This window comes from Puntigrus tetrazona, unplaced genomic scaffold (genome assembly GCF_018831695.1).
Source record: "Puntigrus tetrazona isolate hp1 unplaced genomic scaffold, ASM1883169v1 S000000647, whole genome shotgun sequence".
Classification (NCBI taxonomy): Eukaryota; Metazoa; Chordata; class Actinopteri; order Cypriniformes; family Cyprinidae; genus Puntigrus; species Puntigrus tetrazona.
The window spans coordinates 133,771-256,128 of record NW_025048268.1 but is presented as its reverse complement, the minus strand read 5'-3'; the positions used below and the strand labels follow the sequence as shown (position 1 = coordinate 256,128).

The following is a 122,358-nucleotide window of genomic DNA, read 5'->3' as shown; positions in this document are numbered from 1 at the left end:
TTCTAGCGATTATATTTAGGCTTCAAAATCCACTGAAGTTGTGTTCATTTGTGAAGATTGCCTTAATGAGCAAAACATATAAGTTCACAGAGCTTATTTTCTGGAGCAACCCAAAAGCCAATGGAAAATCCTATTGGGTTTTTGTCAAGGGCTTTAGGGTGATGCTAACTTACCGGCTGGCCTACAAAAATGCCAGCAGTACATCATTCTGTTAATTGCAACTGTATGGAAAAAAAATGAACCAGGACACGTTTCAATATTTCTCCTTTTGTGTTCCACTGAAGAAAGTCTTACTGCTTTAAAAGGATATGAGGGGTGAGTAAATGATGACAGAATTTCCATTTTGGGTGAACTATTCTTTTAAGGGTGAAGTGGGTTTGAGAGGGAAAGTGTGTTTGGTGAGGCTGAGGTTGGATTGAAAGGGAACGCAAGGATGAGAGTGTTTGTTGTAAGATGGGGAGAAGGGAAACGGAAAGAGAGAGAGAGATCGAGGTTGGTCTGGGAGAGTGTGTGTGTGTGTGTGTGTGTGTGTGTGTGTGTGTGTGTGTGTGTGTGTGTGTGTGTGTGTTGGAATGCTGAGGTTGGAGCCTGTGCTCATGTTTCCCTCTGGCTTTGAAAATCAGGGAGCCCTGAGCCCATTAGGAGACAGACTCAGAGCTAAGCCAGGGCCTCCGAACCTTGCCAACCACCCTTCTTTCTCTCGCCCCCTCTCTTTTGTCTTCCTACTGAGGCACTCACTTCAAAATAACCTCTTATTTATGCTCTCTCTCTCTCACTCATCCTTTACTTCTTCGCAGGCACTCTATCATTTTCATTTCTTTGTCACATTGTTGGCTTCTCTCGTTCTTCTCGTCTCTTTCCCCCTCCTGTCCTCCCCTTTTTACTCTTCTTCTTTCTCTCAACTCCTCAGCTGTAACCCCCACAAATTGTCCCTACTTTCCATTATGATTTTTTTATCAGCACAGGTTTTGTTTATCAAAAGACTCTTCCCGTAAGGATATTTCCTGTGATGCAATGTAATAGGCATCACGGCTCAGTGCCATATGGGTCTAGTTTGTGTGCGCCCCTAATAAATGAGTCAGACAAATGTTTATAGTAGTACTCACATTTTGTACTGACGTTTAAAGGGGCAGTTCACTCAAAAATGACAATTCTGTCAGCATTTACTCATCCTCATTCCAAACCTGTATGACTTTCTTCCTTCTATAGAACACAAAAGGCAATATAAAAAAAAAAATGGACCCATTAACTTTTATTATATGGACAAAAAGTGTTCTTTAGAACACTTTCTTTTGTATTCCACTGAAGACAAAAAGTCATTCTGGTTTGGAACGACATGAGAGTGATGACAGAATTGTCTTTTTTAACGAACTGCCCTTGTTTAAAGGGTTATTGCACCCAAAAATGAAAATCCTGACATCATTTGTTCACCTTTATGTCTTTCCAAAGCCATTATATCGTTGTTCATCTTTAAAATACAATTCATAATGAAACCTGAGAGGTGTATGTTCCTCCAATGAAAGTCCATTTCACCAAAACCGTGACACTTAAAGACATCATAAATGTAATTTACCCGAATTAAGCTGTTCGATCTAAGAGACATGATCACTTTGTTTGATGAACACATTTAATCTACTTTTATTCGCAATTAAACACGAATCAGTGCACATAGGGCACATCACAAACGATAAATGGAAGCTCAAATGTGTTTGCTTCTTCTTTTATGTCAAACAAGCACGTTTGACCTTTTACAGGAACCAATGATACTTGTTCTTGTGTGTCAGTATGTACAGTTGATCTACAGTTTACAGTTTTTAGTGTGCTTAATGTGTGTATGTTGACCGACGTGTATACGCAAAATAAGGCCAAATTCTAGCATGTTTTCAGAACAGCGTGATTGATTTGGATTACTTTTGGATTACATTTTGGAAACATCCTAGTTTTGGTTGCGTGGACATTCAGTAGAGAGACGGAAATCTCTCAGGTTTCATTACAAATGTTTCGTGTTTGTAGATGAACAAAAGACTTGCAGGTTTGGAACAAAATGAAGATGAGCAAATGACGTCAGAATTTTCATTTTTGGATGAGCTAACCCTCAGACTGCCCGACAACTGAAGGCACTCCATGTGTAACACGCAGAGAGGGCGTGAAATTGATTCCTCGTCTAGTTTTAACGCAGACTGATCTATATGAAAGACCCCTGAAATGTGAACACGGTTGTAAAACAAACTATTTTTCCTCTGAATCATGACATGTCGCTCTCTCTCCTTTCCTTTCGCTCTCTTTTCCACAGGCCAGTCAGCAGCTCCCTCCTTATTGACTTCTCTCCACTACATGTTCTCATCGTCCGAGCATTCCCTCCACCACGCCGAAAAGCTGTCTCTCATTTTCCCACTGCGCTCTGGTCTGCACTGGGGGCTGTAAGGGGGGCCAGGGGAGCGGACCCCAAACGACGTGGCAGAGCGAGTGCGTGTGTGCGTATATGTACCGACTAGCATAACCACACACCCAATGAGGACAGTCAAAATGAATACGACGGGATTCGTTCAAACACATTTCCCATAAATGATTTCTGTCCACTATGGTCTCTGGAATGAATTACCAGCTCTGGCAGTAATTCATCAACAGCTACATCAGTTTAGAGAGGAATTTCACTGATACCAACCATGCAATTTCAATAACCATCGGCGAGGTTACGGGGGGATAAACTAACAGACAGACATGGAAGGAATGGGAAGAAAGGCGCACGGGATAAAGGCAAATGAATACGATGGCGATTGCGTTTGCTTGTGTATTTGGGTCTGTCGGACACATTGAGCACAACAGGAAAATGGAGGCTGTGGGAATACTGGCGAGGAGGAAGTACTTCCCTCAAACGCACACACACATTCCGACAATCGCACACACACTCCCTCCACACACATAAACTCCCTGGCCCCCTGCAGACTGTGTGGGGGGTGGTCAGTAGGGCTGATTTTGGCAGCGAGAGTCTGAAGGAGTCGTACAGCACTGAGAAATACATTATCTAGGGTTTAAAAAAAACGCACTAGACTTTGGGAAAAATATTGGACAGAAAAATATTGGACGCTAAAACCACTAAAGAGAACATAAGACTGAAAAGAAACAAGACGTCCAAGGTTATGCTTGTCAGTTTTAAGGTAAAGGTACTGAATCGAGACACTGAGCAGTTGTTGATTTATAAAGGTGATTCATATGAAGCATATTGTGAGTTTGTTCGGATCTGAATCACATTTTGTTCGATTTGAAAGTCACGATATTTTTTACGTCACGATGCACACCCTGCCCGGCGCGATCAATTGCCCATAATGCCTCAAATGTGTCTATGCGGTTTGTATTTTTGAAAGTCGGTGGTGAAAATGATAAGCGTCGACCTGGGGGTACACAAACAGCTTTCCAGATTATAGATTAAAGCCATTTCTTCCTCTTTCTCTAATATAACTTTGCTATAGTTAATTAAAGCAAAAACAATTCAAATTAAGATGAAATTAGATAAAAAGGTCAAACTTTATTTTAAAATCCAATTCATGCAACCAACAAATCTTTAACTATTATTTTACCTCAATCAGCTCCCTAATAGTTATTAAGGTAGTTGTTAAGTTTGGGTATTTGCTAGGAATACAAAATATGTGCTTTATAAGTACTAATAAACTCGTTAATAGTGAAAATTGTTACCAGAATAAATATGTTAAAGAACTAAAATGCCAATAGCTGAAATAACTTCTTGTGGCTTGTTTTTACTCATTCATTCGTTGATTTTCCATGTCTAAGCTTCTATTGATTTTATTATTTTTTTAGTGACCATAACCTACCCCTCTTTCTTTCTCACAGTCTTGTCCAGTGTATGTGACTGAAGATTTCAGGGCCCTTCAGCTGAAACAATATAAAAGTTTGTTTAGGTTAGTGTGCATGTGTGTGTGTGTGTGTGTGTGTGTGTGTGTGTGTGTGTGTGTGTGTGTGTGTGTGTGTGTGCGCGCGCGTTAGAGTAGTGTTAGCTGACAAGGTTCATTTCATGCCAGCTGCTCAGTTATCCTGGTCTGAGGCCATCAGATCCATACATAGCAAGTTTACATGCACATCTAGTTTAACAGGGTTTTTGTGTATTCGAGCTACATATGTCTGTCCAAGTATACATAACTCAATACGTCATCAAATATCTGTATGATTAAATACACATTGTATGTTACTTTTGTCTCTCAGAGCAAACACACAATGTCAGCTGTAGCCAAGATACAATAATTTTATACATCTGTTATTGACTGTGCAAAAATCACACATGAATCATATAAAATGTAATAATTTTTTTTTTTACTTAAACTTTAAAGTATAAAACAAAGGTTCCAAATTTAGGCTTTCACTTTGATGCCAAAGGAGAACCACTTTTGGTTCCCCAATGAAACTTTCAATTAATTTTTTTTAGAGTAAGAAGTCAGACGAAGAACATTTCTAAAGCAATGATTTGTCAATTCCTGTCCTCAGGATAACAGTCATATTTTTAAATGTAGTCTTTGTCTGCAACAGGCACGTAAATAGATGCAAATTAAAGGAATAGCTCACATGAAAATCAGTTTGTCATTTATTATTCACCTTGATGAAGTCACAACTAGAAATCACTGTTAAGTTTGGTTTACAACACAGCTCCAGAACAGTTCAACCCAACTATTAGAGTGTATTCAGCACATTTACGAAGGACTGATTCCTGTTCTGGAGACTATAAATGGGGCGATTATGTTATGTTATGTTTCCTTATTAAAAGAACCTGATACTTGCTATTCAAATGTGAGGTTTGAGCGGTGAAGGTTAGTGCTTATTTGTCATTACTCCGATCGTGAATGCAGATGGTGTTATGTTTAAGAGGCGCGATGCAAAACGGTGTGTAAAAAGACAGTACCAAGTCATGATAATCAATGCCTTATTTGTAATATCTTTTTTTGTGTGTCATAGCGCCGAGATACTGCAACACATTACGGTGAGGGGTGTAACATTTCTGTCACACGCTTGAGGAATTCGGCCAATCACAACACTTCAATCAGAGCGCACCTCACTTTTTTTGAGGGATGAGTTTTGTGCAATTCGAATCGAAAAAAATGTGTGGGCTTTAAAGACAGCTATTTTAATTTTAGCTTGAACTGTCCCTTTAAGACAGATTAGACTCTCCTTCAAGGTCTAGTTTCTCCATTTTAATGATCTTTTCTTAAAACATCTATGGTATCCCCAGGTATACTCACCTAAGCCAGGCTGTTAAAGCATTTTCTTCTTTATTAAAGTCATGTATACGGGTTGAAGGCAGGTGTTAGAGCAGTCAGGCATACACTTGCCCTCGGCTTCACATAAATGTCATGCTCCACTGGCTTTTTTAGCAACCTGGCTAGCAGTTCATATACACAGTGACTGCCAACCTCTCTTTCAGTTTATATCTCTATCTTGAAATTTATGTATTAATATCAAAAAAATTATAATAATTTCAAACCATTCCCTTGGTTGATTGACACCAATGAATTAACACTAAAACAAACAGGAAAATTTATTTTTATAAGCCATCATGCTAGCTTCTGCAGAACCTTTGGTAATCCAAGACAATAATTAAAGATATTCTCCACACTTTTTCATTTCTCTCTTCATATCACAGAGCTTAGCCAACTCGAGCCCCTGGAAATCCATTTTAAGCGCCGAAAAAAAGACCAAGCCAAAGTCAACAGTCCAATCGTCTGTCTTGATGCAAGTTTGACTCATGTAAAATTAACATTTCATCGCCAGCACCAGCAGCAGATAAAGTCCTGTCAATCTAGCCACCTTTCAGAAAAACAAGAAAAACATTTCTGTCAGGCTGTGTGCTGAATAAATGTTCCATCTTTTGAAACCGCTGAACCTCCATGCAGAACTTGTGTTTTCTTTTCAAATTGCAATGGCACCGAAGCAGCTAAACAGATGGCAAATTCGGATGACTGTTTCTACAGCCTTTGATAATAATTCTTTACCTGGGATCGACCAAAACCTCACCACACTCAACTTTCTGTTCGCTCTAGCTCATGCCGACCGAATAGTTAAAATGGAAGGGATGTTTTTAACAGCTTTGAGATACAGTAGCGCAGTGAGAGGGGGTGGAAAGAGAGAGAAAGCTAGAGAGAGTCCTCCACCTCCTCTCACACCTCCACAAAAGCACAGGACCGACACAAGGTGGGAGAGCAGGTCGCTATGGCAACTGACGACTGGCCTCCAAGGAGAGTCACACACATCCCCCAGACTTCCTCAATTAGCTGTACACACACACACACACACACACACATATGTTAGGGAGGGCTAGTGCTTGCTCTGGATGGACATTTTGGCTGCTCATTAACACAGGGTGAAAACAGTTCATTTCTGGATTGTTTAAAGCATTAATTATCACATCATTTTATGACCTCAATTCTACTTTGTTCGGTATATTTAGCTGTATTTTTGTAGTGTGTGTAGCCTCCTTATATACCAGAGGTCCACTTGGGAATGGCGACCAGCATTTCTATGGACAGGTCATTGACATACTGGTGCATTGTTACCTCTGGCTCAGTGGTGGTTAACTGTGGCGGATCATTTTTGCCATGTAAGCAGCAGAGCTTGAGGACTCAAATGTAATGCTACTAGCTAGACCACATGGTGTGTTCAGTACCATCCAGGCTTTTACTTGTCTTTAAGATGCTTTTAAGTCTCCTGAGCAACTTTTGAGTGATAAAAATCAATCAGCGATTGTTTATTTAGTTTTTTCACTCCCTGAGGAACATTTTATTGCACAGACGTTTGTACAGTATTTGATTACTTGGGAGCCTTAATTGAAATTTGAGTATCAGGGTATATTGCTTTCATTTTGGCCATGTAGCTGATAAAATATTTACATACTTGTCTGGTCAAAATATATTTTAAATATAAACAGTGAAGCTCAATAAAATACATTTTTGAACATGTATATATATTTTGTTGAACCCGACATAATAAAATATATTTAAAATGTATTTATAGGCAAAACAGACCGATTGCCAAAAAAAAAACTATGTGAAAGTATTTTCTTAAATAAAAAATGAATATATATATATATATATATATATATATATATATATATATATATATATATATATATATATATATATATATATACATTTTAAAACTTTATATGTATAACTATCTGTGTGTAAAAATCAAATTTTATATATTTTGAATATACATATAAACATATAAAACATATTATTATTATATGTTGTGATAAATATATAAGACAAACAATAGTTTGGTGTGTGTGTGTTTTTTTTATAGGATATAATATACAAATAAGAATGTTAAGATATAATTATACAGCTCTAAAAATAATGTGTATCTAATTATTTTGTGATTTTTGAGAATAATTTGATATAGTCCCCATCTCCACCAGAAAGTTAAAATAAACCAACTCTACTGAGACATAAATGCATAGTTCAACACCCACAACATTTTCATAGTCTGGCACCTTCTCTCTCATATGCTCATACAGTACCTACACACACACACACACACACACACACAGTCCGTGTCCTCTCGCCTGGCAGCCCGAGGGTCCACCCCCTCTCTTCATTCAGCCTGGTCATGTGACCCGAGCTCTGTGAGTAGAACAGCACCGTGTGAGCCATCCATTCATTTCCTCCTGAGAAACACACGGCGGAGGAGGGAAGACAGAGAGAGAGAGAGAGAGAGAGAGAGAGAGAAGGGGGTCACATCAGAAAGTGCGACAGAGGAAAACAAGACAGAAAAGAGGGAAACAGAGGGACGCTGTAAGGATTGTGGTTCTTGCTGTCAATTACTGAGGTTAATAAACAAGGTCAGTAATGTCTAATGTTTGTTTGTTCAGTTTATCACTCTGTTAGTTTTCTAAACTACGGACCTGTCAGCTGTCATTTAAAAGCCAGGTAAAATTGTCATTGGAAATAAGAGCTTCTTGAAGTATTTTTATGAAAACTAAAAATAAATGTTGTGCATATTTAAAGTTTCAGCGTTAAGATAACATTCAATTTCAGTACATTAAGTAAGTAACATTTAAAAGCTCAAAATGAATAGTTTCAAGAGTTATAATGAGTATAATAGAAGTATTAGAATGTTTGGCAGTTCTTAATAACTTTCATTGCGGTCGACTTATTTATTTTGTTCGAATGTATTATTTATCTTTTTATACAGTGTGTTTACATTAGTGCGGTCTTTACTGCACGTTATCTCTTCCTGTTTGTTTTTCGTGTCGTATAAAGACTAATTTCAGGTATATAAATAGTTCCCTATACATTTATAAATGTTACATAAATGCTGTACAATGGGTTTGTTTTTCTTATGGGTACTTATGAAAGACTCCAGGATTGCATTTACTTCCTTTTTCTTGCTCTCTCTCTCTCTGTCTGCCTGTCTGTTTTATAGTTCTGTAGGAACTGCTAAATCATTTGATACAACGGCACACGATAAACATAGATGCAAGAATTGCACAAAAGAACAGTAGCTTTGTTGTAGGCCAGCAAGGAACTAGAGTTGTTGCATCTGTTGGTTTGATTTGGCATGGATGATTTTCTCTCTCTCCATCTGCCAGTGGTTTCCCTCTCAAGTATGCGACATGGTACTCCTAGCCAAGTCAATCAGGCCTTCAAAGCTCTGAAAAATAATTAGATATCATTCAAAGAAACCACAGTACTATTAGAGTTAAACGCGATTTAAGTAGCTATAAATATACAGCATCCTCTACACCGCAGAACAGAAACCGCACCTGAGAGTTCCTCCCGAGTGCTGATCAGTGTCTGTCACGTCTGCACCGGATGAGCTTTGTGAGTTGCACGGTGAGGAAGTTAGGGGGTCAATGGGTCTCGTGTTTTTAGAAGCATTTCTTCACCTGAAAAGTCAATAAAATAAGCTAACTTTCCTTTAGCCGTGGTCATGTGGTGCTTGAATGACCTGGTGAGGCAGCTGGAGCTCTGCAGGTTGACCTCTGGGTGCTTGTTGTTGTAGATGGTCTTTAGCAACAAAAAGTGGGCGCTCGCGAAAGCTGCTAAAGGGTGAATGTGTGGGCTTCGTGCAAACAAGGTCCGAATCAATAGTTTGAGGGGGTGTGAATCAGGTGTGGACAGAGTTGTGTGTTGCAAGTTTTTAGAATCCCTTTAATGCACTGGCTGTCGATCCAGGGTGTTTCCGTCTACTGTCAGACTCACTGATATAGGCTCCAGAATCCCCACAGCCCTAAACTGATTGATGTTCGAATTTTATTTTTAAAATTGTTTTTGGTGGTAGGTGTCTATGCGAAAAGTGTCAACACTTGTTATGTTTATTCAGATATGATGAACTGTTAATCTTGGTATGACTAAAGTTTCAGTAGTCAATGCAATTGTGAAGTTTTATGATCTTTTGGTTTCAATTTCAAAAACACAGCAAACCTACTGCAAAACGAAATCTTTATGCGAAAAAATAAAGTCTAATTAAATATAAAAAAACAATAATAAACAAAGTGTAAAAATAGTAAACAATGTTTTGCAGTTTTTCAGGTTGTTTTTAAAAAATAAATAAATGGTGTAATGTAAATAGTTCTGATGTTTTCTCAATTGAAGTGTAAATTACTTACTATGTAAATGCATATATTTATTATAGTAAATTATTTATTTACTATGTTAACAATAAACCTGAACTGACCTTTGATGAACAAAAAATTAATAAACATACGGATACAATTTCTAAATTTCAATTTCTAAAAGTTAGAAAAAATATGCAATGTAAACATAGTTCAGATTCAGAGACTTTATTATTCGCTAATGATGAAGTAAACAACTTCCCTTTAGTTAAATGAATAAATAGTGTAATGTTTTGATGCTTTTGAAGCATGCATTATTTGGTAAATAGTATTATTATGTAAATAGCAATAAAACATTAACTGACCTTTGATAAACCGACAAACAAATAAAGAAAGAAAGAAGAATCACATGCATTGTGTATTGTAAACATATTTTTTCCCACCAAAGTGTTTATTTTAATTTATGCTCTGTAAATAGCAATACATTATGCTTCTCAGTATTGTTTTGATCAAGAAAATAACAGCTGTCTTTACCCCTAAAGATTGCATGTTATTATGACATTAAAAGGAACATAAAAGTGCATTTTGAAAGGGTATTTTCCCCAAAACCCTTTTTTTATTATTTTTGGGTTTTTTTGAATAGTGCAATATAGAGTATATGCAGCAGAAGGTCAGTGGAAGTACATTAGTACTCTGCAATGTGTTCAGATATGACATTTTAAAAGATATCCCATTATTGTAACTCTTTAACAGTCACTAACTATGTTTACATTTATAACTCAACCCAAATAAGGCAAGCTGTTTAACCAAGATGTACGTTGTCCATTCGCTTGCACAGAGATAAAACTCAAATGGTGTCCAACTGAATACTCAATGAAATCAATACAACAAAAACATTGGTATTGTTGAATGTTTACTTTTAGATGGCTACTCCGTACAGTAGGCTAGTCTAGTCCTGAATGCCAAAAATGTTAATAGAAATGTAACTTGAAGTATTCAAAAATAAGCTCAATCTTGCTTTCAAACTGATTTTCTGTAAACTGCACCTCTTCTTGGCATAGAAACCCAGACGCTTGCATGCAGCCATGCACTTACACACACCTACACACATGTGCACCCAGAACAGAAATCAGAGGAACTAAATCTCCTTTGTGAGTCACCAACCTACAAAGAGTGAAGTGGCAGGGAGGTTCCTGTACAGTACGGGAAACAGCAGACCTCCCTAGTGACCGCCTGGCCCATTAAACTGAGCTCTGCAAAAGGGCTACAGCCAGAGCCTGTAGCGGATGCACTTCCTGTGAACACTTTGACTAAACTTTGACCTCTGACCCCACGGCCGCTCCTGGTGGGGCCTGACCTCCAAACGCAAGAGGAAGAGGGAGAGAGTTTCATGTGGGATCTGTTCCTGGTTAGGAATCTGTCAAAGCCAGACAATTGTCTTCAACCCCGCTGCCGCTGTCAGGCATTATTGAAAGAGCTAAACGCAGTTCTTCTTTGGTTTTCACCTGCAGTTGTTCGTCCTTGTTCACTTTCTCCACTTTTCTTTAAATGCAGCTGTGAGTTTTCCAGCCTCACCGAGGGCAGAGAAGGAAAAACAATTCTTACCCAGCCCTATGTGAGCATGCACTGCTGGAAAACAAACACAGCTGCCTTGCTCATTACGAGCAGGGGCATCATAACACTCAGGGAAGAGGGCTAATATCGTTCAAGGGGGTTAAAAGCGTATGCCTTTTGAGTATCCGAAAAGAGAAATGTGTGTTCGGTGGTCGCGATCTGTTTTGGAAGGGCTGCGTAATCTCTAGCGATCGATCACATCCCTTCCTGTCCTCCTTTCCTTCTGCTTCCCTCCTTTCTTCGCTGCTTTTCTGTAAGTTTGTTCTTTGTATGATGTTCAGTCACTGGGTGGTTAGCGGTCACGCTAGTTAGCATGCTTGGTTACTGGCACTCACGCTGCGCTTTAGGGGCTGAATCTTTTTTGGCACTGCTCTAGAAGAGGCTCAGGCTTTCCCACAATGCTCAGGACAGCTGGGGAGGGCTATCGCTGCCCCCTGAGTCTGCACAGCCTAATGGGAATGCGGGCAGATCTCTTCCAGCTGTGAAACAGGCAAGACATTCAAACACCTTGGTGGGTGGTTATTTGGACTGAGCGACATATTGAATATTCAGAATATATTTGTAATGCTTTTCTGGTGATGTAAAATAAATCAGTATTGTAAATATTGTGATTTTTAATGTGTTTCATTTGGATATAATTTAAAAGTGTGCCCTGATGGCAATTTCATGGCATTTCCTCATATCATATCTTAAATAGTGTGTAAGTCTGTTTCACTATTCAAAAATGTACACACATGATTTTTATTCAGTAAAATATTTGGTAACATTTATAAGGGAAAACTCTCACTGTAAACTAGATGTTTATTAGCATTCATATTATTATTATTATCCCTAATCCTCCCCAAGCCTAAACTTAACAGCTACCTTACTAAATAATAATAATTGGACCTTAAAATATTTTTTTTGAAAATGTTTGTAAATGTTAGACATGTAACATTTCATTGCTTCTCTGTTCATGTACTGTGGTCCTATAAAAAAAAGCGACAAACAAAAGTGCTTAATCTAAACGTAAACCATTAAAATTGAAATGTAGCAGTTAAAATGCATTACTCTTTATTACTATATATTTTTAAATATTGTGAAATAATAAATGTTCTTTAAACATAAAAGAACATGCATAATAATATTTTAAAGCAGTTCATACTTCTTTTGAATATGAATTTTAATTTGCAAATTTAATTGAGCTTCACAGCAAATATATGAATATAACTACTGTGTATAGTTAGCTGTACTTTCCAGCCACATTGTCTGTGTGTTTGGCTATAATCAAAAACACAGACAATGTGTGTCTTCTCAAAACAATTGAGAATCTCATTAATTCCTTTCTGTACCAACTGTACACTTCACCATTTTGAAAGCAATCAGAGGTGTGAAGGCAGCAAGCAAGCAAAGTGCAAAATAGACTGCTATGCACAATAATCTCTAGGTTTAACTACAGTTGTGCTCAATAAATATGAGTTAGATCAGACCACATCCAAAATGTGTCTCTTAGAGACTATCCCTGAGTGGAACCAGAAAGCAAGTCTACACAGCCACTGTAGTTACTGCAGTCAACTGACCTGAATTTGGGAACATTACAAAGATTATATGATGGTTGCCCCTATGTATTCATAGTGAAGGAGCACATTTTTTCTTAAACTCTTCACTGTCGACGCCATGCATTGCACAATATTGCCTAATAACACGGCCTTCAAATATTGCGCAACCTGGTGTGTGCCAGACCTCTGATAATAAACAGTTTGACGGCATGCGGTTCAACAGTTCAAGTCAAATTACACACATCTGTCTCACCCTGTCCAGCGGAACACTAGAGAGAGAGCTTCAGATGTTTCTGGCCCGCTGTCTTCATGGAAGAGAGCACACCAAACCAGTCCAAGCTGTGACCAAGAGGCCATTTGTCATCTTTTTTGGCCTGATCTGAGAACAGGATTGTTTAGCAAGGTCTTGATCTTCATCATTGTAAAACTGATCTCCAGTCTGAACTAGTACGTGTCTTACAGCATGCTGTGCGGTGTCAGAAAGAAGCAGATGAAGAAGAAATTACAGACAGGAAGACGGCAGAAAAAAAAACGTAGACTGCATTTTAAGGTTTAGTTGAGTTGTTTGCAAAACAGGAAAAACAGTTTCTCACACTTTCACTTTGGGCACTTTCATCGAGTTGATCTTCTGCAAGGTGGAAAAGACACTTGTTTGATTAAAATTGTTTTCTGCATACATAATAGATAGCCATAGACATTTGACAGACTTTCCACTCACAGACACAAAGACTCAACCCTCTGTCACCTGTATGGCAAGAGGCAAGTAGGTCCCACATGAGGTCAGTAAATACTAACCTATGCGCTCCTCACACTGACAGATTTAAACGGAGGGCTTCCAGACTCCTCTCAAATCAATAACAGATGTGTAAGTAAGCGTGTTCACCTCTAGTTCTCTCGGAAGGCGAGTGGAAAATGCAGAAGCCTGATTTCTGAAGTAAATTTGAAGAATCTGCAGGAGATGTTATGTAGTGTTTATTTACTTTAAAGACCGTGAGGAGCAGATGAATCTTGACACAAAGCATTGATTGTGAGGCTGTGAGAGAAGGCCGTTTCATCCATGAAGAGCATTCAAGGATTTCATACATCAACATCTTGCCTGGAATGTTTATTATTATAGCCATAATGCCAAAATCTCTTTACAGCTATTGATGATAGATCACCACTAGATGTGTGAAATGGGCCGCCATTTCAGTCAGTCGGTTTAAATCCATGACTGTGGTTTAAATCCATCCAGTGGTTTTAGATTAAACCAAACTTTTTTTTCTTCTTCTTAGAATTTGGTAACATTATTAGCTTTTAACAAATTGGCATCTCTCTTAGTGCATAGATTGTCAGCATCCTACTCGCAAATGTTTGGGCTTTACCATAATTATATAGATTAAGAAAATCCAATTTAGAATTGCTTTTTAATAAACATTGCTCTGGAATACTTTATTTTGACACTTTCATGTCTCTTGTATCATACTGTAAAAATATTCTAGCATTTTTATGTCTCAGTTAATAACTGTAGTAAACATGACCTCAGAGGTCGTCGTTTTATGTATTTATTGTCCTTAGCTGAATGCTTTAAGATAATTAATAGGTGTGCTTTTATAAATAAAATAAAATAAAATTACTATTTTGTGTTGAAATATTTAACTATGTGGCTGTGTAAAGAACAGGATGATGTTTTTGAACAAATTGGTTGAGTGAATAATTCAGTAACTCACTCATAAAGACTATTTCCTTATTAATTCCTGAAAGAATCAGTATTGTTGAACAAATAGATTCTTAAGTCTGTCTCTTTCTCCTGGAGTCCACAGTTACCACAGTTTGAGAACCACTGATTTAGTAGATATCCTCAATAACGAGACACTAATAGGAACAAAAAGAGACCGCTCTAACAGGAACCAAGAATGAGAAAACATTATTTATGAGCCTATTTAGTGGAATGACATGTTCAGATGAAACTGTTCAGAGATCTGCTGAACAAGGAGAGTCCGTTCAGAAGACTGGAATGTTTACATTAGTGGCCACAATGGTTCCTGGCATTGTTCTACAGCAAAGGTCTGGCCAATCAATTTTTTAAGCGTTGCTGTGTATTCACAGTTAATTCAAATAGTGTAACAGCACACCTCTCCCCAGCAATTCCTCACACACAGTCTTCTCCTCTCTTTCACTTTTTCTCTCTTGGAGGTTTGACAATGTCCTGGCTCTATCCGACAGGAGTTGTCCTGCCAAGGAAAATGAGCTCTGTTGAAATGGAAAGTCTGAAGTCACTCAGGGCTTTTTGGCAAAAGACAATTACGCAAAGCAGGAGAATCTAGAAGAAGTCTGCATCCTGGGGATGAATCCAGAGCAGCGTCTTTGGTTCTGCTCAATTTTTCAGCACATAGTTACTGAGATCAATTTAAAAAGGAGGTCTGATCTTGGAGCTGCATCCCAGGGTTTTGTGAGTTAATATGCAGATGTGTCTGTTATCTAACCAGGGGAGGAAGGAGAAAAGGGAAGAGTGGAGATGAGGGAGATGTTTGTACTGGAGACACAGTGGGTGAGGCCTGAGCCTGGTTATCAGTAGCATGGCAGTGGGCAGGAAGCAGCTCTGACCTGAGGTCACATTCTGATGAAACTTGCCAACTTCCCAGAAAATATGTTGAGTCACTGCTTTCTCTAAATGAGTGAAAACTGTTAGAAAGACCATTTACTTTGTTATAGGCCTCAGGTAATTTGTGTAGAGATTACATCTAATCTTTATTCTTTATTTTTTATAAAAAATTATTTCACAAGAACTGAATTAGTTATGATCTATAGAATACCATAGAATATAGAATAGAATAGAATACAATACAATAAAACATAACATTTAATAATATAATGTTACTAAGCTAATACCTCAGTAGCACACACACAGAGACATTGAAATATTGGATAATATCTAAAAAAGTTCTGATGTTAGCACATTGCTAAGCTAATAGCACAATATCAAACAAAAACACTGGATATTTCAAAACCTAGTGAGCAGTCTTTTTATTATTTCTACAGTTGACTATTTATTTTCAATAGATTTAAATGTTAGCATGTTTCTAAGCTAATAGCCCAAATATTTTAAGACAAATAGTGACAAATATTTCAAAAGATATTGACATAAGCATGTTATTAACACAAAAGTGCCCAGTAGTATGTGATGGATTATACTGGTGGGATGTTAAATCCTATTGGAAAAGTGTCCAAAACATACTACAGAAAGGAATTTTGTAATGGTTTTAATGGAAAAAGTGAATAATTGGTATTTAATATGGATATATTCATATTCATAATGGTATTTTAATTTAAACCATTAGAATTTCTATGATGGTTTCTATTGGGCTTCTATTGTTTTTTGTTTTTTTGATTGTTTGTTTTCTTGTTGGTTAGTTGATCTGACCAGTTAGAACCAGCCTGACCAAAGAAATCAAAGTGTTCAAAACTCCTATAAAACCTGTCTGATAAACTCGATGCTATAAGCAGCTATAAGGCAGCTCACAAAGTCTGGACATCTTAATGTTGCGCTTACCTTTCCTAAGACACTAATGTAAATAGCTAAGAATGACCAAGAAAATCTTCTTTACCAGATATATGTAAAGCCATTCATTAAAAATGTACCTCATCATTCAGACCAAGTCATCAAAACAGGAAATAATACAATACCACAAGGGCCAACCAACCCCAAGCAACAAAACATTTCTAATTGCTTTATTCGGGAACTCACAGATGTTTTAAAGATGTTGTACGAGGTGTTACTGTACATACAGACATGTAAAGTGGGGTGTCCATCATCACCTGAGTGTGGTGGGAAGCAGTGCTTTAAAGTAGAGCTTCTTTGGAAAGAACATTTCTGGGGAAATGAAGTGTCTTCAGCATGGTGCTATTAAAGTGGGTTTGGGCGTTCTCTGTTTTGAAAAACCCAGCAACACATGGACATAGACAGCATTTGGAAGCAGGGATTTTAAGTGGGCACAGCCCTTCAGACCCCACCCGTTTCCTCTGACATCCTGTCTGCCAGGGATTACAGTCATGCACAAACACACACACGCACACACACACATGCACACGCACGCACACGCACGCACACACAAAGAGCGAGACGTAAACTAACCAGGTCAACAGAAGCCAAAACAGTCAGCAGTTTCCAGTCTCTCTAATGAATCTGCAAGCGCTGCAGTAACAGGAAGAAATAAGGTGATTTCCAGATATAATCCACCTCCTCTGTTTATCAGTAGGCTACTGCAGAGTTAGACAGGACTAACCTCATGACCTCCAAAACCCAAGGAAACATTCTTACTTACGCAATACTTCCGAATGCTCTTTATACAAGTTTGTGAGCACAATAGCTGCCTGTGCTTCATTCCTGTAGTTAGTGGTAGCACTTTACAATACTCTTATTCAATATTAACATTATTATTCATCATTAACAACAACTTTTGCCTCAAATAATAGTTACTTAGGTAGTTGTTAAATGTAGGATTTGGACAGTATTATGGATATAGAATAAGTTAATGTAGAATAAGGCATGAATATATGCTTGATTACTAAAAGCAAATGGCTAATATTCTAGTAATATGCATGCTAATAAGCTACTAGTTAAGACACCCTAAAATGAAGTATCACCGTGTTAGTTGTAGTGAATTAGTATTTTTTATTTATTTTTATTTTGCTATTAGCAGAGATTCAGTAACTGCTAGCAGAGGCTGATTCTGTAGTAATGAATCTAACAGCTTGTCCATCTGAATTTTACTAATTTGTGCTAGTGTAAATTTCACACCTTTCATTTCCTGCTGTCTGGAAATTGGAAGCTATTTGTTGACTCTCAGTGCATTGCATTTCACATCTCATTTACTATCGCAAGGTTACACTTCTCAATTTTTTAACACACATGCCAAATCATGAACACACAAAATGTCTAACAGCTGCACTAAAACCAGCTGTACAATGGTTATTGCCTTGCTATGTTCGATTATATTTTAACTAAATATGAAAACATGGGCGATTTCGATGCAAAGTTATGTATCGTGACATTCGTCCTCGTGAAGCAGCCCAACTAATGTCTTGCCAGATGTCACGATTCAGGATTGCTGCTTTAAAAGAATCTAAAGCAAGAATATTTGGCAATGTTTGAGTGAGTTGTTTTCAGGCTGCTGTGTTCACAGTTGAAGAAGTAAACAGAAAATGATAAATAACAACTGATAGATCGATTTTTCAAAAGTCAAGGCATCTGTTCCGATCTTGAGAGACATTGTAAAATACCTCAAGTAATACTAATAGTAAACACTTCTCAGAATGATATATTAATGCTTATTAAAGCGTCTGGCACGCTCTCTCACATATGTTTATTGTTATCCTCACACGGTCTATCTATTGAACTGTCACTAAGCACAGCTCCTATATGATCTGTGAGACAAATCCTAGGCTGAGCGTGTCATCACGGTTATACCGAAACATATTTGATTTCTCTGTTTCTTACAACAACACGGTGTGATTGAACACTTGAGCTTATTGAAGCCTAACATTGCTTCTCTGCTGTTTCTCACAGGAACAGTGCTATCAGGATGTTGATGCTGGATGGGATGCCAGCCCTGCCAGTCAAAATCGATCCTGCAGAGTCACAGAGACGGGTAAGCGGTCAAAACTCAACACTTTGTTTTTAAGGTCCAATTCTCTAATCTAACTACAACTTTTGCCTCATCAATTCCTAATTGCTCCTCATTGATTGTGAGGTAGTTGTTAAATTTAGGTGTTGGGCAGGATTAGGGATGCAGAATATGTGCTTTATCAAAATTGAGGACCTGAAAGGAAAATGTTATAGTTAATAAAAAATATTAATACAAGTAAAAAAATATAAATAACACATACAAAGCCCATGGAGACTATAGATATTTTCCAACAACATTAATTTCAGCAATTATTCTCATTACAAAAAGACTAAGTTTTACTTTATTTAAACATTAAGAAAAAAAATAAACATTATAGTTTAACAGTGGTATAACAATACTACGATGAACTCCTTTTTATATTATAGTTTGATAAATTTGAGCAGAGAGAGACTGACAGAGAAAGATTATAGTATGTTAATGTATAATTTATACAAATATAAGCCTTAAGCCCTAAGCCTTTTGATTAATATTTTTGATCAACTTCAAATGTGTACTACTGTATATATATATATATATATATATATATATATATATATATATATATATATATATATATATATATATATATATATATATAGTTTACAGAACAATCCGTGACTGACAAAATCCAGAGGAACTGTGGAAACGTCAATGTGCTGTGAAAAGAAGATCAAAAATAATGTAATAAATAGATCATCCTTTAAATATAGAGCAAACAAATAGAGCATCCTTTACCTTTAAAGCGTTTTTTTCCCTTGATGCACTTGTGTGTAGTTTTTCAGGTGTCTTTGCAGGTTTTTTGAAACACCTTGGAGATGTTGCCACAGTTCTGAATGAATGAATGTTTGGAAATGTAAAACTATATTTCCCACTGGCGCAATGCAGCAAAATATCTAAAATGCTAAATGCTAAAATGCTAAAAACACTAGTGTTCAAATGTAATATAATGTAATATTTTAATATAATATTATCATTTTTTGTAATATCAGGACACTTTTCTTAGGAAATCAGGACGTTTTCAGGAATTCACTACAAAGTGACTGTGCTTCACTGTGCTATCTTCAGTGTACTTTTCACTGCTTGTCTTGAAGTTTAGTTTAAGGTGTCCCGTGATTGGATACGTCTTCAGGATGCATGCCAGCATTTCGGGCTTGACCAAATAAACATAAACACGTGCTTCCCCCTCTCCCCGATGTCATAAAAGCTCTCTTTCCATTTTCATGCACAGCAAAACCCACACACATAATATTTTGCACCCTGTTTTAGCCGTTTTAACGGTTGTCGTGTCGTTGATCTGGTCGAGTGCAGGATGTGCGTGGGCCACGCAGTTCAGCTTTGAAGTGTGTTAAATCAACAGGCCGCGCAGTCGCTGAAACGTGCTTCTTGTTTGAGTGGGCTCAACGCCAAGACCCTTTTCTTGGAAATGCATTTCTCCCCCCTATTAAAGCCGTCCTCACCAGAAGCTCTTCGGATTCGGAAAATTAGCCATAATGACTGGTAGCCCCCCGTACGAGGGGTTGGATGTGGGCCGCGCAGGAGGGGAGGGATAGGAAGGTGGGAAAGGTGAAGCACGAGTCGGGAGAAAGAGAAACGGGGGGAAGAGATGAAGTTTCAAAACATGTTCCATTTCGGCTGAACAGCCTCCAAGTCAACCACAGTAAAAAACAGAAGGGAAATTTTTGGGCTAGAAATAATGCTGCCAGCAGACCACTTTTTGTCCATGCTTTCATTGAGTCTGAGTGAGTGCTTCTGACATCTTTGACTGGAATGTTTTGTCGATTTACTGATGTTAATTTAGGATAACAGCTGAGTCAGTAAATGTCTGAAAGACTGCTTTTTCTACACTTTTTCGCTGCACCTTTTGTGATGTGTTTTTCCTCCCGTATAATAAACAAGCTCTCTCAGTAGTACTCAATACTGTCGCGGTCCTTCATCCCTCCGGTTTTCATTTCAGCCTCCTGCAATAGGCAATAATGGATTATTTCACTCAGAATCTCTCCTTAACCATCATTAAAAGCATGCATTAAGAATAATCCTTTCTTCTATTCAGTAATGGACCTGGTCATAAGTGACATTTACTGCCTTTATTTGATCAAAAACAAGTAAAAAAAAATTGTAATAGTACAATTCATGATTTTTCATCAATTTTTTCGATCTCAAAAACTTTACCATTATTTGCACTTTTGTATTCTTCTAGTTATACCTATTTTAGTTAAAAAAGTAGCATACTTCATAGTTTCAAAATAAGATATACATTTACTATATAGAACAAAACACCTAAAAATGAAAGATCTTTTCTAAACCTGTAAATAATATTATATTTAAAGAATGTCAAAAACTGTCATCACTTTCCATAGTATGGTAAATGATGGTTCATGATAGACATGGTTTATTTTACTATTAAATCTATTTACTATTTTTTTACTATTAAAGCCATAAATACTTAATACAATCTCTTAATAAAATAAGACTGAAATGTTCCTGTGTCAGTGTAAAAGTATTTAACAGTCAACTGATTTCATTTCGTCTCTTTCCTCTCAGTCTCCTGTGATCCATGACTACACTGAGATGGGTGTTCTGGTGTTGAACCGCAGATTTCGGACACCATCAGATGACAGACGATTCCTGTCCGACCCCTTCCAGACGCAAACAGAGCCCGTGGACCTGTCCACCAACAGAGCCAGAACCTCCCCGTCCCTTTCAGCATCCTCATCTTTATCCTCGTCCCCCTCATCATCCTCATCATCAATACGATTTTGTCCACGCTCTCCTCCTTCCAGCAAGTCCTTGTCATCTTCATCACCATCATCATTATCCATGCCTTCGTCGTCCTCCACTTCGGTCATAACCCCCGTTCCTCGTTTGAAGATGTCTCCAGTGGTGGCCTCTCCCCCGTCCAGGAGTCTCAGGGGGCAGTCGTTTTTGCACATACCCCAGCTGATGCCTCCTTGCTCCAGCCCGGTCCACCTCCACCCACGCCGGGTGCCGGTGGTGGTGCAGCCCATGCCTCTGGTCTACCCTGGGGTGGGATCGCTGGGGAGCAGCAGACTCATGATGCCTCTGCTGGAGGAAAGCAGGATGCATAGGAAAGGTGAGACAGAAGCTTGGTTGACTTAGTGACCTCATGACAGATAAATGACTGACAGCCCAAACAGCCAATGAAATTGCTGCCCTGATAAGCCTTGTTGCCATTTTGTCCAATAAACTTATATACAAACCACTTTTTTTTCAAATTTCCAACATTATGGTAAAAGGGTGTTGTTACGGTACATGCCATTCAATAGGTATTGGATCAGGGAATAACTTTTATCTCGCAATTTTGAGATTTTGAAATTGAAAAAAAATGGTCACAATTTATTTTAAGGACCACTTCTCAATATTAACAAACCATTATCTATGACTTTTATGTCAAACTGCTTAGTTAGTAAGGTAGTTAAAATTACTAAAACCAAAATTTCAGTCAAAATGTAAAATGTAAAAAAATAAAAAGTATCCATTACATGGTTTTTCTTATTTTTATGTCAATATTTATAATGTCGACTGTCCAACTTCTTTGATCTTCCCTTGTAATTTCGTTATACTCTGCTAATAGTTTTTGTGTTTCAACATGGCTGATGCAAAAGCTTGTGCTTTCTGTTTTTTGCATTGCAATTAAGGTAATTAATGCCAAAATCGTCAGCTTAGTCAGCAAGCAATCCAACTTGTGACTTCTTGTGTCTTCAAAAAGCACTTAGCACTTAAATAATCACTGTTGTGAGCCATCTTCCTGCAAAGTCTTTCACCCTCTTCGTCTCTCCACTTTCCTCCTTCTTTGTCTGTAGGTGCAAAGCACCGTGTTTTAAAGCCTCTCTAGAGTTTCCGTGTTCTTGGCAGGGTCAGTGACAGAACCCAGAGCCTGGCTGTGTGCTAGACAGACTCAGCTCTTATGAGTGCAGCTCCATTGTGCTCGTCTCTTTATATTCCTGCTGCCACATCAGTGCAGGAAGTAGACGGTATGGCAAAAACTCCACTAAGCTAAACGAGGGCACCTGGGTTTATTAGTGACAAAGCGTAAGGCGGAAACACAATAGAAGCATGTTTAAAGACACTCAAACCCTTTTTTTCTATCTAGGAAAGCTTGCCTATGGGCAACAGAGCTGCTTTAATGGGCTCTACGGCTAGGAAGGCTTTCCATTTATACTTTTACTCTTTTTTCATCCTGTTTTTTCCTCTGGGGGGAGGTGTAGAGAGAGGCTGGAGATGTCCAATGTCATATAACTCTCTCTTATGTCCTGTATTAGTGTGTGTGTTAGAGCTCTTTCTGCTATAGACAGACCAATCAGAGAAGGGCATTTATCTACATCAGAAGCACACAGTGTGTGCAAACAAGCAGGTTGACACACAATTAGGCCTGTGCAGTTCACACTTTGATGATCCAATTTCAGTTCATTAAAAAACATTCAAGATTCACACACAGAGACCAGCCCCCTATCTTGAGGGTCTGTGCCCTTATGCTCTGCAGTCGCTCATGAAGTATCCATGGCAACAAGACGGGACACGGAATGACACGAATACAACAGAGACCTTTGAAATTGCTATTACAACCAAACAAACCAAACCGAACCAATACAAACATGCCCAGCTCACTTATTGCAAGAATAGAGTGAAATATTCTTTTATTAATTTGAGATAGGAATAGAGGAGTTCACTCAAAAAAGTTCTGTGCGGATTGTCAAGAACATAAAATATCTAGTGATTCAAATACAAAACATCAAGACAGCGTTATATACTGTTATAGTATTTATTCGTATTTTGGCTTCTATGTTTTATGTTAATTAATTTTAAGGATTTTTTGTATGAAAGTCAGTGTCCTACAGCGAGTAAAAAAATCAAATAAAAGGTAATTGTGATTTTTGGACCTCACAATTCTGGCTTTTTTTCTCAGAGACATAAACTTGAAATAAATTAAGAACTGCAATATATAAACGCATAATTCTGCAGAACTGCATAGTGTAAACTTGCAGTTGCAAGTCATAAAGTCAGTATTGCATAAAATAACCTTTGAGAAATATTTCAAAATTGTGAGATAAAAAAGTCAATTGTAGATTTTATGTAGATGAAAACCATTTTTAATGTTAGTAGTTTTAACAATACTGATCTCGATTAAAATTATGCTTATATTTTTATCTGTTTATGATCACTCAGTAGAATTGCATGACTACAGATAACTTCATATGCTGTAATGAATGAATTGTATAGAAAAAAAAAGGAAAAACAGAAAAAAATTGTATTACAAAAACAGTATATGGGTTCGGAAGGACGTGAAGGTGAGTAAATGAATGGCTCAACTATTTCTTTAAGGAAACTCTCTGTTGTCCACCAAAACCTTTATTGGAATATTAATCAAAATGTCATTTAGATTACAATCTTAATAGTTTCATTTAATGTGCTATGGCCATCACACAGAAGAGCCATTGTCCACATAACTGAATCATTCCCATGTAATTATAGACATAACTACAGAAATTAACTACGGACATAATTAAATGCAGTTTATATATATATATATATATATATATATATATATAAAATCTGTACAAAGTTAAAGCAGAATCTACACAAAAGTATTTACTGACCAATTGAAATAAAAGTAGTTAATATAAAATAGGTCCCATCAGAGTAAACCATGCAGAGGCTCTGAATCAAGTTTGTTTATTTATTTATTTGGCAGATTGTAGGTTGAAGACTAAGCAGTTATTGTAATCTTTGTCCGTATAGTAGATTGAACTCCACCAACCTTCTGTTTTTATCCAGTCACACACCGAATCGCAGACGGACTGTCTCCTCGGCGATCTTTGAGTGACAGCGAGGATGATGACCTGCCCAACGTGACCTTGGAGAGTGTGAATGAAACAGGATCCACTGCCCTGACTATCGCCCGCGCCGTGCAAGAGTAAAGACACCTTCATCATTAATCTGCAATATTCATAATCCAGTCCTATCTATCATTGTGATGGGTGATGCTAATTCTCAGAGCTCCCTGTGTGCCGTGATATGATATCCAGGGCGACATTTCAAATTTAGAAACCCATTTCAGTCATCTCACATACACAGCTTTTATTAATCAGAACTTACTATTTTATAAAATATATCCTTGCCTCACCATATGATAAACAGATATGCATAAAATAAGATATTTAAGATATAAATAAGAACAATAGTTGAATCCCGCATAGGTATACAATAAAAAAGGACGGATAAAACCAATACAAACATTCGCACAAACATTCCAATAAATAATTTCTGCGAGTCTGTACTTCCTTTGGGATAAAAACAGTGAGGGAAGACAACTTCAAGGAGTCTCCATCGCTTAAATATTCAAAAGTAAACCGATATTTTGGATAATTTTGTTAGTGTTTAGTGAGAGTCTTGTTTAATAAATAAATAAATAAAGAATTACATATGACACATTTACCTGAAGTGCATACTTAAAAGAAAGCAAGTAGGGACAAATGCTATTGGCTAAATGTGTGTGGAATGAAAACGGTGCCAGTATGATTTATAGAAAGTTACAGAGTGAATATTAATGTGAAAGAGAATTATTGTTTATTTGACTTGTGGTTTCTGAAACCAACAAGGATGTGTTCCAGTATCTAGTGTTTATATATGGTATAATGATCATATGCAGTTGTAGTTTAGGGACAGCTTTTTAATTCTGACAAAACCACCCTGGCCTGGGGACATTTCCAGACATTTTGACAGGGGAAAAAACTATTCCTGAATAATTCCACTAATATTTTTTCTTCGTTATTGTATTACTATTTTTATTATGATAATTCGCTGCATACATTCTCAGAAACACGGATAGGAAAGATTTCACTGAAACGGTACCCGTAAAGCGTGAATATTAACACCGTAAAGTATTTATAAATCTACATATAATAGTACCTAGATGACACAAATTAGTACTTTTTTCGAAAAAGTACTGTCCAAGTGACAGCTTTTGTACCTTTTTTTTATGAGCATGTTTATATTTTGACGTGTTCGGCAGATTTAAAGCATATTCAGGTTTTTTTTTTTTTTTTTTTTTTTTGAGTATGGCCTTGTTTAACCAGTCGAGCCTCAGGAACTGATTCGGGTCTCAGAGGGAGTGTGTGCTTCAGGTTGAATGCGTTGTGGACACAGGTGCAGGAGTCGATCCAGGTTTATGCATCCCCTGACCCGTGATCAGCTGAATAATGAACGGACGTCATTCTTACCTTTATTATTACATTGAACTGATAAACCGGTCTCCAGACGGTGATGCTGCCCTGCACGTCACCACCACTGGAAAGCCCCTCTGGTGTTCTCCAGTGGGAAACATACAAACAAAAGACGGAACATAAATGACTGTGCTGAGTTTAGTCTGACGGCAGCTGCTGTTTCCCTCTCTGGTCCCGTCTTGTTGACGATAGTCTCACGTTGATTCTTACTGTAAAACTTAGATGGAGTTCCTGTGACCTCGGACTAAAAAATTGCAAACTGCATATGAGCGCAAAGGCCTGATGGAATGTGGAAAATAGTGACAGCATTTTAAAGAATGTAGATATTGTTTGAAGGAGGAGAAAAGGTCTAGGATGTTTTCTTTCGTTCTTTTCCTCTTTGGGCCCCAAAAGTGATGGAGTGTGCCAAAAGCTACAGGTGCCCCCTGTTGACCCCCCTCCACACACACTCACACACACACACACACACACACACACACTCACACACACACTCCACTCCTGCAACCCAAAAGAAACAGAAAGTGGCTCTGTGGGGGGTGAAAAGGCCTCTTCTGCCACTCAGAAAACATTTCCAGTGAAAAGTAGGCACACATCTAATTTATCCTAACAGGAAGATTGAATTGAAATTCCTGATACCAAACATGTGCAGGCTATTCATTTCCCTAAACAAACATTTGATACTCTTTTTTATCTTTAAATGACAAATAATGTAAATAAGAATGTAAAAGTCTGCAAACTTTTATAAGCCTATACATTTCTGAACCATTAGCGCCACCAAACGGAAGTGAAAAAATAACAGCTTTTGCACGGTTTTCGAAACACGTCCTGTTTGCAAATATTAGGTCTCGTTAGTATATTCAGGACATATTCTAAACATTTTTACTTTAGTAGTAAACAACAATAAGGTCAAAAAGAGCACGCGACCTCTTTTAATATTTAAAAGTGTGTGGAAATATCGCCGCAGATATCCACTCCGGTTATGGCAGAATTTAAGGGAATTAAACTAGTGCTGGTATAAATATAGATGACTGCAGAATGGGGAGGAAAACAAGAAATAATTTAGCATGACTTCATAATGTTGTCTGATGTCGTCCATTGATTGTTCTATTAGAGTAGCTCCCTCAAGTGGCCATTTAAAGTAAATAAGAAACATTTCTTTTTTTCTGATTTGTTTTACATGTGAAATTATTCACACACATTTCCAGTTTCGTAATACCAGTAAACTGTTGACCTGTGGGGACATTTATTAGGTCCTTTTGAGGAAAAAAATCCTATAAATCATACAGAATGAAGCGCTTTGAAAATATAAATATGCAGGCAATTTTGTGTGAGGGGTAGTTCTAGGATAAGGAGATATCAAATACAGTTTGTACAAACCATTATGCCCATGGAATGTCCCCATAAAGACTGGAATACCAGTGTGTGTGTGTGTGTGTGTGTGTGTGTGTGTGTGTGTGTGTGTGTGTGATGGTAATGATGTTAAGAGCTCAGGTGTGTGTGTGTGTGTGTGTGTGTGTTGCACTGTCACACTAAACAAAACTGTCTTCATGATGTGTTTAATTGCTTCTGATCGTGCGCTGTCGTTGCAGTTCTCTGCTGCCGTTCAGCATCGAGAGCCTGCGGAGGCCCAGGCCTTCAGAGTCACCCGACTCAAAGAGGAGACGTATTCACCGCTGTGAGTTTGAGGGATGCAATAAAGTTTACACCAAGAGCTCTCACCTTAAAGCCCACAGACGCACACACACGGGTGAGCCACCCCGCATTTACAGCGGGTCAAGTTTTCATGAAAATGCTCTCTTCCTGTCACATATTTCACTGAATGATTTTTTTTCTGGACATGTTTTCTCTCTCTCTCTCTCAGGTGAGAAGCCATACAAGTGTACGTGGGATAACTGCACATGGAAGTTCGCTCGCTCTGACGAGCTGACGCGACATTTCCGTAAACACACCGGGGTCAAACCGTTCAAATGCAGCGACTGTGACCGCAGCTTCTCTCGCTCGGACCACCTCGCCCTGCACCGCCGCAGACATGCCCCGCAGACATGCATAGTGTGAACAAGACGTTTGATGGACAATAGAAGCAGACAGAGCAGGTCTCTATCTGCCAGTGTCGCGTGCAGAAGGTCTGGTATTACTCCTCGCACAACAAGGAGATGAAAGACATGGGGATTTGACAGGAATGAGAGACCATGTTGAAGATGAGGTCCATGTATTGAGTTTCATCTACATTTATATACATTTCCCTCATATGGTTTATCTTCTGCACTTTTATGTGAGGTTTATTCATAAAGGTGGGAGCCACAGAGTCTTATGCTAACTATGAAAAGCCATGTGCAGTTAAAGGTGCTGATGCGATTTTTTACACAGAAATAGTATAGAATTAGCAAGAAACTATTTTCAGAAAACATAAATCAAAATTGTGACTTTTGGCCGAAAGGGGGCGTGGCCCGATTGGAGGGGGTGTGGCCAAGTTGCACGTTTGTTTTGTTCTAATATGAGATCTGATAGGCTATCATCTAGTGGTTGAAAATCGTATATAGCACCTTTAAATGTATTTGATTCAACAAACCTTCAGGTTTCCTTCAGGTTTACTCATGGAAGCCTTTTAGAACTGCATATCACAATATTTACAAATCATTTTGCAATACTTATTTTTGTCTAAAAAGCATCGCAGAGGAGCCTAAATCTGTTCAGTGAGGGCTTTGGTTATGCAATTAGCAAATAAAAGTCACTTTGTGAAGAAAAAAAAAATAATTTACTATTTGCAGGGTAAAAAATGGCATGGCTGTCATTGTGTAGGAAAAAGACATGCACACACATGCACACACAAGAAAAACATGACATTACGTGACGTTATCACAATTCACATTCTAGCTTCAAATTCTGCATGGGCTCCAGTTATCACTTTATTATGAATCTGAAATTGTTGTTTTATATATATATATATATAACTGAATGTGAGGAGACAACCGTACCATTGATGTAGTGTTCTGTCCTCTCAGGACATTATCTCGCACCGTTTTAAATTTTCCTTGCATCATTTGTGCACAAAACTAGTGTAGCAGATGTCTGTATATTTTATAGTCTCTACCATGTGGTATATAATTTTTGTTTGTTTGTATTGTATGTCATATATTTGTTCTGTATTCCGAGATTTGCACCCTTCTGTCCATAAATATGTGATGCCAAAAGTATTTTACGGGGAACCCAGTGACTAAAAATCATGAGTGTAAATGATCGTCAAATGGGCATTCCTTTTTATTTTTAATTTTTTTTTTCTCTTCTACAATGATGTATCTGTAAATGATGTTATGGTAAACATTTCAGTTTTATATGGATTTAACTGTGAATTTATACATAAATACAGTATATGTTAGAAACAAGGCATGAATAAAAGCACAGATTTGTATGTACAGAAAAGACTTGTGTCACTTAAAGATCACAAAGAGATTAAGTAAGCTTATCCTTACTATGCCGAACAGAATAAAAGGCACAAAAGTGAAATGGTATAATATGTATTTTAAACTTTAGGTTTACTCACCCTCAAGTATTGTAGCATATATCTTCAGAGGTAGGTAAGGATTTATTCATTGTAACAGATCAAACAGAGCACGGATTTATTCATTTATAAATCTGGTGTACTGGAACTCAAACTAGACTATTCTACACAGCAAAACACATATATCTTCATTGACAGACACTTAATAGGCCTACATAAAATGCTAATATTTAATTATTCTAATATAGCAAATAGATGTTTTGATAATATGTATTTTAAACATTTAGGTTTACTCACCCTCAAGTAGTTCCAGATATATATATATATATATATATATATATATATATATATATATATATATATATATATCATATATATATATATCTATAGCTCCGCCTATATATATATATATATATATAAATAAAAGGGGGATCTGTGTCCCCGCTGCCGCTGGGAAAGTGAAGGTTGAGGCCGTGTTCCAGGGGGAAGGGTCCAGGTAAGGGGGCGGAGTCCGGCGTCGCACTCGCCCCTTTTTCTGGCCGCGGTCGGGGCGGCGTGCACTCCGCCCTTTTTCTGGCCCGGCGCGAAATGGGCGGCGGCTTCTTCGCGGCGTCTCGCGTTTCTTTGCGCCCGGCGGCACCTCCGACCGCTGCTTTGCTCGCTGACTGTGCTCGCGCCTGGACGGCGGCGGGTGAGGTCCATCACGCACCCTTCCTGGACCCACGAGGACACCAGCGTGCATGCACGGGGAAGAGACCGGCCTCGAGGAGAGCGCGTACGGCCCTTTAACGGCGACGGTAACGAGGCTAAATCCACGTCAGGTGTGCCTCGTCACACGCCGCCAGACCTGAACAATACCACGCCCTCCTCCTCGAACACACCCACTCCCGTCGGGGAGCCTGGTGAAGGGCTGAACAAAAAGAATAGATACTTGTTCTGCTGAACAAAAGAAAGATACTTTAAAGTTTATTACCGGTGTTTTGGTTCACCATTGACTTCCATAATATTTTTTTATTTCCTACTATAGAAGTCAATAGTGACCCAAAACAGCCTGGTTACAATTTTTTTTTCTAAATATCTATCGTACAGATTTGGAAATACTAGGGTAGATAGATTTTGACAGAGTTTTCATTTTTTTTGGTGAGCTTTAGGCCTCAGGACCTTAATAAGGATTTAATAATAACTTTCCTAGACAACACCGGGTCTACAGGAGCCATAATATTTTACACCTTCAATTATTTTACAATGATATAAACGTATTATTTGTTTTATTATTTCCGCTTCTTTCATTCGATCGGGTACTTCTTGAACTCAGCACAAGGTGGCGGTAGTGTGCCGTCGTTCACAGAGTCCTTGTAAGAAATTGAGACAGCTGTCCTAAAGCGGTGTTCATCACGCAGGTCAGTTCACGAGACTCGATTTAACCTTTAACCCACCTTTACCCTGACTGTGCCGAATATTTTAACGGAATGCCATCCGTTTTCCTCGAGTGTTGTCAGCGCAGGTGCCTGCACCCTGGGGGTTATATATTAGCATAATATCACATCAACAACGTTTAGAGTAAGTACATATCTTAGTAAAACCTCCTTTCGCGATAAAGGTTATTCATAAACTAATGTTGTTTTTATGTTTGTAGTTTGTTCTTCTTCTTCTTGCGTTGCATTTATTCATTAAATAATAATGTGGCAAAAATGAGTTACATAAGAAATATAGCGGCTAGATTTTAGTGGACGATAACTACCCATAATTAAAGAAGAAGAAGACCAGTTCTTTAATAGTTCTGTTTGGTTTAGATATATCACAAAAAATAAATGTATTAAAAAATAGATAGGTTTAATGGCACAGTGAACTGTTGCATTTATCTAAAAGAATGCTTCAAATGTAATTATTAAAAAAACGTTTCTGTAGTATATATATCACCTGTTTCTGTGGCATATATGTGTTAATCTTAATTCAGAAGGTTGTTTTTGTGTTTGTTTTCCTGTGGTATGTTAGAGATGAACTTTAAATGTTAACTTAAGACCGGTTTCACAGATGTTTTTTTTTTTTTTTCCTCCATGAATTGAATGGAATTTTCTGTTAGCCGATTCCTCTCCTGATACGTAGCACTGATTTTACCGAATGATGGAAATGTTTAGTTATTATTTTAGATACTGTTTTTGCTCTTTTAAAAAAGAAAATGGAGACGTATCAGCGCGTAGCCTGCTTCATGGAAGCCGCTTCATAAAGCCGTTTCACATCAAGCTATAAGGCCAGTGTCACACTTCACAGCCGTCAGAGGGACAGGCAGACACACTGAGTGTGTTTGTGTTGGTTGGAAATAGATCCTGCATGTCTCAATCAGTCATCTCCCTCTGATCTGAGAGGATGAGAAACACCTTATGAAAATATTGTTTATCTGACAGTAAAAACAGCAGTAAAGCTTGTTGTTCCCCTTTCCTCTGCCTCATAATCCAAACAAAAGAATCTCTGTCATAACACAACCGCTGAGCACTCTTCAAAACAGAAAGAGAGAGAGAGATCGTGCGTGTATGTATACGGAAAAAAAGACATAGGCAGGATGTTCGTATTTTAGTTGGCACACGCTTTGCTCACTTGTCTCGCTTTTGCTCTCTTTTTCCTGCTTTATCTCTTTAGAAGATTTTTTTTTGGTAATTTTGACTTTCTCTGCCTCTGAAAAATTGTGCACCGGTGATCAAAAGGTGCTCTTACGTAAGCCACGTTGCAAAAAAAAAAAAGAAACAACCGATGCCAACGCCATCGGACTCGAAGAGGCGAACGCACCAGGTTCAGAGAAGCGCTTGCAGGTTTGAGCAGGAATCGGGTGTCCGTGCACATCTGTGGTGCAACGCTACAGGTTTCACAACAGACCCCAGGGCATTAGAAGAGTGCCAAGCGAACAAAACGTGATTGCAGTACTCGCACTGCAGGCTGCCAGACTCCACGAAGTCTCCGTCATGTTTTAGTCACAATTATACTGGTGCCACTGCGGCAAAATTACACCCAGAGGTTCAAAGGCTAAACTGATAATTGTAAAGGTGTGCTTTTTATAACCACCCTATGAGTCATTCTTTGTTATGCACAATGCTGGTGCATGAACAAACTTGAAGGTTTTATCGAGAGAGAGAGAGAGTAAATGTTTGCATGGTGCCTCAAAGAATGTTTTTGAAGTCAAAGTTATTTCATATTCTGAAGTTTTCTGCCCTATCAAAGGCCTATTACGAACAATGGTCTGATGTGTTGAACAGAGAAAGCCTGCACGCTAATTTACAGCGAGCCGAAATAATCACACGTTTAGAGAGAACGCGATTTTTTTTACTACAGCGTCACAAGCTTTTCTTATCTCTGGCATTCGGGTAAAATTTGGAGTCAACCTTTTATGAGCAGTAAGAGAATTCTCTTAGAGATTGTGACATAATGTTTCGAAGCCACTGTCTTCTGGGTAACCGCTGAGCAGCTAGACAAATGCAGTCACGTAATTGTTTACTTCCCATTTACTCCCATTACAGGCAGCTCTGAGGCTGCATTTGTAATCCAGCTAATTGAGCTTGGGGGATGGCAGTTCTGGTAAATATTTGGCAATTCCTCTTCGTGTCAGGAACATAAAGTCGTACTTGTCTGAGGAAGCTGGCTTTTTAAAAGTAGAGTGTTCGCATTTGCTGCGGTGAGATTTTGGAGCGGCTCTCTGGAAAGCCGTCAGTAATGATCCGCAGCAAATGGTAGTGACAAGGTGAGGAAATGAGAAGGGTGGTTGTGTCTGGAGACTATGGCTGATTGACGGCAGAGTTTTTTTTTCCACGTCTCTCATCTTTTTCCTTACTTTCCATATGAATGTTCCCACGGAAGTGAGGGAATCCCTGCCCAGGACAGACGGTTTCTGTCTACACAAAGATGTCACATATCCCTTCCTTTTTTCCTGTGTGTTCGTGCATCATCCTTGTTGACTCATCCACCTCCACCAAATACACTGCCTTTTCCAGATTAGCAGGTTATTCCATGCAGTTATTCAACTAAAGACTTACGCCAGAATGCTAAAAACTTGTGTGTGAACTCACCATTAAAGAATTCATTCTTTTTTATTTTATATGTTATTACTTTTATTACTTTTAAATTTTATATGTTAGAAATAATCAATAAATATTATAATATATAATAATTTTATTTGTATATTTATACTTGGAATATTTTCATATATATATATATATATATATATATATATATATATATATATATATATATATATATATATGTGTGTGTGTGTGTGTGTGTGTATATGTGTGTCTGAAATTTCATTAGTAAAATGATTAAATTAATAAACTTATTAAATATTATTATATATATATATATATATATATATATATATATATATATATATATATATATATATATATAAATGCACCATGTATTGTTATAATATATTATATTATGTTCTAAACTTATGAACTTGCCACTGAAAAAAAAAATTATCTCACTTTTTCCACAGTCCTGTGTTCTTTTTGAACCCTGCTGGCCATTCAGTCAATCTCCAAATACAGTACAGGCTGAACAACATGTAGCTATCATTTACCATGAGGCATAATGCCCATGCAAGAGGACAGATATGGATTCGGATATGTCAGATATGCCTGTTCAGCTGTGACGGACCATAAGGCCATTCTAGAATATCTGGGAATAGTGACGTTAAGCCTGATCTGGCCAGCGATCCCGATGGAAGTGATTGAGGAACATCTGCAGTCTTTCTTCTGTGGAATGAGCTAAGGAGCTTCATCCCACTCAGGTCAGTAAGTTAGTGGATGTGTGTGTGTGTGCGAGGGCGGGAGGCAAGGGTTCAGGGGTCGCTAGCGCAATTCTGTTTGGTGTTTTTTATGCTATTGTGTCCAAGGTCTCTAATGTACCATTGAAAAGGGAGTTTGGAATGCTGTTTTCCATCAACACTGGAGAGAATGTGAAGAGTGAAAACGCGACAGCTGTGTGCAAAAGGGGAGCGAAAGAGATCGGGAGAAATTTGCAGGCGTCTGGTCCTTCGAGTAGACTACATTTGTGTGTGCGAGAGCGCGCGTCCACGTGTGTATCGTGTGTGTGCGTGTGCGTTACAAACGAGAGCTTCCAAGAGCATGGGAAAATGAGAGCGGCCAGTTCATATTAGTGAGCCCCCAGGACAAGAGTGAGGGGGAAGAGCAATTCGCTTTGAAAGTTTTGGAATGGCTGTCCGCCCTCGCACAAATTGCCTTGCCACCTTTGAGACATATATGCATACCATAAACTAACAGAAAAGAAATGCCTTGAGACTCTGAAAGTCAAACAGAACCTTCTTACATCCCTACCACCCACACTAGCACAGCTCCGCAGATTGCAGGAGTTCCGGTTGGGTTACGTGAACTTCTAACTTGGGTTAAGTGTTTTTTTGGGGGGAATTTTTTTTTGTGTGTGTGTAGTTATGGAAAGGGTTTTAAAGGATCATTCTGTGGCTTTTCATGGCTCATGAATTCCTGACAACTTTACTTTTTACAACATTCAACCTTCTTATATATTCAGACATACATTCACACATCTCCCATTCATACATATGCTGTGTCAGAATTGTAAAATGATCTATATAACATATATATATAATGTGCATATTTATAGATACCATTTTTGGTAACAGTTTAGGGACAAATTCTCACTATTAACTTCGTATGTCTATTAAAGCACATTGGCACAACTTCTAAACTCAACAACTACCTTACTAACTATTAATAGGCAGTAAATTGGGAATTTATTGAAGCAAAAGTTGTAGTTAATGGTTCGTTACTAGCCAGAATTGGACCTTAAAAAGAAGAGACTTTTTTAAATACATAATATAAATAATAATAATAACAAAATTGCATTCCTAAGGTAAAAAAGCACTGATCGGGATGTGCTATATAATTCCAAATATCAAATATTATTTGTTATAATATTCAACATCTCATATAATTTCATATTGAATTATACATGAACTAATGGCTTGCATTTCATTTTAGTTTAAGTTATATTACACTGCACATTCCAACACACAGAAAAAAGTCAGATTTTTAAAATACAATCTACATCTGGTTTGTGTTTTCTGAGGTTGAGTGTCTGCAGGGAAGAATCTGAGGGAGCTTCTCCGCTGCCCTGTGGCAGGGTCATTGACCAGTAGTGTCCATTTCTCTCAAATATGTGCATATCTCCTCACAATACACATCTAACCTGTTTTTGGCAGAGACACCTGCCACATCTGTTTTCTGTCAACAAAAAGCGGGTGGAAAAAGAACTTGTTTGTGGCATTACACAAATGTTTAAAACCTTTAATATGCGTCAACAACTTTCACCTTTGCTCTCTCTCTCTCTCTCTCTCTCTCTCTCTCTGTGTGTGTGTGTGTGTGTGTGTGTGTGTGTGTGTGTGTGCGTGTGCGCGTATGCGCACGTTTTACGGCAGGTGTGTGGTCACCAGCCGACAGTGGTGGTGCTCACCTTACATAGAGCTTACACACAGAGTGAATGAAAACATGATGAGAACCCATTAGCTTCAATTATCTGTTGTCATGGAAGCTTGGGCTGCTGCCAATCATTATAAGGATTACCCATTAATAGAACGCAGATATTTTAGACAATAAATGTTTTGTTTCTTTAACTAGAAATATGGACTGCTTGTACTTGATGCATGACACATCTTGAGAAGTTACTCCTATTTGCGTGACATTTGCTTGCCATTTCCTTGTCTATTGTGCATGATTGTGCACTTTAAACTGTCATTTGCATGCTGCTCTTTTGTCAGAAAAGCCTTATTACTTAATACCTATGCGTTGACAGATTGCCATCTACAATACGCATACTCCAAAATATTCATATATATATATATATATATATATATATATATATATATATATATATACTAAATATATATATATGACTAAATAAGATATGTATATTTATATAATTGATGTTTGAAAGCTTTAATTATAACAAATGAGATATGCAAAACATTAATAAAAGCTGAAGAATGAATGTAAAGTCATCAGTAATTTTTAATACACGTGTTGAACATTAGGCAATTACTTGTAAACCAGAAGGTTTCTTCTGACAGGAAAGCTGTTTAAAAAAGGCTTTTTTCCTACAAAGAGTTATTGAAAACACACACTCAGTTATGAAATATAATGGGGATTTGGCATAAACTCGCCTTTCACCTCAAACTAATCTAATATCTGAATCACTAGCATTAATCATTTATATGTGCTGCAGGTAAAAAGGGATAGTGAGTGGGCTGTTTACAGAAGGAGGAGGTCTCCCATTCTCCCTGTTCTACATTTGATAAGTAGTCATTGAGAAAATCTGTCAGGTTTATGGCGTGTTGTGTGTGTGTGTGTGTGTGTGTGTGTGTGTGAGAGAGAGAGAGGAGAGACATTGAATAGTAAATCAATAAATGCTCTTATTCATGTTTTGATTTTCTGTAGCTGTGCAGAGTGTGTGTAGGCAACATTTTATTTTTTCTTCTCAAGAACACTCAAGAGGGTCTTAGCCTTAGTTTTATATTCGCATAAACATTAACATATAAAACGGTGACTTATTAGAGCGTACTTTGAGCAAAAAATCTATCTGTAGAAATCGATGCAGTGTGATGGTTGAATCATTTTTAAAGGAGTTCTGTATGATAGATGAGCTCATCCAACCTCAGCAAAATGCAAAACATATACTGTCATCATAACTTTTGGTGAGCAGTCACTATATGGGGTAAGTTGACACAATGGGAACAGAATGTTAGGACTTTTAGCTTGGATACGAACATGATTTTTTTGCTAAAACAAACTATTTATCTATCTGAACTTTTAGTTAAAAAAATATAAAAGAATCACTGATACTAAAATAACACTAAACGGCAGCTATTATATGGCTTCAGATGAGTAACTTCTTTTATGATTAAATTATCTTAAATGTATGTATGTTTGCTTTGCTTAATTTAAATGTGAAAATATGTGATATCTATCCTTGACATTTTAGTAGTCTTCAATCGAAGTAGTTTCCTTTTTACCCTACCTCTCTTACGAAACTGCTTTTATGTGCCTCCAAAACCCTAAAGCTGAAATATATCCCTTATGACAGCCAGCCCCAGGTTTCTTCATAGTATTCTTTGCTTTGAGGGTGAATTAGATTTAATGCGAATGCTTCTGAACGTTCATTATGGGTCTCGTTTCACTCTAGTTTTTTCTCATGCTGACTCTGTCTCAAACAAGGCACATCAATCAAACCGTCTATAAATATTCGGTTCCTATGACTTTGATGGTTCTTGAACACGATCCCGCCCAGTCCCTACACAGACCACTAATTTAGGTGCACTTAATAAACAAAGGGTCAGAATTAACAAAGCGGTCACTGCTTGCGAATGTGTTTCAGCAATGACACAATCAAACAACCGAGGCTCTGAAGCGTTCCCATGCTAACCGCTTTAGCCGCAGCTGTTTTAGTGCATCAGCTCATGAGATTGCCTCTCAGTGTCATGGAGAAACTCGCAGTAGCCTACTTCATGGTTCACCGTCTGCCATTTTGTTTTCCTCACGCCGAGGTGTGAGAGTACCGAGAGACTGAATCACGGACACGGACCCCGCAGGCCACTGAATCACCCGCTTTTTAACACATAGATGCGTATCGGCGTCCAAGCTGTCTTCTGGAAGCTTAAGTTTGTCTTCGGCTATGGCAAACAAATGTCAAGAGCAGCCATGAGCAACACACACCCCCTCAGGAGCAGCACTGTTGATGTTTTAAGAGGGGAAAGTACCCATTTGAAACCACTGTCCATTAAGGTATTAAGAACATGATTAGAACCATAAGCTCAAGCTCCCATGTGTTCATTCAATGCTTATTATGTTTCCACAGTGTGTTGGGAACAGGTCCTCCTGTCTGTGTGGGTGGTCTGTAAAGCTACACTGGAAAAATTGCAGCAAAAGCAGCATGTTGTATCGGCCCGCGGCCAGAAGCCCAGATGTGACATTAATTGTTTGTAATCTGCTCAATGAGCCAGTAGTCCCTTTTCACACTCAGTAAATATAGGGTAGACTTTGTAAGTTAAACAATAAAACTTCATATTTAAGTTCAACAAAGAGGAACGGGAAATTTAATGTTTTTAAAGTAATTCAACCAGACAGATACATGACCTCTGCTGGTTTCGTGAAAAGACAGACTGTGCGCTACGGATCCAAAATGTTCTTTCTTCTGCACCTGTCATGGACGAGTAAACTGAGAAAAATCTGAATGTTGTGTTTGCTTCTAATATATTTTGTTGGATCGATCTATTCGTTGATTAATTTTCTTACAAACAAGGAATATATCACAAGCAATTTGTCATAAGAGTCAGAAAGGAAAAGAAAAAAATATTTTTTCTCACTTCAGTCTTCAGTGAAACTGCAGACACAAAACATCAACAGTTTTAGTAGCTTACAGCCAATTAATCCCTCCACGTTCTACCACACTGTGCTTAAAGGAACACTCCACTCCACAGGAACACTTCCATTCTCGTTCTCCAGCTCCCCCAGAGTTAATAAGTTGAGTTTGACCATTTTTTAAACCATTCCGCCGATCTCCGGATCTGGCGATAGCACTTTTAGCATATCTTAGTATAAATCATTGAATCAAATTAGACCAGTAGCATGAGATTTTGTAGTTATTTTTCCTATTTATTCCTATTTATGACTTTTTGTAGTTATATCGTATACTGAGACCTTTACCTCGGGTTATCATCGTTCTAAACCTACATTTAAAATATCACAGGTAAGTTTCACACTTTTTGTAATTTAAAAGTGCATTTTGCGAATAGATGCTTAGTAACTGACACCCAATTGCGTGCTTTACTTTCCAAATTCTCCCACAATGCTAATTTAGGAAAAACGTGATTGCTGTATATAGGCTACCTTCTGCAATATGAGGAACTAAAAAGCGAAACAGATCTGGTGCTACGTTCATCCAGTCTGACACTTTTAATACTATGTACAAAGCTTAAGTTCACATAAAGCAGACATTAGACATTCCTGACAATGTATTGTGTTTGTTTAAAAAAGTTACTGGCCAAATGGTGAGTTTTATACTTGCCGAACGTTCTCTTTTGGCAAACACTCTGAACCCTGACTATACTTCTTTTATTACAGAGTGCTGCAGAGATGACAAATTTTGCATAAGTCAAAACACAGAAACGAGTTTGCATTTCCAGTTCTCAATGTCCTGTAGTCAGTGGGTGTTTTGAAAAAGGCTTAAAGTGCCCCTATTATGGGTAACCAAAGGTCTATATTTTGGTTTTGGGAGTCCCCAACAACAGGCTGACATGCATGCAAGGCCAAGAAACGTTTCGTTGTTTTATAATATGCATTTATTTTTTAACCTTACTTCCCTCAACGATTCATTTTTCCAAACCCCTCCTTTGCGTGATGCTAACCTGCGAGCAAAGAACAGCTATGTTTACGGCTTCAAAAGCAACACCTAGTGGAAAAGAATGAATTTAATCGCGATTAATCGCATTCAAAATAAAACTTTGTTTATATATAATACGTGTGTATACTGTGTATATATCAATACAAACAAAAGCATGTATATATTTAAGAAAAATGTCATGTTAAGATATTTCATATATTTTTATATACTGCTAAATATGAGAACATAAAAGTAAATCTTTTCAAAATATATACTGTATGTGTGTGTATTTACATATACATAATAAATATGCACAGTTGACATTTATAAAAAGAATATATATATTTTGTATGTTTGACAGCACTAGTATATATATATATATATATATATATATATATATATATATATATATATCTTAATGTTTTATAATAGCCGGTTCGATTTGTATTTAGGCCAGAGTTGTATTTATTTGTGAAGATTATCGTGATTATCTAAAACGTGCAAGAGCTTCTGTTGGGTCTCGAGGCTTATTTTCTGCAAATAGAGGCTTATCGAGTACAAAATCAGGGTGATGATAACTTACAGTTTGGCCTACAAAATACATTATCACTGCAGCGCTCTATTAATTTGACAAAAAATTCTAATCTGTAATTATGCTATTGAAAATCACAAAAAGAAGAATCACTTTTAATTAACCTTTAATTTAACCAATGTCTGTGTGTCTAAGAGGCTCGCTTTGAAAATTCACGGGGCTGTAGCCTTGCGTTTGAACACTTAACCTGACCATCCAGCTGCATGATTAGTGCTTGAGGGAAGCTCTAAAAATTGGGTGATATGTGGTTTGCCGTAAATCAGACATTTTTGCCCAAAAACTGACACCTTGACTGCTTGAACTTTGCTGGCTTATATAAAGGCCCACATAATTGTTACTTTGGCTTTGTTGGTCTAGAAATTAAGCTAACAAGCCTTTGACTTGTCCTAATTCACATAACTACAAAGCTATCAAGTCTTAAGAGTTGGAAAAGATTAGGCTAACCTGATTATAACCGGTCCTTCTTTCTTACACTGTCCATATCATAACATGTACAAATCTGTGAGAAATCAAGCCGTTTCCTTTGTCTTTGGCACTTTTGTTTGTTTACGGCAACGGGAGACTCATTTGTATTGATCTGACTGGGACAGGTTATGAGAAAGTGCAACTTATGATGTTTTGAGGGCTGAAAGTGAAGAAAAAAAAAACTAGGGGCCCTATGCATTAGAGAAATAATGTTCACCCTGGGGGTTTAAAACCTCCATGTAGGCTACGGAAAGGGGGAGGCAGGAGAGGAAGAAAGAGTGGAGGAGAGAAGGGGACTTGTAGGAGTAACAATTCTCAGGAGGAACCTTGAAGAACCTCCTGATTGGGTCCAACGGAGCCTCCATTGTTTGCCTGTCTTTGACATCTGAAGTTCATTATGTCCAGGGGCTGAGGTTTGTCCGAGAAATCAAACTAAGAACATATGTAGAAGAGAGGGAGAAATTCCCCTTCTCTTTAAAAGCAATGAAAGCATTTATTTTCCTTTGTGGTGTTTCCTGATCTCATATCAAAAGCTGTATTGTTTCTTTGCTCACAGGGGTCCCCAACGTTTTGGCAGCTTGTAATTCGGTTGCACCCCAAGAAACCAGCGATGCCTCTTAAAACAAACAGTGCGTTCACCAAGTGTCCATCCGTGCTGATTTCTCCCGAACATAACAGATTGTTACTATTCTGGTTGAGAAGCAGATAAAATGTGGCATCACACTAACTCCAGAATTATTGTGAAGAGGTGATATATGATTGCTAAGACATTTTTACAGTGGACTCTGGTCTGGATCTATGAGCCTGTTAGCAGAGAAATCAGAAGTGATACCATTAAGATCCAGTGATAAGATTGATTTTTAAAGGCTGTGTTTGTGTCTTGTACATGAGCTACACAACAGCTATTAAAATGTCTGTATTAAAAATAGAAATCTTTTTAAATTACGAGATTAAATTCTTCTAACAATTTAAGGTTTAATTTTATATGGGTAACTAATTTTATTTGTACTCTTTGAATATCAACAATTCTAAAATATTTTTATATTAGGATTTAGATTTCTTTTACTCCGTCTCATTCTCAAAACAGACATTTGACAAAATCTCTTCAAGGTTGTGTTTGAAACAAAATTAAGGTGAATTATATATTTAAGGTTTTAAATTTTATATGAGTAGCTAATATTATTTATACTCTTATTATAAGATAATTTTAGGAATGCTGGTAACCAAACCATTTTGGTTACTGTTGACTTCCATTCTACTCAATCTCATTCTCACAAAAGACATTTCACAAAATTTTATTCAAGGTAATGCTTAAAACGATATGAAGCTGAATAAATGCATATAAAATTGTCATGTCTGGGGTGAACCATCGCTTCCTTGCTTTATGTTTTTGTCGGGAAACATTTTACATTACAAGTGGGTTGCACTAGGCAATAAAAAATAACACTGAGGTATTGTACTAACGTCACTCTCACGCTTGACATATGTTGACATAAAAAGGAATTCCCATTAATTTTCTTTTTCAGAGCTTTAGGGTTTGTTTGAATTGTGGGAATTGTTTCTTTACGATGTCAACCATCAGATAAGAGACATTCAAACTTTGCGGCACAGGTCCAAGTGATCTTTGAAACTTAACTTTCCGCTTTGATGATAGTTTTATCTTTACTCCTTTGTAGTATTTCTTTTCTTGGACCTTAGAAACATCCACAAATAGAAATTGGCGTAGTGAGTCAACAGGAACCCCTAGGAATACACCAATGTAAACTATAGAAATGTAGTGTATCTGCTTTGAGGGAGGTTGATTAATGATCTTTCGACGTATTTTAGTTTTGTAGTTTTGTCATTAATTCTGAACTGAAACTGAACAAAGAAAGAAATGTGTGAGAGAAGTTTGTAAAAAGCATTACAAATTATAAAGTTGATTTTATTAGGTTTCATTTCAATCAGTAGGCAAAAAACATTTTGTCAAGAGGACAACCAATTTAGAAATATAATCTGAGACTCTACAAAATAAGTGAAATATAAAAAAAAACAAAAAAAAGAAAATTCAAAAAAAACAAAAAAATAGTCACACAGCCAAATTCCGAGCAGTATGATCCTTTTCCGATAAAAGGAAGGGGAAAAAAAAAGAATAAGGCAACAAAATTAATCAAAATATTTACAGTACAATAAAATGTCATAGTATTTACATTAAGGCATTTCAATTACACAAAACTTGTCAAATTCCACTTCACAAAGCCAATGCAATAAATACATCGATTTTACAAGAAAGAACCAGTTGATGCTTTAACCCTCTCTTAAACGTGTGAAAGGCGGTAATATTGAAATAATGGTAACCTGCTGAATTTGTATTGTCTGTCTTTTCATGAACAAGACGTTTTAAGCATGTGCTGCTGATAAAAACAAACACGAAAAGGCACTTTAAGATGAAATGTGTTCAAAAGAACAGTCACCGTGGTCTCGTACATTCATATGAGCTTATGCGTCAATGACAGTAGGAAAACAAATGGTCTGCATGCTTCTGTGTGTATAAAGGAGACTGTACAAATCACACAGCTGTCTAAAGCCCTTTTCCACTTCTCATTGCTTTTCTATACCGTCGTTTAATAATTCATCGAATAATTGCTGTTCAGTAGCAGCACATTATCATCCAAAGCTATAAATACTTCAGCAACTAAAGAGAGGGAATCGCTTGTGTACCTGAAACCCCGGTATGAGCAGTAACTATTCCAGTGATATATCTTAAAAGCATTTATCATACACAGATATTCCTCCTTTCCAGTCTAATTCAAGTGCAAAGTAAAATGGGAGTTGTTTCTCAGCGCTTTGCGGGATGCACAAGAACGAATCCGTCGAACGAATTCGAGAGCCGAGTGTCACGAACACAGCTCATCTGTATTAAAGAGAATGTCAAATTAGACGAGGGTCCTAACAGAAATGTGATCTATACATCCTAAAGAGAGAGGGAAAAGGAAACGTGGTAAAAAATCAAAAGCTTTTCAGTTTACAGCTCTCGAACAGGTCAGAGAGAGAAGATTACCCTAAACGTTATAAGGTTCGTCGCGGTTTAGAGAAAGAAATACGTCGTTTTTGTTATCACTTCAAGTGCATAATAATGGTAATAGTGAGTTTTAGCGTCTAATTCTGGTGCCTCTTCATATGCAGGGCGAGATGATCGGAGCGAGAGAAGCTGCGGCTGCACACGGCGCACTGGAAGGGTTTGGCTCCCGTGTGTTTCCTGAAGTGACGTGTCAGCTCATCAGAACGAGCAAACCGCCAATCGCAGCCCTCCCACGTGCACCTATACGGCTTCTCACCTGAACACAGAACACAATGGACAGAACGTCTGGTTAGGTACGCGGAGTCATGAACAAAACACGGAAGAAACCATCGATCATGGCACAAAAAAAAAACTGGTTTCTGTTCACTAATACATTAGCAATACTAAATGAGTAATCGGTTTCTCTGTCATCACTATAGTAACCATAACAAACATATAGTGAGAGGTGTGGAGGACATAAACTTCACTTAACTCAATCTCTGAGATTAAAGTATTTCAGTATTTCGCTATGCTTGTGGAAGCTCGACAAGACTAAACTCATAGATGGCCATAAATAGCTGCGTGACGTTTGCCTTCCTAGAACTCGGGTTTAGAATGAGTTATTTTTCCTTTCTCTGCTCTAGAGCAGCACACGCTTTCAGACAGCCGCTGGCTGATAAAATCTTACGTTCAGACCGCTCTCGAAAATATTACGGTATCTGACTTCCGTTCTAAATCTCGATTCTGCCTTCATTTGCTCGGCTCTCGAATCATTCTCAACCCCGTATTATGAGTTTCTTTCTTCCGTTGAACACAAAAGAAGAATGTCTGAAGAATGCGATGAACCGAACAGTCGGGGAGGCTGAGGTGGTTAACTCGTCACTTTAATGCAGTTTTGTGTTACAACGGAAGAAAGAAACTCGTACAGGTTTGGAAACGATGCAATGCTGAGTAAAAAACAGAATGTTCGTTTTTGTGGAAAGAATCGTTTAACGCAATAATGCATTTTTGCACAGTTTTGAGTAATTACACTTTTATTATATTACCCGAAATAGCAGTACAAATGACAACAACCTGAAAGCATTATCCCAGCATTATCATTTATCATGGCTATTGGCTTTTAAGTGATAGGAAATGGACTATAAAGAGCGATACTGTAAGTTAAGCTGTGTAGGTGCGGCGCTCGAAAACAATTAAGCAGATAAACGGCAGAACATGTGCCTGTCTTCAGCTGTAACGTTTGCGAGGAGAGCCCTGAACAGGAATCCTGTAATGACTTGTTGGGATCTCTCGTCTTGAGCGTCGTCTGCCTGAGGGCCTCTCTATTCTCTCCAAGGACTGGTTGGATTGGGTTTTATCTTCATTGATTATCTGGACATGGTGTGGTTTTTCTTAGTCAGATAAATAAGAGGTGATGTTTATCTGTTATTTTTAATCATACACGTTCAAGATAACAGGATAATGGCGATGGTTTTATAAAACTACTAACATTAATAAATGTAATAAAAACGCGAACAGTGAGCGTTAAACGCGCACTACCAGAAATTTACAGTTTAATTCAGCAAGGATTTTTTAAATTAAAAGACACCAAACTTAAATTTATGGTAGAAAACCTTATCAATTTACAAGAATTTAAGTTTAAGATCAAATAACAAAACCGTTAACGGGTTAAAAATCATTAAAAAAATGTGCAAATTATTTAGTAAGCGTTGTGTAATTATTTTTAGATTTTGCACATTTATTTTTTAGCAATTTTGGGTGTTTTGCGTACCGAAAATGTTGGTGTCATTAAATTAAACCAACCTGTTTTGTCGGATAAGACGAAATAAAATAAAATAAAATAAAATACAAATATTACAAATGTTGAACTAGGTGTAAATCCCAGCTTGACAAGCTGTTTATTCAGACAGAGCAACACTGTCAAAAAGTCTAAATCATGCCATGTCAAGTCTTTCAGAAAAGAGTGGGTGTTTTTATCTTATCGTAACAGCGCTTTACAACCAGTATGAGCCTGTAATTAGACTCAGGAATTGGTAACATAAATCTATACCTTGAAAATGAAAATGGCCTGATAAGTACAGTAGTTTATGAGTTGATTCACATACCAAAGGCCACATTCCGGAATGCATTAATATTCACTCCTCCAGGTCAAATGAGGTCTGCTCCTCTGTTTACTTCCATTTAGACACTAAGGCCATGTCTTCAAATATATTTTTTATAGAGAGAGAGAGAGTTCAACACCGAAAATGTTTTTCCACTGATAATTTCGAATTTCATTCAAATACTGGATGTTATAAATTGATATGGAAGAAGGCTGCTGCTACTGATGCATTTGGGCCTGGTTTTGGTGCAATCTCGTATTAGGACGCGACGCAGGATAGCTTTCAGACAGCGTGCAAGAATGAACGCATGTGCATGCCAACAACGCACTTCTGCCCAGCAACATGACAGTAAAGTGCCAAAATAGGAGGCCAGCTTTATCCAGCATAAATAAAACCATTTTTAATTGGGGAACTCTTACCAGTGTGTGTCCTCAAGTGAGCTTTCAGGTGGGACGACTTGGTGTAAACTTTCTTACAACCTATAAAAAGAGAAGAGTTTTTGTTACTCACAGCAGTAAGCATTTGTGTGTTCCAAAAAGAAGAAAAAAGTTGTTCAAAATGTATAGTATAATTAGAATAACTGTAAATTAATAAATGTTCAAATTATAAATTTATCAAGTGCTGAAAATGTTATTTATTTGAATTATGAACAGTATGGCAAGAGTGTGCTTTAAACGTTTTTTAAATACTGAGTATTTCAATATTTTCAGTATTTAAATAATTATAAATTATTGTTTAAAAATGCTTGTTTTTATGCATTTTGGTGTTTTGAAGAGCATGACAAATATAATAGATAGCTATATAATATTATATATAATATATAGCTTATATACACACACACACGCATTGTGAAAACAATTATATATTAATATTTAAAAGATAATGTACAAGTATTAAAAACAAGGCATTTATTATGTTTGTTGCATAATCTTTTGAGAGAGAGCTAATTATAAAAAGAAGATATTAAAATAACTATAAATGTCGAAACAATATAAACAATGTTTAATATTAATAAACGGCAAATAATATGGTCGATGCATAAACAGTATGATTGCAGTAATTGTAACATTGCAGTATTGAAATAATACTACAATTACTACACATTTCAGTTATAAATTATAAAACAAAACCATTTTAATGTCGGATGCATTAACAGCAGGACAAGACAGTGATTTATTTTTTTTAGCCACCAACACAAAATCGGTTCACTCATCGCCACAGTCACATATAAGAGCATCCTGTTATTTGGTTTCAGTGTGCTTTCTTTTCCAATTAGGAATCCAAAGCCCATTTCACGTCGTTAGCTGTAAAACCCCACTCAGTGAAGTAAAGCAGTGATGGGTTCTTAATTGCGAAGCCCGTCGCTTCAGACATGCAGCTTCTTAGCGTAAATGCACTATTAATGGCACTGCGAGGCTTGTCTGTTTTACAATTTGCCCAGTCAATTTGATGCAACAGGATTCAATAACAATCAGCCTGACGTCAACTCTCTGGCATTCATTTTGAGCGCTGGTTAAAAGGCTTTGGCCGTCTCTGAATTATTTAACAGTGGATTGAAGTGTGCGAGTGAGAAAGCGCAGTAGAAAGCACCACAGAAAACACCGCGGCGTCTTATCAATTTGGCTTCATCACGAATTCGATACGTTCACTTAAACGTACCTGGAAAGTCACAGTGGTGTATCCGTCTTTTCTCGAGGTCCGGGTTCGTTCTTCGGTTGTAACGGACAGGCATTGACCCGGTGGTGACGGGAGCTCGCGTCGAGGTGGGTGTTGGGTGACTGGGCGCATGGACGGCCATTTTGGAAGCGATAGTGGCGGCGTAAGATGGTGGCGGTGTCAGATTGTGAAGCAGTTCCTTCTGTCGGTCAGGACTGCCGGGTTCTGAAGTGGGAGGCGAGGGGGGGAGATAGGACATTTTGAGCTGCGAGTGGGGCTGACCCTGAGGATGCACAAAGTGGCCCGGGCCGAGAGGGTAGCCGGACATGCCACAGTACGTCTTGGCAGCAGTCTGTTGGGTGGCTAAGTGCAGGTCGTGGAAAGTAGGCATCTGCGAGTGAGCATGAGAGTGCGAGCCGGCTTGATGCGGGACGTCCAGCTCCGAGCTGAGGAGCTGGAAGAGCGGCCCGTCCTGCGGGATGTCAAAGCCTTGCATCTCCTGCTTGACGAAGACCCCCGAGTTATCGTCCATGGCGTTGATTTCAGAAGCCGAGGCAGAATTGGTGTTGAAGATGCTGGTGAAATCGGGCAGCGTGGACGAAACGGGGCCGGTCGAGCTCGCAGGACACTCGGGATGAGAGAAAGGCGCCGCTACAGGTTCGGTTTTGATCTGGCTGGGGACCGAAGGCCTCGCTGGCCGGCACATCCCCGTTCTTAGATAAGCGATGTCGGGGAGGAAGACGTTCATGTTGATGCTGTAGGGGGAACCGTGGTCGTCCCCGAAAAAGTGGTCCATTGCGGAGACGCTCTCTCGCCTCGACTTCTTTGGGTCGGGGAGAACCACGGGTTGTGGAGAGAGATATTTATCCATCTCTAGTTTAGCCTAGAGAGCAGAAGAGAAAAGCACAACATTGTAAATGCAGTTGTAAAGGCCATTAAAGGCAAACAAGATAAACAGATTTGAGAATAATAACGGCTGGAATATTGCACGCTCTGCTTCTGTCAGCAAAGCTGGCAGGATCTCCTGGGACTGCTTGTGTTGGCCGAGCACAAACACGGTGTACATAAAATTTTAGAAAAGCTTGCAGGAATGCAAATATTCACTTACTGTTACAACAATGGCCAACATGCCTGCTTACTCAGCTGAAATAATATATGGACTACTGAACACAGCAGACACTTCATTTAGCTTACTATATAAAAAGAAAACATACATTTTATTCCCCAGTACACTTGGGCTACGTTATTATTTTCTAATCTTTTATGAAAAAAAATACCTCAATGAACAAGCATGTTGGAGCAGGTAAGACTAATATATCATATCATATCATATCATATCTAAAGATAAACTGATTTATCGGCTAGGCTGAGGAATTAGGAGATATTTCCTTTTAAACTGAGGTTGATTTGAACTAGCTATCTGAAATCTTGAACACTCATGACTATATTAAGGGTAATGGTAAGTCAATGGTAATAGTAATAATAATAGTAATATTAGTCAGTAAACACTGACTAAAAAATCATATATATATATATATATATATATATATATATATATATATATATATATATATATATATATATATGTTAGTAAAATGAACAGGTAAGTGTATTGGAATAGGTAAAACTAAATATTAAATATTTAAATAAATTCCATAAAAATATATTTCATAAAACTGTTTTTGACAGTTTTCTAAAGTCATTGGGCATTCCAATTAATCTCAATCAAATTGTAGTTTGGTCATTTTTATTATATTATTTTTGAAAAATAAATTGTAAATAATAAATGATAAAAAAAACAAAATTAAAGCATGAAAACATAATTAAAAAATTATTTAGAAATTTGTAGAAAACCATGTTACCTGTTTTTGAAAATAAACTCATATATACGGGTTTATAAATACATCTGGAGATAAACCGATTTATCAGCCAGGCTAAGTATGACCGATATTTGTACATTTTTTTGGTAACCGATAATCGTTTCTGCTAAATGATTAACAGGCAAGTCTTTTTTTTAATTTATTTACCGATTGATATTTTTGCCGTCACTGAATGCATGCCGTTTACAGTATATCTGCACAACCAACATGAATGTTTGAGTGAACGTATAATATTACTAGAAATTCACAAGTAGATGCTTAACCTGCAAAGTCGAGTTATAACCCTAAAAATCAGAACTTGATCTGCGGTCGTGTGTAGCTATATAAGATCAGGAATCGTTCGCGTTGCTGCATGGAGCAGTCAGAGGTAAAGCATTTATCAAGTCTTCTTCGATATGTCTCTGCTACATTCCGCCTTAGACTGTAAAACAGCGCTCATACCACAAGCTCAAAACAGACTTGCTGACAGGTGGAAAGCATGCTGGAGAGATTGCTCAGCCTTTCCAAATAAATGCCTCCCAATTATCATAAATCCGTAATCAGCAGAAAACAGCAAATCAAGACTCATTCACTGCTTCCCGAGACCAGCATCTACGGAGTCAGTAGAGGAATAAACACGAGGGGAAAATAAAAACGCACGCATGCATACATAGACACTCGGAATGCCAGAGCTCTTTAAGTGCTCTTTACGCGGCTGCTACACACAGCTATTTCTGGATTTAGATCTTCCAGCTGTTCGCCGGACATGTATCTCTTTCACAAGTTTTCAGATTGAGGCTCGGCGTTGCTGGGAAGTTTGAGGAGCGCGAGAGCGGCGCGCGTGGGCGAGGAGAGGGAGTCAGTTGTTGATGGTTCGGTAGCCAAGAAACCAACTGCAAGCAACTGACGGGAGTCTGACCCAGCCCAGACTCTCCTTCACAGCTTCACGGCCGCGGGGAAGTCCCCGACATCACCAGACCCTTCGGAAATATACGAGCGAGAGGTGGTGATTCTTACTGCGCGAGCCCGCGCGTGGCGTTAATGGCTTTTACGACATTTATAGCCATTGTTTACGACATTTATATCATTGTTTATTGGCGAAGGCTATTTATTTTACTCAGACCATTGTTGTTTTTGCATTTGGAGATTTGGATGAAGTAGCGAACACAAGTTGCGTAGATTATTAACTTTGAAATGATAAAAAAAGAACTAAATGTTGGTTATAAATCCTTGAAAAACAAAAATGCAAATCATGATATAAAATTAATTGATTATCTTTCGCGTCTTTAATTTTAATAACTGACCTGGTGTAAATGATTGATAGTGTTTAAATAAATAAATAAGATTAGGCTAAGGTGTGGTAGAAATGAGCGATTAGTTGTTATAAAAATACAAGCAGAAATTATTTGTTCAAATTGGCCCATTCGACTTATTTACTGTGATAAGTTCTCGTGACAAAGCAGAGTTGCCTGCTGAAATTAACCCTTTTTGTGCGTTTATTAAAGTCAAATCTGGAAGAGGGTAAAATTCCTAATTTGCAAGAATCTGATCATAAATGTAACATTTTTAGCAATTAACACGACGAACAGTATTAGCCAAAGGAAACTTTTTTTGAAAATATCCTTTAACCTAAATAAAAAATTCCCTCTAAAATGATCGACTGGAATAAAAAAAAATCCTCAAGTGAAAGAATCGCTCGATGCATTTAATGGGGCATGATGCTGATGGGACTGCAGGCGTGCAGCCTGCCGCATCCTCTACATCGGCCCACCTTTCACTCGACTGCATGCGCGCCTTTGATCTTTAACGCATCCGGTGATAGTCACACTTCACGCAAAACGAAAAAGCGCAGCCCCATTCAAAGAACCGGTAAGAACAATTACCTGAGAATAGTCGTTCGATAAGCTCCTTTCCGTGTCGGGATTCTTGGTTTCAAAGGAAAACAGAGAGGAGTCCTCCTGAAAGCCGTCGGATAGCGAGGGTTTGAGAAGCGAGAGAAAGTCATCTTGTCCCGGTGCGAGCGCAGCGCTCATCGTGAGAAGCGTAGCGGCCATAAAGCCGTGGATGTGACGGAGAAGAGGGTCCGCAAGATGTGTTGTGATAGACGTCGAGGAAGTGAGTTGAGTGTTCGGTGCATGGGATGACACCCGTGCCTGTGTGTGCGCGCGCTTTCGGTAGTAACGTCCCGTTTCGCTTCGCTCCGTTCCCGGAGCTCCGGGATATATGTGTATAATGTGAAGGGCGGGGCCTCCCTCTGACAGGCACCGAGAAAGTGAGACGGCTACACCTTTACTACCGCTGTTACTGTAACAGCGCGACAAACCCGTCAAAACACCGAGTTAAATCTGTCCTCCCCTTTACGCATTTCCTTTTGCATTTAAATATTGACAGCAGCGCGGCACAAGCTAGTACTTCGTAAAATTACAACTGACTAAACAGAAATAGCCTAGTGTGCTCTAATTGTGCATTTATTATTGTTATAGGTTGGTGCATTTTATGATAAAACATTCTTTAATACAGAAAGCGTTTGTTTAAAAATAACTAGCCGAAGCGGAGAACTAAATAGCCAATGACAAATCGTTAAAACAGATTTTAAGTTTTAAGGGAAGTCGGATACACGAACGAACGATTCTTGCGAGTCGGCTCCTTTAAATGAATCAAACCCACAGCGTGGCGAGGGATGTCCGATTCGCTACTCTTTTAATGAATCAGTGACACTTACGGATCTCTTACTGGATTAATGCATCTGTTAGTCACTCACAAAACGAAAATACTGTTATGTTGTTAGCTACTTGACGTGATAGGATACACATTACGAGAATTGTGTAATAAGTGGCGTTTCCTTTTATTATTAAGGCACGTTTCACATTCAGAGCTACATTTGTTTGGTAGGCTGTTTGTAACAATAGGCCTACATCCATATTCTGTCTGTAGCATAAATATTAGGCTACATGTTTTGCAGTATCCTATTAATTTTACTCTTAGGCTATAATTGTTATTATTTGCGTTTTGTTTATCTGAAATCATATCTAAGATCTCATCATCCTGCCACCGGCTACAGTTATTTTTCCCCTCCCAAATTTTTATCGAAAGCACTAAAATAATCGTCCACGGAACCGTTAAAGAACGGTATCCTCAAATCTCTTACCTAATAAATGGGTAAAGCGCTATCCAGTTTTAAACACGCGTCTGTCAACACTTCTGCGTTTACCCCAGCTATTATATATTTCTAGCCATTTACCCTAATTCCACATTTAATAGTAACACAACACGGCAAATAAAAACATCCACACCAGGCGTATCTAGTGAATCAATGAAATGAATCGATATCAATGTCGCTGTTCTTGTCGGACACGCGAGCCCGGGGCGCGCGCGTAACATTAAGACGACACAAATAAGCGCGCGACGCGGCGGCGATCAAGGCACGCGCGCGCTCGCCTATTTTTATCAACAGCGTGTCTCGCGTCTAACGAATTAAAACGGAAGGATCCAGATCTCATTACCATCAAATGATACATTCAGACATCGAGATGTATCTCAAGGGTGAAGTTAAAAAATGCTTATATCCCGATACTATAAAGCGACGTGTCAATTTGCAACAGGCCTGCTTTAAAAAACAATCTCACACGCCTGTTTGAATGATTTATTGCCATTAAAAGGAAAATTCATAGTTTGAGGTTCACATTCTTTATGGGTACACATCAAACCTGTGTAACTAGTTACGTAATAGGTCTTTTAAAACAGATCTTCATCCGTGATTGCATGTCATGGAGCATCCTATAAGCCTTAAACAAGTTGGACAAGTCTTTATTTAGTTTTCCGTTTGACTTTTCTGTACCATTCTGGAACTTCTTTATTGGTCTGTCGAAAGAAAAAAAAAAAAACAATCGTTAAATATCTTTGACGGTTTCTTTGGACTTCGCTCTTTGTAAAAGATTCTGTAAAAGTTAACATGAAGCAAGTACAATTCAGCACAAATGCAGTTAAATAAAAATACGACATGAAATATATCAGTAGTTAGACTGAATACAGTTTGAAGGCTTCTGCAGGCAAGTAAAACGTACAAACACTGTGGGTTTGGGACCATAGTTGTGTGGCTCCTCGTCTGTGCCTTTTAAAGCTTTGGGTCTGTGAACTGCTGTCTCAAGCTCGGGCTGGGACAGAGACCCACCGTGCTGCTGTGAGCGCATGCTAATCAAGACTTGCTTCATCACAGAAAGTTCCTGCAACAGAGGAAGAACAAATCAGTGGTAGCCTGAAGGTTAAAGAGCTTCATCCTATTGTGCATTTTCTTCCCCTTCAAAACAGGTAAGAAAGAGCCTGCAGCTTCTGTGGTGCTTTGATTACAGTCTTGTTTTGCCAGCAGTGCTATGCCCTTAGGTAGCGCAATTAAGACTGAAACTGCAAACACAAACATCCCATGTGTCCTGATGTAAAATGTCAACATTCCGTAGCATCCATCCAACAACTGCATGTCATTTAAATGTTTGGGTTTTTTTACCATGAAACAAAAAAAAGGTGCCAAATTTTCTTTTTATATCATGCAACAGCTTGTAGTAATAATATCTGAATGAAAAAAAAATGCATAAGAATGCCTCAGCAACTTCTGCACTATATTCCAAACCCATATAGAATCCACTACTAAAGCAGTAAAACTAATTCAAAATGTGTTTTTATATTTAAAGAAATTACAATTTGTGGTTCCATTGGTTCAAAATCTTCCCCTTCACTGACGTTCTGAAACCCTAATAACCCTAATAAATGCCATTTTCGTTTGCATGCTTTGTAATCAAACATTTCCAGGAAGTGTATTTTAGTACTTCAGAAGACTTTAAATAAAGTTGCATTATATTTTACTTTATTTTAGAATAAAAGCTAGACAGATTTTATATATATATATATATATATATATATATATATATATATATATATATATATATATATATATATATATATATATATATATATATATATATTTTTTTTATCCTTACTGCTTTACTGGAGTTTGACAGACATGGTCAGTGTTACTGAAATTACATGAGATTATATATTTCTATATTTAGGATGAACTTTTTTTTGCAGGTATATTTCTTTCTTGTTCTCTTTTTAATGTTCTAATTACAAGTGGCTCACAATACATCACATATCGTATACAAAAAACCACATTACAGGTGCAGCCTGGGGGTTCATGTAAACGGTTCATTCAAAGCTTAAATGTTAATTGGAGGCGTATCTTCGTAACCTTTCCATTACAAGGGGTGCCCCGAAGAGTACCTCTACAAAGAACATAACCCTGCTTTAAAATAAATACTTCTGAATCAATTGAAGGAAACGCCCTCAAAAACAACAGTGCTCTTTCATTAAAGTCATCAGTGTAATACAGTTATGACAACGGATACAGGTTTGACGAACAATGTTACTGCATACGCGTCACAAAAGAATATAATTATCTAGTACCTCATTTTAAACAAGTTTTACTCAATTTTAAGGTTTTAATAAAAACTAATACTTGTGTACAACGGCATATTAATGAGCGAGTTAATCTACGTTTATGATTCTTCTTCTAAGCTACAACTTCCCAGCAATTTGTTGCTAGATTGGAAAATGCTTGACTTGTGTGAATAGATGAAAAAACGTTTATAGAAAAAGACGCGTGATGCGAGTTGCTGCTCATTCTCGTGCTCCAGCACGCTGATAAGAATCCCAGATGCCAACAAGCTTTTTAAACAGAAAAGCACTGGTGACAGACATAGAAAATATTTGCAAAGCTACAAAATGCTGCACAAAACCCTTTAAGTCTTAAAATAAAGGGGGCAAACATTCCACCTTATGCAACAGGAATGCAGCTACAAAAATGTACAGAAAAAAAAGCTCGTTTGAAAGGAACGCAAGTCTTGGTGTCAAAACAAAAACCTAAAAAAAAAAAAAAAAAAAAACGCATAGCATTTTTCGCAAATGGTTACTATTCACGCGTACGGCGGCTATGTAAAACATCTCCAGCTAGCACATGATCGCCGGGGTTCATGCGAATGTAGATCAGCACGACGCGTAAGAGTCATTCAATATTTCTATTTATCACTGCGCGACCATATGCGCTGGCATGCCAAAAAGCGCCAGTGAGGAGCAGCTGTCTGTGAGGATTGCATGCTTTCTGCCAACATGCCACTGGAAGTTGTGAAGTCGGCACACTGTGTGCCAACAGTATTTGGTTGAAAATAGCTCCAGATTGCACCGGCGCTTAATACGTTACGCCCTGCCCTTAATATCCCAAGAGTTCAGAATGTCAGAGGACGTGGAGCGTACTTTCATGTGCCTTTAAGAGACCGGACAAGTCCATTCTTTAACAGAAAAACAATTCAACGATCAAAACGTCTCCAAAATCCGTGCTGTTGTATTGAATTTTACGCCTTGTCATTGAAAACACTACATTTTTAATCTATAGGTCAAGTGGATTTTGGCGTTACACGTGGCTTCCCCTCAATGAGGCAATGTATTAGCCTGTCATCAATGTTTGCCTGTCATCAAAAACAACCGCAAGCAGCAAGGTTATTACTAATCTGATGACTTGAGCATGGGAAAGAGTTGACCTGAGAGACTGGATTTTCTAGTTATTCGCTGCGTCTCAGAAACTTCTAGGAAAGCTGTTGTCGCAGCTGAGCTGTACTGAGCGCTTCCTAAACATACAAAGCCGAGGCATCCATCAGAGCCGCAGATTCCTAATTTGCATAGTTTTTACGGTCTTGTTTAGAGAGTAAACTGCAGGTACGCAGTACAACTACTAATTGGAAAGGCAGGCTGGCTGAGTAATAATGTAAGAGGACACACCTAAACTAGACTCTGTGCTTGTTTATGTGGGAAATACTCTCTTGTAGTCATACGTGGACGCCTTTAAATGGACAGCGTATGATAACGTGCTTAAAAAAAGCTGTTTTTTTAGTGAAAAACTTGTAGTAGTAATATTTTAACAATTAATCGTTTTGAATTTGTTAAAAATACGCATGAAATTGCTTTAAAATGCAACCAAGAGGTCCCGCATTCACTTAAAAATAATAATGTTCATACAGTATATTTGCTGAACTAAAATAATAAAATGTAGGATTAATCAAAAAATAAAAAAAGGTAGACATTACAAAGTGAACAGTTCAAAATGACTCATGGAAAAGTCCTCAGACTAAAGGTAACGTAAGGGATTGACTCTAACTGAACAATCAGCAACATGTTATAAAACTCTTCCTGTTATTTACGCCTTGCAGTAAATATGAAAGCACTTTAATATAGTATGGCTAGATAGGCTCAATATATTACGGATGAATAACGGATTGATTTACAGATTTATTTACCGGAAATGCCACTGCAATTGTAAAATGACAGAATAATGTGCAGTGCATTCATGTATGAATCACAATTTTGCTGCTTAATCATGTGTATGACTCTGTCCACTCAAGACAATTGTGTGTGTTTTACAATATTTAGAAATAGAACAGTATTATTTAAGGGGCCAAATAGGTTAAATCACGTAAGAAAAAAAGAGAGAACTGAGGAATTGTGCTACTCCTTTCAAACAGCTCACAGAACAGTTACCTCTCTGTGGTTCAGGAGTCTCTCCAAATCTGCTGCCATGTTGTTTTTCACCTGCAGCAGTGTAATCTTCTCTTTCCGTAGTGAACTGCAAATATTCATACAAAAGTGTTTAAGAGAACATGTCTTGACTTTTCATTTAATTTTTTTGACTTGAAGGAATGGTCACTGGCCATTTTTTTTCCTACAGCCTGGTCACAAACTGTCTTCCTTTGTGTTCAGCAGAACAAATAAATTCATATTTGGAACTACTTGAGGGCGAGAAAATGACGACAGAATTTTCATTTTGGGGTGAATTATGCCTATAACCCATGTAAGTATCAACCAAGAAATTATTTGTGACTTGTGTGTCTACATGGCAAAAACGATTTAGACCACCTGCTTCTCACGTGAAATACAGCACTCAAGATCATACGTGACAAAAACTGCATTTCAGTAAAGCACATCTTTGTCAAACATATGGCATGAGTTATGAGTGTTGACCAACACAGTATCTCTTAGTGCGCTACCACTTCTACAGAATTGACAAATTCACAACCAGGAGGGCTTGACAGAACTAGTTAAGAAAAAAAAAACAAAAAAAAACGAAATGTGAAATCAATGAGCGATAAATGAATCGCAGGCACCTCACTGACTGCGCCGCACAGAAACTATCCTTATTCAATAACGATCCCCCGAGCCACAAATAGCCTCCCAATGAAAGCTGCTAGATGCTAATATTTAAGTGATTTATTTGCATATTTTTCACATTAGCCAGAGGAGGACCTCTAAAGACACCGATACAGGAGAAAACCTGCTTGTACAGTTTGCAGGTACGGGATTACAGCAGTCATCGACATGTGAGAGAGCCAAGAAAAAAACATCCAGCGATGCATGCACGCACATGCACTCCTGTCAGATGGAGCCTGGCCTTTATTGGCAGGTGCAATACGTTTGCTCTTCAAAGAATTGGAATGCATTTAAGTTATATATTTCCTACTACCTGTCCTCTGCCAATACAAATGCATACCTTTGAATGAACATATTAGCAGTCAGAAACCGTTGCGACTATTGTTACAAAACAATGACAATGATTCTATGGGGACTCCACCTATATGCTTTCAAAATAAAAGCTTTGTAAAGATTTTAAATGGTGATGTTGCATTAAAAACAGGATCTATCCATAAATCTGTGACGATCATTCACTTCCCCTTTACCTTACTTCCTCTTCTAATCGCGTGAGACGTTCTTTCAGCGTTTGGATCTGGGTGTCTCTCTGTCGCACGGTCTCAATCAGGTAGCTGTGTGGTTGCTGGGCCTGTTGAAGAAGCTGGTTTGCCGCCTCCAACTGAAAGGGAGTAAAATAATAATAATAAAAATGCTTTGGTAGCCTTGCAAGCAAATTGGGAGTTTGAGGCAAAGTCGAAGTTCATATTTTGTTAATAGCGAGAATTGAACGCTAAGATAAAGTGTGCCCATAATTATTTTTTTGATAGTGATGGATGATGTAGCAGCTGTTATGTTTCCATCACACTGTTTTTATGAGCATTTTGAAGCATTGCATCAAAAAACGTGTGACGGAGATGGCAAAATCATACATTTAAAAGATTTTATAGTAGACCTATATACTTACATATAAATGCATTTACTTGTTTTTTCATTAATGTATTTTACAAAAAAAACGAAGAGTAACATGGAACATTTTACCAGATTATCACTTTTATTTGTAACTAGATTTTATAAAATTATTGTGCATCCATGATGTTTATGTATCTTTTGCTGCTGAATTAAGGCTTTAAAAAAATAAAATAAATACAAATTATTTTATTCAGAAAGAACATGTTCATCTTTTATTCTTTTTATTTTATTATTATCTTGTTTATTAATTTAAGAAACTTTTATTAAAAAATAAAAAATACTGAAATTTCAAAAAAAAAATTGATTTGGAACTTTCTACTATATAAATATAAATAAAATAAAATAGTCAGCACAACTTGTTCAAGTTTTTTTTTCAACAGAAATGTTTCTTGAGCGTATTAGGATGATTTATGAAGGATCATTTGACACTTAAGACTGGTTTTGTTTCAGACTTACGTGAACTGGTTATACTCATCAACTTATGCCAAGCCATCAGTCAGAGACAGTCAAGGGTGATAAGATACAGAGCGTGACATAGAAGATGACTTGTGGACCAGTTCACAGGTAAGCTCTTGCTATCTTTGAGCTGCTGTGGCAGGGTGGGGCTCTTAAAAGTCTGCATGCAACCAGAGGCTTCCACTGTGTGGGTGGCTAAGTGAGCAATCAAAAGGAATTCTGTAAAGAAAACTTGGTTTTCATCCTCAGTGAATTACAAAGACATACAAAGTGCCAATCAGTCATGTCTGACGTTCTAAAAGTGTGTTTGCTAACAGCGGAGGCCAGGTTCACGGTAACCTCATTAACACAGCTCGACGGCTCGTCCTATTGGCTGAGGATAAGCCCAAGTGTGCTTCTGATAGGGCAAAAGAACGGGGCGATCACTTCAATCCGACAAGGGATGAAACACGTGACTGAGAAACGTGATATAGGTAAACACAGCGCAAACGCATGGCCCAAATACAGTATCTCAACACATCGAAGTTTCAGGTGCTTTGTGAGAACATCAAGCATGACAGTTACGGTCTGCTATGATCCTGTTATGACAGCTTTAAATGTCAACGAAAGGAAAAGTTCCAGTGTTATGTCTGTGAAGCAAGTCGTATAAATCCAGTAATTTCTCTGGGTTGTTTTAAACGATGCAATTAAATTTTCCTCCCTCTGGCCATTTTCTAATAGCTTGGCGTTTTAGAGTATATGATCGTGTAAAAAAAAAAAAAAATCAGCACTTTTAGTCTCAGCACCCTCCTAATAGGACAATGATAATTACCTTAGTGACAATCTGTTATTACCCCTTTTGAAAAGATTGGATGTGTTCATTTATTCATGAATCACAGTACTTTAGGTCGTGAACAGAGTGTACTAGGGTTAAACTGTGGTGTAGGAGGACAGAGAGGAACATGTACAGGCTTGTGACGTCTTATTAGTAAAAAGCTGATCCAAATGATTTCGGCCAACTGTCTTTCTCATTTACAGGATTTGCTGTATATATGAATTTCGGATGTATTTATGTTGCACTTTCTCTTGCTACAGTATAAATAAATGTAATCAGAATACACCCCTATGAGTTCAGTTTCAAACTGTATAATAATCAATGTTTTTAGCATTGTAAAATCTCAAACTACTGTGAGTCTTAACCACTACGCTTTGGACTGATGAAAAGGACTAAGACTTCGCAATTGAAATGTGCATAACTGGAAAGCCTAATTTAGACATGCTCACTGTTCAAAGGTTGGTAATGTTTTTAAAATAACTTTTTTTAATGCTCACCAAAGCTACATTACTTTGACCTACGCTACAGTAAAAAACGGTAATAATGTAAAATATTATTATCGGAAAAATCTGCATTTTCTGACGAATAAAAAAAGTTCACAATAATATTATTATTGTTTGAAAAAGAAATGTTCGTTCAGTTTGTTCTTTCATCCTCTGTACAGTTATGGTGCTTTTCTTCTTTCAGAATAGGGATTTCAAAATATGGGTTGATCAAAGAATTAGTTGTTTTGAACATTGCAATAAGGATAGGGGTTTGATGTCATTGGGGCTGACTAAACAGAATTATAATGAACGCAAAAAGTAAAATTAATGCTTTTTTTTTTTAAATGCATCTAACAAAACCATATGAAGGTCAAAAACCGAGTTCATATTACCTTTTAATCCCCCTCCCCAGACCCCTACTGATCAGAAACACAACATACTGAAAGTATCGACTCACAGATCAGACAGCGAGTCAGATGTGGATTCAGTAACTGCTCTAAATGATTCAGTTGATTTGGTCATGAGACCGGCTTGTCTTTCTTTCTTGTCTTGTTTTTTTCAAGAGTCATAGAAAGACTCAATTGATCGTGTATCAGACTACACTATGTGTTTCTGCAAAACTCAAAAGGGATGTTTTCTTACAGTCGTATTGCGGTACAGACTTCTTTTTAAATCACACCACATTCAATTCAGAAAGCAAGCGCAGCTTTCACAGTGCTCGGTGAAGTAAGGGTGTGCAGGATTAATGAGATGATGTAGATTAAATTCATTAATTTCAACTTCCTGCGTTAGCCTAATTTCACACTGTTCAGGCTGCACAAATTTACCACCAGCATTTCATCTATCTGTTAGAAAAATGGCAAGCTGGGGAAATTTTTTACATTAAGCCTTCAAGTGGATGGATTTTAGCGAGAGATATGCAACGTGGTCTTTCCAAGTACTAGAAACGTGTCTTCTGGGTTATTTTAACCACAGGCAATGTCATGTCATAAAACTTACAGTAATATCACTACTATATTTCCAAATAATGTATTGCAATTTAAGGGGAATAAGACACTCATATTTCTCAGAACACAAATTCCATAATTTAGCTGTATCTCTCTAAAAACGTATAATCTCTTGATGTATATCAAGAAAAATGCATCAGTTTTCCCTTCAAATAAATAAATACCTTATTGACTTCGTGGAATAACATCATACCCTTTTTGTTGTGTATTTTTCAGTTCTGCGTTCAGATACTTATTCCGAATTTAGCTTCCACTCTCCCGACATGACTTTTAGACGCTTACGATTTAGAATATATGTAAAACTTATATCTGTAAGACGTCTTCCTCAGGTATTTAGACAGCAGATGCTTTCCAGGTCAAGAGATCTTTAACAGGCATCTTTCAGACATACCTGTGCTATCTGAGTAACGAATAAAAGATTATAATCAGTTTGACATTACACAATGACTATTTTAATAGCTGAGACAGTAGTATAAGATAAGCTGTCAGACACGGGCCGGGCTAGGGACTGAGAATCATAGGGCCAGTCATAGGGCCCAAATTTGAGGCCCGTGCAGGGCTTTAATCATAGGTATGTTTGTTGATTTCCAAAACGTCAGGTTTGTTGCCAAGTTTGAAATCCACGCACTCACCACTTTTTGTCCAGCTCTCAACGGTTTCATTTTGTTGTCTCATTTATTGGTTAAAACAGATCTTTGTAAGAGCTCTCCTGCTGTATAGATAATATACCCTGAATTTAAATAAAATGCTTGACAAGCGACCACGTACGATAGAGATATCTGACTACTACGCTATATATAATTCAGAATAGTTTGAGAAGCACAGTTTGGAGTTTGGAGACAGGATTTGGGCAAAGAAAATGTTATTAATTATTTGTATTGTATTATATTTAACAACTTCCATTTATTATTTGTAGCATGGCATGCCACCCAGCTATCCCACAAATATTGTGCTTCGTTGCTTTTTTTTCACAAAATACAAATCAAAAATGTGTTGTTCCTCTTTATTTCAAGTTTATAGCAAGATATAAAAGTGAAGGAACATCAGAAGGCATTATTCTTGTAGTATTTCCACTATATTCTTTCTTATTCTTCTATATTCTATATTTTTATTTTATTCTCAAAACATTTTGACTTCATTCTTGTACTTACAACTTCAATAAGGACTGAATAAGAATTAAGAAAGAGAATCACGGCTGACAATGCAATTGGGTAAGTCTGAAAGCAAGACAAGACAAATGATTCTGCTATCACAGTGAGGGGGTTGTTAACTTATGTTCCACTGAATACTATGCATGTTATCACAAGCAATATACATTAATGACTACGTAAGCACTTCCTTTATCGCAGGATATACTATGAGTAATAAGCAGCTTGTGCTCTGAATCTTCTGCTGAAACCAATTATGTATTCTAAATGACGGCTAACAGCAGATTCGGTACATTTAAAAATACGTTTATAGTGTATTATTTGGCAAAGAATATGTAGTATTTTAACTTTTATAGTTAAAAATGAATACATTTTCTGACTTTGAAGTTTCAATGTTTTTATGCTTTTACAATATTAAACTACAAAAGAAAGTTGGTTCACATATGCACGTCTATATATCGATTAGGTCTCTATGAGAGATTGACTGTTCACTGTTCTTCTATACATTTCTTGCTGGGTTTTTAAAGTTACACTCCCTTTTGTTCCTTGGAGTGTTTTCCTCAATGCGCAAGTTTTGATAAAATAATGTTTCACCAGTGATCATTTCAAAGGGAATGAGGAAATATAATATCTCTTTATGTTATACGTTACATAATTCAATTTTATATCACTTTATAGAATGCACATTTAAGAGAGAACAAATGTGACGGCATCTAAAATGTAACTGCCAACTTTAAAAGCATTTTCCTGTTTAGTTTTTTGTCTTACAAACTGTCTACAGTCATTTATCACAGTTGAGTACAGGATAAATGCATGCAAAGCATGAAGTTGGACTTTCCAAAGCACTATTTTAGATGAAAGTTGATCTTGAATGTTTCTGTTACAGTCTGTAGTACTCTCTGCTATTTTTGAAACCACACAACTGGCCTTCTGAACTAACAAAAATGCTGCTGAAGTTACTGAATATCTGTAAAAGCAAACATAATACAATGATGATTTAAAGGGGGAACTCAAAAACAGAAAACAGATATTGTGCCAAGTTAAATGTAAAAGTGGTTCTCTGTCTTCTGTTATAATATTTCAAAATGCATTCCAAACTCTAGGGATATTTTTCTCTCTCCATTTAAAGACGGTTGATTGTGGTTTTGTTTGAGCTCTGACCCTGAGCTCACCATAAAGACGTATGCAAATACAACGGATTTTGAATGAAATACAAAACTGAAAGGCAGTTAGGACTAGAACACACTTTGCAATGCTATAGGAAGTTTAAAAGTGTAAAAACATTTTCAGTGGTTTGTTAGTTTATGTGGCTTTTTACATCATGAGAAATATTATGGCTTAATTGTTCTTTCACGACGGTTCTTTAAAGAACCATTCAGTCAACGGTTCTTTAAAGAACTGTCGCTTTCTAACTTTGTTATAATCTGAAGAACTTTCTTTCACCACAAAGGACCGTTAGATGTTAAAGGTTCTTTGTGGAACCATTTAGACAAAAAGGTTCTTCTATGGCATCATGAAGCAACTTTATTATTAAGGGTGCTATTTTATTGCAATTTTACAATTTATTCATTGTGTATTAGATAACTTTTCAGTTGGAAGGTTGTTTTTTTAGAATTTTTGAAATGAAATAAATGCTGTTATCATTTACCCCCATGTTGCTCCAAATGCTTTTCTTTTTCTTCAACGGAATGCAAAAGGAGAAAGTTTAAAGAAACATATACACAATCCTTTATTTGTATGTGTTTGTGTGTGTGTGAGAAATGGAAATGAAAGATCATGTCATTCACTGATCATCTTCCCCTCCAGTGAGCCATCAGCTGTCATGAATGCCTCACTGAGTTAACAGATTAGTCTTTTTCATGAACAAATCAGTTTTGGGAACTAAATGAACATAACGACTTAAATAATCCCGATTCATTCACAAATCACTAAATCTTCTCTCACTACATGAAAACTGGCTACATGTACAGTATTTCTAATAGTTTTATTTTTTCGGTCTTTTTTTAAGCTTGAAAGGTTTAGTTACCATTTGATCTTGCAAAAAAAGGGACCAACCAATGTGCGGATGGACAAAATGCAAAATATACGAATTCTTCCAGATTAGGTTTATCCTATCTTTTGTGACTTTTTCTTTTTAGAGGCCATGCAAATGAAAAAAAGAAGCTTTGTGCTGCCAACTATTTTTACTCCCACCCACCCAGGTACAATATGTGTGTATAAGTGTGTGTTTCTGCATTCTTGTCAAAAGAGTGAAATGCAGCACCTCTTCAGAGATCTGACTGCTGTGTGCCGTCTGTCTTTCCAGGTCTCTCCTAAGCAGTGTGTTCTGTTTCTCCAGCTGCAGAACCCTGCGTGCCAAGTGAACACTACACACACACACACACACACACATTCAGAAACCTATGATTAGAGTCACGCAGACATGAAAACAGTCAGTAAACACAAAGATGAGCTTCTGGTTTTCAAAGACGAGTGACCTCCTCAGCCTTCACCTTTGCTTCAGTCTTCTCTTGGCAGTTGTTGGAATGTTTGCACCATAACCATATGAAAACAGCACCCTCTCTGCCTCATCTTCATTTTCCACTACAAAAAAAAAAAGGAGAAAAACGTATGTTTAAGAGCAAGCAAGCCTAGACCACCCAGCTAGTATCGTGGCCAGAAGGGAGAGCGCTAATAGAACTATAAACAATTTTCTATCTTCTTACAATACATACTGTGTAGGAAAGTTTATGTATGAGTGAAAAATGTTGAAGTGGTGTTTAAACTGATTAAAGAGAGAATGAGGCCTAGAGACTGGACAACAAACTGGACAAAAACATTAAGGATCAAAACAAATAAGAATATCCCAAAAATAAAAATAAAAAACTTACTAGAAATTCATATTTTACATACACCTTTTTTATCAGTATCTTATATATATATATATATATATATATATATATATATATATATATATATATATATATATATATATATATATATATATATATATATATATATATATATATATATATATATACACACACACACACACAGTTTTTATTTTTACAAATATTATGCAGCTAACAAATAAAATTAAAGTCAAATTATCTGATATTTGTTGTCATGAAAATATTAACAAACATTACTTCATTATTTACAAAATATATGCATATTATTAATGTATTATTATTATTATTATTATATAACAACATATGATGTATAATATATAACAATTGGCAATATTTTAGACGTCATTCACTGATAATCTTCCCCTGCAGCGAGGTATTAACTGTTATGAATTCCTCATTGAGTTAACGGATTAGTCATTTTCATGCACAAATCATTCAAGAATAAATAATAAAAAGCAATAATTAAATAAATAATGATTTTTGGACACTAATATACTTATTACTAATTTTCCAAATATCAAAATGACTCTTAATGGAGAAATGAAAAACAGGTTCACGATGTGTATTCAATTTACTGTACGGGCAAACTTCATTTAAATGTACAAAGAACAGCATCCAGTATCAACCTGCATTCCTTGCACCAAGCAGTCTTTTTATGATCTATGCAGATTTGATGACGTTAAAAACCTGTTATTAACTTGATGAGGTTCAAAACCTGTTGTTAACCTGAGGGTTTTTTAAACCTGGCTAGGCCAGCCTTTTGCATCACCTCAGCTCAGTGTCAGCATATTCACTGACGTTTAGAAGAAGGTTGTTTAAGGACAAGGCCTGGGGCCGTTTTGCCAAACAGTCTTCAGGTCTGATTGAGTATGGCATTCTGAACACGCAAAACTGTAGAAAACAGACATGCAGCGTATTTAACATGCTTTAAATTTTGATCTGATAATGGGACTGATCATAGTAGTAAACAATTTCTTCATTGATCGCATGTGCTTTTTGCAGCAGAACCGTTTCATGAATAGTCATAAAACAAACTCCTCCTAATCACAAATATTACCACAGCTTGAGCATCCTTAAATCTACAGAATCATATATGCGGAAATAAGACCCTTGGGTAGGAATTTCAGGAAAACTTGGCTTAAATGTGTTGGTCTTATCTTATCTTTGGTCTTCAATTGCATCGACTGAATCGGTCTCTGGTCTTACTCTCTGCAGCCTGCATTGTAACATCATCCAGCTCCTTTTCCAATCGCTCGTATGTCTCCAGCCGCGCTTGCTGTTCAGAATTGTGGGCTTGCAGTTCAGTGATGTGTTTCTCTGATGATGTCTGTAGCCCATAAAACTCTTTTGTTAGAACCTGCAGATGCAGATCAAGAGAGACACTAAGATAACAACAGAAATTGAGTAACAAGGGTGGTGTCATAACATCATGTTCAAATAAGTTTTATGATGATGACAAATATGTACGGTCCTTATTTTACGAGGCTGACATGGGGTTCAACCCTATTCTGGTGTCTAAATGATTTGAGATTCAGTGTGATGCTCATTACAAGAATTATATGCTCAAATTTAAACCTGACATTGGAAGAATTGAATCGTACGTCAATGATTAACGAACTAATCACCCAAAATATCAATTCTACCATCACTTTTTCTCACGCCATTCCAAAGACTTATGTAATGTATCAAAAAATGTCATGTAGGATGATTTAAGTATCAAAAATGTATATCTGTACATCTTTATATCCATTATAAATATACAGTTATGAAAGATTTATGGTGAGATGTAACTGCTTAGCATTCTAAAACTGGATAATGTTTTTTAGAATAGTTTGTAAGATCACAAGATTATCTTTATGCGATTTATTTTAACATAAACTTGTAACAAATTGTTGAATTACATATCCAGTATCCATTATCCACAGATACCAACACTTTTTTTAATGCAATAACCAATACATGCTGTGCAACCCAATTGCACAACTTTAGAAAACTTGGAAAAACCTGTACGGTTCATACAACTTCAAAAAGTAATTTCATGTAATTTTCATAATTTTACAGCTAGGCCCATTTACTTCATTATAATCACAAGAAGACAGCCAGTAACTTAAGTATTTATGTTTTTGTGCTCCTTGGAAAAAATCAAAGTCATGCGGGTTTGGAAATGGTATTAAGTTGTTGTAAATTATTACAGAATGGTAAACAGCTTGAACCACCAAGCAATTAACAGGTTTCAACTTGCAATGAGGTTAAAGGAAATCACTTTGTTCAGGTTTTATTCGCATGTTCATAGGCATCTTTGCCATATGTATTGTATTTTATAGTGCCTTGCCTCCAGTTTTTTCTGGTGTTTCTCACACTCAATTTGACAAAGGCTGAGGTTCCTGGCCGTTTCCTCCTGGACCATTTGGGAACGCTCCAACTCAAACTTTTTCAGTTTCACCTGGTTAAGCACTTCTGCGACCCTGCTGTCTGAACTCAGCTGCAACTGCCTGAACCTGGACAAAAACACAAACACAAGTGCCTCTGCATTCACTCATTCTGCCCACGAAAGAACAATGATTCTGCAAACTTATCCCATGCAAAATTAATCTAAAAGGTAAAAATGTAACCTTTTCATTTAAAATGTTTACACAGCCACCTGCTATGGAAGTCTTCAGAGTCACATGATCCTTCAGAAATCACAACATTTATTATCATCACAGTTGAAGTTAATACAGTCATAGTTGTGCTGCCTAATTCTGTTTTCCTCGATGAATATATATATATATAAAAAATAAAAATATATATATATATATATATATATAAAAAACACATTTATCAATGATATTATTATTAATGTCAAAACTCTTTTCCTGCTTTATATTTTTGTGGAAACGTCTTCAGTTCAAGAACAGCATTTATTTAAATAGACTTTACTCTCATTCTAATTGTGATTTAAACAATACAGGGGGGGGGAGGGGTGCTCATGAAATATGCATAATCTCCGCTATGGTTCACATTAGGCTAAGCTAAGCGATTAGTAAATTAGGGTGATGCCAAGTTCAGACGCGGACGCCTCTGATGTGCCAAGTGTATTTCCTAGGGCAGAAAGTCACTGCTTTATCTTGAAACCCCAAATCTCAACATGTCTAAACAGATTGAGTATCGGTTTGTGTCCTCCTACATTTATAGCCTGGTCTCTGAAAGATTAAAACATTTCGGAGAGCTCCAGGGGTTTTGGTTGAAACCGTAACCACACCTATAGAGGGGCCAAACTTGCAGGTCAAGATTTTTCTTTTGTATGTGCATTGTCGCTAACACCGAGCCAAATGTAGGCAGTTTTGTGAAGAACACAAAGGATGTGTCATCATAGTGGTGACCAACACCTATAGTAATAATTGTGACAAATTGTACGTAATTGGACAACTCCCATCATACATTATGGAATAAGAATGGATATTGTTAAGCTATTTATCAGCTTAAAGTATATTAAACTTGTTTATTTACATAAATTCAGGGAAGAAAAGAGAGGGCGAGGAAACCGCTGGAACAGTCTGTTGCAAGGATTAGTTGTCTGATATCTATACATACACACACACACACACACACACACACACACACACACACACACACACACACACACAGTGTGGTGCTCAGGTTTTAAACTTTTTGTATTTCTACTAAAATACGACTCAAAAGATAATTACATAGTCCTGAAAGTAGACAGAGAATCAAATCAAAGAAATGAGATAAAAATATATACTTTTCACTTTATAAGAAAAATGATCCAGAGTATTCTCCAACCTCCTATGAACTGCTGCATCCGTTCATTAAACCTTCCTCCAATAGCCCTCTGGCTTGTCCATAAGATCTTCAGATATTCTTTTTAGAGAGCAGCAGCTTTCTCCTTGCAACAAGCCACACACACCATTGTCATTTAGTGTTCTCCTGACACTGTACTCATGAACATTAACATTATCTGATGTGAGAAAGGCCTTTAGTTCCTTAGAAGTGTTCCCTTGGGTCCTTTGCTACCATGTGGAATATCACTTCTGGAAGGCAACAATGGTCGTAAACTCTTTAGAGATGGTTTTGTAACCTTTTCCAGCCTGACAAGCAGCAATAACTCTTTTCTAAGAGAACTCCTTTGCTCATTCCATGATACACTTTCACAAACATGATCAAACTTTGATAGAGCCCTGATCTTTAAATAAAACAGAGCACACACCGACACCTGATAGTCATCCCTTTGATAGAGAACGCCTCTGAGCAGGTAGGTTCTAATTCATTTCCCTTCAAATTAGCTGAAGATCCTAGATATTGTCACCCACAGATAAATAATAATGTATAATTTTCCAGAAAATGTTTGGTCTCTATTGTCTGATTAGGTTTTCTTTTTCAACTTTCAAAATTTGAATGGGTTATATTTATGTAGAAATACAGAACATTGTAAAGGAATCGCAAACTGTCAAGCGCCAATATTTATGTCTGTGCCCCTTCAACAAGGAGATGCATTTAGCTGTATATGTATTTTTGTATCGTAGGCATTTGGTCCAGACGGATCCAGTGTTTTGGGAGAGTAAAAACGATATTTTACAAAACCTGGTACAGAATACAGATAAATCTGAAAACGTAGTCAAACCAGAGAATGTCACGTAACAGCAATAGAAACATGAGCAAATGCTGAACAATAGTCTTTGTAATAACTAACATTAACAAATATTAATAAAGATTGTTCCATGTTTGTTTGTATACCGCGTTCAAGGATTGTGCGCATAGTCCAAGGCTTTTTCTCTGTATTTTGTGCATCTCTATGGCAGAATTACAGCACCACATGCTGGTCTGTATACTACATCATTGTGTTTGGTTTTGAGTGGACGCAGATATTTCTCGAGACGAGGGAAAAAAAAAAAAAGATTGGATAGGGAAAGGCTTAGTGTGGATGTAGCCTTAGGCATATTGTCATCACGGAATCACACCTGCAAGTACATTTGACACAACTGCAAAATTTTTATTCTGCTTTATTCTGTTTCATGGCATGACGCAATGCGATGCAACATTCATTTCTATTCCCCCTTCCCCCACTTAAATTTGTAAGCCTAAAATAGAGTCGCTGGACAACATGTTCGCGGACAGTAGGCTCGACCTCTCAAGAGCAGGGCAAAGGAGCATCTGTCGTTTTTGCCCTCGATTAAGCTTCTCTATGAATGTGAGCAATCCGTTCCCCGGGGCTGAAAAACGTGGGGTATGCCCAACAACTGTGTGTAGAGTATCTGCTGGTATGCTAGGCATGTGGCTGGAGCTCAGTGACACCGTAAGCCTCTCACATGGGCAAATAAGGGCTGACCACTCAAAAGAAAGAGGAGGGGCAACAACCTGCACCCCTTTCAGCCACCTCTTGTACAAAAAAATAAATAAATAAAGAGATAACAAAACAGAAAACACAAGTAACAGCAAAAGAGGAAAGAGAGGTGACGGCAAAAGAAAGAGAAAGTGGTAGTAAAATATAGAGAATATCATTACTATAATTAACCACAAGAACTGTGCCCCCAAGACCATTTTTCAGATATTTAGTACATTTTCATTGAGTAATGCAAATGCTAAAGTAGTTTAGTTTATATTTAGACTATTGTTCAAATGTTTGGAGTCAGTAATATTTGTTTGTCTGAATGAAAAAAAAAGTGACGAAGGTGACATGGTAACCGAAACATTCTGTTTCAAATAATGCAGTTCTTTTGAACATGTACCAGTAGAGCGCACCAAAATGGAAATACAACGTCTTATTTCGTTTCTAGCCAGTTTAGCTCAGTTTTCTCACTCCTGACCAACGCTGTTAAAACCAGAGCTCCTACATCAGCCTGTCAGTGAGTCTTAACTGAGCTGTGGCAGCTCACTGACTATGATTCTTTCAGCTCATTTTGTAACTAGCAACATGTCCTTGTTTTGGCTTATCTATCCGTTCACATTCGTACAGAACCAATACAGTCCTGATTTTGACAGTGTATATAGACAAGAATTTAACTGCATTTCATCACAATGGAATGATTAACGAAGGCATGTTCGGCAACTCTGTCGGACAGCTTTTAAAACCGTGGGAACATGCACTGTACAACAAATTCCTCCTTAAGAACACAGGCAACCAAAAATAATTATAGCTATCATAACCAGGAGGAAAACAATCAGCATATTTAAAAATCTTGGCTTTGACTGTTTACTTGTCATTGATAGGCATTTGTTAGTTATACAAAGAACTAATGTTCAGGAACATCTCTTTTTTCTCGAGGCAGTAACTGAGGTTAAAATATCTCTCCCGGCAACTTTAAAGTTGTTGATTATTGTAACTAAACATCTCACTAAAAAACATGACTGCACCCACTTTTACTTACAGTGACAATATATGGACATGTCTATCATCGGTTCACTCAAAGATTACTTGATTTGGCCTTGAAGGAATCCAGTCAAGCCTGAAAGGTTTGACTCCAAGAAAAAACAAGCAAAACATAAAAAGTCCTAAAGAAAGATCCTTTTCAGAGATGTACGAATGCAAAGACTTGAACAGCATTATCATCTGTACTATGTGCTTGTACTGTAAATACAGTCATTTGATTACAACTATCATTACCAACATTATAACTTTAACACTTTTTTTTTTACACTACTATTCATTTTTGGTTTGCCTTTGAAAGAATCTGAAGGCTGCATTTATATAAGTAAAAATTGAAAGTCTGAAACGTTATCTATTTTCATTTTTTTAAATATATGTTCAAATGTAATTTATTTCTGTGATGGAAAGCTCACTTTACAGAATCATTACGTCTTAAGTCTTCAGTGTACCATGATCCTTCAGAAATCAGTCTAATGTCTGATTTACTGGTCAGGAAACATTATCATCAAATTAAAAAAAAAAAAGTGTAAATAAACTTACTGAACCCTTTAAACTTTATATAAGCATACTTTGATGTTATATTGGAATGCATATTAGTAAAATAGCTGTCAATGTCTGAGTTACCATCCTGGGCCAGTATTCACAAATCTATACTATTACTATTTTTAAAATACTATTTTTGCTCCAATAGTATTTCACAAAGTGTTTAAGAGCTAAAACTAGCTCCTAAATCTGTGAAATGTAAGGAGTAGTGAAGAGGACTTCTAAGTCACTAAGACCAACTCACAACTTTCTTAAAATGGCTGTTGCCAGCAATCTGCCTCAGAATATAAACAATTTAGAAACATTTGACAATATTGAGCTTTTCAAAAAGTATCAACTATGGGGTTTGGAGGTTATTCCAACTTCAAATTTTCCTTTAATTATATCTTTTTTAACCAGTTAGGCAAGAAGTAACAGCTTTTCTTGTGTCCAGTTTGCTTTTCTTTATATCAGTCCATGATTATTCTACTCTCTTAATTAAAACGCTCATGTACGTATGTATGTATGTATGTATGCACACACACAGTTTTTGATGGTAGGTTGTTCCAAACATCTTAGAGAACTAACCACAGATCTTCTAGGCTTTTTCACATCCTTCTGTCTCTTCATGTAATCCTAGACACACTCTATGATGTTGAGATCAGGGCTCTTTGGGGGCCATGCCATCACTTCCAGTACTTTTTGTTCTTCTTTACTCTGAATGTCTTTGAATGTCGTCTTAATGTATTTTGCTTCTCCAAACAGTAGATGTACCTGGGTCCCACCGGTGTCTGTCAGTTCTGAGCTGATGGCACTGCTGGACATCTTCTGATTTCGAAGGGTAATAAGCTTGATGTGTCTTTCATCTGCTGCAGTAAGTTTCCTTGGGCGACCACTGCGTCTATGATCCTCAGCCTTGCCCGTTTCTTTGTGCTTCATCAAAAGAGCTTGAACAGCACATCTTGAAATCTCAGTCTGCTTTGAAATCTTTGTTTGGGAGAGACCTTGTTGATGCAGTATAACTACCTCGTGTCTTGTTGCCGTTCTCAATCTTGCCATGACATGAAAGTGTCTTTCACAACCTCACCATGGGAGCAGAGTTTGGCTGTTCCTCACCCACTTTTAAGCCTCCTACACAGCCGTTTCTGTTTCAGTTCATGACTGGGTTTCAAGCTACATGTGACATTGATTATCATTGGAACTTGTTTGGTATAACTGGTTCATCATACACCTGACTATAATCCTACAAAATCCCCGACTTTGTGCAAGTGTACATATAAGAATTGATGCTGGTTTGAAGGCAAAGGGTAGTAACACCAAATATTGATTTGATTTAGATTTTTCTTTTGTCCGCTTTGCATTTTGTAAATTGACAAAAATAAGCTATCATTATTTATATTTCTGAAAGCATTCTTTGTTTTCACACCTGCCAAAACTTTTGCACAGTACTTATATATATATATGTTTTTTTAACGAGAAGCATGAAGGTTATCTATCTATACACACACACACAAACTTAAGACCTCTCTCTATTCCTTAGTAAAGGTTTGTCTCAGCCTTTTACCGCTATTTAGGAGAACTCTTAATGGTAAGAAAAAATGTTTTGTGAATACGGGCCCTGATCTCAAAATGCCAAAAAGGTATCTTTGCATTATTCACAGATTTCACTGGTGAATTTTCACGCACATTCTGCGGTCATGCTTACTTCCACTGAATGACAAGTTGGCAGGAATTCTTGAACATGCATTTGCTGAATAGTGCCTTTATTGAATTAATGTCACAGTAGAGATTGTCACGCATATGTGAGAGTCGTGTAACTTACTGGTTTAAGAGTTGATCATATTTGGTTTGGGCATCTCTCTCTGCATTGAGTGCTCTGTCTTTCTCAATGACAGCATTATCTCGGGTTTCGCGAAGGTTTCTGAAAGAGCAATTAACACATTTCCTGAAACAGTACTGTATGTTATGTAGCACAGGTTTAAGTTAAGTGTGCTTTAAAGTCCTGACACAATATGTGAGATGATCGATTATTACCTGTATTACTATATGTAACAAACATGCAAACACCATCCTTCTACCTATTTATCGCAAATAAGTTATTTTAAAGCAAAGAGATAGCATAAAACCAGTTACACAGGAATTATAGTCCCACAAAAGAGGAGAAACAATGCGTAAAATCTGAAAGCTGACATGAAATGAGACCATTTTCAAAACGACTTAAAAGTATAATGTTGCTCTGATAATGTATACAGAAAATGACAGCACTAGTGCAAGAGGAAATATTATTTAGTTGTAGCTACTATACTTTTTTTGTACTACTATACTTGTTTTGTTTATTTGTGTTTTTAATCCTAAAACCATTTTAGTCTATGGTCACTATCGGGGTGCAGCGCTGGACCTCTCTGCTGACTAAAAACTATGAAATATCAGAAAATTAAATCTAACTGCATTTTAGAGTAACTGAGCTTTATCAGCAAACTGTAGCCTTGTGAAGACATATTCATAATGGACAGAAGTTTCTAAGATTACATCTCATCTTTAGTAACTGATTTTCTTCATTTTCTTAATGTTTAGAAGAAAACAAAAGAAAAAAGTTCATCTGTTGTCATTATGTTATTACAGGATCATTATTAAAAAAGAAAAAGGAATTATTTTTGGGAACACTTTCCAATAAGGTTCATCTGTTAACATTGGTTAACAACATTAGTTAACATGAACTAAGAATTAACAATACTTCTACAGCATTTGTTAATTTTAGTTATTGCTCATTTTAGCATTTACAAATATAACAAATGCAATAAAATCCAGCAAACAATGTTATATTATACAAGATTGTACTTTCATCGCTGTCATCTATGTTAGTCATCTATGTTAGTCATCTCTGCGGGAGGAATTTGACATTTCATGCAAAGGAAATTCTGATTAAATGCCTCCTTTGCATGAAATGTTTTAGAGAATAATAATCAGAAATATATATATTTATATAAACATTTCTATGATGTTCTAGGATTTCCCAGTGAGACTTTGGACAATTGCACTAGCCACTTTACATTTTACACTTTATATTTTATATTCTATACTTTACTTTATTTTTTATACTTTACTTTGCACACTTCTTTTTTATACATATTTTTATACATATTTTTAATTTTTTATATTTATATATATTTAAATTCTGTTTTCTATTTTGATGCTGGACGGTTGTAAAGAACATTTCACTGCATGTCGTACCATGTATGTATGTGTATGTGACAAATAAAATTTGAATTTGAAGGATTGTAAATCGCCCTTACATACCCAAGTTTCCATGGTAAACTGTTTTTTTTTTTTTTTTGTTTTTTAAAGGACTTGTCCTTGTTCAGTCAGATACATGAAGGCACGCTCTCACCTGTTCTCTCTTTCATACATCTCTTTTGATGCCCTCTGCAGGCCCTCGATTTCATGACTGGTCTTCATTCTAATGCGCTCCAGTTCGTCCCGCAGTTTGTTCTCATACTCTGTCTTATAGTGATCTCTGGTGGAGAAATGAAAACAGCGCAGCTGTCAAACTGTTACGCCTTCACAAAACACATTCAAGACTATTAATATATATTGGATCGCTGTTCCAAATCGAAGTATATTGCCACAATACTCACCAGATTTGGCCCATTTATTTATACCATGCTAACTTAACTGATGATGCATTACTCATTAAACTGAGCCTTACACTTAACAGCGGGAAAAAGCTCAAAGAAAGCACCGTCCGTATTGTTTATTACACGTACCTAGAAGCAACATATTTCTCATAGGCATCTTCCCTGGCTTTCTTTGTGTCTTCAAGCTGGGTCTGCAGTCTGTCCAGACGGTCCTCTTGATGAGCACAGCGCACGTTGAGCTCCATGTTCTGCTTGTTTAAATATTCTTTGTCCTTCTGCATCAATGTTACAGACTGCTGCAGAGTGGCTACCTGCGGAACAGGGAGAAAAACAGTGAGAAAGAGTTAAATTAAGTAACAGGAAAAATCTGTGACAGACGGATGTATGTTAACTTATTTATTGGCCAAATGAATACGCTGATATGTTAGTCATCTCACCTCTTTATTTAGGTCATTCCTCTCTTTGGTCAGGGCAGTGTGTGTAAGGTCCAGCATTTCCAGCTTCTTCCTCAACTCTCTAACCTCTGTTTCATACCCATCTCTCTCTCTTTGGACACAATAAAGACAGGTTATATTCATGATTATGCACACACAACCACAGCATTAGAACATTTATAATGCTTTTGTAAGAACTCTCTATCGTCTTTAAAAGCCTTCTGAATGGAGAGTACATGGGACAGGGGATACCGAGGGCCGGGACACACCAAGCCAGCGGTCGGCTGTTGGCTCTCGTTGGTTTGGTGTGTTCCACTCTTCGGGCTCTCATCGGCCCGATCAGCGTCAGTACCGCCGGGAAAAGTGAGAACTGTTCTAATGTTACGTGATCTTACCCAAGCTTTCCAAAATGTGAAAATTGGAACTTGAGCCACTTAAAATGAAGAGAGTTATGGTATGGTATGTTTTTGTTATGTTTACTAGTGTTTATGTATCATATATATGTGCATTTCTCTCATATATCTTTGTTTCTGGTTTCTCCGTTTGAATGATGAATATTTACTATTGATAGCTGCTGATATAGACAGCTAACTCATCTCAAGCACCGTTGGCTTTTTTTTTGGTTGGCACCAGCATGATGTGTCCCGGCCTTAAAATTATGCCTGCCAATGTATAAAAATACTCATCTGAGTTTTATATAGTTTTGAGACTTGAGACTCTGCGTGCATGGTATGTTTGCCTGCTCTTGTGGACATTCCACTCACCGTTTGATTTTATCATAGTTCTCTCGTTTGTAGTCTCCTTCCTGAATAAGCTGCTTGGTGTCAGCAAGTTCCAGCGTGACTCTCTGACAGCGTATCTCCAGCTCTGAGCGCGCTCTCCTCTCATCCTCATAGCTCTGGTTGGGATATGGGAAACCCGCAATAAATATTGCTAATGCCAATAAGAAAGGCTATTTCATAGTTTTCTGGACTACTAGATTCTACATTTATAGCAGCGCAAATTAGAACAGCCAATGAAAAAAGCTGTCATCTTTCAACTCAAGCGTTTATAGCATACATAAAAAAAATGTAATAAAAGTATACGAAAAGGGAAGATATTTTCCCCCACACCTCCATTAGTGATCTAACTTGATTACGATGACTGTCCAGATCCTCATTCAGGTTAGACTTTTTCATCTGCAGCTCGGTCACGAGAGCCCTCAGAGGGTTCACAATCTCGTAGAACTGAATCTATTTGGAGGGGAAAAAAACACATATGTACACACATACACGTTATAGCTTAAAAGGAAAGAACGAATAACACCAATAAACGTAATTAAAAACTTATTTTCATTTCCAGTTGATAGTTCAGTGCTTACTGCCACATATTCGGAGATGGTGAGTTTGTCCTCGGGCAGCTCCTTCAGCTCAGCGTACCTCTCCTCAGACAGCTCCAGGTCCCTCAAGCTCCTGCGGAGATCACCTGCTCGATCACACAGCTGACGGTTTGTCTCCTCCAGCTGCTTCTGTCTGAGCATGATGGTGTCCATCTCCTGCTTCCTCAAGGCTTGCTGCTTCCTGCGTGAGCAGAAGTACATTAAACCTTATAAAGTCTACTGTATCGCATTTGATATAAGAATTTTTAAGAACTCTAAATGACCAACATAATCAAAATGTTATTCTGTATTCTGAATAAAAGTTCATACTTTTTAGCAAGTAAAATGTCTTCAGCACTACCTACCAAAACCAGTCTAAACTGTCTGAATATTGACACTTAGGTGTATATAGAGATTCAGGACAAGCCATAAACACGGTCTGGAAAATTGATTTATGGTACATTTTGAACACAATAAATATTGTATTATATATAATGCTTTAAGCATTTTTTTATCATTATATAAAATGTGAGTATCAGATATGATCCATTAGGCTTTTGAGGTAATAAAAGCAATTAAATCTTCCATTTGAAAAAAAGGTTGCTTTTAGATGAATCAAGATTCTGTTATTTCAAGTCATCTTTACAGGATTAAAGAGAGAGCTTTTTTACAGAGAGCATCAGCTGTGTAAGTTTTTCATGACAAGGCATTATTAAGTCATTATTAACTATTTTGAAAGTCATGTATAGTAAAATAAAAACAAGACCAATCTTTTTTGTGATTAGCAATAAGTAGGAAAATGCTTATTTATCGCCTTAAATTTTTCAGCCTCTTTTACTTAGCAGACCCATTCCACTAAAGTAAAAAGCGCATTTATTTGACCCTGGATATATTGTACATCCCTACTTCCGATGGATCTTGTTTTCTGAGAAGCTGTGTGTAGATGAACCTGTTTTCGTCCTGCTGTAGTTTGAGCTGGCTGTCCAGACGCAGAGCCAGCACCTGTTTCTGATGGAGAGCATCGTTCAGCCTTTCCTCCAGCTCCTCTATCTACAAACGAACGCGCAAAACACTTGTAGGCCAAAAACCAAAGTTCAACTACCTTTCAGACTCATTTCAATGCAATGTAAACATTCGCCAACCATTACGTTACCTTGGTAAGATGGTCCACTTTGAGGTTGTCTATGAGCAGATTTTTCTGTGACAGCTCTATCTTCAGTTTTTGAAGGTTATGGAGCAGCTCTTTTCTTTCCAGGAGCTGTTTTGTGACCTTCCCGGCTCCGTCTTTCTCATCTGAAGACGATATGTCCTCTGTGGGGACTGTTGTCTCCAGACTGATGTCCTCGGACTCAATGGAGCTGGAGATGTTTGCCGTGGCGTTTTTGGCTTCTTAGGGGGCATCTCGACACTGCTCCAGCCCAACCGTCCTAACGTTACCGGCTAAGACCGTTCCTCGACGTTACTGTTAAACGCGGGCTAATAGCAGGCAGCTGTCAGTAGAGAAGATCAGAAGCTCAAGGAAGAATTAACGGATAAGACGCTAGTCGCTAAGCGATGACAGCTGGACAAAGCAAATTCGGTTATTTCAGGTTAAACTAGATGACTTTCGACAAGAAAATAACGACAAGGTGATAATTTGTGTGAGACGTCAAACTTTAAAATATCCCACGTCGGGAAAATGTGTTTTACGATTAAAACGGGAACTTATTTGTTACACCGATTGTTGTTTTCAAGCGTCCCGCCTCCTTAGAAACAAAAACGGCTGACAACGGAGCGGAGGAGTGAAGCGCGTTAAAGAGCGTCTGCCTCGGAAACGCTTTTGATGGAAAATGGCGCGCCACCTATAGGACTCCGCCGGAACAGGACTTTTAATTTGAAATGTACTAAAATTCTAACCGGAAATAAGAGAATGCGTTGAATGTATCGTAGCATTTTTCTGGGTTTGTGAACGAATAAATGTGCTTTATTTATTTTTTTTCTTTTTTGCGATGTCAAATCAAAACATAATTGGACCCGTTTTGCCACCGACGACGGGGAAAAGCAAAAATGATGATTCAGATGAGGAATCCGCAAGTATGTTGACACGTAACGTTAGGAATTGTAGCTGCATTGTGAACTGCATAATATTTTTAGTCATTCTTATTTTGCATTTTCAAATGCATAACAAAACTGATTGTCTAAGGTGTTCCCCGCCTTTCTCACCATCGTTAAATCATCCAGTGCTTTGGATTGTAATTAATAAAACATGTTGCCTCCAGTCATAGGTCCAGCTTTGCCTCCAAAGTATAAAGCTTCAGAGTCCTCCAGCTCCTGTGAAGACAGTGATCAGGAGGAGGTTGTGTTCAAGAGAGCCAAATACTCATCATCATCTAGGAACCGGCCTTCTTCAAAGTATGTGATGCACATTTAATAAGGTGTCATAAATGAAACCCATCTGTACAAAGTAATTGTGTTGTGTTAGGAGATCAACCGTATAAACCATACTCTATCACACCCACTGTGCACACTATCTACATGCCTTTAGTAGTATGATCGAGACTTCATAATTTTAGCATGTGAAAGGCCTTGCTAGAAATCCTATTCAGGTTTACTTAATTTTCTGTATATTTATTTTTTAGAGGTTATTTGTTCAGTTTGTCAATCATCGTTGTAGGCTATTACATTACACAGTATGTTTTGCCTCCTCCATAATAAAAACTGTAGAGCTTTGATTACGAAACTAAGCATTTATCACCTTAAAGTGGATATGAAGTGGCAACTGATGTTTACGTGCAACTTTTATGGTTCTTTAACAGCAGAGATGAGATGGATATAAAGCAAGTCATGATGGATGAGGAAGAGGGTGATGGCTTTTTTGGTCCAGCTCTTCCTCCTGGATATCAAAAGGGAGAGAAATCACCTGAAGTGTAATAAACACTTAATAATAGTATCCCACATGGTAATTTGTAGAGCAATTCAAGCATCTCAATCTAAGTCTTGGATGAACTACATTTTGCATCAACAGGCCACCTCTACTAGGACCTGCGCTCCCTCCAGGATTCAAAACACAAGATCATAATGAAGATGATGATGAGGATGAAGATGAAGATGCAGAAGATGATACTACAGGTTTTTTAGGACCAGCTTTACCGCCAGGATATCGAAAGCAAGACAAATCTCCTGAAAGGTGACAGGAACAAACACAGCGGACATCACTACTACACTAGAGCTGTTTATATGCGCATATAACGATATAAGATACACACATGCAAACACATACTTTTATTTTGGCAGCCCTACACTCTATTCTTTTCAGTAGTATTACATACTGCTGTGTGCGAACGTAAATGTCTCTCTCTCTCTCTCCTCTGCAGACCACCTGTTGTAGGACCTGCTTTACCTCCAGGCTTTAAAAGGCATGATGCAGATGAGGATGAAGAGGAGGGAGAAGAAGATGCTAGAGGATTTTTAGGACCAGCTCTACCACCAGATTATACACCAGATATGTCAAGCAGTGAAGAAGAAGAAGAAGAAGAAGAAGAAGAAGAAGATGATTATGTCGTTGGACCAATGCCATCAAAAGGACCATCCCAGGACTCTGTGGCACTGGACTTTGAAAGAAGAGCTCAAAGAATGAAAGACAAACTTACGGGAGTGGATGTAAGTGCTTTTTTTTTTTTTTTTGTCTGTTTATTTAGCAAGTATTTTTCATAAGCATTATACAATATGCAAAAACTAATATTTTTACTTTTGTATTTTTCTAGCTTTACACATATGCTTCTAATGTTAAGCCTTATATGCTTTCAGTTTTTATTTCCCTTTACATACTTCACACCCAGCTCATTTTGCTGTGCTTGTACAATGAGACCAAAGAACTTGGCTGAGCTGTTTTGTTCAACGTGAAAATAGATGTTGATTTATTCCAGTCACTGGGCAGACTCAACAATCTGGGACTCTTCTGCTTTTAGACTGGCCCCAAAGTGCTCTCCAGAGAGAGCTGGATGACAGAGTTGCCTCCAGAGTTGCAGCACGTGGGCCTGGAAGCGCGAACCTTCAAGAAAAGATCAGGCCCTGAAAACAAAGACCGCTCCATTTGGACTGACACTCCCGCTGACCGCGAGCGAAAAGCTAGGGTGAGTTAGTAATAGATGTAATTGAGGTTAGATGTGAAAACGTGAGGATTGTTGGGGAGAGTCATCATAGACTTTCCATATGTGATTCATAGATGATCATATGTGATTCTGCAGGTGATATAAGCTTCTTCTTTTTTGTTTAACACCGGGTTTCACAAAAGAGAGATTTCATGGATCGTTTGGAAATCCCCTTCTTGCTTGTTTCTTCTAGGAACGACTAGAGGCTAAGGAAAAAGGTGAATCTGCCAAGGATGATGGACCTCGTCTGTCTCAGAAAGAGCTTGATATGGCTGAAAAAGTTTCTAAATATAATGTAAGTTCTTGTCTTTTACAATATGGCGCTAATATATGCAACCAATAAAAGGTTTGGAATACTTTTAGTTTGTGTTTGACAGTAAAACTATTTATTTAGCAGTAGCTCACTTTGATGGACCACACCTTTGGTTTGCTAGATGAAGCTGTGACTGCTTAAGTATTAAAATGTCAATTTCAGTTTGCGAATGTTCACCTCTGTTTAGGAGTCCAAGCGTGGTGAATCCCTTATCAGCATGCACACTAAAAAGATGAAAAGAAAAGCTGCGGAGGACGCTAAAAAGCCTGTGGAAAGAAGGCCCTTCGACAGAGACGCAGACCTCCAAGTCAATCGGTTTGATGAAGCTCAGAAAAAAGCTCTGCTCAAAAAGTCACAGGAGCTGAACACCCGCTTTTCACACAGCAAAGACCGCATGTTCCTGTGAGGGACGCTCAACAGACGTGTCTCTTGTTGTCAAGGATTGTTTTCTAAAGGATACTGCATTGCCATCTTTGAAGCAGCATCCTCATCAAGAAACTTTCGTTGAGAATCATTATTTTTTTGACAGATGTTTAATTGTATTAATGCATTAAAGCCTTTGGAATTTTGTCACTTCTATAGGTTTTTAGGCTACCTTTTTATTAGTAGGTAATTAATACGTAAGTATTGCTGTTTATATCCAGTGAATTCCCTTGTATTCTGTCTGTTTAATGTTGGGTCATGTATTGTGCCCCAGAGTGTGCTTTTCTCATTGAAAGTTCTTCACCCTAAAATAAAAGAAAAAAAGAATTTATATTTTGCTTAATTAAAGATGAGACCATCTTTTTATTGGATCCATTAAAACTTTTTGTGCTGTCATAACACTTAATACCAAATTATTATTAACTCAGTGATAAAAACTCATCATTATGATAGTAACAATGGAAATTCTAAAGTATTTGCATCACTAGTTTTTTGTTGTACTTTGATTTATGCAGCTGTCAAATGAATATTATTACCATTTAAATTCATTACATCTTTCCTGTTCAGTACACTATTACTATATTAATCGTGATTCACAGTGATAAGTTTACAATGCAAACAATCATGATGGTCCTAATATTATTCCTAATATTATTTTTTGTTGTACCATGTAAAATTATCCCTTTTTTTTCTTTTTGCATTATAATTTTAACCATATAAGTTTGAGGCGACAAGGCTAAACTCAGTTGTTTTTGTATGTTTTTTCAGTTATAATAAAGTATGGTCATTTCTATAAATAAAAACCTATCCTATTCTATTCTATTCTATTCTATTCTACTACTCTTCTGAAAAATAGCCATGGTGCTAAAACAGTAAAAGTGTAGCGACCATTTTTTGTTTGTTTTTTTGTGTGTATCGACTGTCATTTAAAAAACAGATTTATTCTATTCCGAAAAACATACTCGCATCCAAATAAATTAGTTTTTTATTCATTTATTTGTTATTTTTACTAAATAAAATGGCAAAGCGACTTAAAACATATATATATATATATATATATATATATATATATATATATATATATATATATATATATATATATATATATATATATATAAACTAATAATTTTTAAGGTAACAAATAGAACGTTATCCACTGTATCAAGCAACGCGTTTTTCGTTTTTGTCCTAAACAGGCTACCGTACATGCTCTGTTGATGGTGTGTTAGCTAGCAAGTGTGTAGCGTGGGAGCGGTGCATTAAATCCACATGAAATAATTAGAATAGAAATATTTAATCTATTAACAAACATGTCAGACAAAGGAGAGGTGGATTTAACCGGGGCAAAACAGAACACGGGCGTCTGGCTGGTCAAAGTAAGTGCTTTAAATAGCTCGACGATGAACTGGGTTTTGAACATGGCTTTAGCATGTACAGTGTGGTTTCTGCTTATTCGTGTAATTATTAAAAACAGGTTAAATATGGGCATTGTATTAAAACGATTTTTGCACGCACTTCATAAAAGGTCCCGAAGTATTTGTCACAGCAATGGGCCAAAGCAACGGGGAGAGGAGAAGTTGGGAAGCTCCGAATAAGCAAGTATGTAGCAAAAACCAATACCGCCTACATGCTACGGGACACTATGAGTTAAATGTGTATTTAAAACATTAATATTAATGCAATTGTTGTGTGTGCAGGAATCAAGGCAAAGCAGAGGTAACTATTATGTCTTTGAACATTCAGTGGTTTATATCTGGGACTCGTGTTTAGATGAATTAGGTCATTTTCTGATTGATTGGCAGGTTTCTTTCACACTTAACGAGGAGCTGACCACCATAGACACCATTGGGGAGAAAACCTCTATGGTACGAGCCCCTAGAGAGCATCCATTCACCCTTCAGACGGTCGGTGGACAGACTCTGGCTGTTTTTACTGAAAACTCTTCAGGTGAGAACCAGGATGTCACTACATGTAAAGCTTTAAACTGCTGTCTATTTAAATTATGCAAATATGTTAGCTATATGCTTTTATATATATATATATATATATATATATATATATATATATATATATATATATATATATATATATATATATGTGTGTGTATGTATGTATTCCATGTAATATCAATAATGGTTATCCAATTTACTAGCTTATATTTGTATTTTTGCACTTGTTCTAATATCTCTTTTGTACTTATTGCAGTACAGTTTCAGAACCACTGTATTAAAATATCTAAAAATGTTGTTATACTTTAAATAACAAGTTAAGATGGTCACTTAAGAACAGTGTGAGTTTATTTTCTGCATTTACTTTAAATTGTAACATGTAGCATGTGCAGGATAAAAATGCATCCAAATAAAAATCTGTTATAATATAATTTAGGAAATAAATAGAAGCATTTGTGAACTTAGTAGATGTTAGAGCACAAACTGTAAAATTATATGACTCCCTCTCTGGGTAAAGTTTAATAAATAAATATACATGCATACATAAACAAACAAATGTGTGTGTGTATATATATATATGTATAAATCTGTTATATATATAATTTATTTTATTATTCTTTTTTTACTGAAGATGTGAATTATTTCACTCAGTTTATTGAAAAGCAGATATGTCATAACTGTACAACATTTATGGAAATGTTGAATAATAACTCCATTAATTATTGTTATAATAATACTTGCCACTTGGGGCATTTTGTACCAATTTTGGTTACAATACGGCTATAATTTTACATAACAAATCTAAAAACATTAAGTATACAAATCCTTTTTTACCAAATAGGCATAAAATCAGGTAAATTAAAATTAATTAGTCTTACAAATAAATACCAATAAAAATAGCATAGAATTCATTAAATGTTGAGATAAGATTTTATTTCAAAGAAATATATTCATAATTTCTGAATAAATGCTGAGACATATAATGTTAGTTATTTGCATTTTTATGAAAAATATATTTAAGTATCAGTTTTTTTTCTGGTTAACTGAAGTTTTGCTTTCAAACAGCTCATTGGGTAAGTCATGTCGTGCCATCTCTGGGATTTCCTGTACATACTTCAGTTGCCTCATACTCTCTTCCTCCAGTTCTATTCAGTTTCTCTCTCTCTGCTCTTTGTCTGTTGTGTGAGATGAATCAGATTTTAGGTTTTAATAGTTTTTATCTGGTCTCTTAAGCTTGCAGTTGCTAACCTCTGCCTCTCAATCAGTGTATGTGATTGTGGTGTTTTAATAGTAGAAGACATTAGAATGGGCCTTCAGATATCACTGAGTTTGGAAACCAAATCTGCTCACTGCTTTAATTGTTCCTTGATTAACATGGAGTTCTGATGTGTAGCTTGGGTGTTGTGTGTGCATGACCAGCTCTGTATAGTTACCGTGCTAATTCACTTTTATTTTTGTAGTGACCGTGAGGATTATATTAGTTGTTCTGAGTGTGCTTGAGTTCCAAACACCTGGTCGTTTCTCTTCTGTTAAGTGTCCTTGGACCAGTTATTTAAAAATGGCTGAATTATTATTATTGTTTATTTATTCATTTTATTTTATTTTTATCCTGCATTTAGGTGATCAAAAACAATTTGCCAAAAATATAATCTTTTTTTTATACTTTAATACATTTTAAATTGTAATTTCTTTCTATGATTGCAACAATCCATTTATTTATGCTGAAAGCAGTTGTGCTGCTTTTGATTGATTGAAACAGTGATACATTCAGTCATTTGTTCATTTTATTTTATTTTTACATTTATTTTTTACAGGATGAATTTTAAAAAATATTTACATTTTTATAGCAATTTTTAATTTTTATTACATTTTAATTGCATCCTTGAATAGAAGTATTAATCTCTTCCTTTACAAAAAAATAAAAAAACAAAAACACAGATTTATAAGAATCTCTGCATCCTTACTTTTGGTTGATGGTTTTTGGATTAATTTAGATCCATTTTCTTCTTGGTTTCAGTGAAGCTACCTCATGAACCGACTGATCAGAGGTTCTCTGCGGCTTGTTGGTTGTATCTGCGTGGTTTTTTGTTTTGTTTTCTTTGTCTATTTGTGCGTTTGCTTTCGCTGACTGCTGTGTAAGAAGCTGCCGTGCGGCTTGGCCTGCCGTGATTACTTTGGCATGTACTCCCCCTCGTTCTCATGTTGCCATCCCTCTCGTAGGGCAGTCAGATGCCGAGGCCGGCGGCTCAGGTACAGGTACAGGCCCAGGTGAGTGCTCACCGTCGCCCCCTGCTTGAGTGGAGGTCCAGGAAGGACCACGTCAAGCCTTGCACTGTTAATGGCCATCGATTTTACAATCAGCCAACAAAACAGAAATTCTAAATGCTTTCCATGGCCTAATTTAAAGAATTCGTAGATAGAAAATATCCCAGCCTGGAGCAGCGAATGCACCTCTCGCTGCTGATTTAATGACTGAGCAGAATCAGGCTGTGGGTTGCAGCAGCGATCTCACGCAGTTATAACTGTCATTAAGTTTTAATGTCTCTCTTCTTTCACAAAGATAAAATCGCACTGGAAGGAGTGGTGGTGCAGAGAGCTGAATGCAGACCAGCCGTCAGTGAAAGCTACATGAGGCTGAAGAAGTACGTTCACGTATGCAAACACTAGCTCTGTGTCAAACTTTAGTAAGCTGCCTACATAAAAAAACACAATTGTCACGGAAATACATAATTGATTTTGTAAGCCAACTATTTAGGCAGCACCTTTAAACTCTATAGATGTTATTGTGTCGGTACAGGTCCACATACACAGTCTATTTTTTAAACTTAAATATGCTCATAAAGGATTTTTATTATTATTTTATTTTATTAATTTATGTTTTTTTGCAGATTGCAGATCGAGGAGTTATCTAAACCCCTCAGGTTCTCTCAACAGCTCGACAAAGCAGTTACAACCAACTACAAACCTGTGGCTAATCATGCTTATAATGTAGGTCAAGCTTTTGCATCGTCCAACTGATGTCTGAAGTATCTGGTTTACAGTTGAATTTTGATGCACGCGCTCTTTTGTTTTTTCCCTCAGCTGGACTATGAAAAGAGGAAGAAAGAAGAAGGGAAGAGGGCGCGAGCAGATAAACAGCAGGTGCTGGACATGCTGTTCTCTGCTTTCGAGAAGCACCAGTATTATAACATTAAGGATCTGGTGGACATCACAAAACAGCCTGTGGTGAGTTACACTACATTAACGTTACAACATAGCTAGAGCTGTCAGCTTAACATGTTTACTTAATTAGTTATGAAAAAATAACGCAATTAAAATAATTAATGCACTGGCCGCACCCCCAGACCTGTACATCTTCTTATATTTCATACAGTTGACAAATAGGACACTGGACAGCTCCATAAATGTATTTATGGCCTAAAAATTCAAGATACTGAAGCAAACAAAAATTCCCAAATGCGTTTTTGCCTCGTTTATATCATATAATAATACACACCAGCAGCAAGAGCAATATCTCAGAGTGCTCATATGATTTTTTTTTTTTTTTTTATACAACAGCTCAGTGAATAAAAATGTATTTTATTGTGTAAAATTTAAACGCAATATTGTGATTTGTTCAATTTCGCCATGAAAATATTATCTATAAAGCCACAGCAGAACTGTACATCTCTGAGCAACACGGCAATGTTTAGTTTCTCAATGAATCTGCTTTTTGAACGAATCGCATGAATCAATGATTCAGTAGCCCGGTCATAGAGAGAACCCTTTACTTAATTCATGAAACCACCTGATTGTAGTTTTAGTTCTTCTTTAGAGTTCTGTAGAGTGTTCATCTCTCCTATGGTGCAAATCTTTTGGGCAGGTGTAAATAAATAGCAGTTGCACTCGAGTGCGCAACAAACAAGCTGAAGAGGTGGTCTCTGTCCGCTTCCAAACAAAGTCTGGTCACTTTACTACATTTAGCCTATGAACAATAATCTTTTGGTGGTATTTTCACCATCAAATTTAGTGTGCGATGAATTAGATTAATAGTAATACCCTGTAATTGATTCGATTAACAGCCCTAATAATAACTCGCATACACTACTGTTCAGAAGTTCATTACTCCAGTCTTCAGTGTCACATGACCCTTTAGAAATCAATCTAATGTTTATAGTTTACCCAAAAAAGACAATTCTGTCATTAATTACTTGCCCTCATGTCATTCCTATGAACCTGTAAGACCTTTGTTCGTGTTTGAAACTATGAAATCCGAGAGCTTTTTTTGTCCTGCATAGACATGTTTAAGGTCCAGAAAGATAGCGAGGACGTCAATAAAATAGTCCATGTGACATCAGCGGTTAAACATTTTACAGCTCAAAGTAAACAAATGACTTTATTTAACCATTTCTTCTCTCCGGTGTCAGTCTTTGATGCCTGTTCATGAGTCCCACGATGAAGGGCTACCTCTAAAACCTTCCTTTCTTAATTTGTAGATTTACCTGAAGGAGATTCTTCGAGACATTGGCATATACAATGTCAAAGGCACCCACAAAAACACCTGGGAGCTCAAACCCGAGTACAGACACTACCAGAACGAAGAGAAGAGCGACTGAACATATTCTATGAAAACCCAAAAAGCCAACTTCCCAATAAGTTTAAAACGTTTCATGGATGATTCAGTTGTTTTTAGCGGTGTGTCAGAAAACTATGTAGCATTTTACAATGCCGTGCAGTTGTGTTACGCAAACCGAGGGATTTCCATGAAAAAACTAGTTATAGAGTTGTTCTTATGTCAGATGACGGAAGATTTGAAGAACCTAATCTTCTCTTATAAATGTTGTGTATAAAAGAGTGATGTTGGATTTTTTCTTAAAGAAACATTGATAGATTGATGGCAAACAGTTGTTTTATTCAGATTTAGTTTTCTGATTGAAACTCTTTATTTTATATGGTATTTCGTGTTCTTAAATGCTCTTGAAATAAAGGTTTTTTGTAAAAAAAAAATCGTTCTATGCAATGTGAAACTTTTTTTTACAATTCACACAGCAGGACTGAGGTTAAATATTTAAATAAAATGTATAATATTTAATCTTTTTAATATATTTTTTTTGTTAAAAATTAGGTCTAAACTTTATGAAAGCAAGATTTATGACATGAGGTTCTGTAAGTTTACAAGTGGGTGCAGAGCTTGGTTTGATTAGTAATGATACCAACAAATGGATAACTGCAGGGCTGAGTAGGGGGTGAATCTTAACACCACGCCATTGTGAAGCATTTGGCTTTCTCTATACTGATGCTAAAGACACTTTCATGTGCTTATCAAGGACTCCAAAGTCTGCATATCGTTGCTTTCACATGCTGATGTCAGACACACCCCATCTTCCAAAAAACAGGCATTTATGTTTCTAACACATATCTGAGCGAGCCACAACCATTTACTCAAATAATGCGCTTTTATCATGATCTGTAATTTAGCATAGCTTTTGTCTCAACTGTGCCATATTTGGCCTCATTTCACAGGTTATATTAAGTTATCCAGACATTCAAAATTTTTATTTTTTTTTTCATTTTGTAAACTCAAGGGCCTTTCCTTGTAATCTTAAAAGGATTTGAAATGTTCCTCATAGAAGTAGAATTATATAAACATTTAATCATATGCTTTTGTAAAACTTGTAGTTTGTTCATTCTTAGCAAACCAAACAGCTAACACAATGAAAATCTTAAATCCTAAACTTTCTTTAAAATAAAACCTAATCAAACAATAAGGTCTACACCAGGGTTCCTCAAATCTTACCCTGGAGCTCCAACCCTGATAAAACTCACCTGTGTTTCTAATGATCCTGAAGACACTGATTAGTATGCTCAGGTGTGTTGGATTCGAGCTAAAGCAAAGCCCTGCAGGAAAACGTATCTTGAGGTCCAGATTTGTGGATCACTGGTCGACACATACATGTCTGTTGTAATAACTCAGAACGTATCACTACAGCAACAGGCTTTTAAAATGTTTTTCCATTTCTAATTTTAAAATGGTAGATTCAGCCGTTCATTGTGTAAGGAATAGATAAACTGTTGATTTTAGCTACCATACCATGTAATAAGGGGAAGGAAAAATTGGTCATTTTAGTCATAAGGAACCGCAGTTCCTAATGTGTATATTATCCCAATATTCCAGCCCTGTGAATGGAATATTAGGAAAAATGGCATATTTGAGGCACCTCTCAATAGAATCTTGACCAACTGTTGGGCCTCTATGATCAACTAGATTTATTTATTTTTTAAAATCTCTAGCTTTTTGTTGTACCATCTACATTATAGGAACTTCAGTAAACACTTTATTTGGACAATTTCAGCCCATCTCCCTTCATTAGGTAACCGTTTTGTCACTTCTATATAAAAGGCTCCCAGTTTACCTCAAAGATTCTCATCTTCACAGTTGATTAGAATCATCACCTTAATCATTTTGTCATTAATAGAACAATTGAAAGTTTAGCAACTTGCACAACAAGCACAAACGTCAATTAGCCAGCAGCTTGACTTTATTCAATAATGGTGCCAAGAAATCCTATACAATCCTGTGATTCAATATGGAACGGGGGGAAATTACAACTGTACATATGCTGAACCAAGAAGCCGACGTGCACAGCAAATGAGAAGCCAGCAGTCAACTTCATCTCAATGACGAAGAAATAAAACAGAACCCCAAAAATACTCAGTTTCTTTTTCCACAACCTTGTCACATTGCGGTTTGGCTTGCTAAAAGTCCTGTTTTTAATTTCATGAAAGGACAAGTTCACGTCTTGTAGACGGGCATAAGCCAATCAAGAAATGAAAACAGTGGCCTCGTGAAGTTAAAAGAGCCTCTGGTCCTGATGGAAAGGATGAGGGGGAATGCCTGGTTTAATCCACGGGCCCAATCCACCAAGCAGAGGCCAGAATTGAAGGGGTATCTTGTAGATGCTTGGGAAGTTTACTATGAAAGAAAACAAAAGTCAGTTTTGTACCAAGCTAACACTTCATTCAAGACACCAAGCTATCATGCCATTTTCGCTTTCAAAAGCTAATGCGATTGTCCTGTTCTCCTCAGGTCAGTCTTTTCCAGCCACCTTCCAGATGGCCAGACATCTTGAGGAATATTACTTTCGCATCCTTGTGCAAACCCAGAGGCCACCGATACGGCAACAGGCCTATCAGTGGATGCTACATAAAAGCATGGTTCCCTAAATGATCAGGGCATTCTATACGTCACACCCACCCCCTCGGCAAATACGGAAAAAAACAATTGGCTACAAACTTACGCATTTCTCAATCTCCAGACCATCCTTAAAGAAAAGCATGTATGGTGTGACACCATCCTCACGGAAGTCAAGGAGACCAATCATGCCATCTGGGTTCATGGATTCGCCGGTGAAAAACTGTAGGTGGTGGAGAGAAACGAGTTAGACGGCCAACTGTCTTAAATCACTGCGCACGGATGCAAAATCTTTAGTTTCAATGAGACAATGATTTTATCCCAGTCACTTCAGCACTAGCAAGCTGTGCGATTAGAAAAAGTTAAGTACAGGCAAATCTGTTCATAGGTCTAACTACCAAAAGGTGTCTTAAGTTTGTCATCATTGTACATCCATTGGAGGGCTTTGACGTTATCAACCACTGTAGCAGTAAATGTAGCAGTTTATTCGTCATAGGATGCTTCACAGTAATAAGTGACACTGAACTATATTTGAATACTGAAGTTTGAAATCTTCAATAGACTTAAATTGCTCATTCTAAAATAATTTCGCAGTATTATGGCATTTTTGATTGAAAAGACTTAATCTTATCAACCGTTTGAGTATACACAGACGGTGACATGTCAGCCATTACAACAGCCCACCTGATAATTTTTGATGTTGCCTAGAATTTTCTTGACCTCAGCCGGTGCGTTAGCCATGAAGGGGTCTACCCTGTCAGGTGCACATTCCTGCAGCTTGGCTTTTACTCTGCATTTAAAAAAAAAAAAAAAAAAAGCATGTTAGAATAGTTTTAGTTTGCACACTGACAAGTACATCAGCTGTTTTAAAAAAATGTTTTGTTGTAGTCCCAAATCCAATCTTACATGCCAATCATTTAGCATCTAAACATTTGGAAACCCAGGTGGCCACAATGCAAGACACTGAGCAGTCAATGATGCAAAGGTTCAAGTCTTCAAATACAGTGAATGTTCATTCTCCTGTAGCGCTAGAGTTCAACACTCCTCGATTACGACTTACGCCTTCATGTAGTCCTTGATGTAGGCTGTGTAAGACTTCTTGTCATAAGAGGTCTCCTGAAGCTTGTGGTTGAGGACAATATCTACACCGCTGACAGTGGTAGAATCACAGCCCTCGTCCTGAAGTTCTGCTGACGCATTGCCACCAATCAGTGCTTCATCTATGTCTCCCTCCGCCCTGCTGATCATCTGCAAAACAGAGGCAAAGACTGCTGCTGATATCAGACCCATCACTCAAAGTAAACACTTCAGTACTAACATTGATTAGCAATTGTACTACTAAAGCCAGCATCTGCGTGATTGATTAGAATATACATAAAACCAAATATGGCCTTGCAATCAGTTTCGATGGGTGTCTTAAACTGGTCATCGTTGCATGTTCTGTGACATACCTTCCCCTCAACTTCAATCATCATGCCATTCTCAGACTCTTTGATTTTGTAGATGTCCGAGAACATCTCATCCCCTGCAAAAAAAAAAAAAAACACGATTTTTTTTAAAACCATACTATTTTTTCCCGCTCTCCAATCGGTTGCAACCAATTAGAGGGCTTTTGCTATCAACCGCCCAAAAGTTTGGGGTCAGTATGACTCAACAACTTTCATACAAGAAATAAGAAACCTTTAGCAATTCCAAAAAAAAATTGTGACTTAAATATTTTTTTTGGGATCATGGAAGCACATTAACCTAAACCTTACATTGTTGCACAGCACAACCATTTTCCACAAAGGACTTTATGTACTTATTTAGTTTTAAATAACATCAAATGAACAAGGCATAAACTCAAGTTCTCCGCCTTGTTTTCCTTTTAACCGAATTTCTCACATTTTCGCAGTGTTTAACTACTGGAATGTTCTTAAGTGATATTTAAATGCCTAAAATGATGCCCATCAATACTCAAGACAACGATTAAACTTTTTGCTAACAAAACGCATATTTTAGTCGTCAACTTTACATTTAAAGGACCTGGGAAAAAGCTGACTAAGCCAGGAGCAAGTTAAAGTGTTCCGGCCCGACTAGTCACACGCCCTGTTTAGCGCCTATTTCATCATCTCTCAACGATTTGCGAAAAAAAAAAAAAAACTTTCAACATCCTCCGTTTCGGTCGTTAAAATACATTTATAAAAGATACAGTTTTATCAAAAATATCAACGTAACCGAGTAGTGTAAAAAAAAATTATGAATGACTAACGGCACAACTTCTAACCAGCAGCAAACCGGCAAACCGGCGTTTTTAACTCAGCGGCTAATGTTCCCATTTACCGCAAGATTGCTTGAAAATGTCCGAATACGTTTATACCGTGAAGTAGGTTTGGCCTACAATAATTTGTAATTATAAGACTACAAACAAAAAGAAAAAAGTTATCGAGCTCAACAGCGAAAAGCGCGCGACTACACGATTTTGAGGCTCGGTTAGCATCGATGCTAACTGCATTCAAGAAAGTTAGGCCTCGGAGAGTGGGGATACACCAGAGGCCCGTTTAAACGATTTAACAACGTTTGACGGCAAAAATATTGGTAAAAACCTAACAATCCGGTCTGTAACGTCGTGCTAGACGCCGTCCTTACCGGTGATGATGTCCTTGTAGATGATCATTTTGTTGGATTGTGTCTGGGGTGCGAGGAGGCGAACAGCGCAGGCTGTGACCTGATCGTGGACTCGGCTGAAAAGGCCGGCGCTCGGATTCAGCGTCTTTTATATGCGCTGGAGAACACGGGCGCCCTCTCGTGGTTCAACACGAAACCGTCGCATTATAACTTTTATAGTATGTAAATATACAATATAGAATATAAAAACGAAATAGCGCGGGTTTACTGGTAGCAATAGCCAGAAATGCATTGCATAAGTCAGAATGACAGATTTTTCTTTTATGGCAAAAATCTGTAGAATATTAAGTAAAGATCATGTTTCATTAAGATATTAAATAAATTGTCTACTGTAAATATATCAAAATAATTTTAATTTGTATCAATATTTGTTTTCTCATATATATATATTTCAGATTTCAGATTTTCAAATACAGTATCTCAAAGACATAATGTCCTATCCTAACAAAACATACATCATGGACAGATGTTTTCTTTTAGCTTTCTGATGATGTATATATATATTTTCTTTTAGCTTTCATATATATATATATATATATATATATATATATATATACATGTATAATAGTTATAAATATATATATATATATATATATATATATATATATATATATATATATATATATATATATATATATATATATATATATATTTAGAAAATTGACCCTTATGATTTAATTTTGTGGTTTAGGGTCACAGATTATTTCTGTTGAACATATGTTTTTCCATCCGTCTCTTGAATTCTCTTAACTTCAGAATCAGAAGCATTTATAACAGCCTCTGAAAAGGAAACAGGCCTACACAAATATCATGAAAAGATTCATTTTCTTTTATAACTTATTTCAAAAAGTGAAACTTCCATATATTCAAAATTTATTACATGTAAAATATTTGAAAAGTTTTGTTGTTGTTTGTTTTGTTTTAATTCAGATCATTAGAGTTTACAGCTCATGAATGAGACTCTATTGAGCCTTCAGCTCTTCTGTGTTGTTGAAACGATTGTTTATAATCTCTTAAATCTCTTAAAAAAATCCCGTAGATTCCACATGGGGTTCAGGTCAGGCGTGTTGGCTGGCCAAACAAGCACGGTAATGTCACGGTCAGCTTTGAATGTCCTAGTTATGCCATCAGCCATGATTTTGAGATGGTGCAACATTCAGCCTGGAAGACAGTAACAAAAACTATATATTGTTAATTGAGTTTAATGTTCTGCTAATCCTGAAGAACGTGATTAACCGGTTCGTATGTATTTAATCAGGGATGGAACTAAATTCTACAACCACAGCAGAACTCAAGTTTGACCAAAAAACAAACAAACAACAAACATTTTCTGTATGCTGACTGCCATCTTGTACAATAAGGGCCTACAAAATAATTGAATTATACGAGGTTGGAGTGGTCCAACACAAGTAGTGGTCACGATATTCGATATTTGTATCTAATGACATGAGCAAATAAAATATTCACAAAAAGACTATTGCCGAAATCTTGTTTAACTACTGTAGACAGCTTAAAAAAAGATAATTATATAAATAGTATTATATTTTGAATATTAATATTTGTAATAAAATTTCACTTCATTAAACGTTACAAGTACTCATGAAGCTGGTGATATTTCTTACATATTACAATAGGGGCCTACAAAACAACTGAATTATACGAGGTTGGAGTGGTCCAACACAAGTAGTGGTCACTACAGTACAGTAGTACTCAAAAATATAATTTTATTTATTTTAGTTAATAATTATTTTGTTTTACAAAATATTTTAGTGATATGCATTCTGTGCATCTGTCAACACGTACTGGATAGATTTGACCTTTTGTTTTTCTTTATAATTTTTCTAACTTCTGGGTGCTTTTCCTGACCTAATTGTAAAGCACATCATGCTGCTTTAAATACAAAACAAAATCAAATTATTTATTAATACAATTAATATACATATATACAATTATATTTAGCTCAGGTTTCAGCTGGCGCTGCATGTTCAGCTCCTCCAGCATCTACACAGAGCTCCTCACAGACTGAAGAAGAGGAGAGAAAGCTGATGTTCTTCTCCTCTTTTCTTTTGGTGCCCAGAGGAAGCTGTTCTCTACAGTTTCTGTGTCAGTACAAATCATTCAAGCCATTTATCTAGACTGATCCTGACCATACAACCCAACCAAAGACTGCAGTGATTGTGATTTCTGTAAAGTCATTGTCCACCTGTTCAGTTTAACCAGGGGGAGCTCAATGTCATCTAAAGTGGGCGATCTGCCGCCGCTGCACTGAGACACGCGCTGATCAACTGACGGCACTCTGTTACACACAACACAGCACTTGTGTTCAGCAACACAAAACAACAAACAGGAGTCACAGGATTTGTGTTTCTTGCCTGTAGACAGCTTTCGAGGAAGCGCAGTATGCTTTTGAGGTGACTCTCCGTGTGACTCTGAAGGGCAACCACCCGCACAGGATTTTATAGAGAGTCACCCGACTGACCAAACAGTAGCCGGTCCTGCATGATAGCGACGCTGACCGAACCATTCAGGAGGGGCGTACTGAAGAGTGCCTGAGAGACACAAACAACAGAAAGACTCCAGTCCGAAATATCTTTCAACGGTTTCTCTTTGTTTGATCATCATCTACGTACAAACACATCCACAGAGTGATGTAGAGAGATCTTTCCTGCTGTAACGATAAAACTACCTGAAAACCATCTGTAGGCCGAGTCCTTTACTAGGTCTCCACAGCCAAAGTCCAGCAGCTTGACTTCATGTGAGTCCGTGGAAATCAGCAGGTTCTGGGGCTTGACGTCCCGGTGCAGGACTCATGCTCTCGCAGTGTTTCAACGCGCTGATGAGCTGCTGCAGCACTTTCTTTGCCAGGCTCTCATCCAGGTAGCCGTTCTCCTCACAGAAACTCTGGAGATCTTGGCAAGGAACGGACGCTCCAGGATCATGATGTATTGAGCGGGACTGTCAAACCACTCCACGAGCTGCAGGACATTGGGGCAGGCAGGAGCTGAATTCACCAGAGTCATCAATGCCACCTCCAGCGGCAGCCGGCCATGTCCTTCCTGCAGGGACAAATGCTGCGTTATATCCAGATGTGTTCAAACCAATGAGAAACAGAACAGATTCACTCACAACTTTCAGTCTCCTCTCATGCGCGTGACTTTAGAGACATATTTGATGGCAACCTGTAGACAGAACAAGCTCCTGTATAACATATACTGATCTCAATTCTTAGGCTTCTTGAATGAATAACAGAAGGAAATGTCTTACTGGCAGTCCATCAGATCTGCGTGTCCCAGCAAACACAGAGCCGAATCCACCTCTTCCCAGCAATGAACCCTTCACATATGTTTCTGTAACATAAGATCACAAGAAATGTCTGCGAGAGAAAACACGTTGTAGTATCTAAAACTGTTCAGTAACGAGTCTTCTCATAATCTGAGCCTGATTTCTTTAATGTAATTCTATTCTGACCTCTGCGAGAGCGTTTGGCAGGTCTTCTGCATGAGGTGGATGGACGCTGATCTTCCTGACTGCCGCTCTGCCACTTCCTCTTCCTGTTAGTCTGATCCGCTGACACAGAAACGGCCAACTCAGAAGGTAGAGGAGCTATATAGCCAGGCAGCTCTTGACTCGGAGTCTGGGTTTGGTTTGGCAGCGGTTCCTGGTCGTGGTCACCAGAGACACGTCTCCCAACCTCCTGAACAGCAGCGCTCCTGGATCTGGAGCGGCCTGAAGATGGAGCATTTCATCCATACAATAACTAAAGGTCCTTTTATAATAACCAGATATCACATACCAATAACACAAATAATAAACAACTGAAATATAAAACACTTACCGCTCTTTCAGCCATGTGAGCCATTGAAACCTCCACCAAACTCCAATAAATCAAAAATAAAATTAAAATTAAAAATAAAATTAAAATTAAAATAAAATAAAATAAAATAACTGACCAAACTAATGAAATGAATGAATGACCAAGCAAATAAATACTGTCCTCAGAAATACGCCTCCGAACTTCTTCCAAATGAAAAAAATATAATATAATAAAAGTTTTCTCAGAAATAATCTGAACTCTCTGCGTATAGAAATCTTCCAAAATCCAAAAATCCCAGTTTTGCGCAGAAAATACTCTCCAAAAGTCTTTGAAGTCGTCTCGTCTCGTTTCTCAAAACAGACAGTGTTTATATTTTCAGCCGGAATTCATATCATTACACTCGTTGCTATGACGACGTCGCGTGCGTACGTCCGTTTTATTCACAAATAGACCTAGTTACATCAAATATCTTGATCCATGATTAAGATGGTTTGCGTTTGTTCAGATTTTTTATTGATTATTTTTATGTAAGCTATTTATTATCACTATTATTATTATTATTATTATTATTATTATTATTATTATTATTATTATTATTATTATTATTATTATCATCCGTATATTTATATTGTTTTATTATAAGCTCTGGCTAAGTTAAAACAGCCTTTTCTCCACATCATTGTCAACATTATCTTCATACACATCAATTTTGTTAGTAGTAGAAAAGTCTCTATTCCCTTAACTGAAAATATGAATTTGATGAATATCAATATGAGTGAGTGTAGACGTGATAAATATTATTTGAACGGGATTTTGAGATTAAAAACAAATATTTAAGTTATTATTAACAACTTAACCTACCTGCGCTTTTATATTCATATTTTTATGGACTAGCTAAGGGGAAACGATCAGGTCACGTGATTCAAATACGCACACAATAAATATATGACGACAATGTTAAATCGATTAAATTAATTTTTAATAAAATACCTAATCACTTCAAATGAAAATTATATATGTAATTAATTAACATTCTTAATTACACATTGCTTGTTCCGTTTCAACAGCATATGTATTTTGCTCCGTAATTGATTTTAAATTAATTCGTAAATTGATTCGTAAAAGAATACCTGTCAAATAAATAGAATATGAATTACACAACTATATCTACATTTATAATTATTTCTAAAAGTTATGATAATTAAATAATAACTACACCAATTAACATTAACTGGCGATGCTGTGCATAAAGAAAAATACGTATTAATATATTTTTTTAAATCTGTGTCCAATATAAAATCACATAGGAAAAACTTTGTGTTTACATAAATCTCACAAATTTAAATAAATAGTTAAAAATAAAGAAAGGGTTTTTTTTTTTTTTTTTGCTAGAAGCAACCTATGCGCTCACGCACGCGACGTCTGTTTGATTCGAATTTTAGTTGCTATAGCGACGAGTGCACCTAAATGAATTCTTTCTGAATATAAATGTCTTATGAGAGATGAGGCGACCTCAAAGAGACTTTTGCAGATATTTATCCTGAGAATACTTATTTAACTGTTCTTCTCTTAATTTTGAAGAAGTTTGGAGGGTTTTTTCTGTTTTGTTCGTTGTTTTTCCGAGGACAGTATACATTTATTATTTCATTCGCTAATTGATTTAGTTTGTTGCTATTTTGTTATTTTTCTTGCTTTGTATTTCTATTTATTGGAGTTTGGTTTGGTTTAAATGGCTCACATGGCTGAAAGACGCGGTGAGTGTTTTATATTTCAGTTGTTTATTATTTGTGTTATTGTTATGTGATATCTGGTTATTATAAAAGGACCTTTAGTTATTGTATGGATGAAATGCTCCATCTTCAGGCCGCTCCAGATCCAGGAGCGCTGCTCTTCAGGAGGTTGGGAGACGTGTCTCTGGTGACCACGACCAGGAACCGCTGCCAAACCAAACCCAGACACCGAGTCAAGAGCTGCCTGGCTATATAGCTCCTCTACCTTCTGAGTTGGCCGTTTCTGTGTCAGCGGATCAGACTAACAGGAAGAGGAAGTGGCAGAGCGGCAGTCAAGGAGATCAGCGTCCATCCACCTCATGCAGAAGACCTGCCAAACGCTCTCGCAGAGGTCAGAATAGAATTACATTAAAGAAATCAGGCTCAGATTATGAGAAGACTCGTTACTGAACAGTGTTAGATACTACAACGTGTTTTCTCTCGCAGACATTTCTTGTGATCTTATGTTACAGAAACATATGTGAAGGGTTCATTGCTGGGAAGAGGTGGATTCGGCTCTGTGTTTGCTGGGACACGCAGATCTGATGGACTGCCAGTAAGACATTTCCTTCTGTTATTCATTCAAGAAGCCTAAGAATTGAGATCAGTATATGTTATACAGGAGCTTGTTCTGTCTACAGGTTGCCATCAAATATGTCTCTAAAGTCACGCCGCAGAGGAGACTGAAAGTTGTGAGTGAATCTGTTCTGTTTCTCATTGGTTTGAACACATCTGGATATAACACAGCATTTGTCCCTGCAGGAAGGACATGGCCGGCTGCCGCTGGAGGTGGCATTGATGACTCTGGTGAATTCAGCTCCTGCCTGCCCCAATGTCCTGCAGCTCGTGGAGTGGTTTGACAGTCCCGCTCAATACATCATGATCCTGGAGCGTCCGGTTCCTTGCCAAGATCTCCAGAGTTTCTGTGAGGAGAACGGCTACCTGGATGAGAGCCTGGCCAAGAAAGTGCTGCTGCAGCTCATCAGCGCGTTGAAACACTGCGAGCCGCGAGTCCTGCACCGGGACGTCAAGCCCCAGAACCTGCTGATTTCCACGGACTCACATGAAGTCAAGCTGCTGGACTTTGGCTGTGGAGACCTAGTAAAGGACTCGGCCTACAGATGGTTTTCAGGTAGTTTTATCGTTACAGCAGGAAAGATCTCTCTACATCACTCTGTGGATGTGTTTGTACGTAGATGATGATCAAACAAAGAGAAACTGTTGAAAGATATTTCGGACTGGAGTCTTTTTGTTGTTGCTGTGTCTCTCAGGCACTCTTCAGTACGCCCCTCCTGAATGGTTCGGTCAGCGTCGCTATCATGCAGGACCGGCTACTGTTTGGTCAGTCGGGGTGACTCTCTATAAAATCCTGTGCGGTGGTTGCCCTTCAGAGTCACACGGAGAGTCACCTCCAAAAGCATACTGCACTTCCCTCGAAAGCTGTCTACAGGCAAGAGACACAAATCCTGTGACTCCTGTTTGTTGTTTTGTGTTGCTGAACACAAGTGCTGTGTTGTGTGTAACAGAGTGCCGTCAGTTGATCAGCGCGTGTCTCAGTGCAGCGCGGCAGATCGGCCCACTTTAGATGACATTGAGCTCCACCCTGGTTAAACTGAACAGGTGGACAATGACTTTACAGAAATCACAATCACTGCGGTCTTTGGTTGGGTTGTATGGTCAGGATCAGTCTAGATAAATGGCTTGAATGATTTGTACTGACACAGAAACTGTAGAGAACAGCTTCCTCTGGGCACCAAAGAAAAGAGGAGAAGAACATCAGCTTTCTCTCCTCTTCTTCAGTCTGTGAGGAGCTCTGTGTAGATGCTGGAGGAGCTGAACATGCAGCGCCAGCTGAAACCCGAGCTAAATATAATTGTATATATGTATATTAATTGTGTAAATAAATGTTTTGTTTTGTATTTAAAGCAGTACATTGTGCTTTTATAATTGAGACAGGAAAAGCACCGGGAAAATAAATAAAATCAAAGGTCAAATCTATCCAGTAGTTGATGACAAATAAATAAACATGCAAATGTTAAAGGAGAGAGCAACAGCACCCACCCACTTTGTTCTGAAATCCATTTTATGAGATTTTGAAAATGTCTTAAAGTTTTTCACAAACTAAAACAGCATTTAAACAGTATTTGGACAAATAATGTACCAAACTGTAACAGCTTTGTTGAGAGAAAGAACTACAGACCCATGCAGCATTGGATATGACATAATCAATTGAAAAACAACAGATCAATAAAAACTAAAGAACAATTAATGCAAAATATATTTGACATTAATAGCAAAATATGCATATACTGTACATAAAAATGTTTAACTAGTTTTTGTAGGGAAATTGACTGTGACTATAGACATATTTTAAAATATGCATATATAATAATACAAACAATGTATTCATTAAAAAAGGCAAAATACAAAAATTAGAAAAAAATTAAGGGTACAAATATGAAGTCAAATTTAAAATCAAAAATAAAATTATAGGTCAAATAGACAAGTAATTCATAATAAGCAAAAACTAACACATGAGCACTGAGACCGTATTATGGTAATACTTTGCTCCTTATCATAATGCAAAATATAAATTCCTGTCAGTATTGTCAATATTGTGAAGTAAAACACAATTGTGAAACTGTTCGGTATAGGTGACAATATCCACATAGAATGTGAATAGCGATCAGTGAAAAAGTTTCATTCAAATTTAGTAATAATAAACTGAATTATATTGTTCTTGTTCATTTATGAAGCAAACAGGCCATTACAGTTCACTGTATTTTAACGGGTCACATAATGCTATTTTAAAGATCATTATTTGGTGTAAGAGAATACGTTTATGTGTTTTTTTTCTACAAAGACCCTTGTTTTTATACGTAGATGCCTCATTAGCGACTGTTTCTATGGGCCGCAGTATGTATGCCGTCCACCATATTGTTGCGGCCTTGACTTGGCTTAAAGGTAACGTACATTCTTCCGAGCCGGTGTTTTTAACCTGTTAACCTACTTGCAGAGGTAATGTTGTTACGCACAAAATAGGCATGATTTCCTGTACCCCACTGTGTGAGCGGAAGGCATGAGTGACAAACCGGTGCCCATAGATATTTATTGCGGTGTAATATTCTCATGGTAAGTGCTACCAATACTTAAAATCGAATTTGGGGAACCACGTGATGCAGATTAACATCTTTTGCGTAGAATCCTCCCTTTCTTTTGTTTCGCCCATATAGAAACCGCGTGCTTTGGACTTCTCTTTATGCTGCTAAATTATCCTGGTTACAACGCGGAAGCTGCCATCAGTAACTCTTAAAGGGGACTGTTTGTGTCTGGTTTGGATGTGGTTTTAATGCCCGCTTCGAATTTATGTATTCTTTATTTCTGGGAGTAATGTTCAAGATCACCTCCCTTTCTCCCATTCGTTACACCTGTCTTTTAGTTTGTCTTGTTCCATTTCATTCTGTGAGTTTAGTTGATATTTACTTTTTCTTGATCGAATTGTTTGGTTTAAATTACCTTTTTGGATGTAACCTGATTTTGTATTTGATTCTAAGTCTTTTTGTTTTCTCTTTTCTTTGTGCCCCTGTTGGTGCGGCGTGGCTTTAATGTATTGTTTGTTATACTTTGTGGTTAACGTTGTAATTTTGTATTTATTTAGTTTGCTTCATTGCAGGAGCTGGGGTCCCACGGGTGGTTGGCTTTCTCTCCTGGTGCTGGTTCTTCTTGGTATGCTGTGTAACACTGAGTGTTTAGTAGTGTGATCTGAGTGCACAGGTGTGTGCGTGGAAGTGTGCCATCGTAAAAACCGAACTCCTCTTGCCGCTGGAAGCCTCAGCCCTGCCGGATGTATGTGATTTATTGTAGGACCCCAACCTTAGATTATTTCTGTATTTGTATTCTTGTTTTGAAGCGGTGCTTTTTCTTTTTGCGAAAGCATTTTAAAATTTGTGTATTAATAAAATTTATACTTTTATATGCTACCCAAGTGTCTGGCCTAACTTCATATGAGGGATCCGAACCTGTCCAATTATAACTTTGTTCCCAGGGAATAATCCCTAGGGTGGCGTAGTCGGATTTCTTTGAGTTAAGCGTTGCTGTTAAAAACTATACCCCTTCCGCCACATACTGTAGACAGCTTAAAAAAAAAAAGATAATTATATAAATAGTATTATATTTTGAATATTAATATTTGTAATAAAATTTCACTTCATTAAACGTTACAAGTACTCATGAAGCTGGTGATATTTCTTACATATTACAATAGGGGCCTACAAAACAACTGAATTATACGAGGTTGGAGTGGTCCAACACAAGTAGTGGTCACTACAGGTCGGAAGAGGGGTTGTGTCAAATGGCAAATAAGACACATATATTTATGACGAGGAATAACAAATCTTCACACACAGAGTATTTTATTATTTTTTATTTATTAACATTTTTTTGGGTGTCAAGCCCTGGCGCCAGACGCTACCAGAGCTTGACCCGGACGGATGGATGGGCCACTCGTGTCAGCCCACCAGACACTACGCTGACTACAGGGCACTTCCTGTGTGGCCGTAGCAGGGTGCTCTTGTCTCTACGACTTTTGGGATGACCTACGACAAAAACAGAAAAAAAAAAAAATCAGGTTTATTGATCATTAGACAGCAAACGAAACAACTAACAAAGAGTAAAAGCAATTTGAGTTGTCTCAATGATGTATGTTGATCATATATAGGTACGTTAAACCAGTCGTGGAGTAGGAGTCTGTCAAGAGGCATTCTCTCCTCGGGGTTGGGATGCAGGCAGGCGTTGATCAAATGGCTGCATTCTGTTCAGAAAGAAGAGAGAGGACGCTGACTGCTATCTTAAACTTCCTTTACAACAACCTACCTGCTTGCAAAAATAATCTAGAGGAAGATTTGGACACGGCTTAGATGATAATTTTTCGTGCTTTTCAAGTATATAGAATTACTGTTGGCTTTGTTTGCGAAGGTCTGACCTTTGACGCTTTTCGGGCAGATACTACAGCCAGTTCTTGATCTTGGTCCAGATCAAAAAATCTGGATAATAGCCGTTATAGACCAAAGTAAAACCACCCCAGTGAAAACACTCAGTTGTTAATACCGTGGTACTTCTGCTCGCTCTGAATATTCAGGGGGTGTATTCCTCTGTACCTGGAGGAAAGACATTTGCACGCTTATACCTGGCATGGCATGCTTTCTCACACCGTTAGCATGTGCAACATGACAAGTTGGTCTGACCACTCACGAAAGTTAAAAATAATGCGGTGAAAAATCTCAGGCACCTTGATAATACATACCACTAAGAAGCAATGCATTTCATGGCAGGTCCTCGCAGTCAAATCAATCAGAGTCACGTCCAGGTTGTTCAGTAATCCAACAAGTTCTCCAGTTTGATGTTCTACAAGAACCTCGCTGCTGCAGCACGGTCAGCAGCCCGAACGACCTGCTGCATCACGCAAGCCAGGCAAAGCTTTGCTAAGATGCCTCCACAGCGCTCCAAGTAGTCAAAGAGGTTCTCACAGGGCTAGGCACTGCAAGACCATAACATAATGGTCTGAAACTCCTGCCAGTCCAGCAGCTCAACATGTGGGGTGAGCTGGGACCCTTATTGGCAAGGGACTGTCAGCCGATTTCCAGGGAACGGGTTCATGATCAGGCGAAGAGACAGTTTTTAAATACAGAAATGATTTGCCCTGTTCATGATTAAACAGAGATCGAGGAGATAAATAGAGAGAGAGCAGCTCACTTACAATGTTGATATATATTTCATGTTTCTGCTTTGACAAATTTCAGTGCCACCTGATCAACAAAACAAATTATTAGTTGTACACTATGTACACAAGGCACTGCAAAGAATAATTTATCGGTATATGTTTTTTAAAATTACCGAAAGCCATCCTGCATCGCACTTCCCTGTAAACAGCACCAATCCTCCTTCACCCAGTTTAGCAATCGATGCTGTAGTTCAAGTAGATATCTATAAAAAACATTAACATTTTTTCACATTCTCACAAGAGTAGTTTTTTAAATGTTAATGCAGAAAACTGTATGGGAATATTTGTATTGATCTCATGAAAATGTAAACAGTCTGAATGTTCGCGTTCGCGCTTATATATCAAGCGTTTTCATAAAATATGTGTGTATGTTTTGGGTTGGCGGCAATAAATCCTCACTTTACCGCTCGTGGCTACTTCACCGTCCTGTTGTTCTGTCAACGGGACTTAACTTCCTTCGACAGATTATCTTCCACACACCTCCTGAAGATGCTCCTTCCTCGGCTGCTCAGAAGAGGAGGACTTTAGAGCTCGGAGCTTCCTGATGAACATCACATGTGATGTTCTGTAGAGAATTGATCTAAAGAGAGATCTGAAATGGCAAAGACTGAACGATCGCGAAAAACAATACTCCTGAATAAATCATAAGAGCAGCGCAGACACTTTTGATTCACAGAGCCCGATTCATGCAGTAATATTTAGGTGATGCTGATGTGATTTACCATCAGAGCACTCCAGAAGATCCAATTGCTCCAGCTTCGCTTTTGCTCCATCCCTTCATCCTGAGCTTTCTTTCACCCTTCCATTTTAAGAGCGTGTTGTGGCCAACCTCTTCAAACTCCATTTTTTTTTCCCTCACTCACCTTCTTTCTTCTCACTCATCACCCTACCTCCATCTCTCTCACAGCACCAGCACGCTGATGAGGATTTACATGTTGACTGAAGTGTGGTAATTTAGATGGGAGTTGTACACACTCACTCTCTCTACCGCTTTAAACAAGAGTTTTGTTGACCCATGATCGCATCTAACACACTGCTGCTCTCCAAACTACCTACAAAAGTAACATTGAGTTTGACACTTTTACATGCTCCAACATTCCATAAGAGACCTGAATGTGACATCATAAGAGTAAACGGAACAGCAAATGAATCTTTGCATGGAGTCTGGTTGCCTGGGTTGCCATTTGTATTATTCATGTTTGTATCTAATGATATGAGCAAATAAATATCACAAAAGACTATTGACAATTCCTGTACACAGCTAAAAAGAGAGATAATTATAAATAATATTATATTTTGAATATTAATATTTGTAATAAAAATTTCACTACAATGTTATGGGTACCATGAAGCTGATTATATTTCTATTCTGGAAGTATACATTACAAAACCTTTGCTTAAATAAAAATAATAATAATAAAAACAACAATGAAACTATTTTGTCTTAGCAAAACCTTTGTATTTAACGAAATGCAGTCCATGCGTGATCGTGATACTGAGGGGATGTATATTCATGTATATTATTTTGGGGTTTCTTAAACAAGAGTCTTTACAATACTGTGATAATTCCTTGTACACTCTCTTTGAATAGCTATTTTCTATTTTCTCCTGGCTTACGCCCGATTTTTCCTTTAATGTTTGTGTTTTCTCCCACTTCCAAAGGAGGCGAGACATGGTTCATGGGGAGGATACCAATGCAGGGATCCAGTAGGATTGGAATTGTTGTGGGAAAAGCAGCTTAAGTGTTCCTAGTTAATAAAACATTTGAATGTGTCCTGAATATTTGTAAGTTATGCCATCAGCCATGATTTGAGATGGTGCGACATTCAGCCTGGAAGACAGTAACAAAACTAAGTATAATGTTATTTGAGTTTAATGTTCTACACCTGAAGAACGGATTAACCGGGTTCGTATGTGTATTTAATCAGGATGGAACTAAATTCTACAACCACAGCAGAACTCAAGTTTGACCAAACAAACAAACAACAAACATTTTGTGTACATGCTTTCACTGCCATCTTGTACAATAAGGGCCTGCTAAAATAATTGAATTATACGAGGTTGGAGTGGTCCAACACAAGTAGGTGGTCAATATATTCGGGAAGGCTTGTATCTAATGACATGAGCAAATAAATATTCACAAAGACTATTGCCGAAATGTTGTTTAACTACTGTAGACAGCTTAAAAAAGATACTATATAAATAGTATTATATTTGATTCATTAATATTTGTAATAAAAATTTCACTCATTAAACGTTACCTGCTAGTTGGTGATATTTTCTACATATTACAATAGGGGCCTACAAAACAACTGAATTATACGAGGCTGGAGTGGTCCAACACAAGTAGTGGTCAATACAGTACAGCAGTACTCAAAAAATATATTTTATTATTTTATTTATTTTAGTTAATAATTACTTTGTTTACAAAAATATTTTAGTGATATGCATTCTGTGCATCTGTCAACACGCACTGGATAGATTTGACCCCTTTTGTTTTTTCTTTATAATTTTCTAATTTCTGGGTGTTTTTCTGACCATTGTGTGCTACCATCATGCCAAGCTAAATACAAAATACAAAATCAAATTATTTATTAATACAATTAATATGCATATATACACTATATTTAGTTTGGTTTCAGCGATGCTTGCATGTTCAGCTCCTCCAGCATCTACACAGAGCTCACAGACTGGAAGAAGAGGAGAAAGCCGATGTTCTTCTCCTTTCTTTTGGTGCCCAGAGGAAGCTGTTTCACAGTTTCTGGGTGTCAGTACAAATCATTCAAGCCATTTATCTAGACTGATCCTGACCACAACCCAACCAAAGACTGCAGTGATTGCATTTCAAAGTCATTGTCCAATCTGTTCAGTTTAACCAGGGTGAGCTCAATGTCATCTAAAGTGGGTCGACCTGCCGCCGCTGCACTGAGACACGCCTGATCAACTGACGGTACCTGTTACACACAACACAGCAATTTGTGTTCATAAACACAAAACAACAAACAGGAGTCACAGGATTTGTGTCTCTTGCCTGTAGACAGTTTCGAGGGAAGCCGCAGTATGCTTGGAGGTGACTGCGGTGACTCTAAGGGCAACCACCGCATTGGTGATATAGAGAGTCACCTCGATCGACCAAACAGGGTAAATGTCCTGCATGATAGCGACGCTGACCGAAACCATTCAGAGGGGTACTGAAGTGCCTGAGAGACACAGCAACAACAGAAAGACTCCAGCCTTCCAAAATATTCAACGGCTTTCTTCTTTGTTTGATCATCATCTACGACAAACACATCCACAGAGTGATGTAGAGAGATCTTCCTGCTGTAACGATAAAACTACCTGAAAATCATCTGTAGGCCGAGTCTCTTTATTTCAGGGTCTCCCACAGCCAAAGTCCAGCAGCTTGACTTCATGTGAGTCTGTGGAAATCAGCAGGTTCTGGGGCCGACGCCCGCAGGACCATGCTCGCAGTGTTTCAACGTTGGCTGATGAGCTGCTGCAGCACTCCTTTGCCAGGCTCATCCAGGTAGCCGTTTTCCTCACAGAAACTTCTGGAGATTCGGCAAGGAACCGGATTTTGAGATCATGATGCTGGCTGAGCCGGACTGTCAAACCACTCCACGAGCTGCAGGACATTGGGGCAGGCAGGAGCTGAATTCACCAGAGTCATCAATGCCACTCCAGCGTCAGCCGGCCATGTCCTTCTGCAGGGACAAATGCTGCGTTATATCCAGATGCGTTCCCAAACCAATGAGAAACAGAACAGATCTGTCTACAACTTTCAGTCTCTCTCATGGGCGTGACTCTTTAGAGACATATTTGATAAGTAACCTGTAGACAGGAACAAGCTCCCTGTATAAATATATACTGATCTCAATTCTTAGGCTTCTGAATGAATAACAGAAGGAAATGTCTTACTGGCAGTCCATCAGATCTCGCGTGTCCCAGCAAACACAGAGCCAGAATCCACTCCTCTCTTCCCCAGCAATGAACCCTTCATATGTTCCTGTAAATATAAGATCACAAGAAATGTCTGCGAGAAAACACGCTGTAGTATCTAAAACTGTTCAGTAACGAAGTCTTCTCATAATCTGCCCGATTTCTTTAATGTACTTATTTCTGATTCCTTGCGAGCTGCCAGCAGTGTCTTCTGCATGAGGTGATGGACGCGATCTCCTGACTGTCGTCACACTTCCTTCTCCTGTTAGTCTGATCCGGCTGACACAGAAACGCCAACTCAGAAGGTAGAGGAGCTATATAGCCAGGCGCTCTTGACTGGAGTCTGGGTTTGGTTTGGCAGCTGGTTCCTGGTCGGGTCACCAGAGACACGTTGTCTCCAACTCCGAATAAAAGCTCTGGATCTAGAGTGGCCTGAAGATGACATTTCATCCCATACAATAACTAAAGGTCCTATTATAATAACCAGATATCACATACCAATAAATACAAATAATAAACAACTGAAATATAAAAACACTCACTGCGTCTTCAGCCATGTGAGCCATTGAAACTTCCACCAAACTCCAATAAATCAAAAATAAAATTAAAATTAAAAATAAAATTAAAATTAAAATAAAATAAAATAAAATAACTGACCAAACTAATGAAATGAATGAATGAACAAGCAAATAAATACTGGTCCTCAGAAATACGCCTCCGGCTTCTTTCCAAATGAAAAAAATATAACATAATAAAAGTTTTCAGAAATAATCTGGAACTTCTGCGTATAGAAAATCTTCCAGTCCAAAATCCCAGTTTCAGAAAATACTCTCCAAAAGTCTGAGTCGTCTCGTCTCGTTTCTCAAAACAGAGGTGTTATTTTCAGCCGGAATTCATATCATTACACTCGTTATGACGACGTCGCGTGCGTACGTCCATAGTTTTATTTACAAATAGACCTAGTTACATCAAACATCTTGATCCATGATTAAGATGGTTTGGTGTTTGTTCAGATTTTTTATTGATTATTTTTATGTAAGCTATTTATTATTATTATTATTATTATTATTATTATTATTATTATTATTATTATTATTATTATTATTATCATCCTCGGTATATTTATATTGTTTTATTAAGGCCTACAAATTAAACAGCTTTTTCTCCACATCATTGTCAAAATTATCTTCATACACGATCAATTTTGTTAGTAGTAGAAAAGTCTTCATTCTAACTGAAAAATATGAATTTGGATGACAATATGAGTGAGTGTAGATGTGATAAATATTATTTGGAACGGATTTTGAGATTAAAAACAAATATTTAAGCATATTATTAACAACTTAACTTACCTGCGGTTTTATATTCATATTTTATGGACTAGCTAAGAGGAAACGGTCGTAATGGGGCGATTCGAATACGCACACACAAATATATGACGACAATAAAAGAATCGATTAAAATTAATTTTTAATAAAATACCTAATCACTTCAAATGAAAATTATACATAAATAATTAACATTCTAATACATTGCTTGCCTACCAACAGCATATGCATTTTGCTCCGTAATTGATTTTAAATTAATTGTAAATTGATTCGTAAAAGAATACCTGTCAAATAAATAGAATATGAATTACACAACTATATCTTACATTTATAATTATTTCTAAAAGTTATGATAATTAAATAATAACTACACCAATTAACATTAACTGGCGATGCTGTGTATAAAGAAAGTATCGACGTATTAATATATATTTTTTAAATCTGTGTCCAATATAAAAATCACATAGGAAAACTCTTGTGTTTACATAAATCTCACAAATTTAAATAAATAGTTAAAAACAAAGAAAAGGAAGCATAGAAAGCAATCTATGCGCGCTTCACGCACGCGACGTCTGTTTGATTCGAATTTTAGTTGCTATAGCGATGAGTGCACCTAAATGAATCTCTTTTCTGAATATAAATGTCTTGTATAGAGATGAGTAAGGACTCAAAGAGACTTTTGCAGATATTTATCCCGAGAATACTTATTTAACTGTTCTTCTCTTAATTTTGAAGCAGTTTGGGAGGGTTTTTTCTGTTTTGTCTGTTGTTTTGATAGACAGTATACATTTATTATTTCTATCTGCTAATTGATTTAGCTTGTTGCTATTTTGTTATTTTTCTTGCTTTGTATTTCTATTTATTGGAGCTTTGGTTTATTAAATGGTTCACATGGCTGGAAAGACGCTGTAAGTGTTTTTTATATTTCAGTTGTTTATTATTTGTGTTATTGGTATGTGATATCTGGACATTATAATGTGACCTTTAGTTGTATGGATGAAAATGCTCCATCTCTTCAGGCCGCCCAGGATCTTACAGGAGCGCTAAAACCAGGAGGTTGGGAGACGTGGTTCCCAGACCACGACCAGGAACCGCTGGCTAAACCAAACCTGGTGACACCGAGTCAAGAGCTGCTCTGCATAGCTCCTCTACCTTCTGAGCGCTTCTGTGTCAGCGGATCAGACTAACAGGGGAAGAGGAAGCGGCAGAGCGCAGTCAAGGAGATCAGCGCCCATCCACCTCATGCAGAAGACTCCAAGCAAACGCTCGCAGAGGTCAGAATAGAATTACATTAAAGAAATCAGGCTCAGATTATGAGAAGACTCTGTTACTGAACAGAGTGTTAGATACTACAACGCGGTTTTTCTCTCGCAGACATTTCTTGTGACTATGTTACAGAAAACATATGAAGTTGGTTCATTGCTGGGAAGAGGTAGATCTGCTCTGTATTTGTTGGGACACGCAGGATCTGATGGACTGCCAGTAAGACATTTCCTTCTGTTATTTATCCAAGAAGCCTAAGAATTGAGATCAGTATATGTTATACAGGAGCTTGTTCTGTCTACAGGTTGCCATCAAATATGTTCCTTAAAGTCAATGCAGAGGAGACTGAAAGCTGTGAGTGAATCACTTTGTTTCATTGGTTTGAAACACATTCTGATATAAATACGTTATCATCCTGCAGGAAGGGGACATGGTCGGCCGTCGCTGAGGTGGCATTGATGACTCTGGTGTGAATTCAGCTCCTGCCTGCCCCAATGTCCTGCAGTCAGGAGGGTTTGACAGTCCTGCTCAATACATTATGATCCTGAGGCCCTGCTCTCAAGCCAAGATCTCTCCAGAGTTTCTGTGAGGAGAACGGCTACCTGGATGGAGAGCCTGGCAAAGAAAGGCAGCAGCTCATCAGCGCGTTGAAACACCGCGAGCCGCGTGGAGTCCTGCACCGGGACGTCAAGCCCCAGAACCTGCTGATTTCACAGACCTGGCATGAAGTCAAGTTGCTGGATTTTGGCTGTGGAGACCTAGTAAAGGACTCGGCCTACAGGATGGTTTTCAGGTAGTTTTATCGTTACAGCAGGAAAGATCTCTCTGTCACTCTGTGGATGTGTTTGTAACGATGATGATCAACAAAGAGAAACCGCTGGAAAGATATTTGACTGAGTCTTTCTGTTGTTGCTGTGTTCTGTGGGCACTCTTCAGTACGCCTCTGAATGGTCTGGCCAGCTGCCGCTATCATGCAGGACTGCTACTGTTTGTCAGTCGGGTGACTCTCTATAAAATCCCAGCGGGTGGTTGCCCTTCAGAGTCAAAAGGCAACGAGAAGTCACCCCAAAAGCATACCGCGCCTCGAAAGCTGCTCACAGGCAAGAGACACAAATCCTTGTGACTTGTTTGTTGTTTTGTCGTTGCTGAACACAAGTGTTGTAAGCAGTAACAGAGTGCCGGCCAGTTGATCAGCGCGTGTTCTGCGCAGCGCGGCGCAGATCGCCCACTTTAGATGACATTGAGCTCCACCCTGGTTAAACTGAACAGGTGGACAATGACTTTACAGAAATCACAATCACCGGGCAGTCTTTGGTTGGGCTGTATGGTCAAATGGCCCAGATAAATGGCTTGAGAATGATTTGTACTGACACAGAAACTGTAGAGAACAGCCTTCTGGCACTGGGAAAGAAAAGAGGCAGGCAGCATCGCTTCTCCTCTCTTCAGTCTGTGAGGAGCTCTGTGTAGATGCTGGAGGAGCTGAACATGCAGCCCAGCTGAAACCCGAGCTAAATATAATTGTATATATGTATATTAATTGTGTAAATAAATGTTTTGTTTTGTATTTGGGCAGTACATTGTGCTTTTATAATTGAGACAGGAAAAGCACCCGGAAAATAAATAAAATCAAAGGTCAAACTATCCAGTAGTTGGGATGACAAATAAATAAACATGCAAATGTTAAAGGAGAGAGCAACAGCACCCACCCACTTTGTTCTGAAATCCATTTTATGAGATTTTGAAATACCTTTAAAAGTTTTTCACAAACCAAACAGCATTTAAACAGTATTTGACAAATAATGTACCAAACTGTACAGCTGTTGAGAGAAAGAACTACAGACCCATGCAGCATTGGATATGACATAATCAATTGAAAACAACAGACCAATAAAAACTAAAGAACAATTTAATGCAAATTATATTTGACATTAATAGCAAATATGTATATACTGTACATAAAAAATGTTTAACTAGTTTTTGTAGGAATTGACTGTGACTATAGACATATTTAAAATATGCATATATAATAATACAACAATGTGATTCATTAAAAGGCAAAAGGAAAGTTAGAAAATTAAGGGGGTACAAATATGAAGTCAAATTTAAAATCAAAAATAAAATTATAGGTCAAATAGACAAGTAATTCATAATAAGCAAAACTAACACATGAGCACTCAGACCAGATATAATACTTCTGTCTTCATCATAATGCAAAATATAAATCTCTGTCATATTGTCAATATTGTGAAGTAAAACACAATTGTGAAACTGTTCGAGAGACAATATCCATAGAATGTGAATAGCGATCAGTGAAAAAGTTTCATTCCAAAATTTAGTAATAATAAACTGAATTATATTGTTCTGTTCATTTATGAAGCAAACAGGCCATTACAGTTCACTGTATTTTTAACGGGGGTCACATAATGCTATTTTTTTAAAGATCATTATTTGGTGTAAGAGAATACGTTTATGTGTTTTTTCTACAAAGACTCCTTGTTTTTATAATGATGCCTCATTAGCTTACTGCTTCATGGGTCAGTAGTATGTATGCCGCCCACCATATTGTTAAGTGCCTTGACTGGCTTAAAGGTAACGTGACATTCTCTCCGAGCCGGTGTTTTTAACCCGTTAACCACTTTGCAGAGGTACGTTGTTACGCACAAAATAGGCATGATTTCGTACCCCACTGTGAGCGAAGGCATGAGGATAAACCGGTGCCCATAGATATTTATTATGTGTAATATTCTCATGGTAAGTGCTACCTACCACTTAAAATCGAATTTGGGAACCACGATGCAGATTAACATCTTTTGCGTAGAATCCTCCCTTTTCTTTTGTTTCGCCTATATAGAAACCGCGTACTCTGACTTCTTTTATGCCAGCAATATCCTGGTTACAACGTGGAAGCTGCCATCAGTAACCTTAAAGGACCGTTTGTGTTCGTTTGGATGTGGTTTTAATGCCCGCTCGAATTTATGTATTCTCGCTTCTGGGAGTAATGTTCAAGATCACCTCCTTTTCCCATTCGTTACACCTGTCTTTTAGTTTGTCTTGTTTCATTTCATTCCTGTGAGCTTAGTTGATAGTTACTTTTTCTTGATCGAATTGTTTTGGTTTAAATTACCTTTTGGATGTAACCCGATTTTTGCATTTGATTCAGTCTTTTTGTTTTCTTTTCTTTGTGCCCCTGTTGGTGCGGCGGCTTTAACAAAATGGTTTGTTATACTTTCAGGTTAACGTTGTAATTTTGTATTTATTTCTATTTAGTTTCCATTGCAGGAGCTGGGGTCCCACGGGTGGTTGGCTTTCTCTCCTGGTGCTGGTTCTTCTTGGTATGCTGTGTAACACTGAGTGTTTAGTAGTGTGATTCCTGAGTGCACAGGTGTGTGCGTGAAGTGTGCCATCAGAAACTGAATCCCTCTTGCCGCTGGAAGCCCCAGTCTGCCGGATGTATGTGATTTATTGTAGGACCCCAACCTTAGATATTTCTGTATTTGTATTCTTGTTTTTGAAGTGCTTTTTTTCTTTTTGCGAAGTATTTTAAAATTTGTGTATTAATAAAATTTTATATTTCCTTTTATATGCTACCCAAGTGTCTGGCCTAACTTCATAAGGGAGGGATCCGAACCTGTCCAATTATAATTTTGTTCGTGAATAATCCTAGGTGTATGAAATGGATTTTCTTTTGAGTTAAGCGCATGTTAAAAACTATACCCCTTCCGCTACATACTGTAGACAGCTTAAAAAAAAAAAGATAATTATATAAATAGTATTATATTTTGAATATTAATATTTGTAATGTACTTACTTCATTAAACGTTACAAGTACTATGAAGTTGGTGATATTTACATATTACAATAGCCTATAAAACAACTGAATTATACGAGGTTGGAGGGTCCAACACAAGTAGTGGTCACTACAGGTCGAAGAGGTTAAATGAATGGCAAATAAGACACATATTTATGACTAGGAATAACAAATCTTCACACACAGAGTATTTTATTTATTTATTTATTTTTTATTTTTTGCGTCAAGCCCTGGCGCCAGATTTGTGCCATTAGAGCTTGCCGGTCTCGCAAGACGCAAAGACCCGGATCGGAGCTGGATGGGCCATACCGTGTCAGGCCCACCAGACACTACGCTGACTACAGGGCACCTCCTGTGTGAAAGTAGCAGGCAGCTCTGTCTCTAAGGACTTTTGGGATGACCCACCACAAAAACAGAAAAAAAAAAAAAATCAGGCTTATTGATCATTGGGACAGCAAAACTAAACAACTAACAAAGAGAAAAGCAATGGAGTTGTCTCAATGATGTATGTTGATCATATATAGGTAATAAACTAGTCGTGGAGTAGGAGTCTGTCACAGGCATTCTCTCCCCGGGTTGGGATGCAGGCAGGCGTTGGGATCAAATGGCTGCATTCCTGTTCAGAAAGAAGAGAGAGACTTTGACTGCTATCTTAAACTTCCTTTACAACAACTCACCTGCTTCTGCAAAATAATCTAGAGGAAGACGGACACTCGGCTCATAGATGGCACTTCGTGCTTTTCTGCGATATAGAATTATCATTACTTTGTTGCGGCTGTCTGACTTGACAAGCTGGGCAGATACTACAGCTGTTCTTGATCTTGTCCAGATCGCGTGGTTCGGGATAATAGCCGTATCCTGTGTGTACAAAAACCACCCCCAGTGAAAAACACTGTTGTTGGCCGGTCTCGTGGTACTCTGCCCGCTCTGAATATTCAGGGGCAGCACTTTCTGTACCTGAGGAAAGACATTTGCACGTTTATACCTGGTATGGCATGTTTTCTCTTCACCGCTAGCATGTGTGCAACATGACAAGTTGGTTCGACCACTCACGCAAAGTTAAAAATACCGCAGAAAATCTCAGGCACCCGGATAATACATACCACTAAAGGTGCTGTACGGCATTTCATGCAGCAGGTCCTCGCAGCCGAAATCAACCGTGAGTCACGTCCAGGTTGTTCAGCACCAACAAGTTCTCCAGTTTGATGTCTCTCTATGAAGAACCCGCGTTGCAGCATTTGGTCAAAGCAGCCCCGACTTTACCTGCCGCATCACGTGTCGCGGCAAAGTTTTGCCTAAGATGCCTCCAGCGCCGGCAAGCCAAAGAGGTTCTCACAGGGCGAGGGCACTGCAAGACCATAACATAACGGTCTGAAACTCCTCCTGTTGAGTCCAGCAGCCTAATGATGTGGGGTGAGCTGGGACCTCTATTGGTAAGGACGGCCGTACGCATTTCCAGGGAACGGGTCTGGCGCGTGATCAGGCTAGCGGAAAGCATAGTTTTTAAATACAGAAATGATTTGGCCTGTCTATGATTAAAACAGAGACTGTGAGATAACAGAGAGGAGAGCAGTCTACTTGCCAATGTTGATATATTTCATAAGCCTTTCAGTTTTTTTGACAAATTTCAGTGCCACCTGATCAAACAAATTATTAGCGCGCACTATGTACACAAGACGAAAGAATAATTTATCGGTATATGTTTTTTAAAAATTACCGAAAGCCATCCTGCATCGCGAGAATTTCGTAAACAGCACCTAATCCTCCTTCACCCAGTTTAGCAATCGGATGTTGCAGTTCAAGTAGATATCTGAGTAAAAACATTAACATTTTTTTCACATTCCTCGCTGTATGAGAAGCGCGAATGTTAATGGAGAAACCGTATGGAATATTTGTATTGATCTCTGCGAAATGTAAACAGCCTGAATGCGTTCGCGTCTGCGTTTATATATCAAGCAGCCATAAAATATGTGTGTATGTTTTGCTGGTGGCAATAAACCCACTCACTGCTCGTGGCCACTTCACTGTCCTGTTGTTCTGTCAATCGGACTTAATCTCTCTCCTTCGACAAGATCATCTTCCACACACTCCTCCTGAAGATGCTCCTCTTCCTCAAGGTTGCTCTTCAGAAGAGGGGAGGACTTAGAGCTCGAGTTTCCTGATGAACATCACATGTGATGTTCTGCAGAGTAGTTGATCTAAAGAGAGGATCGAAATACAAAAAGACTGAACGATCGCAAAAACAATACTCTGAATAAATCATAAGAGCAGCGTTACACTTTTTTGATTCACAGAGCCCGATTCTATGCACATTTAGGTGACGCATGTGTGATTTTTACCATCAGAGCACCTAGAAGATCCAGCTTGCTCCAGCTTCTCGCTTTGCTCCACTTTCTCTCATTCCGGAGCTTTTCACTCTTCCTCCCAGCTCTTGGGCGAGAAGGGAACAGGCCAACCTCTTCCAAACCTCCATTTTTTTTTCCTCATCACCTTCTTTCTCACTCATCACCCTATCTCTCCATCTTCCTCAACAGTACCAGCACGCGATGAGGATTTGGGTAAGTGTTGGACTGAAGTGGTGTACTTAGATGGAGCGGTACACACTCACTCTCTAACGCTTTAAACAAGAGTTTTGTTGACCCATGATCGCACTAACACACTGGTTGTCTCTCCAAACTACCCAATAAAAGTAATATTGAGTTTGACACTTTTACATGCTCCAACATCTCCATAAGAGAATTCTGAATGTGACATCATAAGAGAACGGAACACAAAGAATCTTGTAATGGAGTCTGCTGTCTGGTTGCCATTTGTATTATCTGATGTTTGTATCTAATGATATGAGCAAATAAAAATATTATTCACAAAAAGACTATTGTCATCTTCTGGTTTAACTACTGTACGCCAGCTAAAAAAAAAGAGAGATAATTATGTAAATACTATTATTTTTGAATATTAATATTTGTAATAAAATTTAACTTCATTAAATCAAATACAAGTACTCATGAAGCTGATTATATTTCTCTGCATTCCTGGAAGTACAATACAAACCTCTGCTTAAATAAAAATAATAATAAAACAACAATGAAACTATTTTGTCTTTAAAACCTTTTATTTAATGAAATGCAGTCCATGCATCGCTTACTTAGCGATGTATATTCATGTATATGCTTTGCTTTCTAAACAAGAGTCTTACAATAATGTGATAATTGTACACTTTTGAATAGCTATTTTCTATTTTCTCCTGGCTTTGGCTATCTGATTTCCCTTTGTTTAAAGTCACTCCAAAGGAGGGCAGACAGCTTATGGTTCATGGAGGATACCAATGCAGGGATCCAGTAGGATTGACTTGTTGGGGAAAAGCAGCTTATAAGTCTTAGTTAATAAACATTTGAATGTCCTGAATATCAAAGTTGTTAATGTGCCATGATTTGAGATGGTGCCACATTCAGCCTGGAAGACAGTAACAAACTATATATTGTTATTTGAGTTTAATGTTCTGCTAATCCTGAAGAACGCGGATTAACCGGTTCAGAGGTATTTAATCAGGATGAACTAAATTCTACAAATCCACAGCAGAACTCAAGTTTGACCAAAAACAAACAAAGAACAAACATTTTGTGTATGCTGACTGCCATCTTGTACAATAAGGGCCTACAAATAATTGCTGAATTATAATGAGGTTGGAGTGGTCTCAACACAAGTAGTGGCTACCAGGTCGGAAGAGGGCGTACAAAATGGCAAAATAAGCATTACCATATATTGCGACGCAGGAATAACAAATCTTCACACACAGAGTATTTATTATTTTTATTTATTAACATTTTTTAAAAGCCGTTCTGGCGCCAGACGCAGCCAGAGTTGTGCCGGTCTCTGCGAAGACGCAGTTACCCGGACGGATGGATACATCATGTCAGCCCACCAGACACTACGCTGACTACAGGGCACTTCCTGTGTGAAAGTAGCAGGGTGCCTGTCTCTACGACTTTGGGATGACCTACCACAAAACAGAAAAAAAAAAATCAGGTTTATTGATCATTAGACAGCAAACTAAACAACTAACAAAGAGTAAAAGCAATTCTGAGGTTAGTCTCAATGATGTATGTTAATCATATATAGGTACGTTAAACTTCAGTCGTGGAGCAGGAGTCTGTCAAGAGGCATTTCCTTCCTCGTTGGGATGCAGGCAGGTGTTGATCAAATGCTGCATTCTGTTCAGAAAGAAGAGAGACGTTGACTGCTATCTTAAACTTCCTTTACAACAACTCACCTGCTTGCAAAAATAATCTAGAGGAAGATTTGACACTAAGCCCAGATGGTAATTTTTTCGTGCTTTTCTGCGACATAGAATTACTGTTGGCTTTGTTTATGGTCTGACTTTGGACAAGCTGGGCAGATGTCATTGCGCCAGTTCCTTGATCTTGTCCAGATCGTGTGGTCTGATAACAGTCGCGAGACCAGCGCAAAAAATAAAAACCACCCCAGTGAAACACTGTTGCTACGTCCGCGGTACTTCTGCCCGCTCCTGAATATTCAGGGCAGCATTCCTCTGTACCTGGAGGAAAGACATTTCCAGGTCGTTTATACCTGGCATGGCATGCTTTCTTCTTCACCGCTAGCATGTGCAACATGACAAGTTGGTTCGACCACTCACGAAAAGTTAAAAATACTGCAGAAAATCTCAGGCACTCCTGATAATACATACCACTGTTGCGCTACACTGGCATTTCATGCAGCAGGTGTCCCCCGCAGAGCCGAAATCAATCAGAGTCACGTCCAGGTTGTCTGTGTTAACTAACAAGTTCTCCAGTTTGGATGTCTCTAAGGAAGAACTCACGGCTGCAGCATTTGTCAGCAGCCCGATTTCCACTGCCGACCGCCACGCGGCCGCGGCAAAGTTTTCGCTTCAAGATGCCGCTCCACAGCGCCTGGCGAAATAAAGAGGTTCTCACAGGGCGAGGGGCACTGCAAGACCATGATAATGGTTCGAAACTCTGTCAGTCCAGCAGCTCAACTGGCCGGGGTGAGCTGGGACCCTTATTGGCAAGGACGGGTCAGGCCGATTTAGGAAATCGTTCGGCGTGATCAGGCTAGCTGAAAGACAGTTTTTAAAATACAGAAATGGTTTGCCTGTTCATGATTAAAACAGAGACTGTGAGAGATAACAGAGAGCAGTCTACTTCTACAATGCTGATATATTTCTATGTTTTCAGTTTTGACAAATTTCAGTGCCACCTGATCAACAAAACAAATTATTAGTTGTACACTATGTACACAAGACGAAAAGAATAATTTATCGGGTATATTTTTAAAAATTAATGAAAGCCATCCTTGTATCGCAGAATTTCCCTTTGTAAACAGCAATCAATCCTCCTTCACCCAGTTTAGCAATCGATGTTGCAGTTCAAGTAGATATCTATAAAAACATTAACATTTTTTCTATTATCTCCCATGTATGAGTAGTTTTTTAAATGTTACTGGAGAAACCGTATGGAATATTTGTATTGATCTCTGCGAAAATGTAAACAGCTCGAATGTTCATGTCTGCGTTTATATATCAAGCAGCCATAAAATATGTGTGTATGTTTTGGTTATGGCACAACTCACTCTCACTGCTCGTGGCCACTTCACTGTCCTGTTGTTCTGTCAACGGGGACTTAATCTCTCCTTCGACAGATTTCCGCCACACCTAGTGCTGCTAGAAAGGGAGGACTTCAGAGCCGTGAGAGCTTTGACAACATCATGACCCTGCAGAGTAAAAATTGACCAAAAGAAGATTCAGCTATGCAAGACTTGTTCATCTATAGCATCTGAATAAATCTATAGCTTAAAAGACGCCTGGATTGCTGATCAACACATCATTTAAAGATTTTGATGTGACTTACTTACTGTAGAACACCCAGAGATCTGTCTGCTCAGTCCCACTCGCTGCTCACTGTCCATCTGAGGCTTTCACTCTTCCCAGCCTCTTGGGCGAGAGAAGTGAAACAGTCAACCTCTTCCAAAACCTCCATTTTTTTTCCCTCATCACCTTCTTTCTTCTACTCATCACCCTATTCTCCATCTTCTCTCAACAGTACCAGCACGCTGATGAGGATTTGGCATGTTGGACTGAAGTGGTACTTTAGATGGGGAGTTGTACACACTCTCTGCACGCTTTCTTTAAACAAGAGCTGCTTGACCCATGGATCGCATCTCAACACACTGCTGTCTCTCCAAACTACCCAACAAAAGTAATATTATTGGAGTTTGACACTTTACATGCTCCAACATTCCATAAGAGAATTTGAATGTGACATCATAAGAGAACGAAACAGCAAAGAATCTTGCATGGAGTCTGGTTTTGCCTGGTTATTTGTATTATCTGGTTGTTTGTATCTACTGATATGAGCAAATAAAATATTCACAAAAAGACTATTGGCCGGACTCTTGTTTAACTACTGTACACAGCTAAAAAAAAAAAGAGATAATTATGTAAATAAT

The 122,358-nt window shown here is 37.7% G+C and overlaps 6 protein-coding genes, 1 long non-coding RNA gene, 1 other non-coding gene and 2 pseudogenes across 10 annotated transcripts; 5 read left to right on the top strand and 5 right to left on the bottom strand.

Annotated features, from left to right (window-relative positions):
• The first annotated feature begins 7,662 nt into the window (after window positions 1-7,662).
• klf12a (Kruppel-like factor 12a) lies at window positions 7,663-29,015 on the top strand. Its single transcript, XM_043232728.1, has 6 exons — window positions 7,663-7,843; window positions 18,260-18,341; window positions 20,901-21,450; window positions 24,153-24,291; window positions 27,190-27,347; window positions 27,462-29,015. The coding sequence occupies exons 2-6, from the start codon at window positions 18,276-18,278 to the stop codon at window positions 27,653-27,655; spliced, it is 1,107 nt and encodes a 368-aa protein (XP_043088663.1). The 5' UTR covers window positions 7,663-7,843; window positions 18,260-18,275; the 3' UTR covers window positions 27,656-29,015.
• Window positions 29,016-30,553: 1,538 nt separating this feature from the next.
• Window positions 30,554-43,854, top strand: LOC122334815. The gene is made up of 3 exons (XR_006248817.1): window positions 30,554-30,659; window positions 33,583-33,876; window positions 43,720-43,854. It is a non-coding gene; the product is annotated as an uncharacterized LOC122334815 (long non-coding RNA).
• klf5a (Kruppel-like factor 5a) lies at window positions 42,449-51,414 on the bottom strand. The gene is made up of 4 exons (XM_043232706.1): window positions 51,095-51,414; window positions 47,356-48,235; window positions 46,116-46,175; window positions 42,449-43,871 (listed from the first exon to the last, which is right to left on the bottom strand). The coding sequence occupies exons 1-4, from the start codon at window positions 51,263-51,265 to the stop codon at window positions 43,693-43,695; spliced, it is 1,290 nt and encodes a 429-aa protein (XP_043088641.1). The 5' UTR covers window positions 51,266-51,414; the 3' UTR covers window positions 42,449-43,692.
• A 359-nt stretch (window positions 51,415-51,773) lies between these two features.
• On the bottom strand, window positions 51,774-79,284 carry pibf1 (progesterone immunomodulatory binding factor 1). The gene is given in 18 exon segments (XM_043232705.1): window positions 51,774-53,072; window positions 53,276-53,434; window positions 56,793-56,877; window positions 57,986-58,116; window positions 64,580-64,682; window positions 64,809-64,899; window positions 66,414-66,564; window positions 67,540-67,705; window positions 73,919-74,017; window positions 75,485-75,610; window positions 75,861-76,042; window positions 76,169-76,277; window positions 76,930-77,063; window positions 77,278-77,397; window positions 77,526-77,724; window positions 78,472-78,572; window positions 78,676-78,908; window positions 78,911-79,284. Coding segments are annotated over 18 exon segments (2,256 nt in total). The 5' UTR covers window positions 78,924-79,284; the 3' UTR covers window positions 51,774-53,018.
• Window positions 79,285-79,398: 114 nt separating this feature from the next.
• On the top strand, window positions 79,399-83,205 carry gpalpp1 (GPALPP motifs containing 1). Of its 2 annotated transcripts, none has more exons than XM_043232709.1 (8): window positions 79,399-79,595; window positions 79,781-79,913; window positions 80,321-80,428; window positions 80,527-80,688; window positions 80,876-81,161; window positions 81,470-81,634; window positions 81,846-81,947; window positions 82,153-83,205. In XM_043232709.1, exons 1-8 carry the CDS (start codon window positions 79,511-79,513, stop codon window positions 82,369-82,371), a joined length of 1,260 nt encoding a protein of 419 aa, XP_043088644.1. In that variant the 5' UTR covers window positions 79,399-79,510; the 3' UTR covers window positions 82,372-83,205. The 2 variants fall into 2 exon arrangements, with proteins under 2 accessions (XP_043088644.1, XP_043088643.1); XM_043232708.1 differs by having other exon boundaries at window positions 79,400-79,595; window positions 80,318-80,428.
• Window positions 83,206-83,584: 379 nt separating this feature from the next.
• On the top strand, window positions 83,585-89,323 carry gtf2f2a (general transcription factor IIF, polypeptide 2a). 2 transcript variants are annotated; one of them, XM_043232710.1, is made up of 9 exons: window positions 83,585-83,764; window positions 83,914-83,987; window positions 84,086-84,104; window positions 84,191-84,335; window positions 86,558-86,605; window positions 86,898-86,979; window positions 87,226-87,325; window positions 87,419-87,562; window positions 88,813-89,323. In XM_043232710.1, the coding sequence occupies exons 1-9, from the start codon at window positions 83,699-83,701 to the stop codon at window positions 88,930-88,932; spliced, it is 798 nt and encodes a 265-aa protein (XP_043088645.1). In that variant the 5' UTR covers window positions 83,585-83,698; the 3' UTR covers window positions 88,933-89,323. The 2 variants fall into 2 exon arrangements, with proteins under 2 accessions (XP_043088645.1, XP_043088646.1); XM_043232711.1 differs by lacking the exon at window positions 86,558-86,605.
• A 1,510-nt stretch (window positions 89,324-90,833) lies between these two features.
• Window positions 90,834-94,283, bottom strand: tpt1 (tumor protein, translationally-controlled 1). Its single transcript, XM_043232712.1, has 6 exons — window positions 94,137-94,283; window positions 92,960-93,033; window positions 92,569-92,756; window positions 92,193-92,298; window positions 91,615-91,731; window positions 90,834-91,289 (listed from the first exon to the last, which is right to left on the bottom strand). The coding sequence occupies exons 1-6, from the start codon at window positions 94,162-94,164 to the stop codon at window positions 91,287-91,289; spliced, it is 516 nt and encodes a 171-aa protein (XP_043088647.1). The 5' UTR covers window positions 94,165-94,283; the 3' UTR covers window positions 90,834-91,286.
• Window positions 91,389-91,519, bottom strand: LOC122334831. The gene has a single exon (XR_006248818.1). It is a non-coding gene; the product is annotated as a small nucleolar RNA SNORA31 (small nucleolar RNA).
• Window positions 94,284-96,412: 2,129 nt separating the features above from the next.
• LOC122334817 lies at window positions 96,413-98,034 on the bottom strand (annotated as a pseudogene).
• A 1,684-nt stretch (window positions 98,035-99,718) lies between these two features.
• LOC122334816 lies at window positions 99,719-101,369 on the top strand (annotated as a pseudogene).
• The last annotated feature ends 20,989 nt before the right edge of the window (window positions 101,370-122,358 follow it).

What these genes read in the sequence shown, in the direction of transcription:
- klf12a (XM_043232728.1), top strand. Translation starts at nt 18,276, where the DNA reads ATGTTGATGCTGGATGGGATGCCAGCCCTGCCAGTCAAAATCGATCCT. An exon ending in CTGCAGAGTCACAGAGACGG is followed by an intron (nt 18,342 to 20,900) that starts GTAAGCGGTCAA and finishes CTTTCCTCTCAG; the next exon opens with TCTCCTGTGATCCATGACTA. An exon ending in ATCGCCCGCGCCGTGCAAGA is followed by an intron (nt 24,292 to 27,189) that starts GTAAAGACACCT and finishes CTGTCGTTGCAG; the next exon opens with TTCTCTGCTGCCGTTCAGCA.
- klf5a (XM_043232706.1), bottom strand. Translation starts at nt 51,265, where the DNA reads ATGGCCGCTACGCTTCTCACGATGAGCGCTGCGCTCGCACCGGGACAA. An exon ending in TATCGAACGACTATTCTCAG is followed by an intron (nt 48,236 to 51,094) that starts GTAATTGTTCTT and finishes TCTGCTCTCTAG; the next exon opens with GCTAAACTAGAGATGGATAA. An exon ending in ACACCACTGTGACTTTCCAG is followed by an intron (nt 46,176 to 47,355) that starts GTACGTTTAAGT and finishes CTCTTTTTATAG; the next exon opens with GTTGTAAGAAAGTTTACACC.
- gpalpp1 (XM_043232708.1), top strand. Translation starts at nt 79,511, where the DNA reads ATGTCAAATCAAAACATAATTGGACCCGTTTTGCCACCGACGACGGGG. An exon ending in GGAGAGAAATCACCTGAAGT is followed by an intron (nt 80,429 to 80,526) that starts GTAATAAACACT and finishes TTGCATCAACAG; the next exon opens with GCCACCTCTACTAGGACCTG. An exon ending in ACCGCGAGCGAAAAGCTAGG is followed by an intron (nt 81,635 to 81,845) that starts GTGAGTTAGTAA and finishes TGTTTCTTCTAG; the next exon opens with GAACGACTAGAGGCTAAGGA.
- gtf2f2a (XM_043232710.1), top strand. Translation starts at nt 83,699, where the DNA reads ATGTCAGACAAAGGAGAGGTGGATTTAACCGGGGCAAAACAGAACACG. An exon ending in TGGCTAATCATGCTTATAAT is followed by an intron (nt 87,326 to 87,418) that starts GTAGGTCAAGCT and finishes TTTTTCCCTCAG; the next exon opens with CTGGACTATGAAAAGAGGAA. An exon ending in ACATCACAAAACAGCCTGTG is followed by an intron (nt 87,563 to 88,812) that starts GTGAGTTACACT and finishes CTTAATTTGTAG; the next exon opens with ATTTACCTGAAGGAGATTCT.
- tpt1 (XM_043232712.1), bottom strand. Translation starts at nt 94,164, where the DNA reads ATGATCATCTACAAGGACATCATCACCG. An exon ending in CTACAAGGACATCATCACCG is followed by an intron (nt 93,034 to 94,136) that starts GTAAGGACGGCG and finishes TTTTTTTTGCAG; the next exon opens with GGGATGAGATGTTCTCGGAC. An exon ending in GCAACATCAAAAATTATCAG is followed by an intron (nt 91,732 to 92,192) that starts GTGGGCTGTTGT and finishes CACCACCTACAG; the next exon opens with TTTTTCACCGGCGAATCCAT.